This window comes from Monodelphis domestica, chromosome 6, assembly GCF_027887165.1.
Source record: "Monodelphis domestica isolate mMonDom1 chromosome 6, mMonDom1.pri, whole genome shotgun sequence".
In the NCBI taxonomy this organism is placed as follows: Eukaryota; Metazoa; Chordata; class Mammalia; order Didelphimorphia; family Didelphidae; genus Monodelphis; species Monodelphis domestica.
In genome coordinates this window covers 27,775,663-27,887,191 of record NC_077232.1, presented here as the reverse complement: position 1 = coordinate 27,887,191, position 111,529 = coordinate 27,775,663, and the positions used below count along the sequence as shown (strand labels likewise).

Here is a 111,529-nt window from a genome sequence, read left to right as displayed (position 1 = left end):
TCCACCTGGGAGTTTTTCTGCACTCCGGAAGGCTGCCTCCAAGTGTCCATGCGGGGCACTTTCTTCCCTGTTTCACTTGCGCTGCAGGTCCCCGTTTCTGAGCGCTTTGGGAAGCGATTCCCCTCTAGAACGCCGGGGGAGGGGCCTTATTTTGGCCTCAGTTTCCACCTAAGGAATCCTAAGGCGCCTCCTCCTCCCAGGATCCCAGCGCAAGTGGGGCCATAGCTGAACCCAGGCTTCCAAGTACGGGGTACAGCGCGGGGAGTGGGTCTTGGGAGGTTCCCCGGGGGACTTTGGACAAATCGCCTCTGCCCCGCTTTCCCCGGCTGCGCCCCCGAAGGCCCCCCAGCTCCAAGGCCGATGGATGGGTCGCTCCCCTCGCGCACGCACGGTCCTGGGGCTCGCAGTCAGCGCCGGCTCCCAAGTTTGCTTTCGCTTCCCACCTGTGCGCAGGGCGGCTCTCGGGGTCCGTTGCCTTCGGCTGGGAGCGGACAGCGCCCTGGCCCCGGCCCAGAGGGGGCGGCTGCGTGCGTGTGGGCGCTCGCCAGCTAGCCGGTGTCGCAATCGCGGGGCCGCAGCTGCGAGCAGCACCGGGACCTTTGCTCGCGAGTCGTGTCCGGAGCCGAGTCTCCGGGGGTGGGGACAGCGGGGCCGGCTCTGAGGCTGCCGGGATTGGGCTGGGGGGCCGGGAGGGCAGCGCAGGGCAGAGGGCCCCCCTGGCCAGGGGGTGAGGACTGGCGGGGAGCAGGGCAGTGGCGCTGTCCCCACGGGGGGATGGGGGATGGGGGGCCGGCGCGGGGGAGGAGTCACGGAGGTGGGGGGGAGGCTGCCCCCGGGAGGCCGGAGCCCGGCCGGCGGGCAGAGCCCAGCCTGGCAGCGGCGAGGGGTGTTCCAGGCTGACGCCCTCTGAGCCCCTCCCCGACCGCAGCCTTTCCCCCACATTCACTTCCCGGGGGGCTCGGGCTCCCTTTCCACTGCCCAGCTCCAGCTCCGGGCCAGAGGGACTGCACCGACCCGCCATCTCAGCAAGGGGGCTCCAGAGGCATTGGCCAGCAAGGGCACCGGCCCGAGGATCTGGTGGGTCAAAGGGCCGGAGCAGGGAGACGGGGAGGCTTTCCCGGAGCAGCGCCCTGGGACCCAGAGCCGGGAAGGGGAGCCGATGTGGCCGTCTGGCGCCGGCGGGGCGCTTAGTGCTCAGATCCCGGGACGATTCCTCTCCCGTCCTCACTGGAGTGGTGTGTGTGGGGGGCAGGAACGGCTGGCCCGGGGTCCTCTGCTGGGGAGCCAGGAGGTGGCAGCAGCAGGCACGCGCTGGAGCCTGATTCTTGGGGTTAAGCGAGCGCCCTGCCCCACTGGCAACCCGAGGTGATGGGGCACGCGCGGGAAGTCCCAGCCTGGCCTCCAGGTTGGGCACTGGAGAGGAGGCTGAGCCTGACCTTGTCCCTCCCACAGGACAGCTCCTTTGGGGATGTCCAGGACCTGGAGAGGAGATGTCCTGGCTGGGGCCTCCCGGGCCTGATATCCCTCCCGGTAAGCTTGGTTCCTCCCCCTTCAGAGGGCTCCTGGCCCCCCCCCCCCATCAGCTCCAGACCCCTTGTGACCTTGTCAGCGAACATGTATTAAGCGCCTACTGTGTGAGAGAGTGCTGGGGCTTTAAAAGCTTTCGAGGACTTCCCAGGCTGGGGGAGGGCAGGCTTCCTCCTGGGATTTCTGGTCCAGCCCTGCCCTGCTCCGTGGAGTTAGCACTCCGGGTTCAGGGAGCCCCTACTTAGAGCTGGAAAGCACCCCAAATGACAATCCAAATCTCTTGAAAGAAAGAAAGAAGGAAGAAGGGGGTGGGGAGCAGCATAGCCAAACTAGCCTGTATGGGCAGTATTCTGCACCCATAGTCCCCCACCTCTGTAGGCGCATTTCCTGTCCCTTCCCTAGGACTTCCCCTCCCCCTCTCATTTCACTGATAGAGATTCTTTTTCTTTTCTTCAACCCTTACCTTTTCCCCTAGTATTAATTCCAAGACAGAAGAGTGGCCAGGGCTAGGCAGTGGGGGTTACAGTGACTTGCCCAGGGTCACACAGCCAGGACCTATTTTAGGTCAGATTTGAATCCAGAACCTCCCATCTCCTGGCCTGGCTCTCCATCTGAGCCCCCTAGCTGCTCCCTTCCAAATGCATTGAAATCCATTTCTCCGGTGCTAAGCTGGGGAGCCCCCATGCTTCTCTAGCGTCTGGCTTTGAGGAATCAGAGGTGACCTCTGAGACAGACTGGTGTCCAGCCCTTCTTGGGCAAAGGGGAATATGACCAGATTAGGAAACTGAGGCACCAGAACCAGAAGGGAGGGAATGGCCTCAGGTCATACATAAAACCTGGCTTCTCGCCTCCCCATGCTGATGCTCTGCTGCCCTCTAAGGGTGGAGATGAGCCCGTCATTTCCCAGGTCACTGGGACTGTTGTCTCTTTGGATCTCCAGATTCCGTGGTGGAGCTGTGGAAGGCTGAGACTCAAGATGTGGTGGACAGCCTGGGAAAGGCTGGCAGCGACTGCATCCTTGGGGGGGAAGCCAGGCCTTCCCATCCCACTGGAGGAGGCTCGGAGATGGGGCAGGAGGCAGGGCCGGCGTCTGTCCTGTTCTCTTGCTCAGAGGTTCATCTGGAGCCCACAGGTGAGTGGTCCTTGAGCTCATGCTGATGCCCACCAAAAGGCATCAGGGAAAGGGGTTTTGGGTGGGGGCAAGATTGGCAAGGCACCCACTAGTACTGGAGAACAGTGAGCTTAATCTGGAGTTGAAGGATTTGGCTTCAGATCCTAGACCTGCTACTTGTGAAGCCAAGTGACCTTGGGCCAGTCATTTCCTCTCTGGGCTCTGCAGGGGAAATGAGGGCACTGTCCAGCTTTCAGTTCTCTGATGAGATGCTTTCGATCAATAAGCATCTCTGATTTATTCCCTTTGCCAAGCACTGGGGATACTACAAGTGCCTAAATGAGATGGATGAACTCATGGTCTCCTGGTGTCACAGCTAGATGCATACAGGATGTGGAGCAAGTTGCTCCAGAAAGGCCTCCACTTGAGCCTGGAAAATGGGAGCAGAGAACATTCTAGGAATGGGGAGCAGCTGTTCCAAGGCACAGTGTTGGGAGAAGGAAGATTGATTGGGGGAAGGTTCCTGTGGCTGGAAGGGAGAGTGAATGGGTGAATACTGGCAGGGAAGGGTTTTCAATGCCAAGCCAAGTATTTGTGTTTTATCTCTTATACCCCCCCCCCCATTAAGCAACGGATCAATGGCTGCCTTTAGCTTGGGACGAAACCAAAATCCATTTCTGCCTGCCCTCAAGGAGCACATATTCTTTTTTTTTTTTAACCCTTACCTTCCGTCTTGGAGTCAATACTGTGTATTGGCTCCAAGGCAGAAGAGTGGTAAGGGTAGGCAATGGGGGTCAAGTGACTTGCCCAGGGTCACACAGCTGGGAAGTGTCTGAGGCCAGATTTGAACCTAGGACCTCCCGTCTCTAGGGCTAGCTCTCAATCCACTGAGCTACCAGCTGCCCCCAAGGAGCACATATTCTACTGGAGAACTTTTTGGGTTTATCCTAGAGGCATTTAGGGGACTCTTGAGCAGGAAAGGGACACAGTGAAGACCGGCACATGCTGAATCCCCATTTAGTAGCTGGTGTTGGACGGATTGGAAAGAGGAAGGACCAAGGGCTTGGAGACCAACCGGGAGGGGATGAGGATTTTGATGGGGGTAGAGAAAACAAACAAACAATGGATGTAAATTGGGGGGCAGCTGAGTGACTCAGTGGATTGAGAGTCAGGCCTAGACACAGGGAGATTTTGGGTTCAAATTGGGTCTCAGATCCTTCCATGCTGGATGACCTTGGGCAAGTCACTTAATCCCCACTGCCTAGCCCTTACTACTTTTTTGCCTTGGAACTAATACACAGTATGAATTCTAAGGTGGAAGGTCAGGGTTTAAAAAAAAAAAGGATAATTGATGGATACTTCTTTCTAGAAAGGGTGGAATTTATTTGATGGATCTAAATTCTAAAATGGATTCTAAAATGGAAGGTAAGGGTTCTAAAAGGATGTGAAACTGGGACAGGCTCAGCTACTCTCAGCAATGCAATGATCCAGGACATTTCTGAGGGACTTATGACCAAGAATGCCATCCACCTCCAGAGAAGGAACTGTTGGGGTCAGAACGCAGATGAAAGCGTGCGATTTTTCACTTGTTTATTTGGGGTTTTGGATTTCTAAGGTTATTCCCTTACAAAAATGAACACTATGGAAATGTGTTTAGCATGATAATATATGTATAATCCAGAAAAAAAATATATAGGTGCTTAAAAATGGATGTGAGAGATACAATGGAAGAGGCAAGACTGGGTGATGGGTGGACGAGAAGAGGGGCGAAGGACTCCTAGGTTGTGATCCTGGGTGATGGGAAGCCTGGTGGTAGTGCCCTCAACAGAAGAGGAGAGTCAGGAGAACAGACAAGTTGTAGGCGAGAGAGACTGAGTTGTGTTTTGGACATGTTGAGGTGCTTTCAACAGTGGGGGTTGTTGAACACTACAGAAAGGTCAAGGGCTCAGCCATCGAGAGATCATTGGTGGCCTTGGAGAGAGCAGTTTGGGTTCAATGGTGAGAACAGAAGCCAGAGTGCATGTTGGGAAGAAATGAATGGGAATGAAATATACTTCCTTCCTGGTAAAGAGACGGGGAGCTATGGGTGTGGAATGTTGCATATATTCTCAGATTTGCTCACTTTGTGGGTTTATTTTCCTTTTACCATTTTTCTTTGCACTGGATATTAGCAAATAAATGAGGTTAAGAAAAGGGGCAAGAGATAGCCTGGTCTGGGAGTCAGGAAGACTCAGATGCATGATCATGGGCAAGTCTTCCCAGCTGGAATGCCAACTTTCTGAGTACTGGCAGTTTCATTTTTGGCTTTGTACCCCTGGTGAGTGGAGACAGTAGAGCCTAAGGGATGCTGGACAAGTCCCTTGTCTTTCAATGCCCCCCGGCAACTTTATAAGACTATTAAGTTGAACAAAATGTGCCTGTTGGTAGAGAAAATATCATGCCTTGAACTCCTGGTGCCAGTGATATCACAAGTCCAGTCCCTAGCTGCCACCGTCTTTTTTTCTCCTCCTTCTTCTTCTCCTTCTCTTATTTTTCCTCCTTCTCTTTCTTTTCTTCTTCTCCTCCTCCTCCTTCTTCTCTTTTTTCTTCTTCTCCTTCCCCTTCTCCTTCTCTTCTTTCTTCTTCTCTGTCTTCTCTTCCTCCTCCTCTACCTTCTCCTTCTCATTCTTCTTCTCCTCCTCTTTCTCCTTCTTTTTCTTCTTCTCCTCCTCCTTCTTCTTCTCCTCCTCCTCCTTCTCCTTATTTTTCTCCTTCTTCTTCTCCTTCTCTTTCTCCTTCTTCTCCTCCTCCTCCTTCTCTTTTTTCTTCTTCTCCTTCCCCTTCTCCTTCTCTCCTTTCTTCTTCTCTGTCTTCTCTTCCTCCTCCTCCTCCTCTTCCTTCTCCTTCTCATTCTTCTTCTTCTCCTCCTTCTCCTTTTTCTTCTCCTCCTCCTCCTCCTCCTTCTCCTTCTTCTCCTTTTCTCCTTCTTCTTCTCCTTCTTTTTCTCCTTCTTCTCCTCCTCCTCCTTCTTCTTCTCCTTCTTCTTCTTCTCCTCCTCCTCCTCCTTCTTCTCTTCCTTTTCCTCCTCCTCTTTCTTTTCTCCTCCTCCTCCTTCTTCTCTTTTTTCTTCTTCTCCTTCCCCTTCTCCTTCTCTTCTTTCTTCTTCTCTGTCTTCTCTTCCTCCTCCTCTTCTTCCTTCTCCTTCTTCTTCTTCTCCTCCTTCTTCTTTTTCTTCTCCTCCTTCTCCTTCTTTTTCTTCTTCTCCTTCTTCTCCTTCTCCTTCTTCTTCTCCTCCTTCTCCTTCTTTTTCTTCTTCTCCTTCTTCTTCTTCTTCTTCTTCTTCTTCTTCTTCTTCTTCTTCTTCTTCTTCTTCTTCTTCTTCTTCTTCTCCTTCTCCTTCTCCTTCTCCTTCTCCTTCTCCTTCTCCTTCTCCTTCTCCTTCTTCTTCTTCTTCTTCTTCTTCTTCTTCTTCTTCTTCTTCTTCTTCTTCTTCTTCTTCTTCTTCTCCTTCTCCTCCTTTTTTTAACCTTTACCTGTCCTAAAATCAACACTAAGGGTAAGTTCCCATGCAGAAGAGGGGTAAGGCCTAGGCAACTGGGACTAAGTGATTTGCCTAAGGTCACACAGCTAGGAAGTGTCCAAGACCATAATTTGAACCCAGGACTTCTCATTTCCAGGCCACTTGGCTGCCCCAATTCCTAGCCTTCTTCCTTGGCACATCCCTGGCACAGAGAAGGTGCTTAATAAATGCCAATAACTAACTGACTCAACCTCCTTGTGCCTCAGGCATCTCTCCAAGCCTAGACTCAATCCATCCATCAAATTCATGCTCTGATGTGGTGGTTGGAGTTCTCCCCAGTGAGAGTTCCCCACCTAGAAGAAACCCCAATTCTAGACCTCCCAAAATGCATCCAAATTGAACAAATCTTCTACCTTCCCGCAGATCGGCGGCCACTGAAGAGGAAAAAGGGGCCAGCTCCCAAGATGCTGGGGAACGAGGTGTGCAGTGTGTGTGGAGACAAGGCTTCTGGCTTCCACTACAACGTCCTGAGCTGCGAGGGGTGCAAGGGCTTCTTCCGCCGCAGTGTGATCAAGGGCGCCCACTACACCTGTCACAGCGGCGGTCAGTGCCCCATGGACACCTACATGCGCCGGAAGTGCCAGGAATGCCGCCTACGCAAGTGCCGCCAGGCGGGCATGCGGGAGCAGTGTAAGGGCTCCCTCCTGCCTTGTGCCCAGGGACCCCCGGGGGAGGGAGGGAGGGATGGGAGCAGGTGGGCCTTGGGGGGTTCAGCCCTGAGCTTTTCCTGATCCATGCCCCCACCCCTGCCTAATGGTTTACACACACACACACACACACACACACACACACACACACACGTATATTTATACGCCTACCTTCTGTCTTAGAATTAATATTATGGGTTGGTTCCAAGTCAGAAAAGTGGTAAGGGCTAGGTATTTAGGGTTAAGTGACTTGTCCAGGGTCACACAGCTAAGAAGGATATGAGGCCAAATTTGAACCCAGGACCTTCCCTCTCTGGGTTTCTCTCTCCACTGAGCCATAACAAATACAACATAACATAACATATAACATAATACAACGTAACACAATACAATAAAATGTAGCATAACATACTACAAAATAACACAACAAAACATAACATTTTTGCCTGATTATCCTCAGGGCCAGGCCTAGAAGGAGTATTTAACAAAGGTTTCTCAGGGTCAGCTGGGCGGCTCAATGGGTTGAGAGCCAAGCTTAGAGAGGGGGAAGGTCCTGGGTTCAAATGTGGCCTCAGATCCTGGCTAGCTGTGTGACCCTGGCCCAGTCACTTAACCCCCATTACCTGGTCCTTAGCGCTCTTCTGCCTTGGCACTGAGTTGGATAGGATTGGGCTTCACATCATGGAAAACAAGGGGCCCCACAGTGGGTGTCAGGGCCCCTGGGCTGGGGCATTTGGGTGCTGGGTGCTCCCCACCCTCGTCTCCTCCCTGAGCCTCGTTTCCCCCCAGGTGTCCTGTCCGAGGAGCAGATCCGCCTGAAGAAGCTGAAGCGCCAGGAGGAAGAGCAGGGCCAGGCGTCGGGGCCGCCCCAGCAGGCCCCCTCGCCGCCCCTGGCCCTGCCCCAGCTCAGCCCCGAGCAGCGGGGCATGATCGAGCAGCTGGTGGCGGCCCAGCAGCAGTGTAACCAGCGCTCCTTCTCTGACCGCCTGCGGGTCACGGTAGCCCGGGGTGCGGAGGGAGGGGGCTGCTTGGGGGGGCCTCCTGGCCCCGCTCCCCCCTCACCCGCGCTCCTCTCCACGCAGCCCTGGCCTCTGGCCCCGGACCCGCAGAGCCGAGAGGCCAGGCAGCAGCGCTTCGCCCACTTCACGGAGCTGGCCATTGTGTCGGTACAGGAGATCGTGGACTTTGCCAAACAGCTGCCCGGCTTCCTGCAGCTCAGCAGGGAGGACCAGATCGCCCTGCTGAAGACCTCCACCATCGAGGTGGCTCCATGTGTTGGGATGGGGGGGTCTCTGGGGTTTTACTGGCACCTGCTGTGTGCCGGGAGGGCAGCTAGGTGGCTTGGTCAGAAAGACTACCCTGCCTGACTTTAAATCCAGCCTTAGACATGTAATGGCTGTGTGACCCTGGGCAAGTCACTTGGCCTTGTTTGCCTCAGTTTCCTCATCTGTAAAATGAGCTGGAGAAGGAAATGGGGAACCATTCTAATATCTGCCAAGAAGACCCCAAATGGGGTCAGGAAGAGTCATAAACTTCTTAGCTATGTGACCTTGAGCAAGTCACTTCACCCTGTTTGCCTCAGTTTCCTCATCTATAAAATGAGCTGGAGAAGGAAATGGGGAACCATTCTAATATCTGCCAAGAAGACCCCAAATGGGGTCAGGAAGAGTCATAAACTTCTTAGCTATGTGACCTTCAGCAAGTCACTTCACCCTGTTTGCCTCAGTTTCCTCATCTGTAAAATGAGCTGGAGAAGGAAATGGGGAACCTGTCTGGTATCTTTGTTGAGACAAATCCCAAAAGGGGTCATGAAGAGTTGGGTCCACTGCACAAGACATTGTACAAGGATGCCCAGAAATTGTCCCTGGCCTCAAAGAGCTCCCGTTTGAATGGGGGAGATGTAACTCTGTACCCATGGGATGGATCCATTGGGGAGAGGATGCCTCTAAGGGAAGGCATTGGTGGGGGGCTCCTACAGCACTGGGGATCTGAGACCTGAAGGCAGCTGAGGGGGCAGTTTAGGAACGGGGGTTGGCAGGAGAGGGAGGAGCACTGAAGAGGCCAGGAATTGGGGTGCCCTGGCAAGACTTCCCACAGCAGGAGTGACCTGTCTGAGCCCTACAGGTGATGCTCCTAGAGACGTCCCGGAGGTACAATCCTGGCAATGAGAGCATTACCTTCCTGAAGGACTTCAGCTACAACCGGGAGGATTTTGCCAAAGCAGGTAAGGACCCTTGGGCCAGGCAAAGCTGGGGGACCCGGACGTCCCTCCTTTGCTGTGGGGGATCCAGAATGATCCCCTGCAGAACCAAATGAATGAGGGAGGCATGGAAGGACAGGGGCAAGAGCGGTAAACTGAGTCACGGGTCCTGACTTCAAATCCCACGGCTGCCACTTGGCACCTCATGACGTCTCTGGATACCGTCCCTTATCTGTAAAATGAGGAGCTCTGAAAACTCAGTGACCCCTATGGGCCTCCCTAGCTTTAAGAAGGACGGAGAGGCACCCATGACGGGGGCAGCCTTCTCCCTCACTCCACTCGGTTCTTTCTCATCCCCACTAGACCTCTGCTACCATTCGGTCTAACAAATGCTATTAACAATAACGAATTGATAATGATAATAATACGAATATTAGCAGATGTTATCAACGTCCTCAACAAACGTGGAAAACAAAAGCAGGTCAGCAAATTTGCCAATGTAGCGACCATTTCTGACAGCGTATGGAATGCTCCCCACCCTACGGCCCCCGCCTCTGCCAGGGAGGAGGGAGCCCATTCTGGCCCTAAAAACAAACGAAGGCTCCTTTCTCTGGCTTATTTTTCCCACATCCCTCTCGACATTCCCCGCCCCCCATCTCAGGGTCAGGGAACAAACTGTCTTCGAGGATGAGGACCATTTTAGGGTGGAGAGTGGGAGCTGCTCCCAGCCTGGAAGATTTTCTCCAAGAATTTGCTCATATTGACAGGCTCGAATAAGGCTGAAACAGATGCTCTGTGGGAAAGAGATTGCTCTAATATTCCTTTAGAATGGAATTAGAATTCTGTTCTGTTCTAATATTCCATTCTCATCCTTATTATTTTCTTTTGGGGGTGATTTCATTAGTGTGGGAGACTCTCTCCACTTCAGTCAATTGGCCTCCCCCCTATAGCTTAGAGAGCTTCTCTGAGCCCTGAGAAGTGAAGTGACTTATCTAGGGTCTCTAGGTAACAGAAGAAGGACTTGAAAACAGGTCTTGTGACTCCAAGGACAGCCTTCTTTTCATGACACTGTGCTGCTGCCTCTTGTTCTGTTCTTACCAAATACATAACATCGAATGTTTTAAAGATCCAGATTCAAGGGGGCAGCTGGGTGGCTCAGTGGATTGAGAACCAGGCCTAGAGATGGGAGGTCCTGGGTTCAAATGTGGCCTCAGACACTTCCCAGCTGTGTGACCCTGGGCAAGTCACTTGACTCCCATTGCCTAGCCCTTATCACTCTTCTGCCTTGGAGCCAATACATAGCATTGACTCCAAGACAGAAGGTAAGGGTTTAAAAAAAAAAAAGATCCAGATTCAAATTTTGCCTCACTAATTGTGTGTCTGCCTCAGTTTCCTTAAATCTAAAAATTGGACCACATGGTCTCTGAGATCCTATTCAGCTCTAAATCTGGGATCCTCTTCCTTGGGCCTCATCATTCTCAATTGTATTAGCAGGGGAAGGTTAGACAAGAGGATCTTGGAAGCCCTTTCCAGCCCCAGTTGAGGGTCAGAGGCCAGGAGTCCTGGGGATATTTTGGAAGGTCCTCGTAAACTTTCCTAAAAGGAGGTGGGGGATCTTCTGCTGGGTCTGCTTTAACCCCCATCCTCTGGCCTCGTTTGCCAGGACTGCAGGTGGAATTCATCAACCCGATCTTTGAATTCTCTCGAGCCATGAATGAGCTACAGCTCAATGATGCTGAGTTTGCCCTGCTCATCGCCATCAGCATCTTTTCTGCAGGTGTGTGTCACGGCCGAGGGCGGGAGGGAAGTTGTCCCCCATCTTCTGCATGCAACTTGGGCTCTGGGAACTCAGCCCTTCCTTCACCCTGCTGCTGCCCCACAGACAGGCCCAACGTACAGGACCAGCTTCAGGTGGAGAGGCTGCAGCACACGTACGTGGAGGCCCTGCATGCCTACGTCTCCATCCACCACCCAAATGTGAGTGTTTTTGACGGTGACCCTTCCTTCCTGTCTTATCCTCAGCTCATGGCATAGGAAGCCAGCAGAGCGTAATGGAAAGGAGCTGGGGCTTGGAATTAGGACCACCTGAGTTCAAGGCTTACCTCTGACATCCACTAACTGTCTGACCTTGGGCAAGTCACTTCGCTGCTCTGACTTGGTTTCCCCCATCTGTAAAATGGGGATAACAGTAGCAGATACCTCGTAGGGTTGTGAGAATCACCAATCAGGAGATAAGGAAGTTTCTCCAAGGTGAGAAGGAAATGATAGCTGTCAAACCCTCTGCAAACTTGAAGGCACTTCAGAACACTAGTTATTACTCATGATGATGTGGTGGTTTTGCCCTCAGTCCTTCCCTGTTTCCTTTTAAACAGCCAGATAAGTCCCAGCTGTCTCCTATCTCTCCCACAATTTCCCCTCACCCTACAGCATCAGAAGTGGGGTAAGACATGGAGGCCTCGGTTTTCCATCCTCTTTTAGGACCCCCTGATGTTTCCACGGATACTGATGAAGCTGGTGAGCCTCCGGACCCTGAGCAGCGTCCACTCGGAGCAAGTGTTTGCCCTCCGCTTGCAGGACAAAAAGCTGCCTCCCCTGCTCTCAGAGATTTGGGATGTGCATGAATGAGCCTCTTCCTGGCCTCCTGTTGGCTGGGGCACAGGATGGGCCTTGGCCTCCATCTGGGCTGCTGCTGAGGGTGGGGGTCTAGCGTGTGGGAAGGTCCCAGAACGAAGAGGAAAGGACATCTCTTTGGGGTGGCGTATGGTAGAGATCCAAAATGGGGCATTAAAGGAGAGTCGAAGGGTTGGGCGTTCTCTACGGGGTCTCGCTAAGTTTATCCGCCCTGGAGGGACAGTCTGTCCAGATACAAATGGCCAGCCTGGGACGCCTGCTTTGCACAGGGCTTTCCAGGGCCCACCCCCACTGCTTCCTGCCTTCCTTGCACTGGTTCCATAAGACAGTCTGTGTATCCTTCTGTGCCTTGCTGATAAAATGCCCCTGGCATGATCTGCATCATCTCCCATCCCTGACTGACAGGGCATCCTTTGACCAGAATGACTCACACCAATGGCAAACGAAGACTAGAGGGTCCCCGTTTCTGAAAGAGGGGGGAAGTGTGGAAGAGGAAATGTTGGGGGTCAAACCAAAGACAAGAGCTCTGTGCAAGGCAGCTGGAAATGCCTTTTGTGTGTGTTCTGGTGGCTTCTTCTCCCCTCCATCCTAGATGATGTGTGTATGATCTTTTTGAAGCCCTGCATCCATCCTGGGCTCTCTCTCTAAGGGCAGGCAGACACCAGGGGACCCTGGCCCTGCTCTTTTTGTGGGGATTATCTGGAACATATCTGGAATGACCAGGATCTCATGCCCAGATATGTGGCCCTTCAGGGGATCAGGGTTCTCCCTCAATGGGGGGAGGTAGATCTGTGCCCCCCCCCCTTTTTTAAACCCTTACCTTCCATCTTGGAATCAATACTGTGTATTGGCTCCAAGGCAGAAGAGTGGTAAGGGCTAGGCCATGGGGGTCAAGTGACTTGCCCAGGGTCACTCAGCTGGGAAGTGTCTGAGGCCACATTTGAACCTAGGACCTCCCGTCTCTAGGCCTGACTCTCCATCCACTGAGCCACCCAGCTGCCTCCTATGCCCTTTTTCTATCAAGAATGGCCATAGGATTAAAAAAAAAAAGTCAGAGGATAAGTTTTGAGCTAGAAGAGATCTTTAGAGGTCAGCGGGCTAAGAGGCAGTGATGATGGGCTCAAAGTGCCATAGCAGCGGAGCTGGGATTCGAACCCATTGGCTTAGGAGTCCTTTAAATTCTTACTCCCTAGCCAGGCGTCACCACCACGCCTATCCTGCTAGGGGATTCCCCCTTTGCCCCAGCCGGACTTCGCGTCCCGCCATGCACCGCGGGGCGCTGCCCATGACGCCAGGAGCATTTCGCTCCCTGCCCCTCCCTCCCTTGGTGTGTGCATCCTGCTTAGGAGGTGCCAGCTTGCGGCGGTCCTTCCCTGCATCCCTCCTCTTCTTCCCTTTCCCCCCCTCGCTGCAGCAAGAGTGGTATGTTCTACCCTCTCCCTTCGGGAGCCGCAGCACCTGGGCATCTCCCAAATGGTGACGGGAGCGGGGGGAGAAGGTGGGGGAAGGAGGTGGGGACGGCAGTTCGGAATACCGACCAGCGCAGTCACTCGTTTGTTCTGAGAAGCAGCTTTCAGGTATATCAAGTCTTTTCCCTCAAAATGGACCATTGCCAGCATTTATAATTAAAAGTGATTTGCATAGTAAAAAGCCACGCCGACGAGTCCTACCCTCCCCAGCCGATCCAATGGTGTGTACCCCAGGGAGGTGAGCCAATAGCGGCCGCCTACCTCCGCTTCGTTGTTAGTGGTATGGCCTGCCCCGCCCGGCCCCTCCTGCCCTCCCGCAATGGTACGCCCCCCCCCCCCCCCCCAGTACAGATGCGGAACTGGCGCGAGGCGCGGAGGGCACGGAGTCTGCGCTGCAGGCCTCCGCGCGCCCCCGGCCCAGACTCGGCCCCGCGCACCCCCGGCCCCGCCCCGCCCCGCGCCGCGCCGCCCCGCCCCCCGGTCCAGGTGAGGAGACCAGCGACAGCTTCGGTCAGACCCCGAACCTGGAGCTTGGAACTCGAGCCCGGGAAGGTGGAGAGGGACACGACTGAGGTTCGAGGGGGTCATGCGCCGGGCGGAGCGTCTTGGGGTGGGGGCTGTCAGGAGGATTAGAGGATAGGGGGATAGTGGTGCCATGGGGGGAAAAGGGGTCTATGGGTGGGAGCTCATTGGGAAAGGGGGTTTATGGGGAGGATTAGAGGATGGGGAGAGGGGTAAGGGGGTACTATGGGGGAGAGAAGGAGGGGTCTAGGCGGTGGGCGCTCTGTGGGAAAGGAGTGCTGTATGGGGGGATTAGAGGATGGGGGATGGGAATGCTGTGGGAGGAGGAAGGGTCTGGAGGGATGGGGATGCCATGAGGGGAGGAGGGATCTAGGGGGATGGGGTAGGGGGCAGGGAAGATGGGGTGAAGGCTCTATGGAGAAGGGGCCGTCAGGGAGGATTAGTGAATGAGGAAGGAGATGTCTGGGGTGGGTGTTCTGAAGGGGATGGAGAGGTCTGGGGGGATGGGGAGCAGGAAGATGGGGTGAAGACTATGAGAAATGGGGGCTGTCAGGGAGAATTAGAGGTTGGAGGGATATGGATGGGTGCTTTGAAGGGGGGTGGAGAGGACTCAGAGATGGGGAACAGGGAAGATGGGTTGAGGGCTCTATGAAAAATAGGGGCTATCAAGGAGAATTAGAAGATGGGGTCCTCTGGGGAAGTGGAGTTTTGGGGTATGGGCTCTGAAGGGGATGGACAGGTCTGGGGGGGTTGGGGAATAGGAAGGTGAGGTGAGGACTGTCTAGAAGGATTTGGGGAATGGGAATTGTCAGAAGATGGTGGCTTTCAGGAATGGGGGGCTCTGAAGGGGGTGGAGCTCTATGAACTGGGACCTCTGAGGAAGGTTTGTAGACCAGGGACTTCGAGGTGGTGGGGACTCAGAGAGGGTTATATGGGCTTTGGGAGCTGAGGGTGCTTAGCCCAGTGCCTGGCACATAGTAGGCATTTAATAAATTATTGATTGGTCATGAGGGAAGATGGAGGTTCTGATGGGCTGGGGGTGGGGTTCTCCAGGCTGGCTAAGGGGGTCAGGACTCCAGGATCATGAGGCTTAATAGGCGTCCTGAGGGAGGCTGATTGGTTCAGGAAGGATGGAGGGGACTGGGAACTCTGCTTGAGGATGAAGGGTACAGAGGGAAAATTGGGGGAAAGGGGACTCTACAAGCAGTACCCCAGAGCAAAGGGGTTTGAGGGCAAGAAGGCTCCAGGCTCAGGCATTTGCTCTCTGATTCTGCCTCAAGAGTGTCAGGTTCTGGTGGCTTGGGAAGAGGGGGAGGAGGAGAACTGTCCAGCAGGCGTGGGAGTGGGGAGATCTGTCCAGCCAGCTCTGGGCTACTCAGCTGAGACAGCTTCTGGCTTTTTGTCCTTTCTATCATTGGGTACATCTCTTGAGTGTTTTCTGGAGAAAATGAATACTGACAGAACTGTCTTCTCTCCTATGACCAGTTTCCCTTAGTTGCATCTTTAGATTTCTTTCTTCTTTCCCTGCCAGCCCCCTCACCCCCCTGCCCACTTCCTTTCCCTGGTTTCCCGTTCTCTTCAGACTCCCCCTTCTCCCCCTTTCTCCCTTACACACTGGACCACGCTTGGCTGATGCGATTGCAAGGTCACTGCGTGGGGGAGGAGAGCCTCCTATCTTGTTCACGTCAGCAGAACAGTCACATCTCCCACTAGCCCCTGTGGTTTTTAATGTGACATCCAACCCCAGAAAGGCAGCATGCACGTTGAGGGCTGAGATGATGTGACTGATTTAGACTTCTGGACTCTGAATCTAAATTGAGACAGGATTGCTTGGGGGCTCAGGCCCTCAGGTGCTGTGAGTGTCCCTAGAGCCTCTGATCCTTGGGAAGGGGGTGGAAGCAGTAACCAGGGGCTCTTGAGAATAGGAGATGTGGTTGAGGCAGGGGGCAGACTCTGACTGTGAAGCTTGTAACAAAGAAATTGTGTGGGCTATAGGCATTACTCACAGGGTTGGACTCAGGGGAGTCGTCCTAGCAAAAGACCTGACTCTCTTATCTCTTTTAACCACGTCAGTGACTACTGCTAAAGTTTGAATTGTGAGATTGGATCTGACCCCAGAGCCACCATCTTGGTCAGCTCTTAGTTTAGACCACAAGGAAATGCTTCCAGAGTGAAGTTGTTATTGCTGTCCTCAGGAGGTTTAGGGGTAGCCTTGATAAAGATCTAACTATTATGAAATGGCTTCCGTTGAGGAGGGGGGGAGGTCCACTAAGGGCAGGCCTGTTGAGTAGATTGGTAGAAGAAGCTGCAAGGGAGATCTCAGAGATTTCCCCAAGGGGTGGCTTGGTGAGTGAGACTCTATGTAAACAGACTTTGTGTCTCAGCTCTGAGCTCTGAGCTTGCACATTCTGGTGTGTTTTATAATGAGCATTTTATCTCCATCTTTGACCCAAGGCATTTCCCCCCACCCCTTTATAATTTTCAAACAAGAAAGGATTTTGTTTTTACCACCTCTCAACCTGTTTCATTCCTTTCTGTTCTGGGCCCCTCCTGGTTGGGCTTGATCCTCTGAGGGGGGTTCTAGAGTGTCATCCCATCCCCTGCAGTATACAAATGCCTGTATCAGAGATGAGGGGACTGACTGAATGTATAGCCAATTGCTGATGGCCCCCAAGAGGTTTATGGTGCATTCAGGGTCTTGGTTTGGCTGATACAGAGGAATTGGTGACAGGATCTGGGCAGGGGGGATGTGGATGCTGAAAGCAGGTGGGGAAAAGAGCAGGCTAGCTAGGAGGGCTGTAATAAGGAGAGAGGAGCTCCCAGGGCCAGAGAGGATAGATGATTATATGGGCTCTGGGCCACTCAAGCACAGCTCCTGCCATTTGGTCACCAAGGAGGGGAGGGGCTTTGACTGTACTATAAATATCCTGGGAGCTGGAGTTGCTATGGAGACAGAATTGAATCCGATTACCTGTAGGTCCTACTATCCTGTGTTTAGTGAGGGTGAGAGCAATGCCAGAAGAAGCCTGTGGCTTGGGGGTAGGATGACCATAAGGTCGGTCATGCATGTCATTTTGTAGGGGAGAACTGATTGTCCCAACAGGGCCTTAAGCATCCGGGGAGTTTATGCGTTTGTCAGTCTCTGCACACATGCAAACAGCAGCCAAGGGGAGGGAGTATGTGGAGTCAATGGGCCTCTCACCTGTGTGTGTGTGCCCTGTGTATTTAGTGTGGGCACATGCAGAGTCTCTGCCAGACTTGGCAGAGCTCAAGGTGGGAGATGATGGCCTGGCTGGTATTCCTCTCACTGAAGACTTCTGAAGTTTTAAGTTTTTCCTAACTTCAGGCACACAGCTTAGAAATTCACTGGAGCCTCCCCTTCCTCCCCAGCCAGGACTCCCCCCATTTCCCAGAGGGCAGCAGATACTCTCCTAAGTATTCCTCCTTTCATTTGCTAGTGTTTACAGCAAGTACAGAAGAGGGGGAAAATCCTTTCATCTCCCTGGCTTTCTGCTCTTCTTGACTTCAGCTCTGGGGTCAGTAGGACAGAATTCAGCACCAAGGGCAGAGCTCTTGACTGTGGCTTCTTGGCCCCCTGAACAGCCCTTCTCAATTTGGGAGGAAGGAGGGTCAGGCAAAGGGAGCTTAGAGACTTTGCTTTTTAAGCTCTCATGGGGTCTTCTTGCCAGCTACTGCTGCTAACCCACCTAAATTTGGGGTACAGACTTCATAACAGCCTTACTGAAGATGAATTCAGAATAGCGATGAAAGCAGAAGGTGGGCTGATTTGGTCTAGACCTAGGGGGTCAATGATTAGGCAGGCTAGAAGCTCTAGTCTGATTCAGAAACCCATTGAAAGGGGCCTAAAATTCCAGGACTGCCCTGAAAGTGATCTCCTTTCTCCTAATCAGGAATATAGAGGATCAGATTGGACCTTCTGGATTTGCTATTAAATAAATAACCTCCCCCCACAAGATGGGGCCAAAAATAAACCAGCTTGGGGGTTTGGGGGGAGTGTAATTTATCCTTTTGCATTATATTTGACTCACTGTCAGATCACAAGCCAAAATAGAGTCCCAAGGCTGGGAGTGTTCTGTTCCCTGTCCTTGATTCTGCTGAGTTGGAGGACATGATGAATTGCCCCTATCTAAGGATGCTGGAGTTAGGGGAGGGTTAAGCACTGAAGGACAACAATGGAGCTTATCAGCACCTTTCTTCCTATAGATTGCCATCATCAGCTATTGCCAGAATTTTCTGATTCCCAATCAGATGCCTGCCCTGAAGCTTCTCTGAGATGAGCTGGTGATTTAGAACCATGGTACAGAAGAAGAAGATCTGCCCTCGGTTACTTGACTACCTAGTGATCATTGGGGCCAGGTAACATTGGATAAATTGATTTTCTAGACTGCAAACTATCTCCCCACTCTAAAAACATTTTGTTGAAGTGGTGTTTCTTTGCATTGCTGTCACTGTCCCACGACCCATCCTTCCATTCTTTCCTCACACCCCCATCCAGACAAGAAAGCTCCCTTAGAACAAAGAAATTCAATTAAAACATTGCTTTTCCCCATTTCTTCTGAGAAAGCTAACAGATCTTGTAATTTCTCCATTCTCTGCTCATACTGAGTTGCATCTCAGTTTTTCTGTGAGGAAATTGAGACTGATCAGAAAAGCCCTGACAGGGGTAGGAGTAAGTCTTGGGACAAAGAAACAGATCCTAGCTTAGGGGCTCTGAGCCTGAGATGAAGAACTTGTGAACTTCTTTTTATATTCTGATAATCATGCACCAATGTAATTAGTTTTCCTTGTAACCATTTGTAGTTCATTTTATGCATTTAAAATCATTATTCTAAGTGGGCTATGGTGAGGGAATTGAGGGGATTAGGACAGTGAGTGGTTAATTGTGGGAACTGAGTGAACCACACTGACTTGTGACTCAATTTAGCTAGATCAATTCTATTCAATTGTGAGTTTAGTCTACTTTCTGTCTTATGAAAAAAACTTTCTTCACTTGTGGGAATTAGGAGGAAACCTTATTGAATCATTTGAACTTCGCCCTTCATGGCTAGGAAGCTGGCTCACTTTTATCTGTTATTTAGAGACCCTTAACTAAGAACCTCACTTATGCTGACCAGAAACCCATTCAGACCCAAAGACTGATGCAAGGAGTTTTTTCACAGTTGTACATCTTGAGCAGCCCATATGCCATATCTGAAAATTGGTCCCATACTGATCACTCTCCACCTCCCAACTTGGAAAGTCCATAATCTTTCCTGATTCATTTTTTCTTTTAATAAATTGGTCTTATTTGATTGATTGTTTTTAATGTATCCCTGTCCCTATATTTGGGGTCCAGGCCTAAGCCAAGGAGGGGGCCTGGTCTGATTTGTTAGGCAATTGGCATGCAATACTTAATAAAACAAGTATTCTTAGAAGTGCAAACCTATGTTTCCTTAGTCATTTAATCTTTTACCCATCATAATTCAGATATTCAAGGCTTCCAAGAACTCATGTTCAGGGCAGCTAGGTGGCTCAATGGATAGAGAGCCAGACCTGGAGTTGGGAGAATCTGGGTTAAAATCTGGCCTCAGACACTTCCTAGCTATGTGACCTAGCTGTGGCAAGTCATTTAACCTCGGTTGTCTGTCCCTTACTGCTCTTCTACCTTGGAACCCAAAACACACTATTGATTCTAAGATGGAAGGTAAGAGTTTAAAAAAAAACAAAAACAGAAAAATGAAGAAGCCCTGCCCTAGCAGCTTCTTTGGAGTGCTTTGGAGCAAGCTATTCAACATTTTTTTATTTCCATTTCCATAAGCAAGAGGAAAGTAATCATTGGTGTTCCATCTGTATCTCAGAATGATGCTTTTGTAATCCATGAGCAAGCAAGTTAATCTTGCACTAGGACCTTCTCAAGCAAAATTATTCATTTCATACCTTTTCTCTGACTAGGTGTCTCCAGGAGGGTTAGGCTTCTGCTAATGATAGGGACCTCGTTTAGCCAACCAGGTATCTTGGGCCAGGAAGCACCTAGTTTTCTAGGTCTGTGGGTCTAAAATAACAGCTTGAGCTTAATTTATTGACTATTCACAATAACACTAATGGCATTTGAATAGCTCTGAAGGTTTGCCCAGTCCTATGAGGTAAGTGCTCCAGGTATCCTTGTCACCATTTTACAGATGACAAGGTCGGTGACTTGCCCAGGGTCATACATCTAGAAAACATCAGAGGTGGGATTTAAACCCAGATCTTCATGAATCTGCCACTGGACCCACTCATCGTTTGCTGCTGTGTGTGACAGATATCGGGCAGGTCCTTTGGTCCCTGTGTCTCTGAAGGGTAACTAGGTTCTTTTATGTCCCTCAGGCAACCAAGCAGTGACAGTGTGGCCCAGACCCCTGAGTTGCTCCGGCGCTACCCTTTGGAGGATTACCCTGAATTCCCCCTTCCTCCAGATGTGGTGTTTTTCTGCCAACCTGAAGGATGTCTAAGCGTGCGGCAGAGACGCATGAGCTTGCGGGACGATACTTCCTTTGTATTCACCCTCACTGACAAGGACACTGGAGTTACCCGCTATGGCATCTGCGTCAACTTCTACCGCTCCTTCCAGAAGAGGATGCCCAAGGAAAAGGCTGATGGTGGCTCAGGGCACCGTGCAAAGGAAGCTGTCAAGACTGCTCCTGGCTCAGAGGAGACGAGCACAGAGAAGGCAGAGAGCAGCTCTTCCTTGCAGCCCCCCAGTGCTGACTCGACCCCTGATGGGAACCAGTCTCCCCGGGGCAAGCGCCGGGCTAAGGGTGGGAGCCGCTCTCGCAACAGCACCCTGACGTCCCTGTGTGTGCTCAGCCACTACCCTTTCTTCACCACTTTCCGAGAGTGTCTGTATACCCTCAAGCGTCTGGTGGATTGCTGCAGCGAGCGGCTCCTTGGCAAGAAACTGGCCATCCCCCGAGGGGTTCAGAGGTATAGGCATGCCATCAGCCTGACCACCTCTTCCCAAGAGATGCTGGGGGGACAGGGTTGGGGCTTTCCTGGAGCTGATCACCAAAGGGTGTGATGCACCGGCATTCTGTCTTTTGTTAGGGTCTGAAATCCTGCTTGGCTTAGTTGAGTCTGGTGGTAGAAGCAAATCTAGGCAAATCCAGCCCCCTCTGTATGGGGTTCCTGGCTCAACAGAAGCTTTATAGAGTTGGGCTCTCCATAGCATTACTCTTTGGAAAAGAGACAATTTTATGTTCATGGAAGGCAATGTAGCAGGCCCTCTCTGCCGTAGGTGTCACCATTCATTCCCACCTTGCTTCCTCCTGGGTCAGAGCCTTTCTTACCATTTCCACCATTCCACCATGCTGTTACAAATCTCTCTTCTGGATGCTTTGGGTTGAATGGGATAGCCAGCCAATTGTCATTTATTAAGTGCCTGCCATGTGCCAGACTAAGTACCAGGGAGTCAAAGGAAAGCAGGAGAGTCCTTGCTCTTCAGGAGCTCTCATGGTTATGTATCTTTTTTCTGCTGGCTATGTCCCAGGGACACCATGTGGCGCATTTTCACTGGTTCACTCCTGGTAGAAGAGAAGTCCAGTGCCCTTCTGCATGACCTTCGGGAGATCGAAGCCTGGATCTATAGGTTGTTGCGTTCTCCAGTGCCCATATCTGGCCAGAAGCGGGTGGATATTGAAGTTCTGCCGCAGGAGCTCCAGCCTGCGCTGACCTTTGCCCTCCCTGACCCATCTCGATTCTCTCTGGTAGACTTCCCATTGCATCTGCCCTTGGAACTTCTGGGTGTAGATGCCTGTCTGCAGGTGTTATCTTGCATCTTGCTGGAGCACAAGGTAAGAGGGCCATTCTCCTGTGGGAGAGGGGCTTGGAGAGAGAGACTAAGGGCTGGCACATTCCCAAGGCGAGCTCTAAAAACTTACTCCTCAGGTGACTTGCTGTAGACTCTATTGGCCTAATCTCTGGTGAGAAAGGTCTTTAAACATTGTTTAAGGGAGAGCCCTAGGAATGGAGGAATAAGAACTAGGTTATTGAGGTAAAGGAGTATGTTGGAAAAGAGTTACTGAGGTCACAGGGAGACAGGAAAACTCTCCGGGAGTCGGGAGGGCAATTTGGACATGGTGAAAGGGAAATAGAATTGTGGGGGTTGGTGACAACCTTCTCCTAGCTCTTATGCTGAGGGGTGGGTCATTCTTGGATGACTTTGTGTCAGGTGGTGCTCCAGTCCCGAGACTACAATGCACTCTCCATGTCAGTGATGGCCTTCGTGGCAATGATCTACCCCCTGGAGTACATGTTTCCTGTTATCCCGTTGCTGCCTACTTGTATGGCATCTGCAGAGCAGGTGAGCCTTATTGTGGCTTTTGGCTTTTTTACCTCCACTGTCCCATTTTTAGCTGCCTTAAATGGCAGGAAGATCGTGGAGGCTGTAAATGACCTCTGATAAGATTCTATCTTGGTGTATGGGATTGACTGGGATGGAGGTGCCTCATTCTCGATATTCCATCCACAGCTGCTCTTGGCCCCTACCCCTTACATCATTGGGGTCCCTGCCAGCTTCTTCCTTTATAAACTGGACTTCAAGATGCCAGATGATGTTTGGCTGGTGGATTTGGACAGCAACAGGGTGAGATGTCTGGTTGGGGATGGTGGTATTGTCTGAGGTCGAGCTATATACTTTTTGACTTCATCCTGTGTCTGAGATAGTTTTTGGGGTCACTGCTGTAGCTGAACAATGAAAAAAAGATTGGTCCTACTTTATTAACTAGCAGGAGAGGAGTGCAAATGGAAGGTCTTTCGTTTTGTCTTAAAGGGTGTGATCATCTAATTTCCCCCAGCATTGGGTTCTTCTTCCATATCCCTTGAGAGCTGTCAGGCAGTGATAACTTCAGGGAGTCCAAATATAGTCCTAGGTCATAGGATTTAAAAGCTGGAAGTCCAACTTCCTAATTATTAGGTGAGGAAACGGGCCTTGAGAGGTGAAGAGACTTTTCCAGTATCACATTGGGAGTTATAAGAATTGTCTCCTGGGGGCAGCTGGGTGGCTCAGTGGCTTGAGAGCCAGGCCTAGAGACGGGAGGTCCTGGGTTCAAATCTGGCCTCAGACACTTCCCAGCTGTGTGACCCTGGGCAAGTCACTTGACCCCCATTGCCTAGCCCTTACCACTCTTCTGCCTTGGAGCCAGTACACAGTATTGACTCCAAGATAGAAGGTGAGGGTTTAAAAAAAAAAAAAGAGTTGTCTCCTGGCTTCCCTTGGGCACTGGAACCAGTAGACATCTGTGCTGCCTTTTGGTATAGAGTGTGGCAGGAAGCTTCCACAGTAATATTCTGAGACCTCAGTGGATTCTCATTGTAGCTGGCAGCCTCCATTTCATCATCCAGGCCCATGTGTGATTTAGTTCAACAGACATGTATTTGGGTTCTAGGTCCCAATGACTGTGAATAACATGTTTCCTGTATGGTCGCATGTGTTCAAATTCTCTCTATTCAGTTATAGCCAAGTACAATGTAGTCATTGCTTCCAGCCCAATGGAAATCAGTTGAACCAATTCAAATGATGTGACCATGGGAACTAGCTGCATAATATTGTGCCTGGTACTGGGGAAGATTTTAGAAAAAGCATCATCCACCCTCGTGCGTCTTGTAGTCTGGTCATACCTACAGATAACCAGAACACTAGAAATATATGCACACCCTCTAGAGGTGCAAAACAAAAGGGGAAAGTCACCACTGATGGTGCGCATCAGGGAACACTTCATGGAGAAGGAGCTGTTGAGTTAGGCTTTAAAGAAGACGTTGGAGGAATCCAGCAGATGGAAAGAAGACAGGAGGCCAGCTAGCAGTATGTCATGTTTTACAAAGCATTTGGACTCTTCTGTGTGATCTTTGTTGATCTTTAAATCAGCCTGGTGAATTAGGTATCTACATCTCCATTTTCTTTTTTCTTTTTCTTTCTTTTTCTTTTTTTTTAAACCCTTACCTTCTGTCTTGGAGTCAATACTGTGTATTGGCTCCAAGGCAGAAGAGTGGTAAGGGCTAGGCAATGGGGGTCAAGTGACTTGCCCAGGGTCACACAGCTGGGAAGTGTCTGAGGCCAGATTTGAACCCAGGACCTCCCGTCTCTAGGCCTGGCTCTCAATCCACTGAGCCACCCAGCTGCCCCTACATCTCCATTTTCTAAATGAGACTGAGACCAGAGGTGAAGTGGCTTCCCTATGGGCATCCACCTAGCCACTGTCAGTGGAAGGATTTGAACCCAGAGGTTGGGCCCTGGACATTGAATTCTTTTTCCTGGTTGATTTCTTGGGATGGTGCTTCCAAAAGCAGCCTCTGGCATCCTACAACAGTCACTGCTTTCTGCCTGCTCTAGGTGATTGCGCCAACTAATGCAGAGGTGTTGCCCATCCTGCCAGAGCCTGAATCCTTAGAACTGAAAAAGCATTTGAAGCAGGTAAGTCTCCTGAGGAAAGGAAGGGGCATCTTGGGGTACTCTGGGGAGGTGGGGCCTTCTGGAGGGGGTCAGAGACTTAGGAGACCAGCCCGAAGCCTTGTTTCAGGTTACCATCTCAATTATGGCTCCTCTTGGTACCTTTCCAAGCCTGGGCGTACCCTACCCCTGTCTAGTGTGAGTGTCCAGAGTGCCTGACTTGCAGCCTGCATCCTGGCCTCTTATGATGGCCTTGGCACTGCTGCTGCCTCCAGTGAGCGGAGGGCACCAGTTTGACCCAGGGTTAGCTAGGCCATGTGGGGCCTCTTCACCCCTACGTCTTGGAAGTCTTTCCCTCAGACATTCCTTTCCTGGCTTGGGCCATTCTCCCATTGTTCACCGGTTTCTGTTCTTCCTTTTCTCTCATGCTGCATGCAGTATTTGAAGGTAACATGTGCGCCCTCCCCTCCTCGGACTCTGGCATCCATCCGCCTGCCAGACTGTGCTTATCACTCGGCGCTTCCTGGTGCCCCCTGAGGCATTCTGTGGTAGCTCTTGGTGATAGCTGTGTGGTTCTAAATGGGTCACCCTGTAGCCTCCTTTGCTTTCCCCATTCCGTTCTCCCACTGGTGATGTTACACGATCTGGTCTCTGCTGCACGGGCCAGCAAGGGGGAGTGCAAGTGTTCTCTGTAGTCCGCCCTCGATATTTCTTCTGCACTAGAGACAGCAGCATCACAAGGGAGAAGTGAAGAAAGAGGGATGGGAAAATAATGAGATGTTTGAAGGGTGATGGCAGTTGGGGCTAGCCTTATCCTCCCAGGGCTCCTGGGGTTTGAGTCTGTTAGGCTTCAGCTTTACTGATTATAGATGACTTGGTTAAGGATCCCTGTGCCATGAGGCGGATAGGTCTGTATGCCTGGTACTATCTCCACATGCCCAGGCATTTTGATTCCTATTTCAGGGACAGAGATCTCTGGGATAGTTGGGCCACAGATCGGTGACCTCTAGCTCGTAAGGACATTTCCTTCCCACAAGTCTTTTCAGCCAGGATAGAGTGGAAGGCAGAGGCCCTAACAACGAGGAGGTGCTGTCCCAGGAGACAGAACTGCTTAATGCCCAGAATTCTGTCCTCCTTGATAAAATGCCTCCGATTCCCAGGCACTGGCCAGCATGAGTCTAAACACCCAGCCGATCCTCAACCTGGAGAAGTTCCATGAAGGCCAGGAGATCCCCCTCCTGTTGGGAAGGCCATCCAGTGATTTGCAGTCCACCCCTTCCACTGAGTTCAATCCCCTCATCTATGGCAATGACGTGGATTCAGTGGATGTGGCAACCAGGTGAGATCAAGCATGTCAGTGAGTCTGGGGTCCTTGAATAGTGTCCATGGTGTTCTTTTTTTTATTTTTTTAGTCAATTTAGAACCTTATTCCTTGGTTACAAGAATCATATTCTTTCCCTCCCCCCACCCTTCCCATAGCCGATGCACAGTTTCATTGGGTATTACATGTGTCCTTGATCAGAACCTATTTCCATGTTGTTGATGTTTGCACTAGGGTGTTCCTTTAGAGACTACATCACCTATCATATCCCCTTGACCCATGTAATCAAGCAATTGTTTTTCTTCGGTGTTTCTACTCCCACAGTGTTTCCTCTGAATGTGGATAGTATTCTTTCTCGTAGATCCCTCCAAGTTGTTCAGGATCACTGCATTGCCACTAATGGAGACGTCCATTACGTTCGATTGTACCACAGTATATCAGTCTCTGTGTACAATGTTCTCCTGGTTCTGCTCCTCTCGCTCTGCATCACTTCTTGGAGGTTGTTCCAGTCTCCATGGAATTCCTCTACTTTATTATTCCTTTGAGCACAATAGTATTCTATCACCAACACATACCACAATTCATTCAGCCATTCCCCAATTGAAGGGCATCCCCTCATTTTCCAATTTTTGGCCACCACAAAGAGCGCAGCTATGAATATTCTTGTACATGTCTTTTTCCTTATTATCTCTTTGGGGTACAAACCCAGCAGTGCTATGGCTGGGTCAAAGGGCAGACAGTCTTTTATCGCCCTTTGGGCATAGTTCCAAATTATCCTCCAGACCTCCATGGTGTTCTTGACAAGCTTGGTGCCCATTAATTCTCTGCTGCTGAGTTTCTTTAGATGTAAAATTGGGATTTTAACCTTGGGTTTCTGACTGCTAAAATAAAAGGATGTGGTAAATAAATGATTTGGCATATAGAAAACTCATGACACTTAGAGACGTAAGTTCAAGCACTTATGAAGGGCCTACTATGTGCCACACATTGTGCTAGGGTCCCAGGAAACAAAGATAAACATGGCTCACTTCCTGTTCTCAAGAAGATATTATTAGGAGTGGCTCAGTGGATAGAGAGCCAGGCCTACATCCAGGAGGACCTGGGTTCAAATCTGTCCTCAGACACTTCCTTGTTGTGTGACCTGGGCATGTTGCTTATCTCCTATGGTCTAGCCCAGTGATGACAAACCATATAGAGACCACATGCATGCCTCACCCCCTAGAGACTGAGTACCCTGACCCATCTCCTCCAAGAGACTGAGTGCCCTGCCCCCCTGCCCCAGACAGGGGAGGGAGAAAGCGCTCCCACTGGGCTGCTGGGCAGAGGGGTGAGTCATGTGATAAATGTCCTCAGGGTTAGGATTAGGATTAGAAATGAATTTAAGGTTAGGGAGATTGCTCTGCTTCCCTCCAGCCCCTCCATCTGCCCCTTTTTCTTCCACTTTGTAGCCACTACTGAAGAAGAGGAAGGGGGTCACGTATGCCAGAGGGACAGTCTCATTATCAAGGAAATAAAAGGGAGGTGTAGCTAAATGGGAGAGAGACTCTCTTTGGAGAGGCCAAGAAACAAAATGGCAGAGATGGCTTTGTTATGAGTTCAAAAGCAATGAGAAACAGCATTTTCAGGATATTTTAGACACTGAGAGCTTGTGATTAGCCATAAAAGACCACCAGAAAAATAATGGAAGCTTCTGGAGGAGATCAGCACATGTGTGTATAGGCACATGCTTGTATGTGTATATGTATACATATATACACACATGCATGGCTATATATATTTGTATACACATACATTTGTGTTTGTGTGTATGTTTAGTGGTAAGGAATAAGAGAAACCAGACTTGTAGGCCATCCAGAAGCCTCCCACAAATTCAAAAGTATTCTAGGCAAGTCATTTAACCGAATTGCCTAGCCCTTGCCATTCTTCTGCCTTATTCAAGCAATACACAATATTGATTCTAAGATGGAAGATATGGGCTTTTAAAAAACAGAAAAACAAATTGGAAGGTGCTTGACCTGGTATACACGGACCAACATTACAAAAACGAAACCAATTCCATTTGAGTAGACATGACTTAACTTGCTCTTGATGTAGGAGTTATTCCAGCATCAGGTGTCTGTGGAGTCAGACTGCTAACATGTTAGAGCAAAGAGAAAATGAATACAAAGCTAGGAAAATTAGAAATGAGAAAAAGAGATGGTGTGATTCAGCCAACTCCAACCTGACCTATTTCAACAAATTGGAGATTTAAAAATGGAATGTGGACAGAAGGAAAGCTGCTGGCACCAATTATGATAACTTCATGTAGAAGTCTAATCGAAGCAAATTGATTGCTATAAGGAGGGAATCCTAAAAGCCTAAAAACAGTTTTAACTGACAAATTCTTGACTTCTTAAATAGAAATGGCAGCCAAAGGCAAGAGCAATTTACAATAGAAATTTATTTGTAAAATATTCTGAGGAAAGGTAATGAAATAGAACTGTTTTATAAAATGGATAAGTGGTTGAGGAAACAAAGGAAAACAAAAGACTTGGCCTTTATTTTTAATTTTTATTTTAAAATATTTTTCCATGTTCACTTGATTCATTTTCTTTCCCCTCTCCTTTTTCCTCCTCCCTCCCAGAACTGACAAGCAATTCCACTGGGTTGTACAAATGTTGTCCCTTGATACCCATTTCCATATTATCCATTTTTGCTATAGAGTGATTTTTTAGAGCCTAAACCCCAAATCACATACCCATGTATATGCGTGATAAATGATGTCATATATTTTGCTTTCGCATTTCTACTCCCACAGTTCTTTCTCTCGATGTGGATAGCATTCTTTCCCATAAGTCCTTCAGGAGTGTTCAGTCTTGTTGCATTACTACTAGTAGCAAAATCCATCACATTGGATTGTTCCACAGTGTTTTACTTTCCATGTACAATGTTCTCCTGGTTCTCCTCATTTCACCCTGCATCAGTTCATTGAGGTTCTCCCACTTCGTATAGAAATCCATCATTTCATCATTCCTTATAGCACAATAGTATTCCATCACCATCATATACCACAATTTGTTTAGCCATTCCCTAATTGATGGACACCCCCTCATTTTCCAATTTTTTGCCACCACAAAGAGTACCAGGTCTTTTTTTAAGCCTTTATCTTCTGTCTTAGAATCAATACTGTGTATTGGTTCCAAGGCAGAAGAGGGTCAAGGGCTAGGCAATGGGGGCGAAGTGATTTGCCCAGAGTCATACAGCTAAGAAATGTCTGAGATCAGATTTGAAACCTCTCTCTATCCACTGAGCCACATAGCTGCCTTCCCAGACCAATCTTTAATACCAGTATTTTTCTAATGTTGTATGGCTGTGAGTTATGAAATACTCTCTCATTAAAGAATGAAAAATATAACCCAGATGGTAATAGAAAGGAACATGGTAGGCAAGAGGAAGCTGTAACACATTACAAACAAGTCATTATGAAGAGGAAAGGAGGTAAAGAATATATTCAAAGAAAAGTATGTGCAAAAGAGGTGATGGAGGGGACAGCTAGATGGCTCTGTGGATAGAGAGCCAGGCCTGGATATGGAAGGTCCTGGGTTCAAATCTGGTCTCAGATACTTCGTAGCTCTGTGACCCTGGGCAAGTCTCTTAAACTCAGTTGCCTAGCCCTTATCATTCTTCTGCCTTGAAGTCAATTTAGAATATTGATTCTAAGATGGAAGGCAAGGGTTTAAAAAAGGTGATGGGTTGGTCACCTAGTGAGTGTGAGAGACCACTTACAGACTTTGTGTTTCATTGGATCCTTTTGATATCAAGAGAAATTGAGGAAAGCCTCAGCACAGTGACTGAACCCTCTGTAGCACACTTAGAAGAAAACATGGGCAAGAGTGATCCACAGTGGGCATGTGTTGATGGGCCATGATTTGCACAGGTGAAAAGATTATCTGTATCAGTGGCATCACAGATATCATTAAGTATCTAACTGAAGGATGACTTAAAGATGAAAGAGAATGGAAACAAGGGGATGGATTAGAGAGGAGTTTATAGTATTCTAGAACAAAGGAGCTGAAGACCTGAACCTGTGTTAAGAATAATGACTTGTTTAAATGGAATAGAGACAGATGTTGGATTTTTAGAAAGAATCAACAGGATTTTGTGGCGGATTGATTCATCCCTCTTTTCCATCCCTGGATATGAAGACAATTCTAAAATTTTAAACTAGGGGCTTGAAGAATATCAATGTTCATCGATAAAAATAGTAGTGTCTGGAGGAGGGCAGGTTTAGGAAGAAAGAATTCCATTTTTTTTTTCACATTAAACTGAGTTGAATTTAAGGTGCTGGTGCAAATGTCCAAGTAATGTGGCAAAAATAGTGTGGATGCCAGATTGAAGTTAAAGGGAGGGAAATGAGCTCTGTGTGCATGTATGTATATGTGTGCATTCATACATGTATAGGTTGGAAGTCATCTGCATAGTGGTACTAATTGAACCCATGAGTGTGGAGTGTGGAACCCAAGGGAGAGAGAGGATAGAGAAAAGGGCCCAGGACAGACCTTTGGGGAACACCTCTGTTTAAGGAAACAGGAGATAGACAAGTAGGAAGAAAATAGAGGAGAGCATTGTTATGGGAGCACAGGAGGAGAAAGTTTCCAAAAAGGAAGGACTGGCAAATAGTTTTGAAAGCCTCAGAAGTGCAAGGTAAATGAAGACTAAGACAAGGCTGCTGGATTTAGCCGTCTGGAAATGATTGGGAACTTTCAGGAGAGCAGTGTCTGTAGAATGGTGAAGGTGAAGGATAGATTTTAAGGAATCAAAGAGTGAGTGGATGGTGAAGAAGTACAGGCAGTGAGTACAGATGACTCTGTTGGCAGTGAAAGGGATGAGATACAGGAGAATAGCATGAGAGGATGATAGGGCCAAAAGGAGATTTTTTTTTTTAAGGACAGTATAAACCTGAACCCATTTTGGAGTTGGAGTTGAAGAGCAAAGATCATGGCTCATTCTCCATCACCATTGGTGGCAGCTAAATGGTAGCCTTAGGGGATTGTCTATAACCTTGGAGACTGAGGGTGATCCCTCCGAAGGCAGGACACTGGATGAATCAGATAACTCCACCACCATCTTTCTCTTCAGGGTGGCCATGGTGAGATTCTTCAACTCCCCCAATATGCTTCAGGGATTCCAGATGCACACCCGCACTCTCCGTCTCTTCCCCCGACCTGTGGTGGCCTTCCAAGCTGGTTCTTTTCTAGCCTCACGTCCCCGACAGACCCCCTTTGCAGAGAAATTGTCCAGGACCCAGGCTGTGGAGTACTTTGGCGAATGGATCCTCAACCCCACCAACTATGCTTTCCAGCGAATCCACAACAGTGAGTACAGCTCTCCATTCATCTCTGCCCTCTTCCCTTTGCCTCTGTCTTTCTTTATCCTTTCCTTCACCCTCCATGTACCCTGCCTTGCTTATGGCTTGTCTTGCCTGCTGCTAACTCATACTCATCATACCTCCTTTCTGGGCAGACATGTTTGATCCAGCCTCAATTGGCGATAAGCCAAAGTGGTATGCCCACCAGCTGCAGCCCATCTATTACCGCGTCTATGACAGCAACTCCCAGCTGGCCGAGGCACTGAGTGTGCCGCCCGAGCATGATTCTGACTCTGACCCAACTGATGACAGGTGAGCAATGCTTGATGGGGAGTGGTGTCCTGTGGCATTCAGGAGCTGTCTTTTCACCCAGTGCTCCATGATGGTCCTTAGGAGCCTGGGATAAAATTTCCCCTTCATATCAGTGGCCTGGCCCTGGTGTAGGAGGTCCCCATTCTTTCCATCCTGAACTGTGGGTGTGTCTTTTTGGGGGGGGGCATTGGTTTCAAGGTAGAAGAGTGGTAAGGGCTAGGTATTTGAGGTTAAGTGACTTGCCCAGGAACACACTAAGCAAGGGCCTTGTGTCTTTTCTCTACCCTTCCCTACCTTCTTCACTAATCACTTTCTCTTTGGCTTATGGCTCTTCTCTCGGCAGTGGCAGTGACAGTGTGGATTATGATGACTCGAGCTCCTCCTATTCATCCCTTGGAGACTTTGTTAGTGAAATGATGAAATGTGATATTAATGGCGATACACCCAGTAAGTGCCTTATGGGAAATGGGCATCACTGGGCAGTGTGGGGTCCCAGATGGGATGCCTTCTCACCCCTGGAATCTTTGTAGATGTGGATCCACTAACACATGCGGCACTGGGTGATGCCAGTGAGGTGGCATTTGATGAGCTGCAAGGAAGCCAGGGTGATCTGGACGAACCTGGTCCAGATAGTGAGAATTCCCAGGACAACCCCCAGCCTCGCTCCAGCTCCAGCACCACGGCTAGCAGCAGTCCCAGTACCATCATTCATGGAGCCAACCCTGTGAGTAGGAGGGCAGAGGAACAGCGAATCTTGGTGGAAAATGCCATTCCCTAGTACCTTTCTCAGTTTGGACTGGGCCTTACTCATCCCTTTTCTCCCTGTGTGTGTGCTAAAGCTTGAAATACTACTACCAGAAGCAATTTTCCTTCTAGGTTGATGTCATAAGGCTACTATTAAGTCTGTGATTGAAGCTCCATTTCCACAGATCTTTGGGAAAGAAATGTAGTTAGGGTGGGGATGTCATAGAGACCATTCCCTGTAAGTATTTCCTATCAAAGCCCTGAGGTTAGGAGCCTGTTTGGGCCTGCCTTGATTCCTGGTAAGAAGGCTTAGCTACACTCCACTGACCAGAGCTTGTGTAACTTGGTCCTTAGGAGTCTGCTGATTCTACAGAGATGGATGACAAAACAGCAACAGGATTCTCCAACCCACTTCGTGCTTTGCCCCCAAGTTTTGGCAAATTAAGCCTGGATAAGCGTGAGGCAGAGAGTGGCGGCCCCTCAGAGGGAATGGGGCGTAGGCGTGACTATGACAATCCATACTTTGAACCTCAGTATGGGTTTCCCACTGAGGAAGATGAAGACGATGATGAGCAGGAGGAGAGTTATACCCCACGATTTAACCAAAACCTCAATGGCAATAGGTAAGAGTTTGGCCTATACTTTGGGGCATGCACACTACAGAGCTTGCTGAAGGGCCTTCTTCCCAGAGCAGGGCTTGGGGGTCAGTAGGAGAGGGTTGGTTGGGGCAATCTATCTAGGGTCTACCCTTCTCCAAAGGTGAAGCACCTTGGACCACAGCTGACAAATGCTACTGTGTGTTTTCAAGGGCTTCAAAGCTGCTGCGGCCTAATAGCTTGAAGTTGGCGAGCGATTCTGATGCAGAGTCAGACTCTCGGGCAAGTTCTCCCAACTCCACTGTCTCTAACAACAGCAATGAGGGCTTTGGGGGCATCATGTCTTTTGCAAGTAAGTGCCATGAGCTCCGTGGAGCTTTTTCTAAATGCATTTGCCCTATTTAGAGTTACTTAATATTTGTTGATTGAATTGAATTAGATTGAATTCCTCCTCTGTCCCATTCCCTATATTCATGGATGGGCCCTGCTTGTGCCTAAGGTCATATGGAATCTTGTCAGTAGAATTTGGGTGATACTCTAGGACCACAATAGATAGCTAGACTTGCACTGTTCTAGGGGACAGGGGAGCTAAGTGGAGCCCAGTGGAAGGCAGAGAAGACATGGCCCCTGCCATGTTTGGCGTATAAGCAATGAAGGTCTTTTTCCATTCATTGATTGATCTGTTCATTTGTACCTTTGGAGTTTACTGAAAACAAGATGGCCACATGTTTACCCAAGGTAGATATGGAAAGGAGACATCTCCATAGCTATGGTCATCAATGTCTTTTGCCAGGTGAAGGCACGTTAGCTAAGTTGGACCTGGATAAACCCAGCTCTTTCTTTTTCTTTTAAAAATCTCATAATATCTGTTTTTTTTAAATCACCTTCATTTCTGAATATATTCCTTTCCTTTCTACTTCCTTATTCTCTACTCAGCAAGCCAGTCCTTTATAACAAAAACTAATAAAGGAAGGGATTAGGGCAGCTAGATAGCACAATAGTTAGAGTGCCAGGTCTGGTATCCAGAGGACCTAGGTTCAAATGTGGCCTCAGACACTTCCTAGCTGTGTGACCCTGTGCAAGTCACTTAACTCTGATTGCCTAGCCCTTACCACTCTTCTGCATTAGAATGGATACTTGGTACTGATTCCAAGACAAAAGGTAAGGGTTTAAAACTAGCCAACCCATGTACCATATATGATGGTATTCCATGCATACAGTCAATACTTCTCAATTTTTCTCTGAACCAAGCTTGGCCATTAAAATTACCTAGTATTTAGTTCTTTGTGTATATTGTTCTCTGGTTCTGTTTATTTAACTACATAAATTCGCATGAGTGATCATATGCTTCCCTGAATTCTTCATCTTTGCCATTTCTTATGGTGTGGTAATATTGTATCACTGTCATTTGTCTCAATTTGTTTAGCCATTTCCTAGCTGATGGCATCTTTTTGCTTTCAGTTCTTCACAACTACAAAAAGTGCACGGGACCTCCCTTTCTCTCTTTGACTTCCTTGGGATATGTTTTTAGCAGTAGGATCTCTGGGTTAAAGGTGTACATTTTTTGATCTTGTTAGAAGCAGAATTCCAAATTACACTCCAGAATGCTTAGAGTAATTCATAGTGTATTAGCGTGGCTCCCTTCCTATGGTCCCTCCACAATTGGCTCTTTCCACTCTTTATCATCCTTGCCAATTTGCAGGAAAGTGAAAACTTAGAGTTGCTTTGATTTTCATTTCTATTCTTATTGGTGATTTGGGTCTGGTGCTATAGAAATGCTTATTTACTTACCCCATTCTTTCATATGGTGGTCTATAGTTGGCAGTTTTTATTTTGAGAATGGTTTGTTCCTATTCTTTGACCATTTATCAATTGGGGAAATGCTCTGTTCTTCCTTCGCCTGGTGAGGAAGTCTTTAATGACTTTGGAAGATGTATCAACCCTTGTTTGGTATATGAAGAAGAGATATTATGCATATTTGTAGTTGATAGTTGATTTGGAAAGTAAACCCAAACACAGGGTGCTGTTGGGAAGGCAATCCAATACCAGGACAGTCCTTCATCTAGAATCGTTGGCATTCTAATCGCTTCTCCTGTATCCCAGTGGTAGAAGAGATTTCATTGGTGGTTTTAGGTGAAGCCAAAGACAATTGTCTATTTTGTGGTAAACAGCACCAGAGTAGATGGACTCAAATAGAGCTTCCATATGGCCTGCCCTTTTTTAGGATAGATGAGAAATACTGGGGTAGACAATAATGGATAAGGCTAACTGGACTTTGGAGGTTGGACTGAATTTGGAAAAGGGAGGAATTTGGGCTGTTTCAGAGAGTGGCGATCATGGGCTGGGGAAGAGGGTTGCTTAATATATTATGAGCCATGAATGTATGATGCCACAATCCTTGATCTTTTTGACCCCTGGCTCTAACTCTCTTCCTTGTAGGTAGCCTGTACCGGAACCATAGCACCAGCTTCAGCCTCTCCAGCCTGGCACTGCCCACCAAAGGGGCCCGAGATAAGGCCACACCCTTCCCTAGTCTCAAAGGTAATACATTAGATACCTCAGGGTGGTCCTGGGGGTTCGGGTGCCGGTCGGAGTTCTGGGTATCCCGGGCCATTTTGTCTGGCTGCCGTCTCCCCTTGTGAATACTCGCATCCTTCTCTGCCCATCAGGCATTGTGGGAATATAGGACTTCTGCTCTGATTGGGGCCAAGGCCCTGGCAGGGGTATGGCGGCTGCTCTGGCTAACAGCAGCCCTCGTTTCCCCAGCACTTGGCGCAGTGCCTGGCATGCTGTGAGCATTCCTGTGGACAGAGTGCCCCATGTGGAGTCAGGAACCCTGAGTTCAGGCCTGCCTCAGACTCCGGGAAAGTCACTTACCAGATCTCAGCTGCAGTTTGCTTGGCCATAAGTGGGAATAATAATAATGTTATGTACCTGACAAGGCTGCCAAGTGCTGTAGAAACCTTGAAGTGCTATATAAACGCTGTTACTATCATTATTATCCGATCGATATTTTGGCCAAACCTCCCGTGCAGAGCCTCAGAGGAGCCAGCTTGGGAGGAGGGTGGAGCCCAGGGCCAGGGCTGCCGAGAAGGCCCAGAGGCCCACTGGTTGGGCTTCTTGCCTGCTGGGAGCTGCAGGGAGGCCTGGCGTTTGATAAGTAGCAGCGGTGGCTGTCGGAGCCCCAGGGGGCCTGGGGGCTTCCTAGGGTCCGGGCGCTGTGCTTGGGACACTGGCTAGGGCAGACCGAGAAGGGATGTGACGTGTCCCTGAACTGGGCTTTTACCCTCAGAAGGCCTCTGGGCTTGTTGTTGGGGAGGAGACAGCGGGGAGTGGGGAGAAGGGGCTTCTGGGCCTGGGTGCGCCAGGGGAGGAAGGGAATCCTTCATGTTCTTGGCTTGCCATTTCACACATGTGAAGAAGACGGAAGCGAATGACTCTGGCTGCATGGTGAAGCTCCACCTCCATCCGCTTCGCTTACTCCCCACCCCTCCTCTCCTGCTAGGGGTCTGTCCGGGGTTTCGTGCCCATCAGCCATCTCTCTTCCTCCCAGCATGTGGCTCTGGGGCCTGGAGCTGCCAGGCTTGCTGGCGTCGAGTCCTGGCCCGGCCGGCTCTCGGGCCCTGCAGGGAGGCTCCCGAGTGGGGCAGCCCTGGCAGGCCTCCCCACAGCCCTGGCAGATCTCTGGCCACTGCTCCATCGAGGGGTGTAGGGGTCGGGGTGTGGTGGTGCAGCTACTAATTGTGTTTTTATGTCCCAGTATTTGGGCTAAATACTCTAATGGAGATTGTTACTGAAGCCGGCCCCGGGAGCGGTGAAGGTGGGTCTTGCCTGCGAGCTGTGCATGACCTTCTTTTCCCAGCATCTTCTGTGCCTGCCTGGGGGCCACCCTACGCGCGGGGCGAGCAGCCTGTCTCCTCCCGTCCCCCATGACGCCTCCTGCTTGCCCACGGCGTGCCGCTGGTGCTGGGACATGCATGGGGAGTGGCCTGGGCTCCGTCCCCACTTCGTCCACGTGCCCTTGGCTGGTCTCTGCCTCTGTACGATGCCCGGGGCCGCAGCCCAGCGGCTCTTCCCAGGAACGGGTGTGGAGCCCGGCTGCTCGGCCCTAGTGACCCATCTCGCTCCTCCTTTCCCGGCTGTAGGGGGCCGGCGAGCCTTGGTCGATCAGAAGTCATCGGTCATCAAGCATAGCCCCACGGTGAAAAGGGAGTCTCCGTCGCCGCAGGGACGGGCCAGCAATTCCAGGTAAGGACTGGTGAGGAGTCTGGAGGGCCTTCACGGGGGAGGGAAGGGACAGGGGAGAGGCTTGGCCCTGTGGGTGCCCCGGGCAGGGGCCAGTGTTTGCTCAGTCCATGTGGGGAGTTGGCATGCAGGCTGTCAGGTGAGTGGGCCACCTTGGGCTGGGGGGCCAGCAGCACGGCCAGCCTCTACAGATGCCTTTCCCCCCCAGTGAGAACCAGCAGTTCCTGAAGGAGGTAGTTCACAGTGTGCTGGATGGCCAGGGAGTGGGCTGGCTCAGCGTGAAGAAGGTGAGAAGGTTGCTGGAAAGCGAGCAGCTCCGAGGCTTTGTCCTGAGCAAGCTGAACCGCCTGGCACCTCCTGAGGACGGCGCCCCGCAGGACACTATCCCTGATGTGGTCAGTGTGTGGGGGCTGGGGGGCTGGGGGGAGGGAAGCTGAGCCCAGGGAGCGGCCGATCCCAGCCCTGCCCTTGTCGCCCCAGGAGATAAGCCGCAAGGTCTACAAGGGGATGCTGGACCTGCTCAAGTGCATGGTGCTGAGCCTGGAGCAGTCCTATGCCAACGCTGGCCTTGGCGGCATGGCCAGCACCTTTGGGCTCCTGGAGATCGCCCAGACCCACTACTACAGCAAAGGTAAGGTGCCTGCTGCTCCTCTCCTTCTTGGAGGCTCTGGCCCAGCCCCCTCGTGGGCTTACTTCCTGGCAGCCCCTTCTCCAGCTCATGTCATCATCAGAGGGTGGCCTACCTGTTAGGCTGAGTGCTCCTGGGGCCAGGGACCATCTTTGTCTCTTGGGATCCAGAGAGTCAGAGGGCGCTCCCAGGGATCAGGCCTGGAGCGTGTGGATACAGGAACTCCTCCTCTTCAAGAGCCCCACAGCCCGGCACCTCCTCGGGTCACCGGAGACACTTGAGAAGCCGTGACTTGATGAAGGTCACTTGTCCAGGAGGTGTCAGAGGCAGGACTTGAACTCTGGGCTTCTGGCTCTGGGTTGAACTCTGTAGCCACTATAGCCTGCTGCCCACATCATTCTCAGAAGGAGACCATTCACAGCCTTGAGAAGCTGACTCTGTTTACTGTGCCCAGGAAGAATGTGCCAGCTGTTTCCTCCCTCTCCTCCCTGCCTCCATCACTGCTGTTTCCTCCTCCTTCGTTTACCTTGGTGTTCTTTTCCGCAGAGCCGGATAAACGGAAGAGAAGTCCCACAGACAGTGTGAGCACGCCAGTTGGCAAGGATCCAGGCCTGACTGGGCGGGGAGACCCGAAGGCCATGGCCCAGCTGAGGGTTCCCCAGTTGGGGCCTCGGGCACCGAGTGCCACAGGAAGGGGCCCCAAGGAGCTGGACACCAGAAGCCTAAAGGAAGAGAACTTTGTGGCCTCTATTGGTGGGTATTGCTGTGCAGGTGCAGCAGACAGGTGCTGGCTTCCCAGGCTTCCTTCTGTGCCCATACTCCATCCAAACTCTGTCCTTGTCTTTCCCACACTCTGCTTCTCAGAGGAAGGCTCACCTAGTCATGACTCCTTGCCCCTTCCTCCTTTGAGCCTCCTTCTGTCCCTTCCCACAACCGGGCTCTACCTAGATGGTGGGCAGGGGAGGCTCAAGGTAGGAGCCTGTGCTGCCCATCTGACTTGCTTGTCTCCTTGGCATTGGAACATTCATTTCTGTAGTCGGGAGGGTCCTGGAAAGCCGTGAGGGACTTTGTAAATGTGTCCAGAGTGAAGAAGGTGTTGGGGCCTCCGGAGTTCATTTTATTCCCCTCTGGGACGCTCAGGGATGACTCCTAGGGGGCCTGTCCGGCAGCCCTCACAGCCCTCTGCATCCTTGGCCTCGGCCTCCAAAGAGCAGTGTTCTGAGCCAGTTTGGCCTCGATGCTCTGCTAGTTCTCTGATCCCATAAGAGCAGGAGAGGGAGCCTTTAGCAAGGCGGGGGGAGCTCTCTGCGGACTACCGTGCCGACCACCAGCCTTGAGCTGCCGAGGCCTTGGGCCCCTGGACTAGACACTTCATGCTGTCGCTTAACTACTTGTCTCAGCCCTTAGTAGTTGCTGCTTTATCACTAGAAAGTGACTGGATAAAATTCAGGTCTAGTCAGTGCTCGGCCTTGCCTGGTGGCAACTCAGTGTGTGGCTCGTCTCCGCCGAGGTTTCCTGAGAGGAAGCCCTCCTGAAGAGTGAGGTCAGAGCTCTCTTCTCTAGCTCTCCCGTAGCTCTTGTCATGCTGTCAGACTCAGACAATCTGGAACGCTCAGCCTAAGGATCAGTCTGAGCTCTTAGGTCAGCTGAGGAGTGAGGACTAGCTTTGAGGCTTCTGGAGGGCCCGGATAGACCAGGAGTAGGAAGCTCTATTGCCAGCAGCCAGGGGGATTGGTCAGGACCAATAAACGGGCCTCCATCTGTCCCAAAGACAGCAGGGAGTGAAGCATGTTTGCATTCATGCTCTCAAAAACTTTCCATTTTTCATTGCTTTGTGTGTTGCCTAAAGTGACAGTTTCCTCCAAACTGAGTCTAAAACTTACCTCATCCTAAAAAGGCGATTTCACACCCTTCCCACCCAAGACATGGACCCGACTACCTACGGTGGGTTAGGACTGGAAACGTGGTGCCCTCCACAGTTTTTTAGAGTGTGGAGAGGCATTGGGACTCGATTTGGAATGCCGTACCCCGGCCTGGATCTCCTGGGGTGGGGTGGGTTTCCATTCCACCCGTCTGACTGGCCTCTGACTCTCTCTGTCTTTCTCTCCTGCTTGCATTGCATCTGGGGTAGAATTGTGGAACAAGCACCAGGAAGTGAAAAAACAAAAAGCTTTGGACAAACAGAGTAAGGAACAAACGCCCCCTCCCTGTCCCAAAGTCCCCCATACCTGCCAACTCCCCAGGCCCAGCTGGAGCAGGCTTACTGCGTCAACCCTATCCAAATTTGCTCTAGGGGATATTTGGAATAAGTGTGAGCAGGTAGGTGGTGTGTGGATTACAGGTATGAGGCCTGGAGACCCCTCCTCCCCCTCATAGCTAGAGTTCCTTTTGAGTAAACCCTGGGAACCTAGTTCTCTGTGCCCGCAGGGAGAATGCTCGCTTGTTCAGTCCCTTGTTGGATGGCATCTCCCTCACCTACGAGAAGGCCTCTGGGCCCAGTTGGCAGAGATGGGTGCTGCCCCTCCTGTGTTGAGTCTGTAGCTGCACCTCCCTCCCTGGTGCCTTGCCTAGGGGTGCTTTCTTGCTTTCTGTCATTCTGTCCTTCCGCCATCCCATTGTCGGGGGTGGGAGGAAGAGGGAGTGTGGGTGGCCTTTGTCTTAGCTCTGGAGACTTGGAGGAGACTGAGAAATGTCCCAGTGAAACAGCTGCTGTTTCTTGTCTCGTTGGGCATTACCTTCTTAAGCCCCTTCAGACATTCGCTTGGGAGCCACTGGGGGACTTACCAGTTTGCCACCAGTGGAATTCAAGCTGTGAGTGCAGTGGTGTGTGGTTTCCACATTTGTTTGTGGGGCTTTTTGTGTTTGGGGCTGGCTTTCCAAGGGATGACCCAGAGTAAGAAGAGGATCCCAGAGCCCCTTGGAGACAGGTTTGATGCTTCATTTGATTTGTAAGGCATCTGGGGGCCTGTGCATCCAGGAAAGTAGCCCATGGAAAGGTGACTGGGACTTGCTGAACAGTTCTGAAACCAGCCTATTCTGCTATCTCTGCCTCTTTTTCCCTGGTCCATGCATCCTGAGTAACCAAATATTCTCCCCTTTTCCTCAGGGCCTGAAGGAATTAAGCCTGTCTTTGACCTGGGTGAGACAGATGAGAGAAAGTCGCAGATCAGTGCAGACAGTGGTGTGAGCCTGATGTCTGGTTCTCAGGTTCGTGATAGCTCTGTTGGGGGGCTGGATCTAGGTTGCCATCTCAGCCCTCTTATGTGACCTGTCCTAGGAGGGAGGGCAAAAGGGAAGCAAGCCCTTCTTAAGGGGACAGGGGTAGAACAGATAATTTGCTAAGCCTTGTCTTTTTTTCCTCTCGTTTCAGAGAAGTGAGCTGGAATCCACCACTAGTATAGGCCCAGCAGTTATGATCCGAAGCACAAGCCAGGATTCTGAAGTTAGCACTGTGGTAGGGGAACACCACACTGGCATCTTGGGTGTAGGCAATAGAGGAAGGCTTGCTTTCCTTTAGAGACTCTCCCTAGTTTCAGATCAACAGGATTTCTACTCTGGTCCTGCCTGTTCATGGAAAGGTCTGTCTGGCTTGGGACCAGACCTTGAGACCCCCACACTTAGGATTTTATAAATAACAAAGTACCCTTGGGAGCCCTTAACACTTTGGAGTGACTACGTAGAGTTCCTGCAACTAAGAAATTCTTGGTTCCTTGTTAGAGGATTTTTTGGCCTTGGAGCGCATCTCTTACTGCTTGTTTCTCTCCCAGGTGAGTAACAGTTCTGGAGAGACATTGGGAGCAGACAGTGACCTGAGCAGCAATGCAGGTGATGGACCAGGTGGAGATGGTAGTGCCCATTTGGCAGGACTTCGTGGCACTGTGTCTGACAGCGAAATTGAGACCAACTCTGCCTCAGGCGCCATCTTTGTAAGCTTTCTTTTCTGTCCAGGAAAGACCATATCTTTTGTCTGGGAGGGAAAAACAAAACGTGAGTTAGGAAGAGCCAGAGCCAGGCCTGTGGATATCTTTGGTAAAATTAAGAGTGGATTTTAAAGAGAATTTTCTTCAGGCTTTTTTTTCCCTCACAGAATCATATGAATTCATTATCTGGGTTTTTTTAGAGCAGAGGTTTTAAACTTGTGGCCAACAACAGTGCCAAATGTGGCTTGAAACAGATTAAAATATAATTGAGAAATATTTAACAAAGTAAATCCAAACATCATAAATTATAGCTAAGATCACATTTTAAAACGAAGTCAGATGTGGCTCACAGGTTCCTTTTCTACACAGGGCCACAGGGCCCTGTTTCTAGCTGAATTTGATGCCACTGATATGGAACATTCTCTTCAATCCCTTGGACACTTAGCCCACTTTGAGAAGGGTTTATTCGCTCATGTAATAATAATAATGCCAATGTCTGAAACACTTAAAGCAACTGCCCTAATATCAAGACAGTGCTCGCTTAGGTCTAGTCAGTAGTAATAACAAGGCCAGAACTGAATTGCTTTACACTTTGGTAGAGTATTACTCAGTCAGCAAGTATTTATTAACTTCTTATGTGCCTTGCACTGTTCTAAGCTTTAGGGGGGACAAAGAAAAGGCTACCAAAATGGAAACTGAGGATCCCTTGTTTCAATGATTTCTGTCAATTCGTTGAGATAGATCATTGTTGATATTCTCTTTGACAGGTAAAGGTGTAAAGCCCTGGAAGGTAAAAGGGGCTTGCCTTTGGCCCCACGTAAAGACACGAGCCTGGCTGGAGTTTAATTGATTTTTCTTGTGCCTGTCGAGGCCATGCTGCCTTTTCCAAGCATAGTTTCTCCTTTAGCAGCAAGGTTATTGAATTTAATGCTCCAGTACATTGCCATTTTGTCAGTCAGAAATGGGAACAGGAGATCACTAGGGAACCTCATGCTTTGGTGACTCTTGGTCTGTGGGGAGGCTAACACATGACATTTAAATGAAATCAATTATTAATAGTGGTGATCATTTCCATCTGCAGGGCCTTCTGTATATGTTCTGTTAATAAAAGAAGATGCCATTACCCTGCAGCTGAGGGCGGGGAATAGCCTTGCAAGCCAACAGAATTATACAAATGGATGGGGCTTGTCTTTCCCTGAATCTAATCCAACTGGTTTTACTGAGCATTTCATGTCCTCCCATAACTCGTATGTGAAGAGTTAGAATTTAGCTAGTGTGGCGTCATAAGACAAATGGTGTATCCAGCGATCTAGCAAGAACCCTGAAGGATTTCTGGCTATTTCTGTCATTGCACCTCTCATGAAATTCTTCCTTGCTGTGGGGCAGGTACACATCAGCTATTTGTGAGGTTGGCTTATTGAGAACAATTGCCAAACCTTTTGAAGAGTTGATCTTAACTCAAAATCAGTAATACTGAGTCATCATTATTTAGGAAATGGACTACAAGGCCGGAAACTGAGAGATAGGGTCTTGGGGAGTAGCTTTGTCATTGGTTTGCAACATTACCCTAGGTAAATTGCTTTTTCTCTGTCTGCCTCGGTTTCATTCCTTCCCTTTCTCTAACTGGTAAGGAATATTGTGAGAAGGAATATGGTGATATTCCTGTTAATGTTATAGGAAACCGATCTGGCTTTTCCTTGAGTCAGGTATTCCTTCAAAGGTATTCCTCTGAAGAATGCTGAGAAGGAACAAATGAATTGAAACTTTAAGTGATGTAAAATGACAGTAATGGGAACTAGCGTGGTCCAACTGGTTTGGTTAGACCCAAGAGAGAGCAGGGAAGAAGCAGTTACTGGGCTATTTAGAGTAATAGACCTATTGACAGGTCTTACTGGTCTGCGGGTTTATTTGTGTGCCCACATCAGTGACAGCTAATCTCCAGTCTTTCCTTTGCAGGGCAAAGCCCACAGTCTGAAGCCAGGTACAAAGGAGAAAGCAGTGGGCAGCCCTGTTCGTCCTTTTGAAGATGTGAGCCAGCGTGTCTACCTCTATGAGGGTCTCCTAGGTGAGTGGAGGCAGACTTGCCTTGGGAAGGCCAGGCTCAGACAGGCTAATCAGGGCCACGAATGATGAGGTCTGTGTTCTGTTGGGCATGGAGGCCATTCAATGGATCAGTTCTTTGGGAGCTGGTACGGCTGCCCAAGCCTGTGCTGACCTTGGGTGGCATGCAGTGCTGATGTATTTGAAGGCACACAGCTTGCTGGGGTAGGAAGGAATGAGCCGTGAGTGGTCCTGAATGAGCATGCTAGATTTTGGTGTTCACCGACGTCCTGTCTCTCTCTCTTTTCCTCCATTCCCTCCTTTGCTGCCATGTCCCTTCCTGCTGCTAACTTGGTAGGAAGGGACAAAGGATCCATGTGGGACCAGTTAGAGGATGCAGCTATGGAGACCTTCTCTATGAGTAACTGCTTTCCCTCGTGTGCTGGGTCTTTTCCCCTTCCTGGTGGGGGTGGGCACTGGCCTCATTTAGAGGCAGCTGGGACAGGTGGCAGCCATGCCATGAATTTGGGGTAGAGTCCTGTATCCCTTTCTCCCTTGGGGTTTGAGATGCTCCTGTCACTGGAGAATGCTCTTTCCGGTGGCCGAGGAGCCATACCAAGTGGCCTCTCTGGTATTCAGGTAAAGAACGTTCTACCCTGTGGGACCAGATGCAGTTCTGGGAAGATGCCTTCCTTGATGCTGTGATGTTGGAGAGAGAAGGAATGGGCATGGATCAGGGACCTCAGGAAATGATCGACAGGTACAGAACCACAGTCTGGACCACCCAAACTCAGATTCTCCTTGCTTCCTGCCCTGGTGCGAGGCTCTTCTCTTCTCTCAGGCTGACTCATCTCTTCTTGCTTGGGCAGGTACCTGTCCCTGGGAGAACATGACCGGAAGCGCCTGGAGGATGATGAAGATCGATTGCTGGCCACACTTTTGAACAACCTCATCTCTTACATGCTTCTGATGAAGGTGAAGGTCACAGACTCTGGACCACTTAAGCTTTGCTCCTTTTTTGTTTAAACCCTTATCTTCTGTCTTAGAATCAATACTAGTGTCAATGTCAGGGCAGAAGAACCGCAAGGGTTAGGCACTCTGGGTTAAGTGACCTGCCCAGGCACACATAGCCAGAAAGTGTCTGAGGTCAAATTTGAACCCAGGTCCTCTAGATTCTAGGTCTGACATTATTCATTGAGCCACCTATCTGCCCCTAGTGTTGTTACTCTTGCTCCTGGAAGGGCCGGGCCTACTCTAGGCCGCTGTACACTCTGTCCATCAAGTCAGATCATCTGACTGTAGCCATCCTTTTGGCTGGGGCAGTCTGAAGCCAAGTACAGAGGCCTGCCAAGGGGGAGTGGGCAGCCCTGAAAGTGATGAGCACTCTTCTTCAGTATCTCAGCCAACTATGACGGAGTCCAGAGAACGCCAGGACTCTAAGGGACACTTACTTCTCAGTGAAAGTGTGGCTCATTGAATGGAGAACCAGGCCTGGAGATGAAAGGTCCTGGGTTCAGATTTGGACCCAGACACTTCCTAGTTGTGTAACTCTGGCAAGACATTTAATCCCCATTGCCTAGTCCTTGCCGCTCTTCTGCCTTAGAATCACTACTTAGAATCAGTTCTAAAATGGGGTAAGGGTTTAAAAAAAGGAAAAAGTAAGTGTTTCTGCCTCAGTGCTGTGGCCTTCTCAGGGCTGTCTTCAAGCTTCCTTTGCTCTGGCAGAAGCAGAATGCCCTTCTCCAGAGTGGGCTTGGGCTCTGCTCTTCTCTTGGTTGTGGGGATGTAGACTCTCATGTGAGTCCTTCCCTTTCCCCTCCAGAGAAGTGGACAGGTGGTTGGTTGGAACTGACCTCTCCTAACAAGGTCCTCTTTGGCTTCCTAGGTAAATAAGAATGACATTCGGAAGAAGGTGAGACGCCTGATGGGGAAGTCGCATATTGGGCTTGTGTACAGCCAGCAGATAAACGAAGTGTTAGACCAGTTGGCCAGCCTGGTGAGTACATCCTGTGTAATCTCATAGGCCTTTCTTTACGATCCTCATCCTCTTATATCTGAGAAAGGCAGATAGCTCTGCTCTTAGGGCCTTAGAGGGGAGGAACTTGGGGAGCTGGACTTCTTGACCTTGTCTGTATCCTGGACCCTTCCAGGGAAGCCTAGGAAGGGGCCTCTTCTTGGAATATGGTTTTTAAATGAACAGGGTTACAAAGGAAATCATCCAAATTGAAACACAGAGATGAGAATATTAAAAAAGCAAGTTTGTGGGCTCTGGGTTAAGAGAGCCTTCCTCTTGGCATGTTCCCCTGTGGAGATCCAGGCAATCCCATTGGGTTCAGGTGTATTAGTTTGTTCTGATCTGGGGCAGAAGACCTTAGCTCAAGAACATAGATCTTAAAAAATACCTTGTCCGATGGTAGAAACTCTTCTCTTTGAGATGCCCCTTCAGATGGGAGCTTGCAGTGAGATTGTGCTGAGGAGGGGCCGTTTTTGGCTCCAGTACTGGCCAGGGTCCTCTTTAACTGGACCTGAGGACTGTCCCTAAAAGAAATCTCTTCCACTAGAATGGACGGGACCTGGCTCTCCAGCCAAGTGGCAGCCGTCACATCAAGAAACAGACGTTCGTGGTGCATGCAGGGACGGACACCAGTGGTGATATCTTCTTCATGGAGGTGGGTGCAGGCCTGAAACAGAGAATAAATAGAAATCTTCCAACCAGGAAGCCAGGGGACTTTGTCCATGTTGTCAAAAAGAAGCTAGAAAGCCGCTCTTCCAAAATTACCTGCCTGGTGGCCTAATGAGCTGCGTCTGTCCGGGGAAACAGATTTCTTATCATAGATTGGTTTCTTTTTGCTTAGGGATTTCAGGAGTCCATTATAACTCTCCACAAATTGCACTGGATTTAAATAAGTTATAAAAGCATTCCAGTTTGGCTCATTCAACTTGATTTTCATGACAGTCAGAAGAGATCAAATAGAGGGGGCCTGCCCTGAAAAAGAGATGCCAGCTCTGGGCTGATGGGGATAGAGAAGGGGCTGGCAGGTTGGTGGACGGGCTATACCTGCTGTATGGTTGCTCAGTGGGGTATCCCCAGGGGATGCAAGCTAGCTCAGTGTGGGTTTGGAGGCACTTCCCCTGTGACCCGGTTGCTAGGAACCCCATTCCCTCGCTCCAGCTGGGCTAAGAGCTCAAAGCTGCCTCCCTACCCACCCCAAGCCCAAGTCATACTCCTGGAAGCAGCTTCCCCTCAAGTGGGCCTCCCCAGGAAGGGTTTCCATACATGGCTGTGTCCTTTGCTCGTTAGCTGCTGACCATGCTGACAGGGCCAGAGGCTCGAGGCTTCTCAGAGTATTGCCCAGAGCCTACTAGCTGTGGTAGGCAGCAGCAGGTGCCCCTTCCATCCCCTGAGCTTTATGCATACAATCATACTGGCACCTTTTAAGAAAATGAGCCATGCCAGGTTCTCTGAGCATCTTCTGGCCTCTCGGGGCCTTTGGATCATTGCTCTTTAACTGATTATGGAGTGTGGGACAGGGCAGTTCTTCCCATTTCCCAGGCTGGGAAGAGAATTTGGAAGCTTTCAATTCCCATTTAGCTGTTTTATGTGATTGTGGATCTCCACAGGGTTCTTGGAATCCACCATAAATTTTCTTGAATATTAAAACTTTTTGATGGGCCATGGGGGTCCTTGGCTTAGAGCAACTTCACAGCTCTACTGAAGAGTAAACTCTTCTGATTGTTAAGGATATTGGCTTAGAAATACAAGGATGAGGCCTCCCTTATGTCCTTTGCAGCTCATAGATTTCCTAGAACTGTGCGCCATGATAAACTCTCATTGGCGTGAAAGGGAGCCACCTTGGTGGCTTGATGAAAGAGCCCGCTCTTCCCACTGGTGGCTCAGGAGGATGGGATGTCTACATGTGCTCTGTGTCTCCCTTTCCTAGTAGAGTGTTTGAGCTATGGGATGGGGCAAGGGATGCCAGGGCAGTTCCTGGTGTGGGGGGCAGCTCCCTTGGGAGGGAGACGGCCCGTGGGGGTCCCTGAGTGGCTGCATCCTTCCCTACAGGTGTGCGATGACTGTGTGGTCCTTCGCAGCAGCATCGGGACGGTGTCTGAGCGCTGGTGGTATGAGAAGCTCATCAACATGACCTATTGCCCCAAGACCAAGGTGCTGTGTCTGTGGAGACGCAACGGGTCCGAGACTCAGCTCAACAAGTTCTATACCAAGAAGGTGCTAGCTGTTGGCAGGGCATGGGGAGTCCCTTCCTGGGATGCCAGGCACTGGGGGTGGGGATGGGTCCAAGCCCTGGGGCTGAAGCCATCTAACCTCCCCTTCATGTGCCTCCTGCAGTGTCGGGAGCTGTATTACTGTGTGAAGGACAGCATGGAACGCGCCGCTGCTCGACAGCACAGTGCCAAGCCAGGTGAGGCCCGGGCAGTGCCAGGCCAAGGCGGGGCCTTTTGGGGGTGTCAGAAGCCCGGCAAGGGCTCCCCGGGGCCTGACCGCCTCCTTCCTCGATACAGGTCCAGAGCTGGGCGGTGAGTTCCCAGTGCAGGACATGAGGACGGGCGAGGGTGGCTTGCTTCAGGTTACGCTGGAGGGGATCAACCTTAAGTTCATGCATAGCCAGGTAGGTTGGCAGGAGCGGCAGGAGGCCTTGAATGCAGGGGCAGGGCTACACCAGGGAAGACAGAGAGAGACAGAGAGGGGGCATCTGGCACCAGTAGCAGGCCCAGCTGACCGTGGGCAGTCAGGGGAGCAGGGCAGCAGGCTGGGAAAAACTGAGACCCGGGCTGGGCTCCCGAGGGCAGTGTGAGGGGGAGCGTCTCCCTTGACCCCTCTTGGCTCTGTGGCTCCGGCCTTTTCTTTTGCTTGGTGCTGGTCTGTCCGTGAGCGTGGCCTGGCACCTTTCTCCGTGTGTGAAGCTCGTGTCTGTCCTCTCAGCAGTGGTGGGTTCTTGCCTCCCCCTCCTCCCTTTCCCTTAACCATCCCTGACTCCACAGGCCGGCCGTCCATCTGTCCGTCTGTCGGGATACAGTCGCCCGCCCTGCGCCTCTCCCCTATAGTGCCTGGGACTTCTTCCTCTTGGTCTTTTAACACAGTCTTACTTTTCTTCGAGGGCCATTTCCTTAAGCTAATTGCATTCTGCAGCATCCTGGGCCCCTGCATCTGTCTCTTCAGTCAAGTGTCTCCCATCCCTCCTTATTGAGCCGCCGGCCCCTTTCTCTGGGACCCCAGGCCATAGGGGACCCTGTGCCACCACCGCCGGCCTGGGTGGGCAGGGGTTGCCAGGGGAGGTGAACCTGCCACTCCCAATTTCAGGGGGAGCCTCAGAGCAGCATTGCCCAGCCAGAATGGCAGCCCCTTTTCATTTTGGGATTTGGGGGAACCCGTCTGGGAGCAGAACACTTCTCTATCCCCATGGAGGCTGCAGAGCATTCTGGAAAGAGAGCTCCTGGCATCGGGGCCCTCTGTGTTCCTCTTCTAGCCCAACGAGACTTAGCCGGTGTTCCCGGCTGCTCTGTCCTGCTTACGGCTCCTCTCATCCCCGTTAGGCCCCAGTATTAGGCTCGTGCCCTGCCTGGCTGCCAATGGAGGCTCGTGCCCAAGGGGTATGGAGCCCTGACTTCTGTCCATCCAGCCTCCTTTCCTCTCCCACATGGGGACCAGTCAGCTGAAGTTGGAGGCAGCTCAGGAAGCTGCACCCCCGTGCACCCCCAGAGCCCTTTCCGACCCATCGCAGGCCGAGAGGAGTCTTCTACCTGTATCAGCCCTCTGCGCCGGAGGAGGATGCGTGGTGGGCTGGGGGCCTTCAGGGGCCCAAGGAGGGGCATGGGTGGCACAGCCCAGCCAGCAGAGGGGCCACAGGGTCGGGGGTGGCCAATAAAACTAACGACTTCATTTCTCTCCCATGCTTTCTCCTCCGGCCAGGAGCGGAAGGTACACGTCCTTTCTGCTGTCTTCTTCGCTTCTTAGCCTTTTGAGTTGTGTGTATGGATCCTCCTCTCCCCCCTTGGGGAAATGTCTTTCCTGTGTGCGGGGGGCTGCCGCTGGGAGGCTGGGCTCTTGGGGCAGGCCTGGAGCCGGGGGCCTGACGCCGGCTCCCCCCTCCCTCTTTTGCAGGTTTTCATAGAGCTGAATCACATTAAAAAGTGCAATACAGTTCGAGGCGTCTTTGTCCTGGAGGAATTTGGTAATTACAACTCTTTTGCTCTTAGGTCTGGACTCACATGGCAGTAACTCAAACCTCTGAGCGCTTGAGGAGGGGCCGGTGGGGCAGGTGCCAGGGGATTGAGGGTCAGGACAGAGCCCAGAGAGAGGAGGTCGGAGGGGAATAAGGCCCGCAGAGCAGGGAAGAGCTTGGAGCCCTGTGCAACAGGGGCAGGGGCAAGTCCTAGAGAATTAGTGCAAGGAAGAGGAAGGGCCTAGGGAGCATCTCCCAGCCTCCTTTGCCTGTCTACCTGTGAGCAGAAGTTCTGGCTGCAGGCCAATGCCTATGGGTTCTGCCACCTGGACCCTTCTGGAGCCCTCCTGGCCTGTGGCTCTGCCCACCCACCTTACTCAGTTTTCAGGCCGAGAAAGGTCTGTTCTAGAAAGGGACTGAGGGAGGGAGACTTGGAGCCTAGGCCCAGTCTGTAAGGAAAAGGAGAGACCCTGAGACCCCGAGGGAAGAAGCGAGCTGGGAGCTGGGGCAGGGGCCGGTGCCCAGCGAGCAGGGCTTCCCAGGACAGGCGTGAGGGCCAGGAGCAGGGAGTAGGGAGCTGTCACCCTGGGCTTTGAGTTCCTGCTGTGTGTGTGCTTCACTCTCTTGTGCCCCTTCATCGCTGCTATGAAAACCTTCGTTCTCCAGCAGGTAAAGTGATCTCGGCTCGTGCTGGCCCCCTGGCCCCTTGCCTCAGGCCCTGCCAAGGGCAGGGGGCTCCCTGCAGGCACATTTGCTGACTCTTTCTTCTCTCCCTTTCTCTCCCCCCCCCATACCCCCAAACCTTCCTCCTCCCTGTGCTGGCTCCTTGGTTCTGTGAGTGTTCTCCCTCCTCTCCAGTTTGGGAGAAGGGCTCAGGGCAGCCTCTTCTCCCTCCGGAGGCCTCCTCCCCAGGCCAGGACTAGGTGTGGGCAGCTCTTACTGCTCCTCTCCCTATCGCTGGCACCAGGGGATGCTCCTCTGCTCCTGGGCCCAAGGGGCCCTGGTGGAGGCTGCCTGAGCGGCCCAGTTCCCGGTGGCCCCTGCGTGGTGGGAGCAGGGACCATTCTCGGCCTTGCGTTCTGGGCTGCGGTCATGTGTGTATTTTGCCTGTCGCTCCCTTCCTCCCCACTACCTGGGTGCTGCGCTCGCCTGTGCCCTCTGCTTGGTGTGTCTGCTCCAGAGCCCTCTGACGCTCTCCCTCACACGGGCAGGCCTGGCTCACTCCCACCGCTCAGGGGAGGAAACCATTCCAAGCTGGTGGGTTTAGCATCACCTCTGTTCTTACTCTTCTTCCAGCCCCGGGGCTCTTGTGTAGGGATCTGGGGGAGAGGGGCAAAGAAGGCATTGGCGGGGTGCGCGGCCCTGGCTTCTCCCGGCAAGGGAGCCCCAGCCGAATGTGTCGCTTCCCAGACCTGGCTCCATGGCCGCCCCCACAGCACCTGCAGCACCCAAAGCCTGGGTGCCTGACGCAGCCCCCTTGAGGGGCGCTGAGGGGGGGGAACGCCGGCCCCCAGGGCTGCTGTCCCCAAGCTGGAGCTCTCGGTTTTGAACTCTCTGTTTTGTCTCTTGCCCGCCCGGTTTTAGTTCCTGAAACTAAAGAAGTGGTGAGCCACAAGTACAAGACGCCCATGGTGAGTGCCCGCCCTCCCTGCCCGCCAGGCTGCTGCTGGGGTCCTTCAGGCAGGAGGGGGGTGGGCCCCTCTGAGCCCCGGCTAGGAGCAGGACGCATGAGCGAGCTGGAAGGAGAGGTCACTTCTGGTGCCAAGGAGCGGCCAAGCCAGAAACCAGCCCTCACCCCGAGGAACGCGTAGAGCAGCCCCCTCTCCCAGGGCCAGCTCCTGTGGGGAGGAGAGCCTGTGCCAGTCGCTGCCGAGCCAGGGCCCCCGCTCGCTCCCAGGCCCTGCATGCGTGCCTCTGGGGCCCTGCTGTGGTGCCGACCGTCTTTTCTCGCCTCTCTCCAGGCCCATGAGATCTGCTACTCGGTGTTGTGTCTCTTCTCCTATGTGGCTGCCGCTCGGAGCAAGGAGGCCGAGAGCAGAAGCAAACCTCCCCGGCCGGTCTCGAGCTGACCAGGGCAGCGTGGCGGCCAGCCCTGCCCCTGCTCCTGCCCGGGGCCATCTCCCATGCTCTCGCTCCCCGGGAGTGCCCGTTGTGTTGTCGCTGAGACTAGATATTTGTGTGTTCCCTGCAAGCCCTCTCCCTGCTCGGTGTGGGCTCTGGCCGTGTGTGTGCGTGTGCGTGTGTGTGTGTGTGTGCGTGTGTGGTGGGGCCAGCTGACCCTCTCCTGCCCGCTCCCTGCGGGCCGTGAGTGGCCACATGTGTGTCCTTGTGTACTTTGTGCTCCCCTTGTGTCCTTGCACTTTAGCCCTCCAGGCTCCTGTCCCTGCCAGGAGGGCTTGCCCAGACCCCTCACATAGCTCCCTTCAGTGGAGGTCAGGCTGCTGGCGGAAGGGATGACCGGCTGCCCCCCCCCCCCCCCACTCTCTTTCTTGAGCAGGTTGGCCCCACCTCCCTCCATTAACGCCCGGAGCGCTCCCTGGCATGAAGGACTGGAGAGTGGCGAGGGCTGCCTCGGCCCACATCCCCTGGCTGCTCTGCCTGAATGGAACCCAAGGGGCCGAGAAGGGCCGGGCCGGGTGTAAATATCTGCCTCCGTGGGTGCAGAGGCCAGGGGAGAAGGGGCCAGTGGCCGGCGAGTGGGCAGGTGTAAATACTCCACGTTATTTATAGACACTGTACAGCCGTGGATGTGAATGGGAAATAAACGTCCTTCTGTCCCCCTGGCTCCCTGGCCGCCTGCTTAGACCCACTGGCCTCCCCCCCCCCCAGGCCTCTTCTGGCCTCGTCCCCTCCTCCTCGGGGCCTCTCCTGGCCTTGGACACCCAGTCCTTTCAGGGAGCAGCCTGAGGCCAGGACCCGGGGCCAACCTGTGCCTTGACCCTCACACTGAAGCACCCCCCTGCCCTGGAAGGCCCCCGTCCTCCTACCTGGGGAGGCCGGAGCCTCATAGGCCTCACTCCCTGGCCCCCCACCAGCCCAGGACAGGCCCAGGACCATGCTGCCCCCCCAAGTAGAGCAATAGCAAATGGCAGCCAGGTGCAGTGTTGTGAGTGGTGCTGGCCGCCAGGGGGCCATCCATGGACACGCCAGGCTGTGACTGGGCTTTGGACTCTTGAGCCCCTTCATCTTACCTAGGAAGTCCAGGCCTCGGGAAGGGAGGGCACTGGGCTCGCTAGGACCTACCTGACCAGGGCTGGGGCGGAGGACTTGGGCCTCCTCTGGGAGGCCCCTTCACCGGCTGTCTCTGACCAAGCCTTCGCCCGTGCTCTGGACAGTTAGCCTCTGGGCCTCAGCATTCTCCAGCCTCCATCTCTGGGAGGCATCCTGGTGGCAGAGCTCTGCAGGGGGAGGCTCTTAGCCAGGCCCGCCTCCTCAGCTTCACCTGGGACACAGTAGGGGCTGGTGGCTGAGGAAGTGGTTCTTGCCTGGGGCTTTGGGGTCTTTCTGACTCAACAGGAGGCAAGCAGGGCTGGAGAGAAAGGGCCGCCCGCCCGTGACCAAACCACCTTACCCCCGGATGTGAGTGGTGCTGAGACAAAGGTGCGGCGATTAGCTTCCCTTGTGGCAGTTCAGATCCCCAACTGGTGGCCACCCTGACGGGCCATTGGGCCTCCCAAGGAGCTCATGGGCTCCACTAGGCCTCGGCTTGGGCCTGGCACCATAGTGCCACATACCGGGGCCCCTTTGGAGGCCAGCCTTCCCCGTGATTCGTCTCAGCCAGGCTGGACAGTAACTTTGAGAGCCAGGCCGATGGGCTACCCGAGTTGGTTTATTAGTCTAGTACGCCGAAGTGAAGCCGGCACTCTTTATGATGCCTTCTTTTTAAAGTGCTCCCTTAGGGGATAGGGGATAGCTTGTGTACACAGACAGGGAGAAAGTAGCGGCCTGCCTAGTAGGCCAAGAACCCCTCCTTTCCTGTAGCCCGACAGCTGCTGGAGGGAGGAGGGCAAGAATCTCTTGGGGGCCCCCTTGTCTTTCCCCCCGCCCCCAGCACACACACAGCACAGCAACAAGATTGGTTTCCTCCAAGTTCAGGGCTGGGGTCCTGACAGCACCTGCAACAGAGGGCACAGCTGTGAGCAGCCCGTGCCCAGCACCCTTCTCCCTTCAAGCTTCTGAGCCCAAGGAAGGGCTCCAGCAGAGATCCCCAGGAAGCGAGCCCATCCCAACACTTACGTGCCTTCCCGGGGTTGCCAGCTAGCTTGGTTACTGAGGCACTGCCGGAGAGAAAGAGATGGGAGCCCCTGAATTTACACCTGTACCCGCTCGCCAGATTCCCTTCCGTCTGTCTAGCCTTTCTAGAAAAGCCCTTCAGAATCCTCCTCTGCTGTGATGGGCTCTCCTGGAGGTTTCCTCCTCAAACTCTCCTCAGGTGCCCTGCGAGCCCTCCACCAATGGTGGGCTAAGAGCATGGAGGAGAATTTGATCTCTGCTCCATCATTCATGCCCAGAGCAAATTCAGGCTCCGGCAGACCTTGGGAACCATCCAGTCCAAGGCCTTGGCAATTGTGGGGCTCCAAACCTTCCTCGGGGCGGCAGCAGCGTCTCTTACTTTTATCACTGCTTTCGATGGAACTAGAGGTGACAAGCTGATGAAATCCGGAGCTGTGATTTTGAGTGTCCGTCAGGACGGAAGAGAATGGGCTCCACGGAGGAGGAAGATTGCATGGGCAATGAGGAGATGGCGGGGTTTGGAGTCAAAGCGTCTGGGCGTACATTCTAGCTGTACTGTGGTAATACGATGACACTCAGAGAGCTGGGGCAGGAGTGGCCCAGGAGAGTCAGGCCCCAAGGTGGGAGGACAGGAGCCAATCTGGCCTCAGACATTTCCTAGCTATGTGACCCTGGGCAAGTCACTTTACCAGTTGCCTGGCCCTTGCCACTCTTCTGTCTTAGAATTGATACTAACAAGGAAAGGCTAAAATAATAATACTAATATTGCTGACATTTGTAGAGCACTTGCAAGTTGGCCAAGCACTTTACCTACATGATTTCATTGGATTCTCTCAACAGTCCTGTGAAAGACGTGCTATTATCCCCATTTTACAGATGGAGAAACTGAAGGAGAGGGGAAGTGACTTGTCTGGGGTCACAAAACTGCTTAGTATCTGAGGCAGGATTCATCCAAACTCAGCACTCTAACCCCTGTACTTCTTGGCTATGTATGTGTTGATCTGAAGAAATCGTGACTTCTCTAGGCCACAGTTTCCTTTTCTATAAAATAAGGCTAGACTAAATAATTTCATCCAATGAGGCCTCAAAATCCATTAAAATGCCCAACTGGGGCCTTTCTCCCTAAGAGCAACTTCTTGTCCTTAGAGGAGCGAAGCCTCTTGTTTATTGCTTTGACCTGAATCAATGCTGCATATAGATTCCAAGGCAGAAGTGTGATGAGGGCTGGGCAATGGGGGTTAAGTGACTTGCCCAGGGTCACATAGCTTGGAAGTGTCTGAGGCCATTTTTGAACCCAAGACCTCTTGTCTCTAGGCCTGGCTCACTCCACTGAGCCACCTACCTCCTCCCTGTCCCTGCCAGAGTTCTTAATCGTCTCCTCTGCCTTTTCCATTTTTTCTCTGATCCCCATTGCTCAGACCACGTCCTTACCTCGAACCTCCAGACGACACTCGCACTGGGCTTCCCCCTGGGCATTGGTGGCCCGGCAGACGTAAGCACCCCCATCAAAGGGGCAGGGTTTTCGGATCTCCAGAGTCAGTACTCCCTGCTTGCTGAACATACGGAAACGGGCATCTTCGCCCAGGTCCAACCCATTCTTGAACCAGGAGATCTTGGGCTGTGAACCCAGACAGGAGTGAGGGAGATGAGTGCCGAGCAATGGCCAAGTCCACCAGAAACGAGAGCCACCCTATGAGGATCACTGAAGGGCATGAGGCTCACCAGATAGGCCCCAAGGAGGTGTGCCAAGCCTCCAAAGGCTTTGGCCCTACTTCCTGTGGATCATACATATCCGGGGGAATCGTAGCCATGGGCTAAGTGAAACATACTGCATTGGGTCAAGCCAGCTTATTCTGCGTCCCTCTGAAAGGCCTGGGATGGACCCCTGCCCGCTTAGCTCCTTCCTAAAGACTCCCAAAGGACGCATCAGCCAGCAACATGCTCTCTGGGCAGGAAGTGTTGTCACATACCTTAGGGCTACCTCGGACAGAGCAGCAGAGGACCGCGTTGTAGCCAGCGATAACAGAGCGGTTCACCAGGGGCTGAGTGAAGCTCGGAGCCTCGGAGAAGTCCAGGGCTTTATAGGTGGGGGGCTGGTATGTGAGACCTGCCAGCAGCAGAGGGACCTGTGGTCAAGGGCCTCCCCGAGTCAGGCCCCTCCCGTGATCCCTGCCCCTGTGTGGCCAGGAGGGACGCTACCTATTTTGGGGATGAAGACTGGCTCCTTCGTGGTGGCGGCTTTCTCACTGGCACCCACCATGTTGTGGCTGAAGACCCGGAAGTAGTAGTTATTGCCCATGATGAGCTCAGAGACCACGCAGTGGGTCCGGCGGTAATGCTCGAGGACTGTGAACCACTCCTAGGGAGGGGAGACCAAGGTGGTGCACTAAGGATTTAAGCGCTGCTAGATTCCAGGCACAAGGCCAAAAATGGAACCGTAAGCTCACATCCTATCGGGTGGGCAGAAGATCTGCTGGGAAAGCAGTGCCCTCCCCATCATCCCCCTGGCCCTTGAGTGACTCCCTTTTCCCCCAGTAAAGGGGGCCAACTGTAGGAGCAGGAAGATCAGCCTTCAAGAAGGACTCACTATGTGCCAGGCACTGAAAATGAGCCCTCCCTGCCCTGCAGGAGCTTACAGCCTAGGGGGTGACAATACCAATGCTGATAAGTAAATACATCCTTTTGGGGGGACAACATGTGCAGCCTCACACACACACACAGGTCAGGAAAGGCCTGCAGGAGGTGGTCCTTCAGTTGAGTGAAAGTAGGTGGTAGTAGTGGTTAAAGTCCTGGACCTGGAGTCAGGAAGGCCCAAGTTCAAATCCTGACTACAATCTGTATGATCCTGGGAAAGTCATTTTACCCTTTCTGCCTCAGTTTCCTCATCTGGAAAATGAGCTGGAGAAGGAATGGCAAGCACTCCAGGATCTTTGCCAAGAAAACCCCAAATGGGGTCATGAAGAATCAGGCACAACTGAACAATGACCAGAGATTCCTAGGTGTGTGGGGTGGGCAAGGGATAAGTTAGAGAAAGCAAGATGAGGGCTGGGCCTTTCCTGGCCAAGGGGGCCCCTATACTTCTTGTCTTGCTGGAGCAGAGAAGGGGGTGGCCACGGCCTGATGTTAGGAGATGAGTCTCCCATCCATCCCAGGATGTCTTCCCCCTGCTTCTTTGTGCCTCATGTCACCCTACCCGTCCAGACCCTCCAGGGGCAGCTTGGGGAGGACGTCCCAAGGCACCCGCCTCACCATGGTCTTCTTGTCAGCCTTCTGCACTGTGTAGCCCCACAGCTCAGTGTTGCCATCATCCTGGGGAGGCTTCCACTCGAGGGCCACGTTGAAGCCCCAGGTTTCAGTGACTCGCACCTCCTGAGGGGGGCTTGGTCTGTCTGTGGAGAGAAGGGTCTGGGTCAACCTTCCCATCCATGCTGCTGCCTCGTCCCCCATTCCCCGGGTCATCGGGGTAGCAGGGACTCGCCTGACCCCCGTCAGCCAGGACGTGCCCTCCTACTTCCTGGGCTAGCTCCGCAGAGGGAGGAGGCTCCTTGGTCCCTAGATCTGGGAGATCCTGGCCTTATCTCAGACGGGAGGGTTGGGATGGGGTGAGGCTTCGCTTGGCACTGGAGAGCCCTGCCCGCTGAGAGAGTTTGGGGATCACCGAGGCCCCTGGATCCCTAGAGAGAAGGAGCGCCCGAACCCACACACCGACAATCTGCAGGACCAAGGTGGCCGTATCCTCCATGTTCTCGATCTGCACGGCCACCTGGTAGGTGCCCGAGTGAGCCCTGTGGGCGGTCCGGATGAACAGGATGGTGTCTGTTGGGCTGTTGCGGATGCTCACGTCGTTCCCGGCCAATGGTTGTCCCTCCTTGGTCCACGTCACCTGGGGCCGAGGCTTCCCCTGTGGGTCGGGGGGTAGAAGTGCTTAGCCCACCCCTCCGGTCATCAGCTGACCCAGGAGATGGAGGAGGGGAGGGTTTCTTTCACACGAGGACAGCACAGGAAGGGGTACAGGGTGGGGACCAGCTGCCCAATGGCCCTCCCTCTACCACATGCTATCAGCTGCAGTTCTTGGCCCAGCCTTCTGCGGCTCAGGGTCTGAGTGAGAGCTAGAGCCCCGGGGCCTGGAGTGGGTGATGGGGTGGACAGCCCCAAAGAGGAGAGGTGGGCCGCCGACCTGGAAAGGGATGAGAATATTCACGGGTTCGCCCACTCTTCTCTGCACCGTCTGGCGCAGGTGCCGAGGCAGCCGCAGCCTGGGCCGCTCTGTGGAAAGAGAGAGGCCGTTCACCGGAGAGCCTGACCTGGGCTCAGTCCTGGGGAGGAGGAACCGAAGAAGCCAACACATGGGGGGCGGTGAGGCATGGTGGCTGTCCTGAAATGCTTGGAGGGCTGCTTGTGTGGAAGACGGGTCAGACCCTGCTTGGCCTCTGAGGGCAGGACAAGGAGCGACTTTGGCCTCACAAAGTGAAATGGGCCGCCTAGAGGGCCGCCAGTGCCTGCTGTGCCACCCCGGGCCACCCCCAACCAAAGGCTGGGTGTGTCCGACACGGGGTTCCTGGCTGGTTGTGGTTGGACCACGAGGCCTCGAGAGTCCCGATGCTGTGATTCGGAGTCCCCATCTCCTAGACAAAGTAGAACTTCCCAGCCTTCCCCCTAGTCCCAGGCATAGGAATCCCACCACGGAGAACAGCGCCAGGCCCGGCTTAGGAGCAGCTCAGAGACCAAGAAAGAGTTCAAGCGAGGCCTTTCCTCGGAGCCTCAGGCAATAGAGTCCCCGCTTTAGACTGGGAGGAACAGCAGAGGCCACCTGGTTGGAGCCTCTACTTTGATACTTGGGGAAATCAAGACCCAGAACAGGGAAGGACTTGCCAAGTTCACATGAGCCATAAATAAAAGGGCCAGGGAGGAACCCAGGTGCTCTGTCTCCAAGCCAGGGCTCACACTCTCCCTAGGAGGACCTTGGGGTTGTTTCTCCATTTCCAGGCCATCTCCTCCATCTGGAAGGGGCCTGAGGGTCTGGGGTGACCACGTGGCCTCCTGGGCCTTGCCATCCTGATGGTAATTGGAGGTTCAGGAGGGTTGGGAGGGTTTAAGCGTCTGCTGCTCCAGGGAAGGCAACATCCACTTGCCCCCTCCCCTGGCACTCACCCAAGATCTCCTGCACAGTGATGGCCTCCTTGGTGATGGCGGGGGCACTAGGTCCAGCCAGATTGTGTGCCCGTACTCGGAAGAGCAGCCTGGCACCTGTGGGAAGCTCCTTCACCAGCAATGACGTGCGCTCGGTCAGGCTCTGCAAGGCGCTTACCCACTCCGAGGCTACCAGGAATGAAAGCCCAAGATGGCCTCAGCCTTAACCTCAGCCCTCTTCTTAGGGACCAAGGGAGAGGATGCGGCTGGGCCGGGCCTCAGGGGCTGGTACCTGCAGGGGCAGTGCCACGGGGGTGAGGGCAGGGATGGGAGGAGGAGAAGGAGCCGACTTACATCCCTCTCTGCAGTACTCCACGCTGTAGCCATCCAGCCCCCCAGCCCCAACACGCTCTGGGGGCCGCCATTTGAGGGTGACGGAGCTGTCGGAGATGTCCTCCACACCCAGGTGGGTGGGCTCACTGGGAGGGCCTGGGGGTGAGAGGCCAGAGTCAGGCCCAAAGGACCCACCCACGCCACATACTCAGAATCCCAGAGTCCGAAGAGAACTTGGGCCCACGTTTCATGAAGAAACTCGCTATGCGCCCTGAAGAGGGGATGAAGGAGGACATTCTCATCCCTTCCCAACGGGGCCTGGTTATGTTGCCTTCCCCCTGGCTCTCCCTAGCTGGGCAGGAATCCCAGAAATTCCCTCACAACCTCCCCACAGGTGGCTTATCCAGCTTCTGTCTAAAGACCTCCAGGGAAGGGGCGCCCTCCTGGGCATCTCCTCCCCCTCTGGGGCCTCCTAACAGTTGGGCGTTAAATCTGCCTCTCGGTGCCTTTTATCCACTGCTCCCAGCTCTCAGTTACCCTCACACACGCTCCTAGCTTGGTCCCAGACCTCCTGGAAAGACTCTACATGGGGGAGCCCCAGCGTTAGGCAACTGAGTGGTCCCCACCCTGCCCTCCGAGACTTGGCTCAGGCCGATGGCTGGGCAGTGGCCAGCAGGGGCAGAGGCCTGGGCTCCAGGGGAGAACCCTAGTCCTGAGCAGGGGCCGCTCCATCCAGAGCCTCCCAGACCATCCGTCCATTAGACCTAGTCACAAAGGCTTCTGGGTCCAAGGGGCTTTGTCAAGCTCGGTTGTGTCCGACGCACACCAAAACCCTATGATGACCTGAGAACAGCCGCCTGGAACTCTAGAACGATTTTTCCAAGCTGGTCGGGGTTGGGCCTTGGGAAGGCGTCTCCCCACAGCTATGGCTGGGGCTGGCCAGGGTCTCGTCAGGGATCGGGGGGCCTCCCTAGAGGAGCCCAACCCCCCTTCTGGGCAGCACCAGGCTCACCTATGGGCATGAAGGGCTGGGAGGCAGGGCTGGGCCGGGACATGCCAATAGCATTGACCGCGTAGACACGCATCTCATACACCACGCCTTCAATCATCCGCCTGGCCTCATGGCTCAGCTCCCGGAGGAGGTCAAAATTCAGCCGCATCCACCGGTAACTCTTCTTTTTCTTCCTCTCCAAGATGTAGCCTGGGGAGGGAAGAGGAGGCCCAAGCTCTAGAGAAGCCTCCGCTCATCCCTCCGTGCACTGGGGCTCCCCGCTTCTAACGCTTCATAAATCTCATATTTACTTTGTTATTGTTCATCAGTCGCATCTGACTCTTTCTGACCCCATTTGGTGTTTTCTTGGCAAAGACACTGGAGTGGTTTGCCATTTCCTTCTCCAGCTCATTTGACAGATGAGGAAACTGAGGCAAATGGGGTTCAGTAACTTGCCCAGGGACACACAGCTAGGACGTGTCTGAGGCCAGATTTGAACTCAAGAAGCTAAGTCCTGTGGACTCCAGGCCCAATGCTCTATCCATTGTGCCACTTAACTGCCTCGTGTTTGCTTCCCTTTGTCTAACTTGTTCCATCCCATAGAGGATAAGCTCCTAGTGGGCAGGAATGACTTCATTTTTGTCTTTATATGTCCAGTGCCAAGCGCTGTACTGGGCACATAGCAGGTGCTCAGTATCTTTTGGGTGAAAGAATGGAGAGGTGACGGGTGAAGGAACTTGCTGGAGAGAACTCGTTCCTCCCCCTTCCATCTGGAGCTGGCCAGGACCCCAGGCCAGGCTGACTTGGGGCCAGAGGACGCTAAATCTAGTCCAATAAGCTCACTTTAGAGATAGGCCAGAAGGCCAGAGAGAGCAGACGTTTGCTGAGGGTCACATAAATAGTAAGTAGCGGAGGCAAATTTGAACTCAGATCCTCTGACCTCCCAATCCAGTAGTCATTCCAAATCCTGAAGGCAATGTCAGGAGTGGAGCCTGGTCCTCTACAGAGCCCCAGGCCTTCAGTGGATCAATCTTGTGTCTCACCTAGGATGGGCTGTCCGCCATCATAGGCCGGGGGCTGCCACTGTACGGTGCAGGAGTCTTCCCCTACGTTGCTAATCTTTGGGGCTGCCGGGGGGTCGGGGACATCTAAGAGGGAGAAGCAGACATGGTTGTCTTTTCCATTCAGGGCCTCCAGCCCTGGATCCCAGGGGTGCATCGGGCCCAGGCCTGCCTCACCGATGACTTTGACGGTAATGTTGACCTGGTCTTCCCCCACGGGGTTCTTCACAGTTACAGTATAGACACCCTCGTCCTCTTTCTCTGCACCCTCCACCGTGAAGATGCTGCGGTCTTTGTGGGTCTCCACGCGCACACGACCCTCCGTCTCGCAAAGCAGCTGGGAGAAGGAAACGTACAACTAGAAGGACGCTTCTATGGGAGAACCCTCCATCCGGGCATTGAGGTCCCCCAGCAAGGGCAACGTCCCAAGTGATTGCCAGAGTTCCCAGGCTCTTGGTTCTCTCCTTGGGCTCTTGATAGCCCAGGCTTGGGCCAGGAACATCCCTGAGCCCTGGCACTAGGAACCCCACACAGGCCAGGCCGGATAACTGATTGGCATCGCCAAGAGGGTACTCACTAATTCCAGAGCCCCATGCTAGGCACAATGAGGGAAGAAAGAAGGAACATTCGATTAGAGAGACAATGTGGTGTGGTAGGAAGAACAATGCACTTGAAGCCAGAAGACCTGGGTTTGGAAGCTGGCCTGGACACGTGGCTGTGCCTTGTACAAGCTACTGCCCTTCTCCTGGCCTCAGTTTCTTCATCTGTAAGATAATGCTTGAACCACAGGGTGAGAGAACTAACTTTAGCTCTTTAGACATGACTTGATATTGAAAGATGATAAATCAGACACCTCAGGGCACTGCAATTCTGGGTTCAGCAAGGAGATTTGGGTTCAAGTTCAAAACTATGTTCCTAATCCAGGATGGACAATTTGGGGAGTGTCATTGAACCTCAGGTTTCCATGCCTGAGAGGGGATGCCAGTGCTTGCTTAGCAGATCACATAGCCCATAGCAAGCACTTAAATGTTTTCTCATTCATTCATTCACTCACTCATTCCCTCTAATTCATCTACTCATTCACTCATTTCCTCACTTATTTATTCATTCATTTGCTCTCTCATTTATTCACTCAGCCATTCCTTCACTCATTTGCTTATTTATTCATTTACTCATTCACTCATTCATCTGTTTGCTTATTCAGTTGCTCACTCATTTACTCGCTTATTCATTCATTCACTCACTTATTTGCTCACTTATTCACTCATTCATTTACTCATTTGCTCACTTATTCATTTCTTCACTTGCTCTCATTTATTCACTCAGCCATTTGCTCATTCATTTGCTTGTTTATTCATTTACTCACTCATTTGTTTGCTTATTCATTTACTCATTCACTTGTTCACTCATTTCCTCACTTATTCATTCACTCATTCATCCACTCATTTGCTCACTCATTCATTTATTCACTTGTTTTTTCACTTATTTATTCACTCGTCCATTCACTCTCTCTCTCATTCATTTGCTCACTCACTTATTCATGCCAAAAGATGAGAAGGGGCTTTGCAGTGCACAGGCCGATACAAACCATAAGGCATACTCCAACTCTAAAGAATAGAAGAGATCCTCTCCATGCCTACCCCACAGCTCTCTGGATAGATGGAGCTGAAAGCAGACACACACGAACACATGACAACACATGCGAGTGGTCAGACAGCCACGTGGGTACAGGAGTTGAGGGGATGCCCAGGAGAGGTGTGAGAAAGGTGTGCTCGTCAGGGAGAGCTTCTCTACAGTGACTGGGGTACGAATGCCCCAAGCAGGATGGAGAAAGGGAGAGAGGAGGGTGCCGGGCCAGCCCGGGGCTTGTGTCTGTCTCACCTTCTTCTCAAACACCCACTCGCTGCTGTCACCAACCTCGGTGGCAGGATCTGGGGTCTTGCTTTCCTGAGGGGCAGCAGAAGGGGCAGTTGAGCTTGGCTTGGAGGGGGCCTTCGTTCCCCCAGAACACACAGCCGCACAGCTGTGTCCCAGAGCTAGCACCTCCCATGACCTCCTGGCTGCCCCTTCTTCCCTAGTACTGGTTTCCCTCCCCTCACCAAGAGGCACCCCGTTTGTGGGCATTGTGGTTGGGAGGCACCTGGCTGGCCTTTTGCCAGATGACGGTCGGTGCCGGATCCCCGGAGATGGGCACATCCAAGCGCAGCTTGTTCCCAGCCACGACCACGATGGTGTCAGGTGTGCGTCCAGGGCAGTCCAGATGGATCTTGGGAGGTTCTGAGGAGGAGACCCAACGCCCAGGACACAGTCAGGCAGGTTGGGAGCAGGAAGGGGCCATGGGAGTGGGAAGAACAGGACAATATTGTTGTCACTTCAGGAAAGTAACTCATTGAAATCCACAGCCAAAGTTTATGCCCTCACCCACAGCCTGCCAGATCTAATGGGTGCTCGCCATGGGGCTCGGAGATCCTCACTGGACCCGAGGCTGCTCAGGCTTGAGGCGTCTGACCCTCCTCTGTACTATGAACTGACTGTGGGCTAAGAACCCTCTCTGCCCCCCCCATTTCCTTCTCTGATGCCAACCACAAGGAGGGCACAGCCAGGGGCTTCGCAGGGATGCCACATCTGGGATTTTGGATTCTTCTCAGTGCCCACCACCGGGAATTCTATGGGATGGAGATAAGGGAGGGAGAGGCGACGCCTGGCCAGGGTTGGGGGGGAATTGAGCAGAATTGGGCACACGACTCTCACCTTGCCTGGGAACAAAGTCGATTTTGACCTCTGAAAGGGAAGAAAGGAGGGAGGAGATCTGAGAGGAGGATTTCCAGGAAGAGGGGATCCCTCCACCCAAGGTTCCGGCAGGACTGGCCCTGCCATTCAAGCTGGTTTTGGCTCAGGCGCCACCCCAGAGAGGTCACACATTCTGCCAGCCGGATGCTCCCTGGCACCCACCCTGGCCGTGCCAGGCTCACCCATGAAGTGGAGCTTGGCTGAGAGGTTACAGGCAAAGCCCTCAGGTACAAAACTGTAATCGGCTTCATCTGCAGGTGTGACATCATCGATGGTCAGCTTGTGGACCCTGGGGGCAGAGGCCTCAGCTCAGGGAGCGCCCAGGGAGCGCCCAGGGAGCTGGGCAGCGGAGCATTGACATCTCTCAGCCCGGCTCCCTATGAGGGACAGAAGCCTGCTGCCTCCCTTCGCCCTGCCCCGAGAGTAAGGGGAGGGGAGCTGTGGCGGCAGGGGTGGCCACGCACTCACCGGCCGATGTGGGACACCTTTATGCGGCTGTCGGGCACCAGCTCCCGCCCGTTCTTTAGCCAGACCCCCTTCACGTTCTCGTCGGACACCTCGCACTTGAACACTGCCTGGTCCCGAGCCCCCACCGTCAGGTCTGCGATATTCTGATAAACCTCCAGTGTCTTCTCTGGGAGGAGAAAGGTGGCGGGTGTGAGGGAGTCAGGGCTCCGGGCATTCAGCTGGGAGACAGGACCGCATGTGTATGGTGTTGGGCCTCGGGGAAGCCAGACCTGGCCCCGAACCTCCCTCACACACATCCGACACCCTCAGGCCCCCTCAGTCTCAGCTGTGTCATCTGTAAAGTGGGGATAACCTTGAGAAGCTCAAGCGAGAGGATGTGGAAAGCCTTTTACCACCCTTAAAGCATGCTGCAAATGCAGCCATTGTAGGGGACAAGCTCCTTTCCCTCCCTGGGCCTCAGTTTCCTCCCTGGTGAAACGAAGGGGCTGGGTTAGATGATCTTTAAGCTCCCTTCGGATGGGTTCGATCCAGTTCCACGAGGGACGCTCCTCCTGCCTTCCCAGGGCTCACAGCCCTCTGGGAGGGATCCAAGCATGACCCAAGGTAGAAGGGGACCGGCTGGGAAAGTGAGGCAATACTCTGAGCATGTGTGAGCAGGGAGAGAGGCAGAGAGGGAAAATCAGGGAGGGCTTCTCACAGAGGGAGCATCGGAGCCCTAAATTCCAGGATCCTCTGATATGAGGTGTTGTGGGGGCAGAGTAGCAGGGCCAGGACTAAGGGGTGGGAAGCAGGAGCCTCAGCAGTTGGCACTGTGTGACGCTGGGCAGGCAGAACCCCTTCACTGCTCCGTGACTCAGTTTCCTTGTCTGTAAAAGCTAGACTCGATGAACTGAGAGGGTCCTCCCAGCTCCCTTATGAATTCATGGCTTAGGAATGAACCAGGGCACCACTGGTGGGAGACTGAGAAGCCCTGAGAGGGTCTTCTCCCCCACACTCTGCCTCTGGGGCTCAGCACTTCCCGCCCCCCTCCCGCCTCACCTTGGACGATGAGCTCCGCCAAGGCCTGCCCGCCGCTGGTCCGGATGGCGTAGTGGCCGCTGTCCTCCAGGGTGGCTTCATTGATGATGAGATGGTGCTTCCGTCCATCCTTCTTAAAGCGGTATTTGAAGGTCTCCTCCCGGGTCAGCTCCACTCCGTCTTTCAGCCTGGCCCAGGGGAGGCCGGTCGCTATTATGGCAGTGGTGGGGCGGGGGGGCGGGGGGGAGGGGGGCCGAGGGGCTGAATGGGCGGCCGGGGGCAGGGTCCAGGGCCGGATACCCCCAGGACGCGGGGCCTCCCACCGAGAATCCTCCAGGAGGATTGGCTCCCTCTGGACATTCCTGCGCCTGCCCCACACCAGGGCTTTCAGGACCCCCTTGCTCTTAGGGCGTCGGGCACAGATGCCCATCGTTGGCACCTCCCATCCTTCCTCCAATGACGGACCCAGGGCCGTGCTTACCATTTGACAGGGGCTCCCTCCTCAGACACTTCACACTCAAACTCCACCCGCTGCCCAACCGTCACCATCTGGTCCTCCAGCCCCCTGGTGATCAGGACCGGCGGCTCTGCCAAAGCAAAGCCGCTTCTTATCCCAATGCCTCCTGGCGGCCCCACCAACCCCCTCGTGGGCACCAGCCCCTTCCATGGCCCCATTGTCCCCTGAGTGGGCACCAGCCCCTTCCATGGCCCCACGGACCCCCAGTGGGCACCAGCCCCTTCCATGGCCCCATTGTCCCCTGCATGGGCACCAGCCCCTTCCATGGCCCCATTGTCCCCTGAGTGGGCACCAGCCCCTTCCATGGCCCCATTGTCCCCTGAGTGGGCACCAGCCCCTTCCATGGCCCCATTGTCCCCTGAGTGGGCACCAGCCCCTTCCATGGCCCCATTGTCCCCTGCATGGGCACCAGCCCCTTCCATGGCCCCATTGTCCCCTGAGTGGGCACCAGCCCCTTCCATGGCCCCATTGTCCCCTGAGTGGGCACCAGCCCCTTCCATGGCCCCACGGACCCCCAGTGGGCACCAGCCCCTTCCATGGCCCCATTGTCCCCTGCATGGGCACCAGCCCCTTCCATGGCCCCACGGACCCCAAGTGGGCATCAGCCCCTTCCATGGCCCCATTGTCCCCTGAGTGGGCACCAGCCCCTTCCATGGCCCCATAGACCCCCAGTGGGCACCAGCCCCTTCCATGGCCCCATTGTCCCCTGCCCAGGCGGCCCATGTGAGGCGAGCCCCAGAGGAGGGTGAGCGGGCTAGAACACGGGTTTGGACCTCAGCGGTCATCTCAGCCCTTCATTTTGCCCCTGAAGACACCGAGGCAAAGAGAGGCAGGAGTGAGGGGATTGGAGGCTGAGTCAGAGCTCGGGGTGCCCAGTCTGGGAAAGCTTTTGGGGTGGTGGGGGGAGGTGGGGAAGGGGAGGAAGACGGGTCACCCAAAAGAGGGTCTGGAAGTGTCTGTCTGCTCTTCTCAGCTTCCCAATTCTTACTAAAGTGGGATGGGGGGGAGGCAGCTAGGGGCTGTGGAGAGATCCAGGCCTGGGGACATGTCCCGGGTTCGAGTCCCTTCCTTGATGGGTGAGCCTGGCTAAGTCACGTAACCCCCATTGCCTGGCCCTTGGGAGCAAGGGTAGCATTGATTGTATGGCGGAAGGTAAGGCTGGAAGGGTGGGCCGCCTTGGGCCAGAGAGGGCCTTCCCACTCGCCTTTCACGAAGAGCTCCGTGCTGCACTTGTCTCCTCCCACCATGCACTGGTAAGCAGCGTCGTCGGCCAGGGAACACTGGCTGATGGTCAGCATGCGCTTGTTGCCGGCAGACTCGAAGATGTACCTGCCCGGAGGGGACGGAGCCGGAGCAGGCCGGGCCTCAGGGAGGGCAGACGGGGCAGCGGACGGACTGGTCCTGAGAAGGGGGCTTTCCAGGCCATCGCGGCGCATCCCTTCCTCTTTCAGACAGAGCCGGCCTCCCTCCTCCAGACCCGCAGCCGCCCCCCCCCCCCCCAGCCTGGGGAAGGCAGACTCGCCTTGCCCGTCCCTCCAGCCAACCCAACCAAAGCACTTACTTGCTACGGCCAGAAGGATGCAGAATGGAGGAGAGGCAGAGATGGATGGAAAAAGAGAGACACGGACCAAGGGGCGTCCTCACCCTCTGGTCAGCCAGCCCTCTGTGTCCCTCCATGGTTCATCTCCCAGTTTCTCTCTGGGCGCCCCTCCAGTGCCCATCACCGGGCCCCCCTCCGCACACACCTGCCACTCATCTGAATCGGCTGCCCGTTCTTCAGCCATTTGACCTCAGCGTCTGGGTCGGCCACTTCGACCACCAGCCGGATCTTCTGCCCTTTGTTAACCTGGTAGGCGGGTTCCAGCTTCTTCAGGAAGGCTTTGGGGGACACAGAGAGAGCTGAGCTTCTGGGGAGCCCCCTCCCCTCCCCACCCCAAGTCCCGCTCCAAGAGGGCGAGGCAAGAGTCAGCTAGCCCTCCACCTCGGTCCTGGAGAGGGAGGGGCGTGTGGGGAAGAGCGCCGGCCCGAGTCCTGCCTTTGGCACTTCCTGGCTGGGTGGACATGCCAACCCTGGGCTTCCCGTCTGTAGAACGGGAGTAAGACGGCGCTCAAAGGGAGTGGCAGACCCAGCGTCCCCAGCCTGAAGGCGCTCCGTGCTCCGAGCCTGGCTCCCCCAGGACAGAGAGCCGAAGGCCGCATGGGGAGGACCGACCTGCGCTCTTCTTCTCGTCCTTCTTCATGCCCTTGAGCCGCTTCAGCATGCCCCGGAGATCGGTGACGCCGTGCTGGAAGGCGATGCGCTCGTACTCCGAGGGAGGGGCGGTGCGCAGGATCTCCCAGACGTCCTCCTCCGCCGGGGCCTCCAGCTTCGGGTCCCTGGCGCCGACCAGACGGAAGAGGCTCAGGAGCCCGTCGGGGGGCCGCGGCCCAGCCCTCCCTTCCCAATGGTCCCGGGAGCCAAGAAGCCCGAGAAGGAGCCCCGCTCCTCTCCCGGGCGCCCGAAGAGCCGCCCTCCCCTGTGCACCGCGGCGGAGCAAAGGGCCGAGTGCAGGCCGTGCTTCTAGCGTCCTCCCCAGTTGGATCGGAGCCGCCACGTCGGGGAAGGGGAGGGGGGTCAGAGCTCCCTTGGCTGCAGCCTCGGGTTTTCTGGGGGTCGGAGGGCCGAACATCATTGGGAGCTTGCAGTGGGACACCAGGGAGGGGCTGCGGGCACTCACCTCGATGTCCGCAGGAAGCTGCTGCACTCCCGGCATGGGGTGGGGGTGAGGGGAGGCGGGAGAGAAGGGAATGGGGTGCGTTAATGCCATTCGTCCCCCCGCCCTCCCCCCACCCCCGCTCCTGTCCCTGACACCCCCCTTCCCCCGTCCGAGGGAGTCTGCACAGAGATGCCGGCCGTTACCAGTCCTTGAGAGGGAGGCAGCCTTAGGGACCCCCTTTCCCGCCCTCGTCACCCAAACCCGCCCCTCCAAGTTCTTTTCTCACTCTCTGGGCGCAGAGACAGCGGCAGCGGCGGAGGCGACACCAAGGAGGGCGGAGGGAAGCAAAAGAGAAACGAGGTCAGCCCGGACAGCCTGCAGACTCCTTCTCCCACCCTGCGGCCCGCCGAGCCTCTAATGCCGCCTCAGGCAGGGAGGGGGAGGAATGTGTCGGCCGCCGGAGCCTTCACTCTAGGGCCGGGAACTGTCCCAGAGCGCGGTGCTGGACGCCCGGGAGACCTGCAAGCCTCGTTTCTCGAGGCTCTCCTCAAGTCAGAATGGCGCCTGCCATCGCCCGGGCTTCCTTTGACGGCCACCATCCATCCCGCTGGCAGGGACTCACCTCTTCTTCAGCAAGGAGGAAAAATCCAGGCTCCCAGCGTCGTCGTGACCGTCTCCACTGCAGAGAGCAACCCCCCCAAACCCCCCAGGGGTGAGGAAGAGGGGGCCCTGGGGAGTCCCAGAGCAGACTGAGGAGACTTCAAGCTTTCCTCACGAGTCCTCAGGGGTTCCAGGTGCGTCCCTCAAGCCCCGCTCCCCCTCAGGGCTTGGGGGGACCCTGACTGGGGCTCCATCACCCCCACCCCTTCCCTGGGTTCCTGGCTGGGCAGAAGGGCCACATCAGGGATACCTGGTCCTACGATTGCCACCGGGCAGGCTCCTGTAAGGACAGGCGACAGGATCACAAATCTGGCCCTAGAAAGGGCTTGAGCAACCCCTCTATTTGACATCGAAGGACACTGAGGCCCTGGAAGGCAGGAGGACTCCACTCTTTCCCCCATCGCCCCTCCACCTCACTGCCCTGAGCTCCCTGCCCTGGCCAGGGGAGAGGATACTTAGGGAGCCCTCGCCTTCCCCCCAAGGGTGCCAAGCACCCCCAGGACCCCTCTGTGAGGGTAACTGTTGGTTTCATTCATGCCCACATAGCCTCTGCCTCTGCTTTGGACTGGCTGGGAGGTCCCAGGGGGCATGAGGACACCTGGGGTGCAGCTGGGGGCACGGGGCATGGCCAGAGGGCAGAATTCACTCACGGGCGACGAAATGCAGAGCGAAGGTCAAGGTCTGCTGGACCGATGGCCTCTTTGGGGAGAGGGAGGGAGGAGAGAAACGGAGGCAATTCAGAGAGGAGAAGGAGGAGGAGGAGGAGGAGGAGAGGCTGGGGGAAGCCCTTCTCTGCCTCCATGGTCTAACATTCCCTGGGGAAATGCTAAATCCTCCTCTGAGGGGATCTCAAAGCCTTTAGAGACTGGTCTTCCCTTCCTTCTCTCCTCTGCCATCTCTGGGGGAATTTTATAGGAGAGAGGACTCTAGGGACCAAAGAAATAGAACCTCGGAATTGTAAGGAACCTCAGAAGCTCTCTATCCAACCCTCCTATTTTGCAGCTGAGGTGTAGACAGGCTAAGGCTACATAACTAATGTCTTCACTTCAGTTGGCCTCAGTTTCTTCTGTAAAATGAAGGTGTTGAACTTGATGATCTCTAAGGATCCTTCAGACTCTAAATTTTGTGATCCTGAGACTTTTGAGAGTAGCCCAAAGAAACAGAATTAGAACACAGGGCTTTGACTGATGCTGAATTAGAACACAGTGTTCTTGCCAATACCCCACTCTGCCTCAATGGTCCTTTGATTTTCTGGCCCTTTCCCAGGAGGGTGGGAGGGATGGACATGGGATGATCTCTTAGAAGAGACAGCATCTGAGCTGAGCCTCAGGAGTGATGGGTCTGCATTCTCTAGTATGCAAATGGGCCCGGACCACTTTTCATTTTTCTTCTCTCTCCCCTCTGTACCTAGCATGATGCCAGGCAAATGGGGCTATTTGGTGGGTGTGATTAAGTCCAGACTGAGAGAAGCCCAAGAGTGTCCCGAGGAACATCTGAGGGAGATGAGGACAGGAGAAGACAAGGACCCTGGCCCCACTCGACAGACTGGGCAGCTACAGTGGCTCAAATCAACAACATGGATTAAGTGCCCACTATGTGCCAAACCAGGGCATTTGCCGGTCACTCCCTCTATCTGGTAGTAGTAACAGCAGTTCACAACCATCCAGTGCTTTATGCAATTGTCTCCCTTGACCCTTATGAGGAAAGTGATCATTTCCTCCTTTTACAAAGAGAAAGAAGGCTCCAAGAGGTTCATTGTCTTGAGGAGGGTCACACAGCAGAAACTCATGAGAGGTAGGATTTGAACTCTGGTCATCCTGACTCCAAGTCTTGGGTTCTACCCATTACACTGCACTGCCCGAATACTCACCATGGACCGTGAGGTTAAAGTTGCAGCTGTCGAATTTATCCTTGGTGGAAACTTCACACCGGTAGCCGCCGGCGTAGGCTGCCTGGACCTCGGAGATGTGTAGCTCGAAGAGGTAGACCTTTGGTGGGTAGAGTTGGAGCGGGTGAGAAGCGGGGGCTCTGGGGCCGGGGGTGCTCACGGCCACCTTCCCTCCACCATCACTATGTCCCTCTGTGCTAAGCCCAGTGGCTTCCTCAACCACTCTGTCCACCATATTCTAGCCCCCTTCCATGTGTCCCTTTCATCTCCATCCTCTGCCTTCCCGAGGCTGCCTGGAGTTGTAGGATATAAGAGATCTGGGCTGTAATCCCATTATGCTGCTACCTAGTGGGGTGACTTTGGATAGGTCTTTTCCCTTCTCTTGGTCTTGATTTCCTCCTCTGTCAAAGAGGGGAAGAAGGGAAAGATTCATGGGCTCATGGATGGGAACTGAACACCTCTAGAGCTGGATGGGAATCTCAGAGGCCATCTAATCCCTCCTCGTGTTGCAGCTGAGAAAACCAAGACCCAGAAAGTATCAGGAATTTTCCCAGGATTGTGTAGAGACAGAATTTGAACTCAGGTCTTCAAGGTCTAAAATCCATAGTTCCTTTCACTCTATCATTAAGACAAGGTCAGGGGCAGCTGTGACTGATGGCCAGAGTCCCACCGGCTCTGCATCCCTCATACCGCACTGACATGGCGGCCCCACCGTTTCCCAACCTTGCTGGCCCGGTCATAGCTGTCGTGTAGCTGCAGATTCTTCCCCACTTTGCCACTCAGATCCATCCACTTCCCCTTGAACCACTTGACCACGGGGGGCTTCAGGAGGCTGGCCCCGGCCACCTGGGCTGAGAAAGTGATGCTGTCCCCTGGGAAGAAGGAAGGCATGGGGCGAGGGATGAGTCCGGCTGCTCCATTGCCTTTCTTCCTCATGGTGGGCATGGGACCACGAGCCAGGTGGCCAGGATTCGAATCCTGACCCTGGTCCTTCTCAGCCTCAGGACCCTGGGCGAGTTGTTTCCCCCTCAATAAAATAGGGATAGTAATACTGTCATGTAGTAGTATTATCAGGGGATCATTTTAAGGAAGGTGGGTCTTGGCAAACCCTAAAGCGTTATAAGAACAGACTCCCCTGGGTCAGCCCTGGGCGAGGTGCCCGCCTGGGAGAAGCCTCTGGACTTGGCTGGGCTGTCCCTCAGACAACAGGCACAGAATCCACCAATCAGCCCAAGCCTTGCCAGCTCACTGGGCCCTACCGCATTGAGTCTACACTGGCATTGCCTTTAAGAATTCAGAATCGGGAGTCGATGCCAAGGTCTGAGCTGGCAATGCCACCAGGAGCCCCCGAGTCTTCATGGTGGGGGGCACAGATTTCCTTCTGACCCTTCCCTTTCCTCTGGCCCCTCCAGGGACCTGGGGTCATTGGGATGCTTTCCCTTGCAGGAGCAGGATCTCTCGCCTCCCCACAATGCCAAGTTTCCTCCTGCCCTCTCTTTCCCCTGCCCTCTAGAACCCTTCTTTATCATTAACAAATACCAATAATAGAGAGCTAGCCTTGCTCTGTCCCTCTCTTCCTTTAAGAGGCAGCCCATCTTCCGCAGGAACCCTTTCCTGGCCCCCCTCCATCCCTAATGCTCTGCCCCCCCCAAACTACCCCATATCTAACTACAATCTAAATACTGACATATTTATTCATTTTGTATTTTTTCTTATATATTCTTTTCTCCTTCCCCCCTTAGGATGAGAGCTCACAGGCAGGAGGGATTGTTTCATTCTTTGTATTCATATGTCCAGTGCCCAACACAATGCCTGGCACAACATAAACTCTTAGATGTTTGGGGATGGGCTCGATTTCGATTTCTACCTCCCTCCTCTGGCTTTCTGACTGTGTGATTCTGGGGAAATTACCTCTCATTTGTTCTTCCCAACAAACCTGCCAAGTGAGAAGCCATTCATAGATCCATTTTACAGATGGGAAGACTGAGGCTCAAAGAGATTGCGTGGCTCAGGATTACCCAATTTGTAAGAATGTGTCAGGATTTGATCATGCTGGCCCTTCCTTGGGGGTCTTGTCCTCTTGGCCCCCCACTCTATTTTGGCCCTCACTGAAAGCCATCCTCCTCCTGAAGGTGCCACACTTTGACCCCCCTCTCTAAGACCCCCTGCTTCTGGGGTACCCTCTGACCTACAGGACCAGGAGTGGGGATGTCCTTATTCCTGGCTCCCTCCCACCACTCTCAGCAACCCTTTCTCTACCCAAGTTGGCTCCCTCCTGCCCAGCTGGCTGTCCCTTTCATTCACTGAGATTCCTCTTTTCCCCCAAGCTTGGCCAGGGACTCGCTGCCCTCTTGGGCCCCCGCCTGCCGCCTCCCTGCTTCTGCACCCCCAACTCTCTTGGCTTCTGTCTTCCATCCACCTCCCCAGGAGCAGTCATCTTGGAGCCAGACCATCATTCCCTCCTGTTCCATCCCGTTTCACTTCACTAGCCTCTGTGGCTGGAATTCCTGGTTAGCTCTGACTGGGATGAGTTCTTAAAATCAGAACTTAGTGCAGGAAAAGGAGTGTAAGTAGCTCTTTTTACTATTCAGCCCCCGACCCCACCAGCACTCACCCACGGTCACCTCGCCGTCCTGGGGCCGGCTCACAAACAGGCCAATGGGGTCCCCCGAAGCCGCTTCACAGGTGGCTAGAAGAGACCTCAGCAAGTTGGCCTCTCGATTTTGGGGGCTTCCAATGCCTCTTCCCACCCCAGCCTGGGTCCTCTCTCACCTTCACTGTTGGGAGGGCATCCTTCGGAGCCCGGACCGGAGGCATCCCCTGGGACAGGAGGCTCGGAGGGCAAAAGGCCTTCACTGGGGCCGGGGGTGTCCTTCGGGGCTGGAACCAGATCGGGCTTTTCTGGACGGGACCAGAATAAGGAGTTATTTATGGGAAGGGCTCCCATCTCAAGTTCCCAGAAGGTACTTGTACGTGGATATTTCACGTAAGCCCTCCGGGCTCCCCTTCTGGATGTCCCTCTTTCAGTTAAAGGCACCCGAAGCCTCCAAGTTAGCTTTGAATCGTCCTTCTCTTGGCGATCGATGCCTCCCTCCCCTCCATTTCCCTGGCCGTCCCTTCTCATGTGGGCCCTCGTATTGGCCTTCCTCCATGAAGTCTGCCCCATCCTCTACTTGTTGGCGTCCTCACTTTCCCCGAACGACCTATTTATGTCTGTCTATACTCTCTCCCCTGTTTCCTCCCCGGCAGAACATCGTCTCTTGGAGGGCCGGCGCTCTTCTCTTTGTGGCCGAAGCAGCTAGGAATACTGGTAGGGAATAGGGAGGGTGGGTGAGCCATGCCAGGCTACCTTGGACAGGGGACACTCTCATGCCCGGCACAGGCTGCCATTTTCTCCATAACTTGGGATCTTGGCAAGTTGCCTAGACTAGGAGAGGTTCAATCTCTTTCCCAGGGACAAGTATCTCGAGGCTGGACCCCAGGGAGCTGCCTCTTGGCCCAGGCTGAGCCCTGGTGCTCGGGAGGGGCAGGGGCCCGAGGGGAGGGGGGAGACCTCCCCTCTCGCCCAGAGGGCGCCCCAAAGCCCAGGAGGAGGGCCAGGAAGGTCACCCACCTGCCTCTTTGACCTTCAACTCAAACTTGACCTTCGAGGTGCCGGCGATGGCCGCGTAGAGCCCCTGGTCGTCCGGCTGCACGTCCTGCACGGTCAGCGTGTGCCGCGTGCCTTCGGACGTCAGCACGTACTTGTCGCTGGCGGAGATGTCGCTGCCCGCCCTCTGCCAGCGCAGCTTCAGGCCCGCCCGCTCCGTCTCAGCTTCGAACAAGGCCGAGCTGCCCACGGCCGCCTCTGCGCTTTTGGGCTTCTTGCTAAAGGCTGAAACTGAGGAGCAGTTGAGGTTCACCCTTTGGCTTTAGGAAGCTCCCCCTTTCTGCCATCCTCATCACCCCGAGATGACCCACCTCGGAATTGCCCCAAGGCCAGCCTCCAGCCCTTCCATGAGGGGTTCATTATCAGGAGGAGGCCCAGAGGGGGATGGGGAGAGAATGTCCCCCCTTTCCTGACCCTCCCCTCCTTGCTCAGTCTGGGGGAGAAAGGGCTGGATTCCGAGGGAAGGGGAAGAAGGCCTTGTGGGTTAGGAGGGGCGGGGCGGGGGGCTTTCTGGCCTCCTCCAGATCCAGGATCCCATGATTCCCACACAATAGGGTGACTTCCCCAAGAACCTGTCCCCTCAACCCTGGTCCAGCCCCCCAATCCCAAATATCTCCTTCCTCCAAGGCTCTGGGGGCTAGCGCGGCCCAGACTCTGCCTGATGCTGTCTCTTCAGGTACCATGACCATCCTCTCTCTCCCCACTCAGGAGTCCCAGGGGAGAGACCCATGCGTCCTAGCCCTGAGTGTGGAGGCAGAAGCCCTGGGTTCAAATTCCGACTTAGTCACATCTTATTCATACAACATTCCTCATCTGTGAAACGAGGGGCATCCTATTATCTGAGTACAATCCTAGTATTTGCTGTTCTTGGGCTCTGGGCTGGGGGGAGGGAAGGGGGAGAATTCTGGGCCTGCCTGGAATTTGGCTAAATTTATCTCTCTGGGCCTCAGGCTGATAAAGGGCAGCTGTGAGAAGCATTGGCGGCTGGGGACGGGAGGCACTTAAAGGCAGGTGCCAGGAGGGGGGATACCTGGGCTCAGATGCCCTTTTGCTGGGTGACCTTGGAGGGGAGAGGATTAGACAGGAATGTGGAGTGTGGGAGCTGACAGGAAATGAGCCTGCCAGGGACCTGGGAGTAGGGGATTAGGGAACTCCAAAGTTAGGGCTCTCTGGCTATACCCTAGACTCCTCCCCCTAACAGGGGGGCTCATCCCCAATTCAAGAGCCACCTAGGATGGTTTATAGTGGGGAAGGGGTCAGAACAGGCAGGGCAAAGCCCCTTCCTCTCTCTGGGGCCATCATGTCCCACCCACTCATTATCTACAATGAGAAGACTGAGGCCCAGAGGTTAAGTGACTTGCCCAAGGTCACCCAGGGAGCCACTGCCAAAGCCTGCATTTATAACATCATAAGATAATGGCCAAAGAGGTGAGGGGGGCGCTTAGAGATCGTCTCTCTGACTCCCCCTTATTTAGAAAATAAGGAAATTGAGTTTAGACAAAGAAATTGTCTTGCCCAAGGTCACCCAGATAACAAGTGGCCAAGACAGTACTTGAGTCCTAGTTTTGGGGACCCTCTTTCTGTGACCCCCAGTTGGGCAGCATCTATTACTCTTTGTTCTGAGAGGGCACCCCTCTTGTGCCGCAAACCCTCCCAGCTCCCTCTTTACTTCTTGGGCCAGTGGGATGGCAGTGTGCGGGGTAGCGGGGAGAGATCGCAGGCCCATGACGCACCTCCCTCCTCCAGGGTAGCCAGGGCATCCGATGCCCGCCGATTCCGGCCCTGCTCTCTCAGTCCCCTTGACTCCCCCCGTGCCTTTATGCACCGATCCCTCCTGCCCCATCTTCCCTCCACTTTCCACCCCAGGTCCCTCTACCTGCTTTCTTCCCCGGCTCGGGCATCCTGAGAAGGTCTCTTGGGAGCTGGGCACTGACCAAAGGAGCCGGAGCAGCCAGAGGGAGTGAGGTTGCCCCCGTCTCTGGCCCTATAAAGCATCCTGGCCCTCCCCCAGCCTTATCGCCAGGGGCTCCTTATCAGCTGTGGGCCGGGGAGAGGACTAAATATAGACAAATTCCAGGGAGCAGAGAGCCCCCACCCCCACCCCAAGTGGGGAGATAGTGCCGGGCCTGGGAAGGAATCTCTCCAAAGCTCTGAGCCGCTCCCTAAGGCTCTCTCCCGCCTCCTCCCTGAGGTCCGTGGTCCAGACCCCCCCCCATCCTCTAGCGGAGGGATGCCCAGCCTTCCCCGGCACCCTGGGGACTCCGATCCTTGCTGAGCTTCCTCCCACCCCTCGTGTGCCCTCACCTGTTGGATTGCCTTTCTGTCCCCATTCAGGGACTCCCAGCCGCCTAGCCGTTCCCGTGGCCATCTTCAGAGGGCAGAGATGGTACAATCCAGGGGTCGCAGGCCCAGGATGTGGACCTTCCGCCTGAAAACCAGACTTCGAAGGAATGCGACACAGCCACAATGGGAAAACACTTGCCTCTAGAGTCAATGGACCTGGGTTCAAATCCTGCCTCTGATGCCTGCTACTTGAGTGACTTGAACCCCTCAAGTCTCAGTTTCCTTACCTATAAAATGGGGGGATTGGTCAAGACGTCCCTCAAGGTTGTTTCCAGGCTAGAGAACCGTACAATGCCTGCTCTAATGCTAGCTGTATGACCAGAGAGAAGTCGTCATCTCTGAACTTCTGTTCCCTTAGTTATAAAATGAGGTTATAAGCATTTTACAACCTACCTCATGGGTTTGTGGTGAGGAAAGGGCTTTGCAAAATTTAAAGAATGGGGGAATAGGGGGCAGCTGGGTGGCTCAGTGGATGGAGAGTCAGGCCTAGAAACAGGAGGTTCTGGATTCAAATGTGGCCTCAGACACTTCCTAGCTGGGTGACCCTGGGCAAGTCACTTAACCCCCATGGCCCAGCCCTTGCTGCTCTTCTGCCTTGGAACCAATACCCAGTATTGATTCCAAGAAGGAAGGTGAGGGTTTAAAAAAAAAAAAACTCAAAGGATTATAGAAATGGGAGTTATTTTTGTGATTTTATTGTGTTGCTTCCTCCAGGTAGAATGCAAGCAAGGACTGGTTCATCCAATGTAATCAGTCAACATTTATTAGGCACCGAAGTGCCAGGTATTGGGCTACACTAGGGATACAATGAATAAAAAGAAAGATAGTCAGTCCTGCTCTCAGGAATCTCACAATCGAAATGGGAAGACAAAACACAAAGGACTAAGGAAAGGGGGGGTGGCATGCCAGGGGGTGCTTGGCACAAGGCGTCTTGTTCTGTGGCGCTGAAATCAGGCAGGGCAGTGGGTGTAGTGTGGAATGGCGAGCGGAGAGGGCAGGCGTTGGAGGAGCGTGCTCATGCACGCCAGCCTGCAGTCGGCGGGAGAGGAGTTTGAGGGAGGCGTGTCAGTCAAGGCTTGACTTGGCAGCATGGTGGTGAGTTTAGAAGTGATGAGCTTATCCTGAAAGGGACATCTCTATCCCTGGCCCCTAGCCCACTGGCAGATACTAGCAGGTGTTTAATAAATGGTGACCTTACTCTCCTAAGACGCCATCTTTTCCTTCTTCCTCATGATGCCCAACCCTGCCTTTCATTCTCAACAGGGCTTTCAAACTCTCTGCCCCTCCGTTCCTTTCTGGACCATCATCCCTGCACACTCTTCCCTTGACTCCTTGGTGAATCAGTTCAACTCAACACTCTCCTCTCTCAAGTCCTTTGTCCCCATTTCCTTTTGCTGATCAGGTGGAACCTGAGATAATTCCCATCATCTGCCTCATCTCACGTCACTCAGATGTCTTATACTACTATCCCTCCTTTGCCTCAGTCTCCCATGAAGAGATCTCCCTTCTCTCTGCCAAAGTAAATGACTCTGCATGCATCCTTAACCTCATCCCCTGCAAACTCATCCAGCAGATTACTTCCTCAATTATCTCCTCTCTCCCTCTCCCTCTCCCTCCCTCTCTCTCTCTCTCTCTCTCTCTCTCTCTCTCTGTCTCCCTCTCTGTCTGTCTGTCTGTCTCTCTTTCTCCCAATCCACTCTCTCTTTCCCTGTTGTCTACATTACAGCCACATCTCCTCCATCTTAAAAAAAAAAAACAAGAAAACATTTGATCCTACCATCCCTGTTAACTATATCCTGTATCGCTCTTTCCCTACTTGGGTAAACTCCTTAAGAAAGCCATCTACATTCATTGCCTCCATTTTGTCTCCTCCCCCTTGTTTTTAAAACATCTACATCTGACTTCAGACTTAGCATTCATTTGAAATCACCTCCTCCAAAGTCATAAATGATTTTTTTTTAAATCCTTACCTTCCATCTTGGAATCAATACTGTATATTGGTTCCAAGACAGAAGAGTGATAATGGTTAGGCAATGGGGTTCAAATGACTAACCCAGGGTCATACAGCTGGGGAATATCTGAGGCCAAATTTGAACCTAGGACCTCCCATCTCTAGGCCTGGCTCTCAATCCACTGAACTACCCAGCTGCCCCCATCAATGATTTCTTAATTGCCAGATCTAATGGGCTTTTCTCAATCTTCATCTTTCTTGACTTTTCTGTTGTCTTTGACACTAGTGATCACTCTCTTCTCCTTGATACTTTCTTTTAGTTTATTTTTTTTGACACTGTTTTCTCTGGGGCATTCTCTTACCTGTCAGACCATTTATTCTTAGTCTCTTTTATAAGATTTTTATACAGATCAGGCCTCCAAGAATCTGTCCTAGACCTTCTCTTCTCATTTTACTACATTCTCTTGATTGGTGATCTCATTAGCTCCCAATTGTTCAACTATCATTTTTCTGCAAATGATTTACACATTTATATATACAGCTACTAACCTTTCTCTTGAGCCCCAGGCCTATATCAGGGAATCAGAGGCAGCTTAGGGGTACAATGAAAGACCAGATTTCAAATATGGCCTTGGATACTATCTACAAATCCCTGGGCAAGTCACTTAGACTCTCTGTGCTTCAGTTTCCTCATTTGTAAAATGTAAAATAGTAGACACTTCCCAGGATTATTTTTTAACCCTTACCTTCCATCTTAGAGTCAATTCTATCTATTGGTTCTAAGGCAGAAAAGTGGTAAGGGCTAGGCAATGGGGGTTAAGTGACTTGCCCAGGGTCACACAGCTAGGAAGTATCTGAGGTCAGATTTGAAACCAGGAACTCTTGCCTCTGGTCCTGGCTCCCAATCCACTGAGCTACCCAGCTGCCCTCCTCCTAGAGTTTTTGTAATGATAAAAGGAGGGAATATTTGTAAATTTTGGCTTCAAGGAAAAAGGAGGGAACCCAGAAGGCTGTGTAAACCTTGAAGTCCTATGTGAACACTAGCTATTACTATTTGGATGAAGAAATGGCAAACCGTTCCAATATCTTCTCCATGAAAACCCTGATTAGTGAAGTCAGACCTGACTGAAATGATAAACATCGGCATTAGTTGTTCTCGTCGTCGTCGTCATCATCATCATCATCATCATCATCATCATCATCATCATCATCATCACCATCATCACCATCATCACCAGCTGCCTTTTGGACATCTCAAACTGGATGTCTCAAAGATGTCTCAAACTCAACTTGTCCCAAACTGAACTCGTTGTATTCCTCCCAAGACCCTTCAATCTTCTTGTACTGCAGTTGAAGACGCCATCACCCTCTTGGTCACCTAAGCTCACAATGTTGGCGACGTCTCCAATTCCCCATTCATGCTGATCCTATTCATGCTCAGTCTGTAGCTGGGTCTTGCGTGCTATTGCTACCTTCAGCTACTTTTGTCCATCTACTCAATGTGTTCAGCTTGATTCAGAGCTTGCCATGGCTTTCGGGGGCAAAGCTCAGATGAAGGTACCCATCAGGGCACCCAATGGGATGGCGGTGGTAGTGTGAGCTTTGTTTAAGAAACAAGAGAGTCACCAGCACTTTCAAATAGTGTATTAAATAACCCTTAAATGTTCCAAGTGATAAACATTGAAGATATGCAGATCTAAATAGAGATCCTTTTCTCTCCACTCATATGGACGCCATCTTGGTTCACGTTTTCATCCAACTCTGGCTTATTGCAATAGCCTCCTGGAAGGTCTTCTTGCTTTTAGTCTCTCCCCATTCCAAATCCGCCTTCCACTCAACGTACCAAGCTATTTTTCCTAAAGTGCAGGTTATGTCCTTGTTGTCTCTCTAGTCAATGAACGCTGGTGGCTCCCTATTACCTCAGGATCAAATCTAAAATCCTCTGCTGGGCATTGAAAGCCCTCCACAACTTGGCCATCTCCTACCTTCCCAGGCTTCTTATGTCTTACTCCACACTGCCTATCCTACACAGCAGTGGCGATGGCGTCCCTGTGGTTCCCTTCAGTCTTGGGACACCATGCCTCTGCCCTGTCTGTCTGCTGTGCCTGGAATGCTCTCCCTCCTCACTTGTGCCTTTGGGCTTCACCAGCTTCCTTAAAGTTTTCAGCTTCCTTTCTCAGGGTCCCCCTTTGCTAGCTCCTTCCCTCTACTCTGTACCTGTCTTAGATGTATACAGCTCCCCTTTTTTAGCCCCCTTACCTTCTCTCTTAGAATCAATACTAGAATTTATTAGCTAAATGCTCAATAAATGCTTGTGCAGAGGAAGCTAAATAACTCAGTGGATAGAGTACCAGGCTTGTAGTCTGGGGATCCTGGGTTCAAATTTGACCTCAGACACTTTCTAGCTGTGTGACCCTGGACAAGTCACTGAACTCCCATTGCCTACTTTTTACTGCTCTTCTGTCTTAAAATTGATACTAGGACAGAAGGTAAGGGTTTAAGAAAATAATAATAATAACAATAATAAATGCTTTTGGTGAATTTCCTTTGGCAAAACTGAGGAAGGGGCTAAGTTTGATTCTGAAGCTCTCTTTCAGGGTTCCCTCTCTTCCCACCAGCCCTTGTCTTCATGTGGCCTCCCACTTTCCTGCCTTGGCCCCTCTCCCTTCTGGGTCTGCCTCCTCGGCGCTGCCACTGCCCTTGGCCCTCTCTGCCCTGGACCCATTCCTTGCATTCCCTCCCCTGTATCCCCCCAGCCTCATTCCCTTGCTCCACTTTCCAAACTGACATCTGCTGGTAACTCATCAATAATGTCATGGGGGGGCTCGCCCAGCAATTGGGGGCTCCTTCAGAGGAGCCTCCCAGACTTCCCCCAAAAGGGGGTCTAATAGTCGATTTCAGGTGCCCTGACAGGCGATTGGCCCTTTCCCACCACAAATCACCCATCGTAAGCATCTGGTCACTCTAGCAGAAAGGGGAGACCAAGCAAATCCCACTGATATTTGGATGTAGTTCGAGGATGGAATTCCAGATGGACGCTGCTTTGTGCCAATGGTGCTTCATTTATCCTGCCTCAATGGAAAAGCCTTTCAGCAGAGCACATGTGCTGTGAGGGCAGGGACTATTCAGAGTGGGGATTTGGGGGGGTTTGGTCTTTGTCTCTTCATTCCCTGTGACTTATAAAGTGTTTGGAAATCGACCAATCAATAACTATTTATTGATCAATACCCACTATGGGTCCTATCAGGGCAGTTAAGGGGTGGACAGGGAAGCAGGTGTGGATTTAGGGAGATTGGAGCCCTAATCAGGCCTCAGACACTTGCTAACTGTGGGACATTGGGCAGGTCGTTGGCCTCAGTTCCTCATCTGTAAAATGGGGACACACAGGGGAAGGAAATAGCAAACCACTTCATTTTTGCCAAGAAAACCCCTTGGGTGAGTCCATGGGCCAGAAGAGTGGGACGACCCTGAAGGGCTGAACAATCACAACAACGTGCCTCACGCTAGAGGAAAAAATGAAGCCGTCCTCACCCTCGAGATGGGAATCCATCGGGGCAGAAAAGGCCAGAATGGGGTTGACGCTTTGCTGGAGCATCCCAGCACGCCCTGGAACCACAGAACTGAAGCCGACCCTCTGAAGCTCCAACAATCATTTTCTTCCTTTATTTTATTGAGAATATTTTCCCACGGTTACATGATTTATGTTCTTCCCCCCTCTTGCCTCCTCCCCCCTGAAGCTGACAAGCAATTCCATCGAGTTAGACAGGGATCATCAACAATCATTTTATTCCAGCCATTTCCAACGGCCCAATGGCCGAAGCGCTTTTCTTACACGCGTCCCGAAATGGAGAAGACGGGCGGTGAGGACCGCATTTCTCGGCCGCTCGGGGTCATCACGGGAAAGGATCTCGGGGCTATGATACACGGTACGTCAGGAGCAGCGGGGGAAGCAGGCCGGCGCCCCGGCCCGCGCCTCTGGCCACCGGGGATCCTGGGATCTGCTTTCTCATGGAGTTCTGCTCTCTGCTCCTTCCTCCCCCGTTTTCGGTCATCGGCCCTGCCTGAACCTTAGAGCTGTGGTGGAGGGGGCCGGAGGGGCTCGGCTACTAAAGTGCGGGGGCTTTAGGGCCCCGTCTGGCCCTCTGTGAGCGTCCGGATGACCGAGGCAGGCGGATGAGGCCGGGCTTCCCTAGAGAGGAGCCCTGGAGGCACCTCGGGATGATGAACTACGGAGCAGCGGTGCCTTCTGGGAAATGACTCTGCTTTGCACAGAGGCCTCGCTGGAAGGGAGGTCCCCGAGGGCCAGTCAACAGAGGATTCCACGGGCACAAACTGGATGTTCAGGCAGTTCCGGAGGAGGCGAGGCAGCCTGGCGGGTGCGCATCCCCCCGAGGTTCTGGGCTGACTAAGGGGAGATCCCTGAGTGAAAGGGGAGGAAGACAAGCTAGGAAGGAGGCAGCTGGAGATCTCAGAGGAGGGGAGGGCAGAGGTCCGTCACCCGCCAGGACCGTTATTCCATCTGTACATGCGTCCCGGACGTGGGATTAATGCTACAGGCAGTGGGGAAGCTAATGCAGCAGGTCGGCGCGGGGCCTGGCCTCCTGCCCTGGCACCGTGCCCGCTACGCCGCCCTTCCCTCCTGGCCCCCGGAGGCAGGGGCCCGGCGTGGGGTGGGCAGGCAGGCTGGCGGGCGCTCAGTGGGCTTGGTGCCTCCGGTCCACCAGGGTCCCCCGTCCCAGCACCTCCCCGCTGAACTGGTAGGTGAGCTTCTTCTTCACCTTCTTGACTTCGCCCGTCTTGCCGTAGTTCCGGAGGGCCCGGGCCATCTTCTGGTACGTCATCTTTTTGCGGTTGCCCTTCTGGATGCCCCAGCGATGGGCCAGGGCCTCCTTGTGCTTGGAGGAGAACTGGAAAGTGCCTTTGTCCTTGTCTACCCACCAGATGCTGTCCTTCATGTCCCCGCTGCGCAGGAGGTCCAGGAGGAACTGGTAGAGGCGGATCTTCTTTTTGCTGCCTGGAGGGGAGAGAGGAGCCGGGCTTCAGGGTGTGCCCGGGCCGGCCGGGGTCAGAGCGTCCCCCTCCCGGCCCTGCAGCCCGGGGCTTAGCGCTCGCCGGGAGATGGAATGGCCGGGGACAGAGGTCCATTGGGCGCCTCAGGTCTGAGAGGGAGAACGGGCCAGCGAGGGGGAACGATGCTGCGGCGCTTCACAGCCCGAGACAGCAATGCGGCCCCCAGAAAGGCCGCCACGGAAGGAGGGCCGGCCAGGAGGGGCTCGAGCCCACCCCCAGTGCCCCCCTTCAGGCTCCGGGCTTCTGGGCGCTGCCCCCCATCACGGGTACCGGGCAGCAAGCGGGCTGCCTACTGACCTGTCTCTCCGTGCAGCATCCCCGGGCCGGGCTCCAGGACCTCGGTCTCCCCGTCCGACACTTCCAGCGGGGGGCTCTGCCGCTCGCCTTCCTCCTCGTCGGAGCTGGGCTGGGTGGGAGAGGTGTACTGAAGACACATACAGGGCATGTACGAGACCTGGGAGGAATGCAGAGGGGCCAGTGAGGGGACCTGGGGACGCGGGGACCAGGGAGGGCAGGAGCGAGCAGAGGAGAGAGAGGCAGAAACACGGCGTCATGAGGTCACGAGCAGACGAGTCCGGGGGCCGCTTCTGGGGCGCGGATTTTGAAGGGGCCCCGGGACGCCCGTCAAGGGGTGCTAAGTCTGGTGTCACCATAGTCAAGAGAGAACGTTGGGAGGGTGCTGTGGGGCTTGGGTGATGGAGGAGGGTGGCGTAGATAAACTGAGGGTCAGCGGGGGGAAAAGGGGTGGATCAAGAGTCAGTCAAAAACATTGGGGTTTTCTTGGAGGGTCAGCGGGGATTGGGGGGCCATCGTGCTTTAGTTTAGACTCAGAAAGGACTTTAGAAGCAATAAAATCCATTCACCCCTTCAGAGGCCATAAAATCCAATCCCCATTTTACAGGTAGAGAAACTGAGGCCCGGAGGCTTTCAGTGAATTACCAAAGGTCATTGGGGATTGGGAAAAGATGTGGGATTAAAGAGGAATCAACAGTCATGGGATTTAGGGGATGCTTGAGAGGGTTAATAATTATAATAATCATAGATTAGGGATGTGAGTCTAAAGGTAAATGGAGGGTGTTGAGCGTCATTCGATGTCATTGAGGTCAAAAGGGAGTCCTAGAGGGTCAGTTGGAGAGGAGGCTTCTTGGAGGGTCCTGGAGGCCAGGGTTTTGGGGGCTCATTAAGGTGTCAGGAGAAGGTGGTAGAGAATCAGTTAGGGGAGCCTTTGCTTGTTGGCTGACTGATCCAACGGCACCCACGTTATTGGGGCATCTTGAGAAAGCGAGGGGGCTGGGGGTCATTAAGGGGTCAGTCAGGGCCTCGTTCAGGCTGTTTAGGGGTGCTGGGGTCAGCCACATGTCTGTGGGATCTGGGACTATTCTGGAGGGTAACAAGAAAGTCAGCAGGTCTGGTAAGATCATTTGGGGCTGGGCGGGCCTTAGGGGTCGTGAAGCCCACTCTCTCCATTTTACGGATGGAGAAACTGAGGCCCAGAGAGACTCAGTGATGGGCTGATCGCTCCAGAGTGGGGGGGCCTTAGAAGCCACCTCGCCTCACTTTGCCGTTTTACAGACCCAGAAATGGAAGGGACGTGCCCAGAGTCACTCGGGGAGCTGGAGGCGGTGGCGGGTTTTGAACCTCCGAATCCATCGCTCCAGGCCGGGGTGTCCGAGGTCAGTCAGGGGGTCATCGGGGGTGGCAGTTGGCGCTCTGGCCGTTGGCAGGAAGCCGTGTTGGGTAAGAGCTCACGTCAGCTTCCTGTGACGGCCCAGGCAGCCTCACCACAGCCGCCTGGGAGGGCTCTCCTGGGACAGCCGGGGACGGGGATGGGGGACGAGGCAGGGCAGGAGAGGGAAGACGGCTCCTACCTGGTGGCTGATGCTGCCGTGGGCGGTGGTCATGGGGGTGTCCAGCACGTGCATCTGCTCCAGTTCCATGTGGCGGTAAAGCTGCTGCAGCTGGGGGGGCTGGACGCTCTGGAGCTCCGTGAAGTGGTTCTCCGGGAAGTTTTCAAACTCATTGTGCATGTGATGGGGGTGGAAGTCCCAGTAGTGATCTAGGGGGGCAGAGAGGGATCAGGGAACCCACTTGGTCGAAGGGTTGGAGGACCCGAGAGCTAGAGGGAGAAGGGGCTCGGCGTCCAACGGCCTCGTTTTACAGAAAAGGAAACTGAGGCACAGATTTTGGGAAAGTGACAAGTATCAAAGCCAGGATCCTTTTTTTTTTTAACCCCTTCCCTTTCATCTTAGAATCAATATTGTATATTGATTCTAAGACAGAAGAGCGGTAAGGGCTAGGCCATGGGGGTTAAGTGACTTGCCCAGGGTCACACAGCTGGGAAGGGTCTGAGGCCAGGCCTGAACCCAGGATCTCCTGTCTCTGGGCCTGGCTCTCCATCCACTGAGCACCTTGCTGTCCCTAAGCCAGGCTTCTTGAATCCAGGTCTTCTGCCCACCCTTGTCTTTGCTCCTTCTCTTCCTTCTCTCGTTGAACCCTGTACCTCCCTGTCCAATCGACGCACACCGCCAACAACACAACAGACCCACAGTCCTAACAGCTGGTGTTTATCTGGGCTTTGAGGTTCACAAAGGCCTTTACTTCCTTCTCTGAGGGACATCGGCTACCAGCATCATTAGACCCATTTTACAGAGGAGGAAATAAGACTCTTAGGGTGAAGGAGTAGCCCAACCATGCTGCTTCTGCGTATCAGAGGGGCTCCTGGACCTCAGAGCCCCGGCCCAGAGGTGGACTGTCCCATGCGGAGATCTGTCCTAGGAAGTCTGGAGCTTGTTCTTTGGAATAACCCAAGAGAAACGTAGGCTAGGATGTCCCCAAAGAGGCAGAAGTCATGGGGAGCTTGCAAGAGCGACTCACACCTCCATCTGCCAGTTACACGGGCCAATGGAGTCAAGAGAGCTGGGTTCCAATCCCAGCTGGGACGCTGGCTAACTGTGTCACCTTCAGCGTGCTCCTTCCCCTCTCTGATCCTTAGTTTATTCCTTTGGAAAATGAGGCCGATAATGGCAGGACTGGCTTTAGGACAGTTATTTTTGGATGGTCTCTTCTGGCTGTGTCCTGAAGGCGTTCTTAGAGGCCACGGAAGGAAGATGCCAGCTCTGGAGGGTCTTAAAGCATGGGCTGGGGCTGGTAGACCAGCAGACCCTCTCTCAGGACCCACTAGGGTTGCATCTGTGTCAGCAGAACTCCCTGGACTTGTGGTGCCTCCGTTTCTCCAATTCTGTGGCCCAGTCAAGCTGGCCTTGCTGATCCCCTTTGCATCTCCCATCTCCATGCCTTTGCCCAGGCTGTCCCGGATATCTGGAGCTCCAGCCTGTTTCTCTGCAGGCTTCGGTGCCTCCTCTGGGAACAGATGAGAAACTCTCTGGGAAACTCGGTAGGTGCTTGGTCAATGCTGTTTCCTCCCCTCTGCTCCCTCTCATCTGGACTGCTGCCCCTCAGAATGGGAGCTCCTGGAGAAGACTGATTTGCTCCATGTTTGGGTTGGAAGAACTTGGGCCGGGTCTGTGATTTCCCTGGAAGAGGGCTGTCCAGTGTGGATTGGCAGCTGCTCTGTCTTTGCGCTCCTCAAACTGCTTGGGGACATAATAGCCTCCCTGCTTCAGTGGTGGGACTTGAACTCGGGTCTTCTAGAAGACCCTTCTCCCCGCTGCCTCCCGCTCTGCACCACGGTGATCGGTGATCGCTTACTACATCATTGCTTGTTGGATCAATTTAATCCAACCGCCCCAACAGGGGTTAAATCAGCAGTGAAGCGGAAGACAAAGCAGAAGGTGACGTCATGGTTCTAGAGCCGGAAGGGCTCTGAGTCCTTCCGGTCTTAGAGCTGAAGCCTCCGAAGCCCAGAACGACTGGCTGCGGGATTTACCTAAGATCACCCAGGCTGGAAGAAAGCGCTGGAGCCTGGAGGCAGTCCACGCCCATGAGAAGTTCCCTTCTACTGGGGAGACCCAGAAGCCAGCCGAAGATGCCCTCAGGAAGAGCAGCATTCATCTTCCCGAGCAGGAAGCCTCGCCCCCTCGCTGCACTCCTGACCCTTCTGAATACATCAGCACGACTCCATTGGGCTCTGGGCGGCTCCAGCCAATGGACAGAGGAACAGACAGAGACATCGATGGATGGATCGCAGCTCTTTTGGTGGAGACGCCCACTGGGGGATGGGATTGCATTACAAGGTGAAGTCAGGGGAAGTTTCCGAGAAACCCAGGAAGACTTGCATGGACCGATGCAGAGCCAAGTGACAACAGGGAGCACCATTTTTATACCATACCGACAGTAAAGACAACAGCTCTGAAAGCTCTGGGAGCTCCGATTATCAATGGCTGATCAGCCGCCCCACATGCGGAAGGGTGTATATTTTGGGGCAGGGGCAACGTGGCTTTGTTTTGCTTTTCTGCGCTTAAAGATTTTTCTTTCCTTTTTTTTCCCTCCAGGGGGAGGAAAATGCTTTTTAAATGAAAAAATTACAATAAAAATATTAGAAAATTTGTGCCACACGCTATATGGCCACATTATTTATAGTGGCTCAAATATGGCATTTGTAGCCATTTCTCCAAAAAGTTGGGTCTGAGGGGCAAAATTCCCCCTATTTTACACATCTTTACAAAGCTCTTTCTCAAGGTCCTTTCTAGTTGGAACACTGTGCCTTTGTGGCTTGTCCTGCAGTTGTCATTGTCCCTGTTTTCTATATGGTCCACACAAGCTCATTTTCTTAACTCCAATTTATTTAATAAGGTTAGGTGCCCAGAGAACAACCGGTTACATCCCTGCAGGGACCTAGGGCTGCCCCAAGGAGTCAAGGGTGTTTTCCTCTAGTACCATCTGGGAGAGCCCCCATCCATGGGTCCCCCTTAATATTATCAGTCCTGGCACCGAGCTGTCATGTGACTTCCATGACCACAAAACCAATAAGTTCCAGAGCCAAGATTTGGGATGGAGTGTGCTGATTCCCAGGTGGGAGCTATTTCCACTTACCCATGTACCCATTCAGCTGCTTCTCTTCTGCATCCTTCCTCTGTGTTGTTTAATCCTTCAGTCACATCTTACTTCATGACCCTGTGGACCAGCGGTCCATGGGGTTTTCTTGGCAGATGCTGGAATGGTTTGCCATTTCCTTTTTTGTTTGTTTGTTTTTGTTTATTTTTCATGTATGATTAATTTTTTTCCCCCAGATTACATACCAATACACATTTTTGAAGCCATTTCCTTTTCCATGAGCAAACAGAGGTTAAATGACTTGGTCACTGAGCTAGGAAATTTCTGAAGCTAGATTTGAACTCAGGTCTTCCTGATTCCAAGCCTTAGATCCCCTTTCCTCTATGTGTAGTCCATAGAAAGAGAATTGGATTTAGAATTAAAGGACTTGGGTTCAAATCTCTGTCACTTACAAATATGTGTAACCTTAGGTAAGTCACATAATTTATATGTCAAAGACATGGAGGAGGTTGCACTAGACAGTTCCCTTCCAATTCTAGCTCTTTGATTCTAGATTTTTTTTTAACTTATACTTTCTATTTTAGTAATGACTCTGAGACAGAAGGGCAAGGACTGGGTAATTGGAGTTGAGTGACTTGCCCAGGATCACACTGCTAGGAAGTGTCTGAGGCCACATTTGAACCCAGGACATTCTATCTCCAGGTCTGGCACTCTATCCACTGTGCTTCTCAGCTGCCCCTTGATCCTAGACTATGTCTGAGAACTCCAAGCTCTGGTAAGTTCTACCAAGGTACAGAGGCTTCAAGGATGGGCCAGATAATTGGAAGACCAGATTAAGTAACCATAGAGCGGCCAACCATGACTTTGCCCAAAGGCTGATGGGAACTCTTCAACCCTATGAATCGTTACAGCCTTGGTCCAGAATCTAGCTCTCTCTTCACGTCTTGTTTCTGAAGAGAAATTCAATTTGCTTTAGAGCATTTTGCCTTAAAACACCTTCTCCAGGAACCTAGCCTGCCCCAAACTGGGGGACTGTTCAGCAGCGAGGTGCAGGGACAACGGAAGGACCCCCGTTTTCTTCCAGATCTCACAAACTATAGCCGAAGAGGATGGCAAGAGAGGATTTTCCCATGGTTCTGAGCAAGGGCAGCATCTGTGAGGGAACCAGTGGACCGACTGCTGAGGGGCTTCCTTGGGATGATCTCATGGCCTCAAGGGGTGCCAGGGTCCATCCAGCCCAGGGTTCTTCCTTTGACAGGGGAGGACCTCCCTCAACATCTCCAGCGGCCCATAACCAGCCCCCATGGCGTTCTCCTCTTGAAAATCATTTCTGTTCCAACCATTCCATTCTGGACTCTCCACACTTTCTCTTCTAGGCTCCATCGACCTTCTCATCCCTCCATCTCCTGGGCCTTCCTTCTGGAGCCTCCATTTTCAGGAAAGGCCCCCTGGTCAGTCATGCTCAATCTCCCCTTCCTTTCTGGGCCTTTCCTTCTGTTTGGAACCCCCCACTTGCTGCTTAGCACAAGGACAAGTACACTGTAACCTTAAAAAAAAAAACCCATGTTTTAAAAACAAGTTCTTCTTGTATTTGTTGTTGATGAGCATTTATTAAAAGCCTATTATGAGGCTCAGTGGATGGAAAGCCAGGCTCAGAGATGGGAGGTCCTGAGTTCAAATTTGACCTCAGACACTTTCTAGCTGTGTGACCCTGGACAAGTCACTTAACCCCCATTGCCTGGCCTTTCCTGCTCTCCTGCCTTGGTTTCACATAAGAGCTTAAAATGAAATTTTAAACCTATTATGTGTAAGTTCACCAACAGAACAATCCCTGCCCTCAAGGAAACTACATCCTGCCTCTAGTCTGTTGTGATGTAATAAGTCCCAGAAGTTTTCTGCCCGCTGTGGGAAGCAAGGACTTCCCTTCTATTCTGACATTTCTCTTTCCGGTTTCCAGGGGAACCCCCTAATTCTAATACTCTGGAATATGGTGATTAGGCCTGGGGTCTCCTGTTGGCCTGATACAGCCTATTCGGGCCCAGAACCTTTAGCCTCTGACTTTTTGGACCACTTCAGCCTGACTTGAGTCTGTTCTTCGATGCTAGAGTTATACATTTAGAGAGAGAAGGGACTTTGGCTCTAGTCTAACCCCCTCATTTACAGAGGAGGGAACTAAGGCCCAGAGAGCGAAAGGGCCTTGCCCAGGGTCACAGAGTGGAACCCCTCCCATCTAGGATGCCATTCTGAAGCACTGATTGGACCAGGTTACTCCTCTGCTCAAGAATCTTCAGTGGCTCCCTCTGGCCTCTCTGTTGGGCTTTGAAATCCCTGCACAATGAGTCTCCTGCATCCCTTTCCAAGCTTATGACCTGTTACAACCTTCCCACAAACTACAGTATGGCCAAATTGACCTGCTTTCCGTCCCTTGCCTGTGTCTGTTCTCCAGGCCTGGAGTGCTCTCTCTCTCTCTAACTCTGCCTCAGAGAATTCCTCACTTCCTCCAAAGCTGATTCCAAGGGTCACCCCCCACAGGAAGCCTGCCCTGATTTACCCAGGAGCTAGTGTGCCTTCTGCTCTGGAAATTCCTTTGTAATTATTTCAGTATCAATATGATTATCTCAAGGGTCCCTCCTGACTCTAACACTGTGTTTCAAGACCCTTTCTGGGAGGTGAGGGCATCATGGAAGCAGTGGCGAGGAGGGGGTCAGAAGACCTGCCTTTGGCTTCTGGCTCTCCCCAACCCCAACACCAGCCCTACTGCTGGGGGCTGCCTTTTTAGACTTTAGTTTCTCATCTATAAGAAGAACAATTCTGTGTTTCTTAGGCCCTTCCCAGCGCTGACGTTGTGTACTTTCTCCAAGTCCTGGCAATCTGTGTTCCAAGACTGGTCCTTCCCAGCTCTTAAATCCTATGTTCTAAGCTATCTCCTGGCTCCAATATTCTGTGTTCCAAGACTGGTCCTTCCCAGCTCTTACATCCTATGTTCTAAGCTATCTCCTGGCTCCAATATTCTGTGTTCCAAGACTGGTCCTTCCCAGCTCTTAAATCCTATGTTCTAAGCTATCTCCTGGCTCCAATATTCTGTGTTCCAAGACTGGTCCTTCCCAGCTCTTAAATCCTATGTTCTAAGCTATCTCCTGGCTCCAATATTCTGTGTTCCAAGACTGGTCCTTCCCAGCTCTTAAATCCTATGTTCTAAGCTATCTCCTGGCTCCAACATTCTGTGTTCCAAGACTGGTCCTTCCCAGCTCTTAAATCCTATGTTCTAAGCTATCTCCTGGCTCCAACATTCTGTGTTCCAAGACTGGTCCTTCCCAGCTCTTAAATCCTATGTTCTAAGCTATCTCCTGGCTCCAATATTCTGTGTTCCAAGACTAGTCCTTCCCAGCTCTTACATCCTATGTTCTAAGCTATCTCCTGGCTCCAATATTCTGTGTTCCAAGACTTGTCCTTCCCAGCTCTTACATCCTATGTTCTAAGCTATCTCCTGGCTCCAATATTCTATGTTCCAAGACTGGTCCTTCCCAGCTCTTAAATCCTATGTTCTAAGCTATCTCCTGGCTCCAATATTCTGTGTTCCAAGACTGGTCCTTCCCAGCTCTTAAATCCTATGTTCTAAGCTATCTCCTGGCTCCAATATTCTGTGTTCCAAGACTGGTCCTTCCCAGCTCTTAAATCCTATGTTCTAAGCTATCTCCTGGCTCCAATATTCTGTGTTCCAAGACTGGTCCTTCCCAGCTCTTAAATCCTATGTTCTAAGCTATCTCCTGGCTCCAACATTCTGTGTTCCAAGACTGGTCCTTCCCAGCTCTTAAATCCTATGTTCTAAGCTATCTCCTGGCTCCAATATTCTGTGTTCCAAGACTAGTCCTTCCCAGCTCTTACATCCTATGTTCTAAGCTATCTCCTGGCTCCAATATTCTGTGTTCCAAGACTGGTCCTTCCCAGCTCTTACATCCTATGTTCTAAGCTATCTCCTGGCTCCAATATTCTATGTTCCAAGACTGGTCCTTCCCAGCTCTTAAATCCTATGTTCTAAGCTATCTCCTGGCTCCAATATTCTGTGTTCCAAGACTGGTCCTTCCCAGCTCTTAAATCCTATGTTCTAAGCTATCTCCTGGCTCCAATATTCTGTGTTCCAAGACTGGTCCTTCCCAGCTCTTAAATCCTATATTCTAAGCTATCTCCTGGCTCCAATATTCTGTGTTCCAAGACTGGTCCTTCCCAGCTCTTACATCCTATATTCTAAGCCATCTCCTGGCTCCAATATTCTGTGTTCCAAGACTGGTCCTTCCCAGCTCTTAAATCCTATGTTCTAAGCTATCTCCTGGCTCCAATATTCTGTGTTCCAAGACTGGTCCTTCCCAGCTCTTAAATCCTATGTTCTAAGCTATCTCCTGGCTCCAATATTCTGCGTTCTAAGACTGGTCCTTCCCAGCTCTTAAATCCTATGTTCTAAGCTATCTCCTGGCTCCAATATTCTGTGTTCCAAGACTGGTCCTTCCCAGCTCTTAAATCCTATGTTCTAAGGTTCTTGCTAGCTCCCACATTCTCTGTTCCAAGGTCCATCCCTGCTCTGCCATTTTGTTTTCTAAGGTCCCTCCCAGCCCTGACATTCTGTCCTAAAATTCCTCCCAGCTCTGACATTTATGTCTTTTAAGGTTCTTTCCAGCCCTGATATTCTGATGGTCCATCCCCTCCTTCCCTCCCCCAGACTCCTTGGGCAAAGGTCCTTTCTCGAAGGTGTGGGGAGGAGAGGTGCCCATAGCCTCCTAGGAGCGCCTGGTACCACGGCTTCCTTTGGCCCCCCCAGAATCCCTTGGGGGATCGTGGCTTCAGGGGTCAATCTTCAGGAATCCATCCTCTTTGGGGCCAAAGGTGGATTCTTTTACTCCTGCTGGCAAGAACTGTGCCCTCACCCACATGACTCTGTCTGCTGCCTTTCCACTCACTCACCCAGCCCCTTCCCAGGGCTTCCGGCCACTTGGCCCTCCCTCCTCAGAGAGACCTTCTGATGCCCCAAAGAGCTCAGCGTCACCTGAGCTACTGGAAAGGCTTCATAGAAGCACTTCCTCTTATCTCAGGATTATGGAAGCAATGCCCAGAATAGGAAACTCTTAATACGCTAAGTCAAAGTTTGTTGAATGAATTTATAAAAACTATATAATGAGTTCCATTCTAGAATCAGGGAATCAGAGAGGATTATTTTTCTCCATTCAAAAGAATGTCCAGGGCAGCTGGGTGGCTAGACCTAGAGATGGGAGGGCTTGGGTTCAAATCTGGCCTCAGACACTTCCTAGCTGTATGACCCTGGGCAAGTCACTTCACCTGAATTGCCTAACCCTTGCTGCTCTTCTGCCTTGGAACCAGTACACGTATTGATTCTAAGATGGAAGGTAAGGGTTTGAAAGAAAAAGAGAGAGAGAGAGACAGAGAGAGAGAGAGAGAGACAGAAAAAGAGAGAGAGAGACAGAGACAGAGACAGAGAGAGAGAGACAGAGAGACACAGAGAGAGAGACACAGAGAGAGAGAGAGACAGAGACAGAGACAGAGAGAGACACACACACACACAGAAAGAGACAGAGAGAGAGAGACAGAGAAAGAGACACAGAGAGAGACACAGAGAGAGAGAGAGACAGAGAGGGACACACACAGAGAGAGACAGAGAGAGAGACACAGAGAAAGAGACAGAGAGAGAGACACAGAGAGAGAGAGACACAGAGAAAGAGACAGAGAGAGAGACACAGAGAGAGAGAGAGAGACAGAGAGAGAGACACAGGGAGAGAGAGACACAGAGAAAGAGACAGAGAGAGAGACACAGAGAGAGAGAGAGAGACAGAGAGAGAGACACAGGGAGAGAGACAGAGAGAGACAGAGAGAGAGAGACAGAGAGAGACAGAGAGAGAGAGACAGAGACAGAGACAGAGAGAGAGACAGAGTCAGAGAGGCAGAGACAGAGAGAGACAGAGAGAGAGACACAGGGAGAGAGACAGAGAGAGACAGAGAGAGAGAGACAGAGACAGAGAGAGAGACAGAGAGACAGAGACAGAGAATGAGCATTTAGTCTTGTCCCGTAGGAGAAAGAACAATCCGGACTTGAAGCTCATTTCCTGTGTGAACCGGCTGATCTGGGGCAAGGTGTCTAAGCTCTCCCAGCCTCTGTTTCCCCAGGTGTGAAATGGGAACAATATACCTCTAGGGTCTACTAAAGAAGAAGGTTTTTGGAAAAGTCAAAAGAAGTCACAGAAATGAGGTTGTGTGTCAGCCACTCATGTCATCGTTGTCTCTCTGTGGGTCAGTCGCTCCCCATGGCAAGAGGCAGCTCGGAGGCACAATAGATAGAGTGCTGGGTCTAGAGTTCAAATCCAGCCTCCGATACTTCCTAGCCGGATGAACAAGGGCAAGTCAATTAGCCCATTTTTTGTTTTTTGTTTTTTTAAGCCCTCACCTTCTGTCCTGGAATCCATACTGTGTATTGGCTCCAAGGCAGAAGAGTGGTAAGGGCTAGGCCATGGGGGTCAAGTGACCTGGCCAGGGCCACCCAGCTGGGAAGTGTCTGAGGCCAGATTTGAGCCTAGGAAGTTGGCCCCGTTTGACTCAGTTTCCTCATCTGTAAAATAAGCCGGAGAAGGAATAGAAACGTGCCCCAGTATTTTTCAGGAGAAAACCCCAAACCGGGTCACGAAGAGTCAGACACGACTGAAAGGACTAAACAAACTCAGAGCAAAAGTGGGCAGCTCTTAGTGCCTCCATCTTTTCGGTGGGCGCCGCCGACGGACGCCTCTTCTGGAAATGGGATCGGACATTCAATCACACACACACACAGGCTGAAAAATCTCCGAATCCCCAGCAATCAAGCCAAGCCTCAGACAAACCCCGCCGGCCGCCGAGCTCCGGCGTCCATCGGGCAGCCTTATCTCTTTCCAGCAGAGGGCCGGGATGGTCACAGAAGGGGGAAGCCGGGGAGTGGTCGGGGCAGATGCTTCCCTCCGCTTGCGGGGAGAAGCCGGAGGGGAGAAAGGAAGTGGGGAGGAAGGGGAAGGGATCATTTCTCTCCCGAACCCAGCAGAAGAAGGAGCCGGTAGAGATGCGGCCAAAGCCCAGGGCTCCACGGTGGGAGGAAGCGGGAGGGGTTCCTGCTCCCAAGAGGGGAAATTCCCTCCTCCTGGCGCCTCAGAAGGAGGGGAAATTGGGAAAGTCCCCCGGGCTCCTCCGGCCCTGGTTGGGAGCAGGCAGAGAGGGGCATCGGAGCAGGGATCCCCGTGGGGGGACAAACGCCCCTAAAACCGTCTCTCCCCTCCTCGGAGCTCGTGGCTTCCACCAGCCGCATTTCCCTTCCAGTCACCAGCACCCAGAGGGAGCCTCTCGCCCTCTCCCCATCGCGAATCACTGGGACGGGTTGGTAGAGACAGTCTGTGGGCACCTGCTTCCTAGACGTGGAGCCTCAGCCAAGCAAGGCAAGGCAGGCTTGCCGCCCCATAGTCCCTCAGAGCCTGGGGGTTCCTGCCCTCGTCTCCTTCCCTCCATCTGGCCGCAGCTTTCTGCCATCCCAGACCTCGTGTAGTATCCAGAAGGGCTGGGATCATCTCCAGTTTACAGCTGGGGAAACTGAGTCCCGGGTCAGGGAGGGAGGGAAGAACTCAGGCCAAAGTGGGCCACCGTAGGTCCCCAGGAAATCTCAGGGGCCTGAAGCTGCCCTGCGCTGCTCCCTGCGGCCACCAGGGGATGCCAGACTCTTGGTCCGAGGGAAATAGACCAGAGCATAGGAAAGTGACCAGGGTTTGGATCTCCCAAGTGGTGGAGCCTCCAGAGGGGAGGTCTAGTCCGGCCAGAAGCTTGCCCCAAAGACGCCAGAGGTCTTGAGCAGCTCCAGGGCCAGGAGATGTTCCAGTGGGGCCCGCTGAACCCATCCTCTCCCCCAGCACCCAGATTTTAGCTCTGGCTCTGGGGTTGCCCTGGGTTCTAGAGTCGGGTCCGACGTTCTAGGGTTCTTGGTTCCTCTCTTCCATCTGCCCTCTCAGCCCCATTGGGCCAGACCAATTCTCTAGCACTGTGGTGATTCCTAGGCAGGATGGCATCCCTCACCTGTGCCCGCCGCCCCATTCCCTTGAGCCTGGAGACTTTTAGAAGGTATTAGAGTAAAGAGTGGGTGTGGGGGAGAAGGGAGGGGAGAGCAGTGCTTCTGAGCAAGGCTAACAAGAGAGCGGGGTCCAGGGCACTGGACAGGGAGGGCCACGGGCTGAGTCCCTCACTGGTGGTTTCTCAGAACGCTCCAGCAGCCCCTCTCAGAAGGGCAATGCCCTCATCCCAAGGCATCAGATCTGTATTTAAAGAGCCTTCCTGGATCTGGAGCGTGGGGGTCTCTGAGAATCCCCCAGGATCCCGGATGGGGACCTTGAGGTAAACCCAGATGGGGTTCTCGGGCGCCAGTTCCATGTATCTCCCTTTCCCACCACCCTCTCCACCCACGGTGGATGACTGGCACACAGTTGGTGCTTAATAAATACGGAGTCCAACTGACAAGGGTTTGCAGACGTGGCGCCAGGGAATGTCTGCCACCCATGGGCAGCTGGCATCCTGCCCACTGCCCCCCTCACGGAGCCTCTGTCTGTATTTGAAGGCAATACTGTTGTTTCTGGTTCTGAGTCCAGCTTCCTGAGGAGTCGAAGGGTCCACCCTAGAGCTGCACAACTTGGGCTGGAGAAAACTCTTTCCTGCCCCTCTAACTCTTCCAGACCCGATGTCTGGAGGGGGTGTTGGGGAGGGGCCATTCCCTAGCCCTGTTCTGAGTTCGAGGATGCTCCAGAGATTCTTGCTCTCCTCCCTTTACCCTGAATCCAGGATCCCTGAAGATCCCTCTCTTCCCTGACAGACTCCAGATCTTGGTGGAAGGGTGGGAAGTAGGCTTTCTAGCTTCCTCCCAAATGACCCTGGGAGTTAGCATCTTGGATGCCTCCCTGGGACCTCTCCTGGCCCCCTGTGGATGGACAGCCCCATCTTTCTCCACTTTTCAGGAGGTTCAGCCATCTTAGACTGCCACCCCTACTGCCTCTGACCAGGAGCCCCAACCTCATCTAGGAGCGGCTACTGTTACACTGTAAACCAACCACTCCCCAGCTCAGGGTCCAAAGCTCTCCCCTACTGCAAGGGGCAAGCTTAGCGCCATCTGCGTCTTCCCAGGAAAGATTGTTCCCTTCTCTGGGCCCCATTGTTCTCACCAATAGAACAAGAGGGATGCACCAGATCATTTCTAAGGTCTCTCCTAGCTTTGACATTCTGTGGTCTAAGGTCCCTCCCAGTCCTGACATTCTGTATCCTAAGGCTCCTCCCAGCTCTAGCTTTCTGTGTTCTAAGATTTCTGATCTTCTGAGTTCTAGGGTTCATCCCAGCCCTGACATTTTGAGTTCTAAGGACCCTTCCAGTCCTGATATTTTGAGTTCTAAGGTCCTTCCTAGCTCTGACATTCTATGTTCCAAGGCCCTACCCAGTTCTGACATTCTGTGTCCTAAGGCTCCTCCCAGCTCTAGCCTTCTGTGTTCTAAGGTTTATGATCTTCTGGGTTCTCGGGTTCTTCTGAGCCCTGATATTTTGAGTTCTAAGGACCCTTCCAGTCCTGATATTTTGAGTTCTAAAGATACTTCCAGTACTGATATTTTGAGTTCTAAAGACCCTTCCAGTCCTGATATTTTGAGTTCTAAAGATACTTCCAGTACTGATATTTTGAGTTCTAAAGACCCTTCCAGTCCTGATATTTTGAGTTCTAAAGATACTTCCAGTACTGATATTTTGAGTTCTAAAGACCCTTCCAGTCCTGATATTTTGAGTTCTAAAGATACTTCCAGTACTGATATTTTGAGTTCTAAAGACCCTTCCAGTCCTGATATTTTGAGTTCTAAGGAACTTTCCAGACCTGATATTTTAAGTTCTAAGGTCCCTCCTAGCTCTGACATTCTATGTTCTAAAGCCCTACCCAGTTCTGACATTCTGTGTCCTAAGGCTCCTCCCAGCTCTAGCCTTCTGTGTTCTAAGGTTTCTGTCAGTTCTAATCTTCTATGTTCTAGGGTTCTTCTGAGCCCTGACATTTTGAGTTCTAAGGACCCTTCCAGCTCTGACATTTTGAGTTCTAAGGACCCTTCCAGCTCTGTCATTTTGAGTTCTAAGGACCCTTCCAGCTCTGACATTTTGAGTTCTAAGGACCCTTCCAGCTCTGACATTTTGAGTTCTAAGGACCCTTCCAGCTCTGTCATTTTGAGTTCTAAGGACCCTTCCAGCTCTATCATTTTGAGTTCTAAGGACCCTTCCAGCTCTGACATTTTGAGTTCTAAGGACCCTTCCAGCTCTGACATTTTGAGTTCTAAGGACCCTTCCAGCTCTGACATTTTGAGTTCTAAGGACCCTTCCAGCTCTGACATTTTGAGTTCTAAGGACCCTTCCAGCTCTGACATTTTGAGTTCTAAGGACACTTCCAGCTCTGACATTTTGAGTTCTAAGCTCCTTCCTATGTCTAATATTCTATGTTCTAAGGTCCTACCCAGTAATGACAATCTTCCATCTGAAGTATCCTCCCACCAAATCACTAAAATCCTAGATTTTCAATTCCCTCCCAGCTTTAACAGTTTTAAGATTCTTCACAGCTTTGACAGTCTGTGTTCTAAGGTCCTTCCCAGTTCTCACATTCTGGGTTCTAAAGGCCCTTCTACTCTTATATTCTAGATTCTGAGGTCCTTCTGGCTCTGACATTCCTGTGCTTCTGTAATGTTACTGTTGATAACATCGATTTGCTGGTTTTTAAATAAGGGGACCTGAATTCAAATCCCCCTCTGTCATTTACTCCTGCTTAAACTTGGGTAGGTCAGCCAGCCTCTCTGGTTTCAGCTTTGGCCTCTATAAGACGCAGGGGTTAGACTGGATGACTTCTTGGGTCCTTTCCAGTTCTCTATCTGTGGTTTGATGCTGCTACTGATCATGATCAAGGTAACAAGGAAGTCGGTGAGGATGAGGGTGAGGATGAGGATGGTGGTGATGATAACCCCCCCCCACCAGACAGCCTCTTCCCAATAATAGATGCTCCACGAGAAGCTCCCAACCAATGGGGGAGCAGAGTGAAGGCTAGAGGGGACCAGCCACACCCATCTCTCAGCGTGCTTAGATGGGCTCAGATGACTTTCATTCTTTGTCTGCATCCCCAGAGCACTACTGAATGCCTAACAAATGCCTATTGAGTGATTCATGAGGTACGTTGGAAGCCAAAGAGAGTAGGGTAGAGCAGTCACCCCATCCTAGTCAGAGGGCCTTTGAGAGAGGGGAGAGATGGGAACCACTTACCACTATGGCTCTCTCCATCACTGCCGATATATGGGTAATATTCGTGAGTTTGGCGGTACAGATCTGTGTCGTAGGGCACCATGTCTTCTGATGGCTGTAGAGAAGAGAAGGGATGAGGTCTTGGCCAAGGACTTGGGGGGCCCTCATTCTGGCCTACACAGCCCCCAATCCTCAACACCCATTCTATGGTCCCCTCCTTAACCTGGGTTCTCTCCTCTCCATCTAGAAAGCGGAAACTATGACAAGAGGGTTCTTCCCTAAGAGGAGTTGAAATGTGTGTAGGTGGAGTACAAAGACCTTTCTACAGACTGGGCCATGGGAGAGGACACCAGCTCTAATGGCCCCGGGCAGAGAGCAAGAATCTCAGAGGTCAGAAGTACATGCCCGCGCCTAATGGGAACAAGGGTACCAACAAGGATATTCCTCCTTGAGGTCAGACACTTACTAGCTGTACGATCCTAGGAAAAACCATCTGACCTCTCTGAGCTCCGTAAATTGAAATCCCTCCAAGATCCCTTCCAGTCTTAAGTCTAAGAGCTCAGGATTCTTCCACTCCCTGCATTCCCACTCGCCTTCACTTATCGTCTTTTCCCATTAGAATGGAGGATATTGGAGAGAAAGGGCAATCTTGCTGGCTGGTATTTGAATTTCTAATGCTTAATATGATGCCTTGGCATAGTATAAATGCTTATAAATATATTCTCTCTACTTCCCTCTTTCCCTCCCTCCCTACATACTTACCTACCTATCCATCCATCCATCCATCCATCCATCTATCTATCTATCTATCTATCTATCTATCTATCTATCTATCTATCTGTCTGTCTGTCTGTCTGTCTGTCTGTCTGTCTGTCCGTCCGTCCGTCTGTCTGTCTGTCTGTCCGTCTGTCCGTCTATCTCTTTCTCTATCTGTCCGTCCATCCGTCCATCCATCCATCTATCCATCCATCTATCTGTCTGTCTGTCTGTTCATCCATCTGTCTGTCTGTCCGTCTGTCCGCTTATCTCTCTCTCTCTGCCTGCCTGTTTGTCTGTCTGTCTGTCTATCCATCCATCTGTCTGTCCTTCTGTCTATGTTTCCCCTAGCTCCTTGTATCCCCCTCACCTATGTCCCTACCCCTCCCTCCTCTTCTCCATTCCCACTGGTTCTCATGGGGTCTCAGGCTCACTCACCTGTTCTCCCCCTCACCCACAGTTTGGTTCACTCCACCTTCAAGTACCCCCTTGCTTCAGGCCCTACCTACTTCCAAAAAACGCATTCAAGGGAGAACATCCACCCTCTCTCACTCCCAGCCTCCATCACACTCACTCTGCTTCCCCGTCACGTCTACACCTCCCTCTCCCATTCCCAGAACCGCTGCTCTCTGACAAACCCTGTCCCAGGGGCCTGCTACCAAAGCTGACAGCTTTGGCTGAATTGACTTTAAGGCTCTCTGGGCCTCAGTTTCCTCATTTATAAAAGGACGCGGTTGAACTCTACTACCAGTCCTCAAGCTCGGCTCCTACTTTTTTCCTGAACTTCACCAGAGCGGATGTGGGGCTGGGGAGGGCAGACAGGCCTTCATTCTCTTCCCGTGACTCTCACCCCTGCTCCTATGGAGAGGCCCCCCAAGAGGGGTGAAGGCCTCCCCCTTCATTACCAGAGGTATTTAACAGTAAGAAGCTCAACTACTCCAGACTTGGGGACTGACACAGCCATAGAAACCATTTTGCCTGGAAGAGGCACCCCAAAAGCTCAGTATCCTCCCATCCTTGGGGGAAAACTCCCCGGTCCTCGCTGGCACCCCCTCTAGTTCTAGGATGTAGAGAAAGGCAAGGGGTCTGGACTAAGTCATCTGGAGGCAGAAAGCTGAGGCGAGGCGACAGGGGAGCAATGTGGGGAAAGGGGGAGACCTCTGCTGTAGACTCCCTGATGGCAAGTTTGGAGAAACAAAGCTCCTCTAAGACTAATGACGGGCTAGAGCCCTCGCCCCTAAGGGCAGAGACAGTGTTGGGGGGCACCAAAGCCATTCTGTCCTCCCCTCCCACCATCTCAGACCCAGGAGACCTCAGAGCCTGGACAATACAGACCAGACAGGTACCAGAAGGCTCTGGGGTTCCTGACCCACTCCGGCTGGACGAGAAGGCTAGGGGCTGGCCCCGACTTGGCCTTTCCTCCCTGGCCTCAGCTCAGGCGCCCGAGATCTGGTTGTGGGCTCCACCCTGAGGCGCTTGAGCCAGACGGGAAAGCCTGAGTCAAGCCAAGATTGGCTGGGGGGAGCCCAGTAAAGGGCCCTTTCTCAGCCCCCCGCTTAACTCTTGCGTCTCATAGCAGTTGGAAGATGGAGTCCCATTTGGGGGGCTCTCTTCCCTACGATCTGCCCCGCGGAGAGGGCGGCAGACCCCTCTGAGGGTCTCTTTCCTTCCCCCCTTCCCCTACCGTCCCGTACCCCAGCTCCCTGGAAGCCCAGACCCTCTTCAGTCTGGTCTGATTCTCTCTCGTGCTGCCCTCCCAGAATCAGTCTCACAGGACGAAGGGACCCCAGCAGCCAGCTCGCCCATCCTCTGCCACCTGCTCTGCTTCTGCTCCCACCCCCTGGCCGGACCCGAGTCCCTCTCCCTGCCTTCAGCCTTGCTCTCTCTTCCATTCCCCTCCTTCGGTTCACAGTTGGGGGGACTCCTGTTCCCCCCGGCACCCCGCACCCCTGGGCCCTGGAGGTCCCACCCTCGAGTCTCCGGCGCTCCAGCCTGTGCCCCTCTAGCCCTGGTGCCAAGCCCCAGAGCTCCAGGCTGGAGACAAGCCGGTAGGGCTGCCGCCAGCACCCAGCCGTGAGCATCCATTGCCCTCCCGTCCTCCAACCCTCAGCCCCGAAGCCTTCCACCAGTCTTTAGCCCGGTAGGGCACAGCCAGGGGAAAAGCTTCAGTCCCAATCTTCTCCTCCAGGGCCCGAAAGGAGGAAACACCAGCTTCCCACTGATTAGAAACCAGAGGAGGGGGAGGCAGCCCCCATACTCACAGGGGAGACGAGGGGGAACCCTTCCATCTTGCACGCTTGTAACATCCAACCGATCTCAGGGCCCGTCAGCTCCCCAGGCTCGGCAGGGCCCACTCCGGAGCCCCTGGGCATTGGGAGCCACAGGGTCCGGGCTGGTGGGGCTGGGGGTGGGAGGCGGGCACCCAGTGGGGGCGGGCAGGACGGCTATCGAAGGAGCCTCAGTCCTGCCCCCTGGCCTGGCCGATCCCGAGGTGAGCCCCCTCCCTTGACATTGCAAAGCAGCCCAAGTTCCTGATTTTATCGAAGGGCCTGTAGCTGGGAGATAGTCCCCCCCAGGGTGACATCACCACCCCAGCCCGTTTGCATAAATCTCTTGCGCTACAGGAAGTCTCTGGCTGGCCCCCGGGGCAGGTGGCAGCAGGACACCGGCCTGGGAAGGCCACCCGGCCAGAGCCCCGAGCCCAGAGGAAGCAGGCAGCCCTCTGGGGGGGTGAGGGGGGAAGCCTGAAAGGGGGCAGTGGGTTTAGGAGGGGGAGAAGAGGGCTGAGGCCAAGGCCTGGGAGACTTGGCCCTTCCCCCCCAAAGGCCTGATGGGGCCTAGTGGCAGACTCCCATGTAAGCAGTGGCTGTGGCTGGTATTGCCATGCCTCCCTGTAGCAAAATGACCCCTAGGTCCCCTGTGAGACCCCCTTGAGGTCACCCCAAACTGATTCCCATGTGGCCAGCACTGTTTTCATTTGGTTCTGAATGCTAGAGCTCCTACCAAGTTTAGTACTCCATGTTCCACATTCTAAGGACCTTTCCCAGCTCTGACATTCTATGTTCTAAGGTCCAGCTCTGATGTTCCATGTTCTAAACTTCCCATCCAAGCTCTGACATGCTATGTTCTAAGGCTTCTTCCATGACTGACATCCCATGTTCTCAGGTCCATCCCGGTGCTGACATTCTATGTTCCAAAGCCCTTTCTAGTTCTGGCATTTTGTGCTCTAAGGCCTTTTCTATCTCTGACTTTCTCTGTTCTGATGGTCTTACATTCTATGCTTTATGTGCTAAGGTCCCTTCCAGTTCTCATGTTGTCTGTTCTAAGGTATCTTCCAGATCTGATGTTCTCTATACAGAGGAAACAGAAAGGTCCTCTGAAAGAGAAAGGTGTCAGCAGTTGAGCAAAATGGGAAATGTCTCCTGCAGAAGATGGGCCTGGATCTGAGTCTTGAAGGAAACCATGCGACTAAAAAGCCAGGGGGAAAGACAGATGTGGGGGAATTGTGCTGGGGACAGAGGAAAGCCAATGCAGAAGGGTAGAGACTGGAGAGGGAAATATCTGTGTATTTGACAGAAAGCAAGTAGGCCAGTGTCTTGGCGAATAGAATAGAAGGCTGGAAAGGTAGGAAGGAGCCAGATTATGAAGAGCTTTACGTATCAAAGAGAGAAGAATGCCTATTTGATCATGAAAGTGATAGGGAGCCCCTGAAGCTCCTTGAGCAGGACAGGTGATAGAGTCAAAGCAACACTTTAGAAAAGTCACTTTGGTGCTTGAGCCGAGGATGGATTAGCATGGAGAAAGACTTGAAGCAGGAAGACAAGTAGTTCTAAGACCCTTTCCTTCTATCCCTAATGTTCTGTATTCTAGGGCTCTCGGGAACAGGACTGTGGAGGATATCTCAGGCAGTTGAGAGAATGCTGAGAGGAAATTTACCTTGATGAGGGATCCAGGCATGCTGTCCTTGTCCCTCAGGCCCTGCCTAGGCAAAGCGGTAACAGGTTCACTGTGGAGCTGGGGCCTTGGCCTGGGTCACAGGTGTGTGAGGAATCACAGACATTTTCTGTGCCAGCTTCCTCCCTCACTCTGTTTACACCAACTTCCTTTTCCTCAGCCTGGAGAACCTGAGCATCACATACTATCCTCTCCATCAAAATCCTTGTGGGTCCTGTTCCTAGACTAGTCCCATGAAGTATCCCTCTCCCCTCAACTCCATTCCACTACAGTCTTTAAGTCGATTCAGGAGGAACACCGGCTTCCTGAGACCCATTCTGTTGGCTTGAAAACACTTCTGAGCTGAAGCCCAAGTAAGTAGCTATCTTCCCTCTCTTGAACTCAGTTTCTTCATCAGTAAGATGGGAAGCTTGGACTAGAAGATCTCTATCATCTCTCCTAACTCTGACATTCACTGTTCTAAGGTTTCTCCCAGCTCTGACATTTCTGTTTTAAGATCCTTTCCAGGTTCCCTCTAATTCTAATGTTTTCTGTTCTCTGTTCTAGGGTCTTTTCTATTTCTAAATCTTATGATCTGCTGTTTTCCAAGTCACTTAGTGCCAGTTCTTCCACATTGGAAGCAAATCAGCTGCTGTTTCTCTTCTCCAGGGGCCCCATTCTAAACTCCCTTTCTCCTTTAGCCTTTGAGTAGAAAGGCTATCCTGGTTTCCTTGGCAAGACCCTCCTAAGTGGGGCTCATACTTGAGATCCTAGGATCATGGATCATGGATCATGGATCATGGATGGAGAGCTAGAAGGGATCTCAGAGGATAGCTAGGACAACTTTCTCATTTTACAGATAAGTAAACTGAGATGCATGTAATGTGATTAGATCAAGGTCACCCAAGTTGTATTAGATGTGGGATTTGAGCCCAGGTCCTTTGAATCCAGGGCCAGTGCCATTTCTAGGGCCTCAAAGGACACAGACCAAGGTCTATTCAGAGTAGGAGATGGTTAGAAACAGAAAGTAGAGAGTAGAAGAGGATTAGCTTAGCAAAGAAGAGCCTTGGATCAAGGGTCAGAGGACATAGGCTCTATTCCTGGTTTGGTCTCCATCTATCTGTATGACTTTAGGCAAAATTTCCCATCAAGAATCTTCAGATCTCTCACCCATATAGAGTGGTGACCTTTCTAGTCTCAAACTCCCTTCTAACTCTAAATATATGTGATAAGCCCTGCATTTGGATCTGTTCTGTTGTTCATCTCTATCATAGAGACAGGGCCCCTCAGAATAAGCAAATGGATAAGAGGGACCTTTGTGTGTGTGTGTGTGTGTGTGTGTGTGTGTGTGTGTGTGTTCCATGGGCAGTGGGACCTGCCTGGATTATCAGTGGTTTTCTTTTGTGAACCACACAGTCAAACAAGAGGAAGAAAGAAAATGCCTTTCTTGTCATCAGAAGTCTTTTATTAAATACCTATTTGTACTTAGAGTTTAGAACCCTTGCAGGGGATCCCAGCTCCCATTCAAGAACCTTACATCTCATATCCTGCAGCCAATATTTATGAGAGGCAGCCTACCATGGTACATAGAGCATAGGACTTGGAGACTTCAAATCTGGGCTTGAATACCTTCTTAGACACTTGTTAGTTGTGAGGTAATATGTCTAGAGAAAACTTTCTAATAATTATAGCCATTCCAAAGTGGGATGGGAGGGGTTAACCTTCTTTGGGGGATCTTCAAGTAGAGGCTGGATTGGTTAAGTATGTACTAGTGGGAATTCATTTCTAGGTTGCCATTGTGGTCCCTTCCACTTCCCAAATTCTGTGATCTTTGATCATGAACAGTCATTTAAACTCTCAGAGCCTCAATTTCCTTATCTACAAAACAGGCATAATAATACTTGCACAGTCTATTTCCTTAGCTTGCTGTGAGTAAAGCATCTTATAAACTTTAAAGTTCTAAAGAAAGGTGACATTATTATTGTTTATTAAGAATCTATGGAGGGAGGGGGCAAGGCTTTTTGCTTGATGCTGGAGATTCAAAGGCAAATAATAACACAGCCCCTGGCCCCAAGGAGCCTAAGGTCTAATAGTAGGGTCAGGGTGGGAGTGGGATATGCCCATATATAAATATACATAATAGGTGAAGAAAAGAAGAGACCCACAAAAAAGGATCATTGATTTAGAGTTTGAAAGGAACCTTAAAGGCCATTTAGTCCATGTGTCCCATTTTAGAGATGAGAAAACTGAGGCTTAGAGAGATGATAATGATTTGCCCATAGTTACACAGCTATTAAGTGTGGAGGCAGAACTTGTGTGAGTCTTCTTAACTCCTGGTCTGGTCTCCTGTACACTCTACCAGGCTCCCACCTCTTCAAAATATTAGAAAGCATACCCAGAACTCCTCTTCACACACCTCTATGATTAAGTGAGCCTACCCCCTAGATCAGAAGCTTCTCTCCCTTCCCTTACATTTTACCTAGAGTTCTGAAGATAAGGACCCTTCTAGAAACTAGGTCCTCAAGCTAGGGAACTTCCAAAATTCAGAGAAGAGCAGGTATAGGAGTCAGGGCTGCTGAGTAGTTGAACCTGGAGAACTACTAGATAATTCAGTTTGTCAAGTTTCCAGAGTCTGAGTGATGAAAACAGGGCATATGAGGCTTCCCTCCAAGAGGAAAGGAGTCAGGAAATAACAGTGGATTTTTTCCCCAGCCCAAGGACAACTGGCACTCCTACAAGTCTTTCTCTGTGACTTCATCTCTCAGGTTTGCTTTCACCTCCAATCCCCTAGGCTAGAGCAACCTTTGCCACAGTGGTACCTAAGATCTATTCTTCTTCTAGGCTCTAACCAATCTGTACTTGAAAACATTTTTAAAAAATCTTACTTTCTGGTCTATAGTAGCCCTTTATAGTAGGGTTCTTCTTTTGTTTGCTCATTTTTCCAGCTTATTTCTTGATTTTGTACTTTATATTAATGCTGGGCTCTGTATATTTCTGGGGAGAATCAAATAAATAAAATCTAGATCATGTTTAAAAAAAACATACCACCTTTCTGTCTTAGTAACAACCCTCATATAGAAGGGCAAGGACTAGGCAATTGGGGTTAAATGATTTGCACAGGGTCATATAGCTAGGAAGTGTCCTCCTGACTTCAGGCCTGGTGTTCTATGCACTAGGCTACCTAACTTGCCCCAGATGGAAGAATTTTTAAAGCACCATGCTAAATTGGAGGAGAGGGCAATGAGTAAAGCATGATGCCTGCCCTCTGGAAGCTTCCAGTCAAATAGGAAGAATCCCATATGCCAAAATAACAATAACGTACCATATTACACACAAGTCCACAAGAAAACACAAACCCTTTCTTGGGCTTTCATAGTCAGAGAAGTCATCTTATTCTCCAGGAAATGTTTGATGAATGCTTGGTTAGGTAACCAAGTTAGGTGACCAAGATCTTGTCCCAGCTCTCCCACAGATGTAGGTGTGACTTTGATCAAGTCCATCTGGAAAACAAGAAGATTGGACTAGATGACCGCTAAGATCCCCAGCATGATGTGGGAAGCTCATTGGCTCCAAAGTCAGAGAATCTAGGTTCAAATCCCACTTCCAGTGCCTGTTCTGGGCTCTATGACCCTCCTGGGACTCATTTCCTGCACTGGTAAAACAAGAGAGTTGGGCTTAGTGGCTTCTGTGGATGTTTTCAGTTCTGAATCTACGATCCTAGAATTTTATGCAAGATCCAAGCAAGGTGTTATGGGAACCCTGAATGGGGAAAGATCATGAGGCGCAGGTAGGAAGGGGAAATCAAAGAAGATTTCACAAAGAGGCTTGCTTCTGCGCTGTGTACTAAAAAATGGGCAGGAATTTGGTAGGCAGGGAAGGGGCATTCCAGGGACAGAGAATATCATTGTCAAAAGTATGGAGGCAGAAGAACAGGAGACATGAATGGAACTAGGTGAGTGGCTCAGTCTGCTTAGACTGAGAACCTATTTCATCTAGTGCTGTGTTAATTAAGGCCAAAAAAGGATAAATCAAGTCCGTGTTATGGAGTCTGAACTTTTTCTGGGAAGCATAAGAGGCTATTGAAGGTTTTTGAGCAGAGGAGTACCATGAGAAGAATATAAATTTTAATTAAACTTTTTTTTAAGGAAATAAAGAATCCTTAGCCTGGAAGCAACATGAAGCATGGATTGAAGGAGGAGAGAAATCATGGATGAGAAGACCTACTAGAAGCCTATTTCAGCAGCTTAAACTAGAGTGGTGACAGGGAAAATGGAGAAGAGAGAATAGATGTGAGAAAAATTATAGAGGCAGAATAAGACAAGGGAGAAAGAGAGAAGGAAAGTGGAGAGGAGGAAATAGAAGGAGATGATGAGAGGGAGAGAAAATGGAGGGAAAGAGAAGAGGAATGGAAAGGAAAGGAAAGGATGAGAGAAGAGAAAAGAGCAAGAGACAGAAATGGGAAGATATAGAGGAGGAGATGATGGACTAGAAGGAGCTGGTCCTGCACAGGGCTGGGACATGGTTGGGACTTGCTAAATGCTAACTGACTGACTGGGTTGTATTTATCGACCTCATTCAGATGGTTCCTTGGCAGTGTTTCAGGATTAATTGATTGAAGGAACCTCTATTGAGGTGACGTGACTTGCCCAGGGTCACACAGCTAGTAAGTCTCTGAGGCTAGATATGAACCCAGGAAGAGGAGTCTGGAAGACTCCAAGCTCAGGGCTCTAGCCAGCATCCCCCCTCGCTGCCCCTAGACAGGATAAAATAGAGATAGTGTTTGAGGGGGGCAGTAGGGGGGATGGGCACAGGAGCCCTCCCTGGGGTTCTGGGAGGCCCCGGTTCCCCCTCTCCAGTCAGCCGCCCTCACCAGTCAGCCGCCCTCCATTGGCCAGGCCTAGCAGGGGCCGGAGGTCACCAGCTCACAGAAGCCATAGACGGAACCCAGTCTGAGCACACGCTCGGCCCAGGCCGGGAGACTCGGAGAATGCAGAGCTGGAAAGGGAACTTGGAGGCTGAATCACTTCTTATGGCACTAAGAATCTTACGCGCTTTAGTCATCATTCCCAGGAGGGATCCCCGAACTGCCAAAGAGTCTGTCTATGACACCCCAAAGCCAAAGCACCCCGACTTTGTCCAATCCGCCCGTGCGGATGGAGGGGGGCCCAGCTGGTGAGCGGCCATTGAGAGCGTTTGTGAGCCACACAGCACAGGGCCTGGCCTCGAGGCCTGTGTGTTCTACTGGGGCCAAGGGACCTGCACCCAGATGTCCCCGAGAATGTCTACAAAGTGCCAGCGGGGCATCAGGAAGGGCTTCTCGGAGGAGGCAGCCCTTGGCTGGGCCTCACAGGAGCTGCTCCCCCTCAGAGGCAGGGGTGAGAGGGAGCCCGTGGCACGGGCCCGACGCGGCCTCGGCTCCTGGAGAGGCCGTGAGCTCCTGCCACCCCCATCCGCCCCGTCACTCCTTCCAGCCCTGGCTCTGGCACGAGGAGGGTGGGGGGAGCCGGCGCACCCGCTAATGCAATCCCGGGGCTGTCTGGCAACAGGAAGCGTGGGGTGGCTCCTCTTGCAGCCCGGCCCGTGGGCAGGGGGGGCTCTCGCTGCGCGCCTCCAGGCCCCCCTCCCGAGCCGTGAGCAGGCCCACCTGGGGCCTGCGGGAGGAGGTGAAGCAAGGCCGCAGCGCCCTCCCCCAGGGGCAACTCGTGCTTCAGCCTGGAAAAGTTTACCCCGGGCGGGTGGGCAGGCGGCTCACAGCGGTCCTCTTGCAACTTCCTCTAGCTGTTGAGACACTTCCAGAGGCTCCCCGGCCACGCCATGCCCTGAAGAGCCTCCCCTCCGCGAGGCCCTGCGCCACTCCGGGCTGCCCCCCATCCCTGAGGCTCCCGGCCTCCCTCCTGGCCTGGCTCCCGGCCTCGTTCCCGGCCTCCCTCCTGGCCTGGCTCCCGGCCTCATTCCCGGCCTCCCTCCTGGCCTGGCTCCCGGCCTCATTCCCGGCCTCCCTCCCGGCCTGGCTCCCGGCCTCGTTCCCGGCCTCCCTCCCGGCCTGGCTCCCGGCCTCCCTCCCGGCCTCCCTCCCGGCCTGGCTCCCGGCCTCGTTCCCGGCCTCCCTCCCGGCCTGGCTCCCGGCCTCATTCCCGGCCTCCCTCCTGGCCTGGCTCCCGGCCTCGCTCCCGGCCTCCCTCCCAGCCTCCCAGCGCACAGGCTCTCCTTCCCTTGACCACAGCCTCCGGCAGCCAGAGATCTCACCTCGAGGCCACATCACTCAGCCTCTGGTACCTCAAAGCCAACCTAGGCCTGTGGTGACTTCCTCCCTGTCACCACGGCTGGGCTGGGGAAGGGAGAGGGGGCGCGAAACCCTCCCC

General features: G+C 52.6%; 4 protein-coding genes across 50 annotated transcripts in view; 2 read left to right on the top strand and 2 right to left on the bottom strand.

Moving 5' to 3' along the window:
- The first annotated feature begins 548 nt into the window (after window positions 1-548).
- Window positions 549-11,861, top strand: NR1H3 (nuclear receptor subfamily 1 group H member 3). Of its 4 annotated transcripts, none has more exons than XM_056801821.1 (11): window positions 567-727; window positions 983-1,077; window positions 1,453-1,530; window positions 2,468-2,659; window positions 6,561-6,827; window positions 7,634-7,842; window positions 7,927-8,106; window positions 8,969-9,068; window positions 10,708-10,821; window positions 10,927-11,021; window positions 11,523-11,861. In XM_056801821.1, exons 3-11 carry the CDS (start codon window positions 1,491-1,493, stop codon window positions 11,667-11,669), a joined length of 1,344 nt encoding a protein of 447 aa, XP_056657799.1. In that variant the 5' UTR covers window positions 567-727; window positions 983-1,077; window positions 1,453-1,490; the 3' UTR covers window positions 11,670-11,861. The 4 variants fall into 4 exon arrangements, with proteins under 4 accessions (XP_056657801.1, XP_056657799.1, XP_056657798.1 ...); XM_056801819.1 differs by having other exon boundaries at window positions 617-636; XM_056801823.1 differs by lacking the exon at window positions 10,708-10,821 and having other exon boundaries at window positions 549-727; window positions 10,822-11,021.
- A 506-nt stretch (window positions 11,862-12,367) lies between these two features.
- MADD (MAP kinase activating death domain) lies at window positions 12,368-52,201 on the top strand. 38 transcript variants are annotated; one of them, XM_056801780.1, is made up of 37 exons: window positions 12,368-13,097; window positions 17,891-18,043; window positions 20,033-20,629; window positions 21,192-21,495; window positions 21,873-22,004; window positions 22,173-22,286; window positions 24,033-24,113; window positions 25,250-25,428; window positions 30,529-30,764; window positions 30,913-31,069; window positions 31,413-31,516; window positions 31,600-31,793; window positions 32,168-32,436; window positions 32,622-32,761; window positions 34,849-34,950; window positions 36,170-36,229; window positions 36,555-36,657; window positions 36,863-37,049; window positions 37,135-37,285; window positions 37,829-38,035; window positions 39,414-39,467; window positions 40,389-40,489; window positions 40,653-40,736; window positions 41,050-41,208; window positions 43,159-43,267; window positions 43,601-43,663; window positions 43,882-44,002; window positions 44,112-44,217; window positions 45,128-45,238; window positions 45,804-45,911; window positions 47,306-47,470; window positions 47,591-47,663; window positions 47,764-47,870; window positions 49,172-49,180; window positions 49,364-49,433; window positions 51,009-51,055; window positions 51,386-52,201. In XM_056801780.1, the coding sequence occupies exons 2-37, from the start codon at window positions 17,982-17,984 to the stop codon at window positions 51,491-51,493; spliced, it is 4,974 nt and encodes a 1,657-aa protein (XP_056657758.1). In that variant the 5' UTR covers window positions 12,368-13,097; window positions 17,891-17,981; the 3' UTR covers window positions 51,494-52,201. The 38 variants fall into 38 exon arrangements, 37 of the variants coding, with proteins under 37 accessions (XP_056657758.1, XP_056657766.1, XP_056657781.1 ...); XM_056801778.1 differs by lacking the exon at window positions 12,368-13,097 and adding an exon at window positions 13,489-13,717; XM_056801782.1 differs by lacking the exon at window positions 12,368-13,097 and adding an exon at window positions 13,596-13,717 and having other exon boundaries at window positions 40,653-40,724.
- Window positions 52,202-53,235: 1,034 nt separating this feature from the next.
- MYBPC3 (myosin binding protein C3) lies at window positions 53,236-76,842 on the bottom strand. Its single transcript, XM_056801824.1, has 33 exons — window positions 76,734-76,842; window positions 74,822-75,088; window positions 73,981-74,109; window positions 73,823-73,897; window positions 71,932-72,080; window positions 71,191-71,308; window positions 69,971-70,019; window positions 69,571-69,600; window positions 69,283-69,339; window positions 68,682-68,702; window positions 68,177-68,340; window positions 67,710-67,842; window positions 67,169-67,293; window positions 65,929-66,034; window positions 65,469-65,635; window positions 64,431-64,596; window positions 64,145-64,251; window positions 63,924-63,953; window positions 63,313-63,449; window positions 63,054-63,119; window positions 61,350-61,509; window positions 61,155-61,259; window positions 60,133-60,321; window positions 59,142-59,276; window positions 58,809-58,976; window positions 57,835-57,923; window positions 57,363-57,558; window positions 56,907-57,046; window positions 55,857-56,016; window positions 55,628-55,764; window positions 55,089-55,275; window positions 53,661-53,701; window positions 53,236-53,539 (listed from the first exon to the last, which is right to left on the bottom strand). Exons 1-32 carry the CDS (start codon window positions 76,756-76,758, stop codon window positions 53,691-53,693), a joined length of 3,798 nt encoding a protein of 1,265 aa, XP_056657802.1. The 5' UTR covers window positions 76,759-76,842; the 3' UTR covers window positions 53,236-53,539; window positions 53,661-53,690.
- A 5,950-nt stretch (window positions 76,843-82,792) lies between these two features.
- SPI1 (Spi-1 proto-oncogene) overlaps window positions 82,793-111,529 on the bottom strand; it is a 35,720-nt gene continuing 6,983 nt past the window's right edge. The window contains exons 2-6 of one of the 7 annotated variants that reach the window (XM_007497417.3): window positions 108,490-108,667; window positions 100,500-100,593; window positions 86,090-86,277; window positions 84,519-84,708; window positions 82,793-84,165 (exon numbers count right to left, since the gene is read on the bottom strand). In XM_007497417.3, coding sequence (XP_007497479.1) covers window positions 83,846-84,165; window positions 84,519-84,708; window positions 86,090-86,277; window positions 100,500-100,593; window positions 108,490-108,492 — 795 coding nt within the window. In that variant the 5' untranslated portion in view covers window positions 108,493-108,667 and the 3' untranslated portion in view covers window positions 82,793-83,845. Of the gene's footprint in view, window positions 84,166-84,518; window positions 84,709-86,089; window positions 86,278-87,179; window positions 87,955-100,499; window positions 100,594-103,495; window positions 103,812-108,489; window positions 108,668-111,529 lie in introns of those variants that run through there. The other 6 variants (XM_007497415.3, XM_056801777.1, XM_001370178.4 and 3 more) reach the window with 6 other exon arrangements.

Excerpts from the sequence above, each read along its gene's own strand:
- MADD (XM_056801780.1), top strand. The coding sequence starts at position 17,982 with ATGGTACAGAAGAAGAAGATCTGCCCTCGGTTACTTGACTACCTAGTG. Across the intron at positions 22,287-24,032 it reads TGGATTTGGACAGCAACAGG|GTGATTGCGCCAACTAATGC; the intron begins GTGAGATGTCTG and ends TGCCTGCTCTAG. Across the intron at positions 24,114-25,249 it reads TGAAAAAGCATTTGAAGCAG|GCACTGGCCAGCATGAGTCT; the intron begins GTAAGTCTCCTG and ends TCCGATTCCCAG.
- NR1H3 (XM_056801821.1), top strand. The coding sequence starts at position 1,491 with ATGTCCTGGCTGGGGCCTCCCGGGCCTGATATCCCTCCCG. Across the intron at positions 9,069-10,707 it reads GGAGGATTTTGCCAAAGCAG|GACTGCAGGTGGAATTCATC; the intron begins GTAAGGACCCTT and ends CTCGTTTGCCAG. Across the intron at positions 10,822-10,926 it reads CATCAGCATCTTTTCTGCAG|ACAGGCCCAACGTACAGGAC; the intron begins GTGTGTGTCACG and ends GCTGCCCCACAG.
- MYBPC3 (XM_056801824.1), bottom strand. The coding sequence starts at position 76,758 with ATGCCCGAGCCGGGGAAGAAAGCAG. Across the intron at positions 64,252-64,430 it reads AAGGTGTCCCACATCGGCCG|GGTCCACAAGCTGACCATCG; the intron begins GTGAGTGCGTGG and ends CTCTGCCCCCAG. Across the intron at positions 55,765-55,856 it reads AGTCTTCATCCCCAAAATAG|GTCTCACATACCAGCCCCCC; the intron begins GTAGCGTCCCTC and ends TGCTGCTGGCAG.